Below are 144,179 nucleotides of genomic sequence, written 5' to 3' on the forward strand. Positions count from 1 at the left end.
GTCATCTGCAAACTTGGCTACTTTACTGTTTAATCCCAACTCAAGGTCATTGATGAACAGGTTGAAAAGCACCGGTCCCAACACAGATCCCTGAGGCACCCCACTGCTCACATCCCGCCATTGTGAGAACTGACCATTGATTCCTACTCTCTGCTTCCTATTTTTCAGCCAGCTCTCAATCCATAAGAGGACTTGTCCTCTTATCCCATGACTATGAAGTTTGCTTAGCAGTCTTTGGTGGGGGATTTTGTCAAAAGCTTTTTGGAAATCCAAATACACAATATCCACAGGCTCATTCCTGTCCACATGCTTATTGACTTTCAAAAAACTCTAATAGGTTAGTGAGACAGGACCTACCCTTACAGAAGCCATGTTGGGTTTTGCCCAGCAGACTTTACCCTTCTATATGCTTGACAATTCTATCTTTAATAATGTTTTCCACCAATTTACCTGGAACAGACGTTAAGCTAACTGGCCTGTAATTTCCTGGGTCCCCCCTGGAACCTTTTTTATAAATGGGTGTTACATTGGCCATTCTGCTTAGGTCACTGGGGATGTAGGGGGGAGGTAGTTGTTAATTTCCTGCATTGGGCAGGGGGTTGGACTAGATGACCCTGGTGATCCCTTCCAACTCTATGATTCTATGACCCCAAAGGGTAAGAAGTCACTTGCTCAACAAGATGCTTGTTCAGTTTGCTCAGCCTAACTTTTTTCATTAGAATTTCAAAACTGAGGGGGCGACTTATTTTGATTTTGTAAAAACACTGGGCTATTAAAACATCACTATATTGAACACTATATTGATGGCTGGGAAATGGCTATGGCAAATGGGAAACATAGTTTGCCTAGTAAACGTCGGGATGTGATGTCACCATATGGGTCAGGAATGACCTGGTGCTTGTACAGGGGACTGCCTTTACCTTTATATTGAACAGAACCCTGGCTGGCTGCTGCGTGGATGATGAAAGCAGCAAATCAAGGGCAGTCACAGAGGAGGCAGGAGTCTGTGCAGGGGTGGATGGGCCATTAAGGCTGCTGGGATCATTCCGAGAACGGCAGGCTCTTGCCATGCATAAGACAAGCTGCCACTGCACAAGCTGGCAACCCCTGCATTGTAAAAAGCAGGCAGCAGTCGCTGCCACTGTAAGCAGGCAGCATCGGGATGCGGGGAGGAAACGGAACATGACATGACAATTTTGCAAGGCTGTTTTTGAACACATGAAGCTGCCTTCTACTGAATCAGACCCTTGGTCCATCAAAGTCAGTATTGTCTACTCAGACCGAAAGCGGCTCTCCAGGGTCTCAGCCAGGCGTCTTTCACATCACCTATTGCCTAGTCCCTTTAACTGGAGATGCCAGGGATTGAACCAAGGACCTTCTGCATGCCAAGCAGATGCTGTACCACTGAGCTACAGCCCCTCCCCTCACAATCCACCCCAAGTCTCTTACATAGTCAGGAGACTCTGATGTTTGCAGAAAAATATCATCAAGCTGATGGGAACTGAGCTTCCCTTAGGAGGGATGGAATTTTGAGAGCAGCAGAGATTCAGTGGAAGGAAATAAGGGCTGGAGGAGAGAAGAAACCAGCTCGAGACCATGAGGACCCCAACGGCCCTGAAGAGGGACGATTGGTATTTCCACATTCAAACTGTCTCCCCCACTCCACCCCACCTCTGCAATTCCTTGCGGCCTCCCAGCTTGATCTTCTAAACAGCATCGGCAAAATATAGGCTTTGAATTATTTCATTTAAGCCATTTCCTAACATCCCGTCAGATTTTAGCGTGGCCAAGAAACAGAATCCAGGAGCTAGGCAGATAAAGGAGGTGGGGCTATGCCAATAAGATTGTCAACATCTGGGGTACCAGGAGCAGGTCTAGACCTCCCCACCCCACCCCACAGCCCTTGTGGTATCCTAGTTTCCTTTTTTAGCCACAGAAATTCAAGCTCTCCTCTCATATCTGTGAGGGAAAGTAAAATACTGTGACCGGCAACACTGCTGTGGTAAGGGCAAAACTTGCTTTCTGGTCTGAATGCCTGGCTCTCACCACAAAATGTCCCTCATGAGAGGAGCAACATGTCCAGAGAGATGGGCTACTCTCCCAGGGGTCTTTGCGGCACACTCTGTCCCCAGGATAAGCATTTTTCTAGTTCAACCAGACCTAATGCTTGGTCTGTGAAAGGGGAGTCCTTTAGGACCCTTCGGCTCCATAGGTATTAATTCAGTGGTGAGAAACATTAAATTAAAACCTCTGACAAGGGCAAAATAGCTCCAGGCTTCAAAGCGAGGCTGGTTGAGGACCACATCTGACCCTGCCTCCCCCTGGCTGCCCTGCCCATTTTCAAGGGGCGAGATTTTACGCACCATTTCTTGTGCAAGGAGCAAAGGGGAAAAAAATACTTCCAACATTTGAGAGTGAGGGAGAAAGATTCCCAACTCTGAATGACGACACCTCGGAAGGGGCATTTTGTGCAGCTGAGTCGCCTTCCAGCTCCAGACCTTTACCTGAAAAATAAAGTGGCCATAACAATCCAGGAGTCACCCACCCCCACTTAGAACAGGGCCGATGGAGTTTCATCTCCGGATCCTGGGTCTTGGTGAAACAACGCAAAAGGGGACCCTCAGACCCATTCGGACTCCACCTCCGAATGCATCCTGCAGAGATTTCTGCATGCGAGAACGGTGACCGACACATAGCCCAATCCTGCTAACTCCACAGTCCCAACTAATTCAGTGTGTGTGGGGGGGGTGTCATTATGCACACAACAGGACCCTGGCCTCAGGCAGCTGGTATTTCCTCCATCTGGCCCAGGAGAGAAGATGGAATCAGCAAACCGGATTGATGAGAAGGGAGGGGGGAGAGATTCAAAGATGGAAGCATTGGAGAGCAGTGATTTGCAAACCGTCCAGCGGAACTCTGGAGCTTTTTCGGAAGATTATTAGGCAGCAGTAACAGCTAGGGTTGCCAACTCCGGGTTGGGAAATTCCTGGAAATTGGAGGGTGGACCATGAGGAGGGCGAGCTTTGGGGAGGGGAGGGACCTCAGAGGGAAATAATGCCATAGCCGGCCATCCTCCAAAGCAGCCGTTTTCTTGAGAGGAACCAATCTCTGTCATCAGATCATTTGTTATTCCAGGAGATCTCCAGGCGCCACCTGGAGGTTGGCAACCCTAGCTGGCTGATCCATTTCCGTAAAGCCCCATTTGGCCACAAACGTCTATGCCACAGGCAGTGTGACGAGAGCGGGGTGTGTTCCACTTGGCCACCCCATCAGGCACCACGACACTGAGGCCTAGCTAGAGATCCATGCGCACTGTAGAATACACCCAGCTGCACACACAGTGAATAGGTATCCAAGAGCTGAGACAAATCAACATTAAATGAGTTTCCCTGGACAGTCTGGAAACCATTACTAGGGATTACTGCCCGATGCGATTCGCTTCAGCTAACCTCCCAGTTATGGGAGACGGGGCATCTTTGTGCAAAGTAGGGTTGCCAGGTCCCTCTTCGTCACTGGCGGGAGGTTTTCGGGGTGGAGCTGGAGGAGGGTGGGGTTTGAGGAGGGGAGGGGCTTCCATGCCAAAGAGTCCAATTGCCAAAGCGGCCAGTTTCTCCAGGGGAACTGATCTCTGGAGTCACTGGAGATCAGTTGTAACAGCAGATCTCCAGCTAGTGCCTGGAGGTTGGCAACCCTAGCGCAAAGACTCCGCAGGCGGTCCTTCCGAGACGTCCACCTTTCTTTTCTCTTAAAGTGCCCATGGGGGTGGGAGCGGGAAGCAGAGAGCGACAGAAGGAAGCAGCTCCCACCGAGAAAGAGGGCTGCTGATTTCAACCCCCTTCTCCCCACCCACCCCCCAGTAAAGATGCTCCAGGTCGGGTTGCCAAGTCCCTCTTCGCCACCGGCGGGAGGCATTTGGGGCGGAGCCTGAGGAGGGCGGGGTGTGGGGAGAGGAGGGCCTTCAACGCCATAGAGTCCAGTTGCGCAGGCGGCCCTTTTCTCCAGGCGAACCGATCTCTATCGGCGGGAGCCCCGTTGCCACAGCCGGAGGCGTCCAGCTGCTACCCGGGGGCCGGCCCCCCTAGCTCCAGGCCCGGGGAAGGGGGGGGGTTCCTCCCGGCGACCGGCAGGGGGCGCGTGGGGGCGGCCCCCCCCGCTACCTGCAGCCGCACGTCTCCACCACCATGTCCTCGTACTGCTTGTAGACCACGTTGTTGCCGGCGTCGATGTAGAGGATGCTGATGGGGCTGAGCTTGGCGGGGACGCAGCAGCTGGGCGGGGCGGCCTCGGGGTCCATGGAGCTCATGAGGGTCTGGATGATGGCGTGGTTGGTGGGCTCCAGGTGGGAGCGCAGCGGGAAGTCGCACGCGCCCTCGCAGTGGTGCGCCTCGTAGTCGAGGGGCGCGATGATCCAGTCGTCCCAGCCCAGCTCCTTGAAGTCGACGTGCAGCGCCTTGCGGCTGCAGCGGCTCCTGGCCCGCTTGCCCGCCCCGCGGCCCCCGGCCCGCCCGGCCAGCGGGGTCCGACGCCGCCGACGCCGCCTCCTCCTGCGGGGCGGGCCGGCCTGCCGGGGCCGCGCCTGGACCCGCTCGCGGATCTCCTGGAAGAGGCTCCCCCTCCGCTGGGCGCGCGTGAAGGCCACCAGCAGGGCCCGCTCGACGGCCGGGGCGGCCTCCCGACGGCCGAAGCCCAGCTGCCCCGGCGCCAGCAGGCGGCCGGAGCGCTCCGCGACGGCGCGCAGGGCGAAGCAGAGCCGGGCCGCCCCGCCCCAGGCGGCCCGCACGTCGAAGACCTCCCACCGGGCCGCCCCGCCCGAGCCCGGCCGCGAGTCCAGCGGCTCGGCTCCGACGCCGCCCGGGCCGGGGCAGGCGGAGAGCAGCAGGCGGTGTTGGAGGCCGTCCGGGGACAGCGCCAGGCTCCGGTTCTCGGGGGGCCGGCGCAGGATCCGCAGCTCCGCGCCCACCACCTCGTCCCCCTCGGGCAGGCTGGAGACGTCGAAGAAGTAGCGCTGCTCCGGCGCCCACGGAGAGTCGTCTGCAAGAGAGGCGCGCCAGTGAGGGGCGGCCGCCGCCGTCGGGCCGAGCCTCCACCACCACCCCACCCGGGAAAGCAAGCCCCCGGGCCGGGCCAGCCTCTGCTCCAGCAGGGTTGCCAGCCTCCCGGGAGTAGAAACAGAAAAGCACACCTCTAGACCCAGAGATGCCCCCCCCCCTTGTTGGAAAACCTGCCCTTTCTAGGACGGTGTCGCTTGCCTGCGCATGGAGAGGGGGAACTGACCGCAGAGTCAGATAGACAGGACAGGGGAAGGTCGTCTCTAGTTACACCTTGCCCTCATTTCCTGCCCCTCTGATGTTTAGGGGGTGTATTGTCAGGGAAACGTCCCTTCGCTCTCGCTTCCCTTTCACCCATCATCCAAGCAAGATCTAGGAGCCGGGCGCCCCACGCGTCCAGGCCTTCCCACCCCAAGATGGAGTGGAAGGCAGATGCCCTTTTTACCTCCAGAATTAGCAAGGTAGATCAGGATAGAGATCCCTTGTTTGTCCTTTCCTATCCAAGATGTATTTCCACAATAAATGTACTTTAGTTGGATTAGAGCAAATGACTGCTCCCTTTTATTTTTCACACACACACACGTGTGTTGCTTCTGCTGACGCTAAGCTTCAGGCACTCTGCTAAACGCAGGAATATCTCCACGACAGAGATATTCCAACTCCCCTGACCTGGATGACCCAGACTAGCCCGATCTTGTCAGATCTCATAAGCTAAGCAGGGTCAGCCCTGGTTAATATTTGGATGGGAGACCACCAAGGAATACCAGGGTTGCTGTGCAGAGGAAGGCACTGGCAAACCACCTCTGTTGGTATCTTGCCATGAAAACCCAAAAAAGGGGTCCCCATAAGTCGGCTGCGACTTGATTACATTTTACACACACACACACACACACACACACCAATATATAGTAGTGCAAAATCAGTATAGGTTCAAATAAACAAAATATACAAATCAATGTAGCCAGAGCAATAGGTTCTAATAAGTTATAAGCTGTGTAGGAGAGGCTATATTAGTTGTAATGTCAATACTTGTATAAATATATAAATGGTGATAGTAGGGGGTTTTGTTGACATTACATTGTACTGTATTAGTTGCTGTTAGTGACATTACAGTGTTTTGAACCTATTGCTCTGGCTACATTGAGTTGCATATTTTGTTTATTTGAACCTATACTGATTTTGTACTACTAACCTCCAGGGAGTAGCTGGAGATCTCCTGCTATTAAGCCTGATTTCCAGCCGATAGAGATGGGTTCACCTGGAGAAAATGGCCGCTTTGGCCATTGGACTCTATGGCATTGAAGCCCCTCCCCAAACCCTGCCCTCCTCAGGCTCCGCCCCCAAAACCTCCCGCCGGTGGCAAACAGGGACCTGACAGCCCTACCCAGTGGGGAACGATGCCCCAGATCGCTGGCCTTGCCAGTATCCCGAGATCCCATACTTAGAATCATAGAGTTGGAATGGACCACCACCAGGGTCATCTAGTCCAACCCCCTGCACAATGCAGGAAATTCACCACTTCCTCCTCCCCACACCCCCAGTGACCCATACTCCATGCCCAGAAGATGGCCAAGGTGCCCTCCCTCCTTTGGGGGCTCTGAAGTGCCCCAGGTTCGAGCCACCTCCCCTCTCCCCCAAGCTTTGCTTTCTCAGCTGGGAGCTAAAAGGCACTCTGCACTTGCTCAGAGGTTGGGACCCCTGTGTCAGGGCATTACATACATCTTCTATGCAGGGAGGCCAGCCCCCCCCCCATAATATATAGCCAGTAGACCTGCCAGGCAACATGGAGAACACCGTTTCCCACTCATGCGCATCTCTCCCTCCTAGCCCCTCCCAAGGGAGAGTGAAAACAGGGGATTCCAAAATAGCTATGCAGCCAGCCCTTGATGTTTCATTTCTCTGCCTTTGAATGTAGCAGGTTGTGGAGGACTCTCCCTCCCTGGAGCCCCACTTTAAGGCTTCAGATTCCCGGCCAAGGCAAACATTTTCCTAGCCTGTCAAAGGCTGCGTTGTTGGCCCTGCGTGCCTCCCGCTTATCATTATGGATAGGGAGAGAAAAAGAAGGGAAGCAGGTTCGTATGGCTGGCTAGAGGTTGTCATGTTAACTTAAGAACATAAGAAAGGCCCTGCTGGATCAGACCAAAGTCCATCAAGTCCAGCATTCTGTTCACACAGTAGCCAACCTGCTGCCTCTAGGAAGCCTACAAACAAGACAACTGCAGCAGCATAATCCTAATATATAGGCATACTCCTCTGATCCTGGAGAGAATAGGTATGCATGATGACTAGTATCCATTTTTACTACTAGTCATGACTAGCCCTCTCCTCCATGAACATGTCCACCCCCCTCTTAAAGCCTTCTAAGTTGGCAGTCATCACCACATCCTGGGGCAGGGAGTTCCACAATTTAACTATGTGTTGTGTGAAGAAATTCTTCCTTTTATCAGCTTTGAATCTCTCACCCTCCAGCTTCAGCTGATAACCCCTTGTTCTACTATTATGAGAGAGGGAGAAAAGCTTCTCCCTGTCCACTCTCTCCACACCATGCATAATTTTATAGACCTCTATCATGTCTCTCCTTAACCACACTCTTTCCAAGCTAAACAGCCCTAACAAGCTAAACAGTTGCATGCCCTGGTGGGTCGAAACTCTTAACTCGAGCCATCCAAAGCAGACGTGAGCTTTTCCTGGGATGCGTTCAGCCAATGAGACGCAACAAGGAACAAAATAAAGACATGAAGGGGGAGGAGACTTGGCTTCCCAAGCAGAGTTACACAACATGTTGCATTCATGGGGGTGGGGGGGTTGAATGCTTCCAGAGAAACAGAATGAGTGCTCCTGCAGTCCCAATCCTAGGCATATTGTTGCACAGGCAAGGTGCAATGGGCCCTATCCATCACGCACATGAACACACATGAAGCTGCCTTATACTGAACCAGACCCTGGGTCCATCACAGTCAGTATTGTCTACTCGGACCAGCAGCAGCTCTCCAGGGTTTCAGGCAGAGGTCTTTCCCATCACCTACTTGCCTAGTTCCTTTAACTGGCAGTCCTGTTGACAGCGAAGCCCTTTTTGAAACCGATAGACTTTCCATTGGCATTTGACTCAGTGGAGAATTGAGACTGTGGGTGGGCTGCCCAGGTATTAGGCTAAGGGTCAGGTTCTCTTAGGGGGACTGAGTCAGCCAGCCTTCTCCTTCCACATCCAAACCGAGTTTGCCCGGTTTTGGAGGGGGGGGGGGGAAACGATATTGGGAGATGCGCAACATGTCTCTGGGAAGTTTTGCCTTGGATTTGCCATTCTCTAGATGCACATTTTCCCCATCAATATACTCAAAACTCTGCATGGGGGTTGAGTTTTGAGAATTTGGATGAGGAAAATGTGCATCTAAAGAGCGGCAAATCCAAGGCAAAACCTCCCATGCATGAATGGCTTAGAGACACGCTGCATAGTGGATGTCAATGGGTTTAGAAGAGCAAAGATTCTGCCTAGGACCGTGCTGATAGACCGGGGTACTTTTGCTTCGGATTGAGAAGGGGACTGCCTGTCCTGTAGCAGAGAGGCTTTGGCCATTTTATGCACGAGAGGTTTTGCTTTGGATTTGCCGCTCTCTAAATGCACATTTTCACCATCCGAATTCTCAGATCTGCGTGGGGGCTTATTGTTGAGTTCTGAGAATTTGGATGGGGAAAACGTACATCTAAAGAGTGGCAAATCCAAGGCAAAACCTCCCGTGCATAAATGGCCTTTCTGTCCATGCTTCTTGAATAACAGACCTGGAGGGAGGACCACAAACCGTTTCTGGGAATGAGCTGGATACAATGAAACCTTGGGAAACCGCAGGACTTTTGGGGGGGGGGGTTTCCCTCGAACCTAAAGAAAAAGCAAAACCGACCCCCTGTTGCTTTGATTACCCCCACCCCCAAAGGGAAGTGCGTGCAAATCGAAAGCACCAGGTCTGGATTTGCTCCTCCAGTCCCGGCTGCGGAGCTCCCCCACCCGTCGGATCTAGCAGACCGATAAACACAGAAAGAGAGGGGGGCGCCTTGGGAAAACTGGTTTCGGTTTGGGCTTCGGGCTTCCCAGGCGGACGGCCGCCTCCGGCCTCCCAGCTCCGGGTAGGGCAGGCAGTTTGGCCGGCGGAGCATCCTTCCCAGGGATGCCAGGGTCGCTCTGCAGAGCCGGCAATGGCAAACCACCTCTGTTGGTCTCTTGCCTTGAAACCCCTACTGGGGGTTGCACTAAGTCGGCAGCGACTCGACGGCGCTTTAACACACAGACCTCTCGGCAACCGACGGCAGGATCCGGCTCCGATCGAATCGGAGATCCCCGTTGCTATTAATAGAGGTCACGATCCGCCACCGGGCCGCGCACATTTTAAGGCGCATGACTCTCAGGGAGGGCGATTTCAACGTGACCCTTTCCAGAAAACGCTGAAAGGCAATTTCGGGAAGACTTTTTTTTTGGGGGGGGGGCTATTTGCGCTGTTGTGGGGCTTGGCCTCTGCATGGGGGGGGGGGCTGAGTGGCGGTTATAAATGTGGTGGTCGCGGTGCAAAAATTAAATCCGAATTAGTACCAGTTTACCGAAGTCAGGTACGAAAACCCGTCAACGAATCTAATAAAGAAAACCTATGAAAACGGATTGGCTGATGCCATTTTACAAGAGGCATTTTCTCAGGCAGAAGGGGGAGGAAAGGCTTCTTTTTAAAAAGGATGCCCCTCTCCCCACACCGGCCTGCATCATCTTCACAATACTGATTCCTCCTGAAATATTATTTTACTCTTATGCAAATATATACAGATTTAGATTCACGAATTGATTGAAAAGCACGTGGGTGAGCTTAATCTGGCCGCAGACCGCTACGGTTTGCACCAGCCTAAATCAATGGAAGCCGCGGACTTCCCGAATCGGTGCCATTTCAGGTCTCCGGGATGGGGATCAGCCTTAACATCCTTTACCGTAGATACATTTATCAACGATTTCTAGTGTATTATCCTAAATTTACAGTGCTATTCTCATTTAGCTGGTGGTAACCCCTGTTTAGCATAGGGAGGTTTGCGTCTGAGTAGAACTGCTTAATGCTATAAGCACGCTCACCGGGAAACCTCGGGAGCAACCCTAAACGGGCCTGCTGAGAAAGAAACCCAGTTTTATTCAATTAGACTTACTTCCAGGAAAGTGTTCTTAGAATTGAAGCCTACATGCCATGGGACTTTATATTTTACTTCCGAGTAAAACAGGTTTAAGAGGATGCAGCAATATGCCTGGCGGGGTCCCCTGGACTTGGCCCCGTGCATAATGAATGGAAAGATTGCCCCCAGATATCTGAGACGATTCATGGATGTGGGGCTGGCTTTTCAGTGCTGAGCGATTCTCTTACCGATGTATTTCTGAGACAGAGAGATGCAGCAGTCCGCTACGGATCGATGACAATCTCCTGATATTGGTTCAGTCTCGCATACACACTCAGCCTAGCCTACCTCGCGGGGTTGTTGAGAGGGTAAGATGGAAGAGAGGGAAACGATGTAAGCCGCCTTGGGGAGAAAGGCACCGGGGAGAAAGGCGGGGTACAAACCAAGGCGATGGACCAAACTATCTGCCTGTGCTCTTGGGTAGCTCCCGCTAAAAACTTTGAGGCAGGGGACCCTCCCCATGGGTCACGCCCCTCCTCTCGCTAAACCTCTGAACATATATATGAAGCTGCCTTCTACTGAATCAGATCCTTGGTCCACCGAAGTCAGGGCTGTCTACTCTGGCAGCGGCTCCCTTATTCGGCTTCCCAGCCTTACCAAGGAAAACCATTCGGAAAAGATTTTCGGGACGCGTGATGCCGCGCCTCAAGATCTCTTTTTGACCCGAATAAGCAGAAGCAGTTTCCGTACCCCTGGAAACCGGGCTGCTCCACGCAATAAGCCGGCAAGAGCAGCGGCATGTTGGTGGTGGGGGGGGGGAGGGTTTCCCCGTCCCCATTTGACAGCCCAGCGCTTCTTCTGAGGCAGGTCCGTCTCCAACCTCACTAGCCCCAGCCCCTGGCCCGGCCTTCCTTTCAACTGTTTTGGCCAACGTTTGCCTTCCTTCGCTGACGTTACCTGTTCCATTGCCCGCGGTTGATTCCTTTTTGCTCCCATCTTTATCTCACCTGAAGCTGCCTTCTACCCAATCAGCCCCTTGGTCCATCCAAGTCAGCCTTGTCTGCTCAGACCGGCAGCGGCTCTCCAGGGTCTCAGGCAGAGGTCTTTCACATCAGCTCCTTGCCCAGTCCCTTCGACTGGAGATGCCGGGGATGGAACCTGGGACCTTCTGCATGCCTAGCAGATGCTCTACCACTGAGCCACGGCCCCCCTCTCTCTCCAGATTCTCTCACCGAGTGCCAATACGGACCTTTGTGCTTTTTCTGTTATTTCCAAAGATTCTCATTACCCCCAAGGTCCCAACTATTATTAGAACTGGGGTGGGGGAGATTTTACTACCCCACCACACCGAAACACGACCTCTCTAACCTGTGTTGTAAAATTGCCTTCTTGCCAAATCGAGCGGCCTCGGAGTTTATAAAAAGACCCCCCCCCCAAGAGTAAGGCCGTAGCTCCGTGGTAGAGCATCTGCTTGTCATGCAGAAGGTCCCAGGTTCCATCCCCGGCATCTCCAGTTAAAGGGCCTAGGCAAGCAGGGGATGTGAAAGACCTCCGCCTGAGACCCTGGAGAGCCGCTGCCGGTCTGAGTAGACAATACTGCCTTCGATGGCCCAAGGGTCCGAGTCAGCATAAGGCAGCTTCATGTGTCCGTGTGAGTTCAGATGGGAATCCAGGGCAGCGCACAGAGCCGTGGGCCCGATGCAGGCGGCAAGGAGAGCACGTGTAGAAACGGTTCCCGAAGTGCTTAACTCGGGCTGGACCGCGCCCTCCTTGGGCGACGGCTCTTGCCCCGCGTCCCGTTTGATTCGGCGCCCGCTCGGAGCTCAAATAAACGGGAACGAGCGAACACGAAAGGAGCCGAAACGCAGGCGAAGCGGAGCCCGTGCGAAAGCCCTTGGATTGCCTAGGGGAGAAATAAGCCTCCTGAAGTGGCTTAAGGGTTTAATTCCGGGTGGGCGGTGGGGGAAAGAAATCAAACGGGTCGCAAACAAAAAGAGAGGCAGTCCCCCAAAAGGAAGGAAGGAAGGAAGGAAGGAAGGAAGGAAGGAAGGAAGGAAGGAAGGAAGGAAGGAAGGAAGGAAGGGAAGAGAAGAGAAGAGAAGAGAAGAGAAGAGAAGAGAAGAGAAGAGAAGAGAAGAGAAGAGAAGGAAGAAGACATTTTGCGCATTGCTTTCTTGTTTGCCAGTTTGCAACCCAGCGGCCGTGACCCGTGCACTTCAGAACCGGACTGATCCAAAAGGACTATTGGGTTCGGTTCTTTCGTGCGCCTTCCGCCCACGTCGTGTGCCGACGGCTCTCGGCGGGGGAGCGGGGGGGGGCTCTAGCGAGACCCCTCCGCAGCTGAAAGGGGTTTCTGTCGTTCCCCGGCCGCTCCCGGCTCCGGACTCCGGCGGAGATTAACGCGATCCAGATGAAACCCCCCGACTGCCAACCGAACCGCCCGCGCCCCACCTTGGCCAAGCGCGCCCCCCGCCCCCCTCCCGCCCCCCAAGAGGACGCCCGAGCCGAGCTGGCAGGCCGGTGGCACCGGGCGGGGAGGGAAGGGAGCCTCGCCCTCCTCCCAGCCCGCCTGCCCCGGGACGCGCCGGCCAGCCCGCGAGGTAGGTCCGTCCCCTCCTGGGAGGGCTTCGCCGGCAGGTTGCTGCCCGCCCCGGAGGGCGTGAGGCGCCTCCTCGGATTGGCCGCTCCCGGGCCTCCCCCTCGCCCCCCTCCCGCGCCTTCCACCTGCTCTTCCCGCCCCCGCCCGCCAGACGCCAGGTGGCCTCCCGGGTCCCCTGCCGGGCAGCCCGGCACCGGGGCCCAGCTGCGGGGCTCTGCCGGAGAGCCGGCCCGGCTGGAAGGGAAGGCATTGGGCCGGATTCTCCCTCCACCTCCAAATCTGGTCATAGCAACAGGGACTCTTTCTTTCTTTCTTTCTTTCTTTCTTTCTTTCTTTCTTTCTTTCTTTCTTTCTTTCTTTCTTTCTCCCTTCCTCCCTCTCTTCCTTCCTTCCTTCCTTCCTTCCTTTTTTCTTCCCTCCTCGCTTTCTTTCTTTCTTTCTTTCTTTCTTTCTTTCTTTCTTTCTTTCTTTCTTTCTTTCTCTCTCCCTACCTTCATTTTTTCTTCCTTCTCTCTCTCTCTTTCTTCCCCCCTCTCTTTCTCTCCATCTTTCTTTCTTTCTTTCTTTCTCTTTCTTTCTTTCTTCCTTTCTTCCTTCCTTCCTTCCTTTCTTTCTTCCTCTCTCTCTCCCTTCCTTTATTTTTCTTCCTTCCTCTCTCTCTCTCTTCCTCTCTCTTTCCCTCTCTCTTTCCCTCTCTCTTTCTCTCCCTTCATTTCTTTCTTTCTTTCTTTCTTTCTTTCTTTCTTTCTTTCTTTCTTTCTTTCTTTCTCCCATCTCTCTCCCTTCCTTCGTTTCTTTCTTTCTTCCTCTCTCTTTCTTTCCCTCTTTCTCTCTCTTTCTCACCTGCCCCCCGGCCTCGCTGCTTCCGTTTCTCTGCCCGGAGTTTCCCTCCGGTCAGTGGGGCGCGACGGGCTCTCCAGCGGGGTCCTCTCTCGCTTCCAGCCCCCAGCAGCCGCCCGACCGGCTTCCCCCTTTGGCCCGGGGGCTGGCCGCAGGCTGGGGGGGGGGGCGTCTCCGGGGTCCCCAGACGCGCTTGCTGCGCGCTTCGGCAACACGAACCTCGGCCCGTCGCGGGCGTTTTCACACGTCCCGTTTCACACCAAGACGCTTCGGGGCGTCCGGGGTTTTTTTGCTCCTCGCCCTTTGCCTCGAGTCAGTTAAAGTTCAGGGTCACATTCAAGAGTCTCTCAACCTGCAGATTTTTAAAAAACACTACCATGCTAAAGATTTTAAATTCTGTTTTCCACACACACCAACGAGCAAAGTTTCTCCCTCTCCGTTTCGGAAAGAGATTACATTAGATCCGAGACCTCGGTAGAAAACCGCACCGGTCACATCGGATCGCATTCCGTATCAGACAACTGGGGAGAGAGGGACGGATCCTGCTTGGGTGAGGTAGCATTCGTTGGGCATGGATGGGGGCGAACTGAACCCCCCCCCTTAGATTATATCCTGGTTAGACACCAGGAAAGACCCGAGCAGAGTCATCCGGTTCAAGGGGAAGGACGCCTCCCCACTAGACCCCAAACGAAAGCCATTTACGCACGGGAGGTTTTGCTTTGGATTTGCGGCTCTCTAGATGCACATTTCCCCCAGCCAAAGTCTCAAAACGCAACAATATCAGCCCCCAGGCAGAGTTTTGAGAATTCGGATGAGGAAAGTGTACATCGAGAGGGCGGCAACTTTTATGCCTGGGAGGTTTTGCCTTGGATTTGCGGCTCTCTAGATGCACATTTCCCCCATCCAAATTCTCAAAACTCAACCATAAGCCCCCCATGCACAGTTTTGAGGGTTCGGATGGGGGAAACGTGCATCTAGAGAGCGGCAAATCCAAGGCAAAACCTCCCATGCATCAATGGCCTAGACCTCCTCCAGGAGTCTCACGACTCAAAAGATAAGCCCCCATGCCGAGTTTGGAGACTGCGGACTGGGGGGAAAGATGCACAAGGACTTTGCATGCATGGGGTTTTTCGCCTTGGATTTGAAGCTCTCTAGATCAGGGGTGGGGAACCTTTCTTCTGCCAAGGGCCATTTGGATATTTATAACATCATTCGCTGGCCACACAGAATTGTCAGCTTAAAAATTAGCCTGCTATATTTGGTCAAACATTTAGCCAGGAGGTGCAACCGGAGACGTCTCGGAGTGTCTGCCACATAGAGCGACTCACTTTTGAGCTCTGCTGTCCCCAGCTGGGCCCAAGAGATTCAGGCAGGGCAGCATCCTTCTGAGCTAGAGATCTGCCAGGACCCATGAAGGGCCAGACCAAATGATTTCGCGGGCCTTATACGGCCCCCGGGCCTGACGTTCCCCACCCCTGCTCTAGATGCTCATCACCCCCATCCGAATTCTACAAACTCTGCATGGGGGGCTGACTGTTGAATTTGCAGGACTTGGATGGGGGAAATGTGCATCTAGAGAGCGGCGAATCCGAGGAGAAACCTCCCGCGCATCAATGGCCCTCGAGAGCGACAGACCTAAGGGGGGAAAACCACTCTGGTGCGTAAAGGGCCTCGCGGGGATCCGCCTCCCGGGCAGGACTTAGACGGCGCGGGCTCGGATCCCCGCTGCACAGGAGCGCAGGTGCGCGTATCCCCCCCCCGTGCACTCACCTGGCGGGCGCGCCTGCTCGGCGAAGCCGGTGACCGTGTCCGCCGGGCTACCTGAAGCGCCGTCGGCGCGGCTGCGGTACAGGGCCAGCATGTACTCGTGGGGCACCAGCGTGCCGTTGCGGAAGGCCGTCGGGGATGCGGCGGCGGCAGGGGCAGGGAAGGCGGCGGGGGCCGTCGGGGGCGCGAGGGCGGCGGCGTCCAGCTGGCCGTGGCGGGGGCGGCAGGCGCTCCAGAGGCAGCAGAGGCAGAGGGCGGCGGCCGCCCGCAGCTCCATGCTGGCCGTGGCGGCGGGGCCGGGCTGGGCTGGGCGGCGCTGGGCTGGCGCTGGGGCTCTGTGGGCTCCGACGGCTCCCCGGCCGCTTTTTAACATTGTCTTCAGACTCGACGCCGAGCCGCCGCCGCCGCCGCCGCTGCAGCCGCCGCCGAGGCCCCGACGGCCCCGCGCAGCGCCCCCTGCCGAGCGCGCGCCGCGTGGCAGCGGGAGGGACCTGCGGAAGAAGAGAAGAGGAATTAAGAAGAATAAGAATAATAATAATATTTTTTTTTAAAAAAATGCAAAAATTAATCCCTCCAAAGGCGATGGAGTCATCTGTTTGCTTTGTCAAGATCTCCTTCCTTTTTTTTTTTCTTCCCCTCCTCCTCCTCCTCTTCCTTCTTTTTCACCTTTTATTGATTCCGTCGGAAGTCACACCCGGCCGAGATGCTGGCGGCCGGGCAGGGAGAGAAGGAGCCCCGTGCCAGGATCCTGCCTCCGCCCGGGGCTCCTCTGAGTCAGGAAGGGGCAGGGACGGTCCGCCCAGGAGCTGTTCCCCTCCCCCTCCCCCAGTCCGAGGGGGCGGGAGGGGGTCCTCCTTCGCCCCAGGTGGCCGGAACGGGAGCAGCCCCGAAAGGAAGTGACCGCGGGCTGGAAATCCTCGGCCTGCCGGGGTGGGTGGGTGGGTGGGTGGACTCCGTCTCTTCGTTTCTCTCCCCCCCCCCTCTCGTTTTCTGGCTCTTTCGAGAGGAAATCGCGTGACGGGAGCCTTAAAACAATATTTGTCACGACCAAAAAAGCTTTAGCTGTCTAAAAACGGAACTGGGCGATTGCTAAAGCAGCGGCCGAATTCCTTGGTCCTTCCACCAGTTGCAATTCTGGGGAGTTGACAGCACTGGCCATTTATGCATGGGAAGGTTTGCCTTGGATTTGCCCCTCTCTAGATGCACGTTTTCCCCACCGGGATTCTCAGAACTCAAAAATGAGCCCCCCCGTGCAGAGTTTTGAGAATTCGGGTGGGGGAAATGTACATCTAGAGAGGGGCAAACCCAAGGCAAAATCTCCCATGCAAAAAGGACCAGCGTAATCTGATGGAGAGTTACTCCATTGACTGCGACTGACTTAGACTGGAGTAACTCTCCCAAGGATTGCGCTATAAATCCCATCTATCTGCCGGGTGAACACACCGAGAAGTGATTGAAGTCTTACTCTTAAACCTTACTCTTATCCGTCGCGATAGTAATGCTTAGACCAATAGCGCGCCTACTCCTTACTACTGGCAGAACGGGCATTTATTTACTACTATGATTATTACTGGGCTCTCAATGCTCCCATCATCCACGAATACGTTCGTAGTCCTTGTGCTGATGGCTCTGTTTTAAACTGGGCGAAGGGTGGCGCCGGCCCCTAAGCACGGGTCGGGAGGATGGAATTCCCACGGAGGGATCGAGGACCGAGTTCTAATCATGCCTATAGACGTGGGCGCTGGAAGTTTGATTTGGATGCTTCACAACAAATCCCCAAAACTCCCAAACAAGCCCCCCATGCAGAGTGTTGAGAATTCAGATGGGGAAAAGGTGCATCTAGAGAGGGGCAAATCCACGGCAAAACCTCCCGTGCTTTTTCGCCCTTTAAAAACATCTAAACCCGATGATTTCTTTCTGTGCGCCTGGATAAGAACATAAGAAAGGCCCTGCTGGATCAAATCAAGGTCCATCAAGTCCAGCAGTCTGTTCACATAGTGGCCAACCAGGTGCCTCTAGGAAGCCACAAGACGACTGCAGCAGCACCATCCTGCCTGTGTTCTACCGCACCCAAAATAATAGGCATGCTCCTCTGTTACTAGAGAGAATAGGTATGCAGCATGACCAGTATCCATTCTAACTAATAACCAGGATACATAGGCTCGCACTGATTTTATTCCTTCGGTGCATCTATCCATCCATCTATCCATCCATCTATCCATCCATCTATCCATCCATCCATCCAGTACCAGATAATTATTTTAAAAATCCGGCTGAACAATTTGTATTTTTAAAGCGCCCCCCACTCCCACAACGTTCTCGAGGGGGGGAAAGGACTTCAGGAGCCGTTTCTGGTTTCTAGAAGCGAACTGAAGTCGCCACCTCCGAGTGGAAAGTCTACGGGACGGCTGTGGTCATTCATCTTCGTTTAGATGGAGATCTTCGCTTAAAAGGGGGAAAAAAGCGTCTATGAAGCCAAACAAAACTCTCCCCCCCCCCCGCTCCGACGCGCATGTTTTTCTTTCTCCGGAGAGCTTCCTTGGTAAAAAAAAAAAAAAAAAATCAGATGTTTCCTTGGATCGCGATTAAAATAGCAAACCGCGATATTGACGAGGATGTTGTTTTAAGTTTTCTCTGCGCTTCTTTTGTGTGTGTGTGTGTGTGTATGTGTGTGTGTGTGTGTCTAGGTCGAATTGCTCCACACATACAAAAACACGTCCCCCCTCCCCCAAGTAGTGGGGCTGTAGCAGAAGGGCTGGCAAAGCGAGCGATCCTTTAACCTGGCGCGCCGCCTCCGCGAGAAGCGTCCCTTTCCACTTCTTCCTACAGGTGTTTGGGTCACCTGCGGATGGGGAGGGGGTTGGTTCGGCTTTCAGGCGGGGGGGGCGGGGGGGCGGGGGGGCTGGGATCCCGGACCCAAGAAGCGATCCGCGGGGGAGCGACCTGCTGGGAAACTGACCGTCTGCAGCCCCTGCGGGGCGGTCAGTGAGTAGGCCGGTCGGCAGGGAGCTTTTTCGGAGGGAGGGTTTTCTTTCCCTCGGCGGGTCTTCCACGGGAAAAGAAACCCCCCCTATTGGTTTCCATGGCGCCTCCTTTCACCTTTTGGAGGGGGTGCGTGCGCCCCATCCTCAAAAAAGGATGCGATCTTCTTCTCCTGTGACCTGCTGCGTTTAGGTCGTAGCCGCTCCTCTGATAAACCCTCCAAAGGTTGGGGAGGCGGCCAGAATATCTGCTTTTCTTTTGCGAAGCACAGGTTAAAACCCAGGCGGACTTTCACTACAAACCTCCTTCATCATATTTATGGTGTGTCTACTTCTGCTTGGGGGGGGGGGCTAGCTAGATTCCTCCCTCTCCCTTCCTTTCATATTCAATATATTTTTCTAAAAAAAACTATGAACGAGCAAAAAAATAAATACTAGCCCCACAGAATGAGGACCCTTATGTTGGGGGGGAAGGGACAGCCGATGTCACTATACCTAGTGACCTATACCGCTTTCCATCTCCCCCCATCTACTGTCCATCTCCTCCCCCCACACACTGAATCCCATCAATGGGAATGCGGTCCCCGCTGGGTACCCAAGGTTGGGTGAAAAGAAAATATGTATAAGTCTATGTATAAATACTGAAAGTATAATTTATTGGAAGCGCTATGTGAAAGTTAAAATCATTTAAAAGCATTAAAATAGCACAATAGCATTTCCTGAGGTTGATAACTGTAACCACATACCAAACGTGCTTTGGCCTGTGGGGCCTTCATCAGTAATTAATTAAAACCCTTGTTAAGCCTGCACACATTTACAGAAATACATTAATAAATACAAACAGTTCAAACCCAACCAGGCATGTGTATATGGTGTAAAATCTATTCCCAGTTACTCACACATCTGGTATAATAGGTTCTAGTTGTAATACTGGTTAGTATATATCTCTCATATACTATGTGTGCAGGTATCAACCTTGTAAAGCAGTTGGGGTTTATTCCCCTCCTTTTTTTTTTTGCAATGCGGTCCCCACGCCTGAAAGAAAATTCTTTGCCCTTATGTATTTACCTCCTTTATATCCCGCATCTGTTCCCGAAAGGGATCCAAAGCAGCCTACTAGGTCATTATCCTTTCCTCTGTTTTATCCTCGCAACAGCCCTGTGAGGTAGGCCAGGCAGAGAGTATGACTGGCCCCAGGTCAGCCAGCGAGCTTCTATGGCAGTGTGGGGATTCGAACCCGGGTCTTCCCCAATCTGACACTCTAACCTTGTTGCCCGAGGGGCACAATTCCTCACTGTGGACACTGGCAGGGTCTGACCTCGCTTCAAAAGCCAATGGGAGGTTTTGCCTTGGATTTGCTATCTCTAAATGCACATTTCCCACCCCCCAGCCAAATTCTCAAAACTCAAAAATAAGCCCCCATGCAGAATTCGATGGGGGAAACCCAAGGCAAGATCCCCCATGCGTTTTTGCCCAGTGAATGAGCCTGATCCTAGGATTGTTTCCTCGGAAGCAAGCCTCGCTGAATTGGATTACCAAGCAAGGGTGCATGAGATAGCATCCTAACGCTTCTTATCCGGTAAAACCCCAAAGGTTGTGTTACGGATGCTCCAGCCTGGTTCAAGGCAATGGCCCCAAATCAACCAGTTTAGAAAATATACAAAAAATAACTTGTTTTCTATGACACCCCCCCCACACACACACACTCACCTTAACAGCCTGGAACGGAAGTTCTTGAAGTGCCACCGGATCCAGACACCCACAAATCCTTTCTCTGGGGCTGGATCGGAAAAAAAAGTGTTTTGTGGGGTGTCTATCAAGTGTGTGTGTGTGTACTCAGTCAATAGAAAGCAGAAATCTTCCTTACTGATGGCAAACCCGGAGGGGGGGTAGGTAGTTGTGAATTTCCTGCATTGTGTAGGTGGTTGGACTGTGTGTGTGTGTTTGTGTGTGTGTGTGCATGGGAGGGATTGTTTTCTTGCATCTCTATGCTACAATTCGAGGATGCTCTTGAACCGGGGCACCGTGCTCCGATACGGCTGCCAGAGCGGGAGATCCTACCAGCGGGGTTTCCATCAACAGGCCGACTGGTGGTGGGTGGGCTGGCTGCTGGGCCTCTCTCACCCAGAATCTGGAGTCATGCACAGAAGAGAGGCACAGCCAAGGTGTTTCATTATCATCTCTCCCCTCACCAAGTTTCCTGGCAGGCTGACAGATCTTGCTTCCTCCGGTGCCGGCTTGGAGGTGTCGCTAAGGGCTGGTCATTCGGGGCAAAGGAGGTCACTGCACTTTGGTGCCTGACAGCCCTGTGGAGGAACATCTGGGGGGGGGCAGGAAGAGTTGCCACTCGGATCGCAAGGCACACAACAGGCCTGGCAAAAGAAAACCGGGGAGTCGCCACTCCCTGCCCCAAAATGTGGTGATGGCTGCCAGCTTGGAAAGCTTTAAGAGGGGAGTGGACATGTTCGTGGAGGAAAGGGGTATTCATGGCTACTGGTTAAAATGGATACTAGTCATGATGCATACCTATTCTCTCCAGGATCAGAGGAGCATGCCTATTATCTTCGGTGTTGTGGAGCACAGGCAGGATGGTGCTGCTGCAGTCGTCTTGTTTGGGGGCTTCTTGGAGGCACCTGGTTGGCCACTGTGAACAGACTGGATTTGATGGGCCTTGGTCTGATCCAGCAGGGCTTTTCTTATGTTCCTCACCATTGGAGAGGGATGGTTGACAGTCGCAACATAGCAGTCAACCTGACCCTTCCCCAGTCCTCTGTGAGCTGGCCACAAACACACACATTGCTTCGGGCAAGTTATTGACTATCTCCAAATATGCTCTGAAGCCCCCCTCCATGTAAATGAACAGTCCTGAATAGTCCCATCAGTCTGCCTGTCAAATGTTGCACTCTTAGAAGGAGAGCCAGGCAGCCCAGTGCAGATTTCTCTCTCGGAGAAGGAGGGCACAGGCCCAACTTTAAGCCTCAGTCCCTTTTAAATGCTCTCCTGACCTCCCCTAAACAAACATGGGCAGTTATAGCATCTGAGGGTGGGGAGCTCCACGGTTAGAGAGGCTCACCCTTTTCACAGAGCTATGTTTTCCCCCCTTAGGGCCTTATGACAAACCATTTTTGGTTTGGGCTGAGGACACAGAAAGGAAGGCTTTCCTCTCCATAGAAGGGCTTCGTTTCACCTCTGAGCCGGCTCCAAAGAACTTCCAGTTAAGGATATCTTGAAGCCCACAAGTTCTTCTAGAGGTGAAAGTTGAATGCCAAAAAGACTCCTGGGCTTGCCGTGACCTTGCCCTGCCTACGTGCCACCAGGATCAGCTTTACACCCAGCACACAGCTGAGGCCTTTGGAGTCGGGTGAGTCTGAATCTCCAATTTCCTGACCCGTTTGATGCATTTAATTTCTTTACATTGTTTTTGCATGAACTTTAGAAGCAGGCGCTCAGGTGAATGATATCACTCAGAGGCTGATTTAAATCATTTATGCAGCATAGGCCAAAGTAAGCCCCTATAGGGGTCAGGTAACCTTTCAAAGAGCCAAACCACTGCACAGTCCAGAGAGGAAGAAGAAGAGTTGGCTTTTATACCCCACTTTTCTCAGCCTTTAAGGAGTCTCAAAGTGGCTTACAATCATCTTTCCTTCCCCTCCCCACAACAGACACCTTGTGAGGTAGGTGGGGCTGTGAGAGTTTGGAGAGGACTGTGACTAGCCCAAGGTCACCCACCAGGAGTGGGGAAACCAACCCAGTTTACCAGCTTAGAGTCCACCACTCATGCAAAGGAGTGGGGAATCCAGATTAGCATCCACCACTCTTAACCACTACACCATGCTGCCTCTCAAGAGAGCAACTCAGACCCAGGATAAGAAAGCCTGTTTGTATAACTGGAAATGTGCAATTTAACATCACCGACATTCATAATAATCCACAATGGTTCTGCTGCCCAGACACTAGTTGTTGTGAGGCCTTCACTCAGAAGCCGTGCACATCAGGTCTCACAATAAGCCATAATTGTACACAGGAGCACCCAGCACAATTGTTTTAGTGCGCTGGCATAAATCTGTGTGTAGTTCGCACTTAAATTATTGGCAACTGTTCGAATTGCCTCTGTCTTTTCCCTTTTCTGTAAAGCATCTCTAAGAAGCCCTTTAAAATCTTTGCTGCCATCCCCTTCACACAGTGGTTCTTCTAGCATCCCAGGAAGAGAGGAAGACCCAACATGAGATGGATTGACTCAGTCAAGGAAGCCACGGCACTCAGTTTGCAAGACCTGAGCAACACTGTTAATGATAGTATGTTTTGGAGGACATTAATTCCTAGGGTTGTTGCCATAAGATGGAGGCAACTTGACAGCATTTCACACACACACACACACACACAGAGGATCTCTATTCAACCAACTGTCCGCCTGTCCTCCTTCTCACAGGTATATAGTTTGGTCAGACACTTTCTCCTGTTAATCACAACCACTGTGGTAGAACTCAAGGATCTTTGCTCAACAGAAGGGACAGAGACAGTTTCATAGTACAGTGAAGAGAGTCTGGCTGCTCTATCTGCCCACAGAGAAAAGTGCTTGTTGGCCAAGGTCGTGGGGTCCACCTTTCATCAGAGTGATGCAATACTGTAGAGAAAGAAATTACTCTTCCTGTAGGAATGGAGTGAGGGGAGGGGAGTCTAGTTCCTAAGATCCAGAGGGGAAAGCAAAACTCAGTGGCAATCAGGGAGTGAGGCCTAAGATCACACCAAAATTAATTGTCCACATGGATCCCTACATATTCAGTTGCCGTGAACATTAATTTCCCCCTCAGGCTCTGCCCAAGAAAGCCAGTTTTCTCACCTCACTCAGGCTTGTCTACTCTCCTTCATTCTTCGGTGTATGTGGGCTTTAAATGAGCTCGCTGGGATAGATAAGATTGATCTGTGCCCATTGCAAGTCCTGGGAGCTGCAAACTAGGCAAACCAAGGAAGGCAAAGAGTCCAAGGTGCTGCTACAGTTGTTGCTTATATCCAGGCCTCCTCTCCAACAAATGTCCCCATTTCTCTACCAAGGAGGCAGGAGGACTCTCTGGTAAAGCAAAGCCTTGAATGTAAAATGTAAAAGATATAAATGGGAAGATAATGTCCCATCAGTGGTCACCAGTGTGAATGAGCCAGCCTGCCTCTGTTTCTGTATTTTATCCAAGGGTCTTCTGTAACAGTCCAGCATTTGTGGACCCTACAACTCCAGTTAGACTTATACTGGTAGAAGCCCCCAAAACTCTTCATTAGACCCTGATGCCCACCCTTAGGGCAACCCCCCCTCAAAAAAAAAACCCTCTCTGGCCTTTTATGCTTGGCTATTTCCCTAGCTGTCACCCCTCCGACAACTTCAGTTGTTTATTCTGATTATGCATTCCATTTCCGACCGTCAGATGTCGCCTTGCTCTCCCCCTGCGTTTCCGCGGGTTTTGTCTGCATTTTCAGGGACCTGTTTTATCTCGAATCCAGAAGACATGGGCAAAATGCGGGGAAACACAGTGGGAGAGCAAGGTGACCTCTGATGGTCGGAAACAGCCGTTGGAAACATAATCAAAACAAAGACTTGAAATCATGAGGGGTGACCACGAGGGAAACAGCCATGCATGAAAGGCTTCTGTCTCTCTCTCTCTCTCTCTCTCTCTCTCTCTTCATTACCTTTAAAATTGTCTTTGTCACATTTGCATATTGAATAAATAATTATGCCGATCAATAGATTTTCCTGGCTAGGAACATCATGCATGTCTATGTCATTTACTTTACACTGGGTTAAACTATTGGTCTGCTGAACCCTGATTGTGGCAGCAGCACTCCAAAGTCTGAGGAGATGGTTTTCTCCAGCTCTGTCTACTTGGATCTTGCTAAGCTGGAGATGCCAGGGACGGACCTCCTGCTTGGAAACCATCGCTGAACTATGGTTCCTCCCAGGCAACAAGAGGCCTATTGTCAACTCCTGGGCATATGAATATACATGTGGCTTGGTTAATAATTTTGTGGGCTGTTCAGCAGCATGTGTCCACCAACTTCAGCAGGCTTTCTTCTGATTTACGCTGACGGGCGGCCACCACCAGCCTTCCACCCCAAGCTCTTCGGTTCAGAGGGACGCACGTTGTAACTGAACGTTCCGTCCTCTTCGTCCCGCAGCGTCCTTCAGAAAACAGACATGCGGTGTTTTCTCTCATCTGTTCTGCATTGAAGCTCCAACCAAACCTTTCTTATATTTCCTTCCACCCAGCCCAGTCTAGGACAGCTGCAGGACCTTCCAGAGTGGTTGCAGCTCAGATGTTCCTGAAGTGGAGCCTTCACTTCTCCCTTCCTTTCTGCTCCTTGGACCAATCTGCTCCCCCACCACTTTGGTAAGAATGCAAACATTTGTTTTTGTTTTTTCATATGTGCCTGAGTGTGTGTACGCTGTTGTACTGGCAATCCATCTCTTTGGACCTCACCCTCGTTCAAAATTTAATTAACAGTCTGTCACAGCTGAAACTGGAGAGGAAAAAATGGCTTTTTTATTCATTTTATAACTTGGTGAATTATAAAATAAAAACCATCATATAAACATGTCTTGGTTTGTCTTAAAAAAAAAATCATCTGGACTTACCAGCAAACAGCTTTGTCCCAACTAGGAATGAATATTCTTTTTCTATTCTGGGGTATCTGCTGATCTGAGCCGTAATCTGCTACACCTTCTCATAATCATTGACTGGTCTCATTGATCTCATTGACTGTCAATAGTTACACCCATTGTTCTAAGGTACATTGTGGAGGACTCTAGAACAGTTTATAAATCACCCAGTTGCCTCCTGGTCTTCCTTCAAATGGAACTGAACCTATCAGGGAATTTCCAACCTATGAGTGATATCCCAACTTATCAGGGATATTCTCATGGTGAACTCTTTGGTGATTCAAGGTCTGAGCCGCTTCCAGTGGTCAAGTTCAGAGGTGTGGGGAGGGGAGCATATTACCCTGGGGCTCCATAAGGCAGAGGTGTGTATTGGTTCATATTAACCAAGTTTAGTAGAGCAACAAAGTCGCACTAACGTGACCTTTAACTTTTGACTTTCAAAGTAATTGGTTGTAGAGTCACATAGGAAACCTATTTGTAGAGTCACATAGGAAACCAATCTGCCTACTGGATGAACTAGTATTCGCTGGTTATGCAACCGCCTTAATGGTCCAGCGTGGCATAGTAGTTAAGAGCGATGGACTCTAATCTGGAGAACCGGGTTTGATTCCCCACTCCTCCACATGAGCGGCGGACTCTAAACTAGTTAACCGGGCTTGTGTCCCCACTCCTCCACATTAAGCCTGCTGGGTGGCCTTGGGCTAGTCACAGTTCTCTCAGAACTCTCTCAGCCTCACCTACCTGGTAAGTTGTAGTACTGCAGTCAAATCTCTGCTCATGACCTGAGTTCGATCCTGACGGAAGTCGGTTTCAGGTAGCCGGCTCAAGGTTGACTCAGCCTTCCATCCTTCTGAGGTCGAAAAAATGAGTACCCAGCTTGCTGGGGGTAAAGTGTGGACGACTGGGGAAAGCAACGGCAAACCATCCCGTAATCATAGTCTGCCTAGTAAATGTCATGATGTGACATCACCCCATGGGTCAGTAACGACCCGGTGCTTTGCGCAGGGGACTACCTTTACCTTTAAAGGTAGAGAAAAGTGGCGTATAGAAACCAACTCTTCCTCTTCCAACTGGGTACTGTTCTTCTCTCTGATGCTGGGGGATGATGAGACATCTCTGCTGGAGAAAAAAAAAAGGCAGGGTTCAACTCTCAGCTATTTGGTTTTGTGATGGTCACTACCTTCTCACCGTAGTCTGCCTACAATACATTTATTGTGTTGATATTCTTCTTCTTTTGGTTCAAAGAGGCTGCTGTGATGACTGTTCTCATGTTGTGTTCACCCAGCACAATGCAAACCCCTGGTTTAATATGCACTGATGAAGTCATCAGTTGATAGTGGCCATCTAGGAAAGAGACTTTGAGGTCCAAGTCCTAAATGAAGCTATCAGTGTAATAGTCTGAATGAAAATAGCAACGTCAGAATGAGGAATTGTTAGGGAAAGGATGGGGGAGAACCTAATAAGGCTTGTGCGGATGACTATAATGTAGGTGAGCCAGAGGGTTGGGAACACAGCCATCAGCAATTCCCGTCATTGTGATAGCCCCCTTTTCAGGATATGTGTGCAAAACAGAACATTTAAAAAATGATCAAGGGTGTGAGAGCTCATACTTAAAATGCAGTGATATTAACTTGCAGCAAATCCAGAACAAGGAACAGAAACTGTTTCTTTACAGAATACTTTTAGAATTCATTGCTGTGATGGTCAGCAATACAATCAGCAGATTAGGCAAATTCATGGATTGTAGCAAGAATAGCTAAACACAGATCTTCTTTTTTCAGGGCAGTATACCTCCAATTGCTAAATGCTATGGGAAAAGAATGAGAATGGCCATGCAGATCATATCCTACTTGTGAGCATCTAATGTTGTCTGAATGACTAGACAGGGGTACCCAATGCTGGACTAGATTGGCCTTTGGCTTGATCTACTAGGGGATTTTTTAAAATGTTTTTTCCCCACAGGCTTTGCTTGTGATGCTTGTTTTGTTTATGGGCAGTTAAGATTCTAGCTTGTAATGATGATAGTGAAAACAAAAAAGGGGGGAAATTATTCCAAATTAATTAATTCAGAGTGAAATGAGTTAATAGGTTGAGTCTAACTATCAAGGAACCTTCCTCCAGCCTTCCTCCAACTTAAGTGCCTCTTTCTAGAATGGAAGAGCCATTTAATTTGGAGGAAGGCTTCAAAACTGAGCCAAAAGAGGGGGGGGGTAATCAATACTTTACTAGATAAATAAAGTTTAATCAGTGGAGTGGTAAGGTAGGATGCATCCCAGTGTGATTTATATGCCACCAGATGTTTCCAGTATAATAATCATAGAGCAGTTAAATCAACTTATATTTTACTAACTGGGGGTTTACTAGTAGTAGGGTGGATAAGATTTTCATTACTGCGGAGGGGGGAGGAAACCACGAAGAAAGGAATCTCTTCCGTATATGAAACACATATGAAAGAAACATGGGGAAACGTCCCTTCGTAAGTCACAAAATCGTTAAAAACAAGTAGATCGAGAATCAAAAGCAACAGGATTGAAAAGGCCTTTGAGAGGCGAGTAACAATCTGCCTGAGACAAGGGTTTGTAGAGATCATATGCAGGAAAATACCACCATCTGGTGGCTAATGTTGTCTATGATGTGCTTGTTTTCCCTCTCAAAAGTCATCTTTGTAAAAGTCCCGCGGGAACTATTCCAAATAAACGAATATTTATACTTACACAAGTAAGATCAACAGAGCTAACAACAACAGGCCAGCCAGATCACCTCTGGTTACATAAATTGAGATTGTCCTGATTATATTTCCTTTGTATGGTTATCTTGACAACTCTGCCCCCCATTGTTACATAAGGACAGAGTTTAATTTTAGATGATGCTCACTTAGGTTGATGAACTGACAAACGTCGTTTTGATACCAGAACATACTATTCCAGCATTGCAAAAAAACAAAAAAACAAGCATGCAACCTGATATCCCTGAAATATTGGAAGGGATAGCCTTTGCTCAAGAAGTGATCCCTTATTTCTTCAGCTGGTAGGAATACTGTCCGAACCGAAGCCTGTTAAATGTGGCTTGTTAGAAGAAAAACTACATCGACATTCAGTCTGAAGCTACATTTCCAGCATTTATCAGTACACTGTTGTAACAATCCCTTGAAAAATTCACTGCATCAGGTTGGTTTTGGGGTTCATAAGAACTTTTCAAAACAATTAAAATAATAGTATTGGGCCTTCCACTAAAATAAGCCCATAGTTGAAGAAAATGAGGTGTGTGAGAGAATATGGGTATTCTGGAGGCCAAAGAGCTAAACAAAACAAAAAAGGTGATGAAATTAGGGGTTTTCTTCATCTTGGTGCCTGCCACAAAGATCTTGCAATCCAGAAGTCACAGCACAGGGAGAAGTGGAAAACAGAGGGAAGACTATGAAAGGGAAATGATGGTGAACTCTTACACAAGATTTTATGATAAGGTGTCAAGTTACTGCCCATGCATCTCTGTGCTGGCTTTTCTAGCTTTTCCTACGTACATTTCAAGACCTTATCGGTTCTACTGAAGGCTCTGTACTGCTACATACTAGCCTTTTTTTTAGGGGGGGGGATTCACACACGCCAAGTTTTCTTCTGCCGATGCCGCTCTCTGGCAGAGGACAAACTGAATTCTTCCTGAGTGTTTGTTTTGATTTGGGATAAATCCATCTAGGTCTGTCCCCAGCAGTTGAACACTTGGATTGTGCTTCATAAATATGAGCCTAATTGATCTTTAAAATAATTTTCAAAGACCTTTCTCAGGGTGCCCCCCTCTTCAGAGATCCAGAAGGTTAAAAAGCAGCTTTTTGATGTTGACGCACAAATGATCAAACAGCCTCTCCAGAGACGTTCTCCAGGGACCGTCTCCTTTCACTTTTTCGTGCTAGGTCAAAATGGTTTTGCCTGCCTGCGCTCTTCTTTTTCTTTCATTCGTCTGTGCCTGCTGTTTTATAACCTCCTAGGGCTGTTTTTATATGGGTTGTGATTTCCTTGTTATGATTTTATTGGACTTCGTCTTCTTTTTAATGGGAACCATCATGGATACAAAATTCTTTTGGGAGTAATGTGTTAAATAAATAATGATGTTCATGATTCAGCAGCACAGATACTAAAACTGGAATGATACAGAAAAGATTAGCATGTCCTTGGTGCGAGGATGATACACAATGAATAAATATTTGATTGACCTTTTTTTTTTTTGTTGCCTTCAAGTCAAAGCTGATTTATGACAACCATGCAAGGTTTTTAAGGAAAGAAACACAAAAAGAGGTAGTGACCGTGGACTTCCTTGGTGGTCTCCCATCCAAGGGCCAACCAAGGCTAACCCTGCTTAGCTTCATAAGATATAGTGAGATCAGGCTAGCCTATGCTATCAGAATCTAGATTAGTTGTGTGTGTGTGTGTGTGTGTGTAAAGTCACAGTCCACCCCAGCAAGGGGCTTTCAAGGCAAGTGATTAAGCAGAGGCAGTTTGCCTTTGCCTTCCTCTGCAGTCTTCTTGGGTGGTCTCCCATCCAAGTACTGACCTTGCTTAAGATCAGGCTATACTATACTATTCCATATTTCTTGCCTACAAATACTTGATTTTAAAACTGCATTCTACCTAATGTACCTCATAGGCATGATGTGAGGATAAAACAGGATAACCCAACATACACTGCAGCCACATAGCTAAAAATGAAGTTTTTAGAGAAAAGGTGAGTCACAAATGGGCTCAGTTAAAAAAGAAAAACAAAACACTCCATCGCCCGCCCCCTTATTCTCCAACCCATGCAAATTCCTCCACTATAGCCCTCCCTTTCCTCCCTTCTCCCATTCCATCTAAATTTTGCCAGGCTGCTACCCCATTTTTGGATAAAGGAGACAACCGGGTGAGTGTCACCTAATTTGCAGTACTTCTTGACCCAATCCACTACTGACCGAAGAAGTTATTTTTAAAACTAAAATTCTTAGTCCTGTCATTCAAAAACAGCCCTTTAAAGGTTGAAATATTGTTTAAAATCAAAGTGTTTCCATTATTACTATAGCTGATGTTAAAACACTTATTACTTCACAATCCCATCCTTTTCATTTGACAACATCAGACAAAAATCAGAAAAGGGACAGAATTTCAGAAAATAATGGGAATTAAAGCAGAACTCCTGTGCTTGACATCTTCACATTTCAATGGTCACTACTATTCTTTGTACTAATGGGGAGCCTTGGCCACTGTGGTGGCTCAGTACCCTTAGATTATTTAAACATTCAGCAGAACCAAGCGGCAAGCTTTTCCTGGACTGTACCACTTCAAGCTTCAGCTGGCAGGCTGCAAATTTGGGGAAGGAGATCATGCACGTAGAAAAAAAAATACACCAGAGAGAAAGATAAGCTGAACTCTTCTTCCTGAAAAATTTCCCCCAGATAGTAATTTTTCCTATGGGAGAGAATTTAGACGCACGCTTCAATCTGAAATGGTACAGGCCAGTAAAAAACATTGCATCTCAATCTGAACTGCCTCAAGCCTGTAAATCCTCTAAAAGATGCTCCTTTTCACTCAACCTCCCTCCCATCTCGTACACAGCAAATGTTGTACAAAATAAAGACAATACTTTGGGGGATAGGAACAGTATGTTACATGAAACTGCAGCTAACTATGAAATCTGAGGTTTTCTCCTTTGCTGGATGCTATGAACTTTGTTTGTGATTTATGGAAACCCCCAAAGCTTGCCAGAAACAAGGCCCCATAACTTCAGAAGAGCAAGTGGCAGGTTTATCTTTCAGCAGGGATTGCTTAGGGCTTTGTCTTGATCGTTCCTGACAAGTCCCTCGTGACATTACAGGTGAAATGTTTCAGGTGGTGGTGGTGGACATCAGGGGATAATGAAGCACACTGGGGTAATTCTCTGGTCTCCGCCATAAATATAGCCTGTGTTGAGAATGTGCTGGTAGGTTAAAAAGGCCATACCAGACCATCAATAGCTTTACCACATTATAAAATAGTGGGTTTTAAATCTAGCAGTTCAGCGAACGAGTCCTGATAAAAAATAGATATATCCTACAGGGTCACATCTGGGTTTTGTAACTGTCACCCTGAGGCAGATGATAGATTACCTCAGAGACAGAGGAGGCTTTCATGAGAGATAGTTGTACCTCGACCCTAAGTGTACTTGCTTAAAGAAAGTTTCTTTGAAAGAAATGGAAGTTACTTTCAAATAAGTTGGGTTGTGATTGGTTTTGTGTGTCTGTATTCCCTGTTTCTTCAAAATGCTGTAAGACTTCCTGAAAAAGTACACGCTCAAGTGTTTTTGTACTCTTACAGTGCAATCCTAAGCAGGTCTATGCAGAATCCTACTGAAGTCTGCTTAGTGAGGCTTACTCCCAGGAAAGTGTTCTTAGGTTTGTACTGTTAGAAATATCACTCTCAAAATGGTTGCCATATTGTTATATAATAAAGTAGTCTCTGCTATGTGGTGATGGAATGTGCCATCAAGTTACAGCTGACTTATGGCCACCCTGTAGGGTTTTCAAGGCAAGAGATGAACAGAGGTTGTTTGCCATTGGCTGCCTCTGCATAGAAACCCTTGATTATCTCCCATTCAAGTACTAACCAGGGCCAACCCTGCTTAGCTTCTAAGATCTGATGAGATCAGGCTAGACTGGGTCATCCAGGTCAGGGCAGTCCCTGTTATGGGAGCTGCCAAAAACAAAGGTTCTACCCAAGATCTGTTGTGGGATCTTCTCCAGCCAGGGTCCAAGCATGTGTGGAGGAAAACAATGACATCTCTCACCAGGGCCTGGACGCCAAGGTCCCGTACTGCAGGTTCATCTCATCGTCATTTGACCTATTTATTTCATTTTAAGCTACTTATTAGATTGTATGCAGGAGATATGATTGGGCTCGGCAAAATTATGCTTGGTTCTTGGCTCAAGCTCTCTCCCTCCTCAGGGTATCAGAACTGCAACCCACAAACCATTTGTTCCTGGAGAAACCCAATCTAATTCACCAAAACTGCAAAAGTGGATTCTAACAAGCCTGAATATATGTTTCTTCCAAGTAAGAATATAGGATCAGGTGCCAGGTATTGTAATAGGTTTTGGGATTCCTTAACCCTTTTCTTTTGATTACATTAAACAGAAATCAAGGGTGTTTGATGGGGGGTGACAGTAACTTCCAGTATATCACATTGTAGTGTGTTATTATTATAGGGTAATTCAGTTATATAGCAACAAATCACAGACTGATTTCAGTGCAGATGAACAACTCTGGTTCCTGATGGGCTTCCTTGTTATTCATGGAAGCATCCCATCAGATAGAACTTATTATTGAGACAGGGGGGAAACAGAGATTTTATAAATAGGTAGCCCTGACTAGCCTGATCTCGTCAGATCTCAGAAGCTAAGCAGGGTTAGCCCTGGTTAGTATTTGGATGGGAGACCACCAAGGAAGTCCAGGGTTGCTGTGCAGAGGAAGGCACTGGCAAACCACCTCTGTTAGTCTCTTGCCATGAAAACCCCAAAAAAGGGGTCGCCAATTAGTCAGCTGCGACTTGACGGCCCTTTACACACACAGTACCACTTACAATGCTTTCATTTGTACTGTTGGAGCCATTAGTCATTCATCTGTACACGCTCCCAGATGCAAACCAAGTCACTATTTTAAATATTTCAGAAATGAAGGGATACAGAAGAACATAAGAAAGGCCCTGCTGGATCAGACCAAGGCCCGTCAAGTCCAGCAGTCTGTTCACACAGTGGCCCACCAGGTGCCTCTAGGAAGCCCCCAAACAAGACGACTGCAGCAGCACCATCCTGCCTGTGTTCCAAAGCAGCTAATATAATAGGCATGCATCCCAGGCGTCTTTTAATTTTGTATTTTATAAGAGTTTATATATATTGTTGTCTGGCTTGTGCTGTATTAATAAATATTCTATTCTTCTATTCTATAATAGGCATGCTCCTCGGATCCTGGAGAGAATAGGTATGCATCCTGAGTAGTGTCCATTTTGATTAGTAGCCATGAATAGCCTTCTCCTCCATGAACACGTCCACTCTCCTCTCAAAGCCTTCCAAGTTAAGAACGTAAGAAAAGCCCTGCTGGATCAGACCGAGGTCCATCAAGTCCAGCAGTTTGTTCACACAACGGCCAACAGGGTGCCTCCAGGAAACCTACAAAAAAAGACGACTGAACACATGAATCAGACCCTTGGTCTATCAAAGTCAGCATTGTCTACTCAGACCAGCAGTGGCTCTCCAGGGTCTCAGGCAGGGGTCCTTCATCACATCACCTACTTGCCTAGTCCCTTTAACTGGAGATGCTGGTGATTGAACCTGGGATCTTCTGCATGCCAAGCAGATGCTCTACCACTGAGCCCCTCTGCCCCTAAATTGCAGCTGTATTGTCCTGCCTGTGTTCCAAAGCAGCTGATATAATAGACCTGCTCCTCTGGTGCTAGAGAGAAGGAGAAAGGGGAATTTAAAAGACTTGTTCTGAAACTTTTCAACGCTAGGAGTAGTCGTGGCCGAGTGGTTAAGGCGATGGACTAGAAATCCATTGGGGTCTCCCCGCGCAGGTTCGAATCCTGCCGACTACGAGACTTTTTTTAAAAAAAATCAAACTTTTAAACCACCCAGCAAAATTCCGCTCCGCAGAAACGGCCTTGAGGTCAGCAGGAGCTGCCGGAATGGGAAGGCGGAAAGAACCGCGTGACGCTTCTTCCCGGATCTCCTCCCCAGCTTGGCCAGAGAAGCAGCCGCTTTGGGAGGAGGAGGCGGCTGCAGCATGCAGCCAAACCCGGCCGCGTTGGTCACCACCAGGTGAGAAGGCGGCCAGGCAGAGACCGAGAGACCTGCCGGTTCCCTGCCTGGGCCGGCTTGGAGAGGGCCGGTTTGGAGAGGCGCCTGGGGCGCGCGGGGTCTGCCGGCGCGGCCTGGCCTGGCGGCGCTTCCGCCTCCCCCGCCTGGACTTCCCACCGGCGGAGCGGAGGCGCCAGAGTCGCTTGGCTTTGCTGCTCCCCACCGACCCCGCCCTGCTCCCTCCAGCCGGCCTCCCCGCCCCCCAGAAATGTGCCCAGGAGTGGCGCCTGGGGGGGGGGGTTCTTGGGCGCAGCTGGTCAAGGCGCCAGCTCCCCTTCCTTGGCCACGGGGGATCTTTGCGCCTCCTTCCTGCGGCGTTTCTCCTCCCCTATCGGAGACTTTGGCCGCTTTACGCACGGTCGCTGGAGCCTCCTTTCTTCCCTGTTCCAGCCAGGATCGAACGCACGAACGTTCTTGGATCGAACGCACGAACGTTCTTCCCTGTTCCAGCCAGGATCGAACGCACGAACGTTCTTGGATCGAACGCACGAACGTTCTTCCCTGTTCCAGCCAGGATCGAACGCACGAACGTTCTTGGATCGAACGCACGAAGGTTCTTCCCTGTTCCAGCCAGGATTCAGCCAGGATCGAACGCACATTCCTGGCTGGATCCTGGCTGGAACAGGGAAGAACGTTCGTGCGTTCGATCCTGGCTGGATCCTGGCCGGAACAGGGAAGAAAGGAGGCTCAAGCGACCGTGCGTTTTACGCACGGGCGCTTTTGCCTGGGATTTGCCGCTGGGTAGACGCGCCTTTCCCCCGTCTGGATTCTCCAAACTCTGCACGGGGGGGGGGGGGGCTTATTGTTGAGTTTTGGGATGGGGGAAATGTGCATATAGAGAATGTGCCAATTCTTTTCTTTTAAATAATTTTTTTTTATTTTCTTCATTAAACATAGCAGAAACAATATAACAGCCATAAACGTGCATATAGAGAATGTGCCAATGCTTTTCTTTTCTTTTAAATAATTTTTTATTTTCTTCATTAAACATATCATCAGAAACAATATAACAGTCATAATAAAAAGCAAAACAGGTGACGTCGCTAATTTAACAGGAAGATGACTCCCCCCCTCTCCCTCTTCCATCTAAAAATGAATTATAGAAACTTTTGCTCACGGGGCTGATCCCAATATTGTTTTAATTAGCCTGTTCTTATCCTGTCCAACATTATTAAGAGAATGGCAAATTCAAGGCGGAATCTCCCGGGCATCAATAGCCTTTGTTCCCCCCTTCTTGTCTGTGGGGGCAAAAACGCACGGCCGGTTTTGACTTGGATTTGCCACTTTGTAGACGCGCCTTTTCCCCGTCTGGATTCTCCAAACTCTGCACGGGGGGCTTATTGTTGTTTTGAGATGGGGAAAATGTGCATATAGAGACTGTGCCAATTCTTTTCTTTTAAATATTTTTTTTTATTTTCTTCATTAAACATATCAGCAGAAACAATATAATAGTCATAATAAAAAGAAAAACAGGTAATATCGCTAATTTAACAGTAAGATGAGTTCCCCCTCTCCCTCTTCCATCTAAAAATGAATTATATAAACTTTTGCTAACGGGGCTGATCCCAATATTATTTTAATTAACGTGTTCTTATCCTGTCCAACATTATTAAGAGAATGGCAAATTCAAGGCAAAACCTCCCATGCATCAATGGCCTTTGTTCCCCCCCTCTCGTCTGTGGGGGCAAAAACGCACGGGAGGTTTTGCCTTGGATTTGCAAGGGACCTGGCAAGGAGGTGATGTGGAAGACCCCTGCCTGAGACCCTGGAGAGCCGCTGCCAATCCGAGTAGACAATACTGGCTTTGATGGACCAAGGGTCTGATTCAGTACAAGGCAGCTTTATGTGTTTAAATATTTGCTTTGTGTGAAGCATTTTAAAAGTATGTGGGGGGGGGAATGGGGGAATGGAGCTGTTTGCATGTGTAGCGCAGCCTTAAGTTAACATAATTTTAGAGATTTTTTTAAAAATCTGCCTTGGAATAGGGCAGAGGTCCGCATTATGGGCCTAGGAGTGGATTGGTAGCCAGTGTAATTGCTGCAATGTAGGGGTCACATGCTTCTGATAGCTGCTCTGGACCACCAGTCTAGCTGCAACATTCTGCACTGGTTGCGGCCTCCGAACACTCTTCAAGGGTAGCCCCAAATAGAGGGCAATGCAGTAGTCCAGTCTAAGTGTAACTAAGGCATCGATCACTGTGGCTAAATCTGACTGAATCAGGAAGGGACACAACTGACACACCAACCGAAGCTGGGCAGAAGCACTCCGAACCACCGCAGCCACCTGGTTTTCAAAGGTGACTGCTGTGTCAAGTAGCATTTCTAAGCCGTGAACCTGACTTTTCAAGACAGAAGAAATCTCAAGTCCATGGTCTGCCTTTCTGCTAACCCAGAGAACCTCTGTCTTGTCAGGATCGGATCTGTTGACTGAATTCTGTTGTGTTTACATCTCCAGGCCTGTTCAAAATGCCCATACTGGGTTAGATCTGTCCGTTCCAGAGTACCAGGAGATCCGGGGGAAGATGATGTCTGGCCACGTGGAATATAATATTGTGGTTGTTACTCACCTGGCTGTGTTCAAATCAGCAAAGCACAAACCAGAAGACGTCATTCAGTTTATGGTAATCAGTCACTTTAACTTTCTCTGTGTGAGAGGAGGACTAACTATAAGAACTTTGAACCGCTCACGTTTCTTATATTTCTTATATTTCTGATACTTAATGGCCAGACTAGTTGGTAGTTGGGCCCTGATGTATTGCAAATGAACTAAACAACAATTGCAAACCCTTCTGTGAGTTGCCCTCATAAAGACCTTACCTGTGTAGCATCTCTGGGCTTCTGGCATAACATTTAATAGCTGTTGCCTCCATGTGCCTGCCCATATATTTGCAGTTGCCTACCAGGGCTGCAGAATGTGGGCATGCTAAGGCTGCATGCTCATGCGGTTCTCAAGGTACTGAAACTTTGAAACTCAATGTCAGTCACGTGGAAGGTCTTTTTCAGCAGCTGTGCACACAAAAGGCACAACATCTAAGGGGTAACTCTTCTAGAGGGTGGTAAGCCTGTTTCTGGACTGTACTACATTACACAATTGATAAGGGCACACATGATGGTGAGCTGCTTTGAGAGCTGCTTCTGGAGAGGTGGCATGTACTTTTTTAAAAAAATAATAAGTTGGGGGAAATCATGTAATTAATGCACTTTTAAAATATTTATTTATTTATTTTTAACAGAATTTTAAGTGGCCTTCCTGCTTTGAAAAGATGGCCAGTATAAATTAAACAATGCAAAACTCACCAAGCAATATCTTAGGGCTTCTTAGCCATCCTGGTGTCTCTTGTGAGTCATGCCTGATTTATGAGAGGTTTTTTTCAGCTTTAGTTTATTCCCCCCCCCCCTTTGAGTCTTACTACTTTAGAGTGACATTTGTCTTGGGCACTAGATAGAAGCCTTGATGGTTCTGCTTTTCATTCCTTTCCAAGGAGATAATTAATTAAAACATTCCAGCGCCCCACAAAAATGACATTTTTTTTCTCCAGTGATGTATTTTAGGGTCAGCTGAGTGCTGATATGGCTAAATGCCTTAAATCATTTGGCCATGTGCAACTAATTGCAACTGATTTTTGGACCGGAATCTTCTTGCAGACTTCTTAAGGGGAAAATCTGTTTTCCCTTCCCCATTGTTCTGTCTGAGGTATGTCCTATTCCTTTTTAAAAACCACAGTAGTGTATTTAACGAACCCCCCTGTGATTCTACCAAGATCTAGTCTGGTATTCAGAACTATTTAAGATTGGTTGGAGTACAGCAACATAGCTAATAAACTCTCTTCTAGTTTTGTACATCTTTACATAGGCACGTAACCTTGTCATCTCTGTGGGAGCAGAGTAGGTCTACTCAGAAGTATATATCTTTTTATTGAGTGCGGCTTACTCCCAGGAAAGAGTTTTTAGGATTCTTCAAGACATGGCTGACTTATGGCGACCCCGTAGGGTTTTCAAGGCAAGAGACGTTCAGAGGTGGTTTGCCATTGCTTGCCTCTGCAGCATGCCCCGGTACTTATTGGAGGTCTCCCATCCAAATACTTGCTGTGGTCGAGGCTGAGAGTGTGTGACTGGCCCAAGGTCACCCAGCAAGCTTTTATTGAGTGAGTGTCTTCTGTACCAGGCTTGTCTAGTACCAGGTTGTGCTGTCTTCTGTACCAGGCTTGTGTGTCTCACCTATATACATATGTTTCTATTATATATAAAATCTGCACCCACCATTCTGTGTCAGAATTCTAAAGGTGCCTGCAGGTTAAAAAATGTTGGGGACCCCTGTTTTAACCACTACACTGCATTGGCTCCTGCTGTGATCCTTTGTATTTCCTCAAGGCAATTCTCTGCTCAATCTTATTTTTTCTCTAGAACACTTGCAGAATTTGTACTTGGGTCGTCCAGCCTGTATGATTGCTGAACTAGACTGAGGGGAGATGAATGGCCTGCCAGGATACTCACAGGTTGTGTCAGTGAGAGCATCAGGTTGGCATACAGGAGGTCCCAGGTTCAATCCCTGGCATCTCCAGTTAAAAGGATCAGGTAGTAGTTGATGTAAAAGACTTCTACTCGAGACCTTGGAGAACCACTGCAAGTCTGAGTAGACAATACTGACCTTGATGGACCAATGGTCTGATTCAGGATAAGGCAGCTTCATGTGTTCATGTATGTTCATCCTGCATGCATAGGCCTTCAACAGCATGGCTTTGAAGGTTTGTGGAGGACCAAATGGACTGCTGCTATTTTTCGGCAAAAGTAGCAAATCTCTTCCATTGGTAGAAATGGTCCAGTTTGTCACCTCCTATATCTGTATATGGACTAAAAGGTGATAAACTGAGTGAATAACAAGTATATGATTGTGGAACAAGATATACATGTAAGGGACCTGGGAACGATCAAGGAATTAAATTCAGTATTTTTGAACTTTATGGAACAGCAGAGTTGGCCCCCAAAATTATTTGTTCAGACTTCTGCATACCAACTGGGGGATGGGGGGGGGGTTCAGGTTCTCCTCCCCCTCTGCTCCCCTAAAAAGTATTCCCTGGAGGCCAGAGGATTCTCTGGAGCTGCATCTCATGTGTTGTGACAAGCGAAAATCCACGAGGTATACGAAGCAACAGCAATTTTATAACCCTCTGCATCTGTTACTTGCAGACTGAGTTGTTGTTATGCTTGTGGGTGTGTCACTGAAAGGACAAGATGCATTTGGGTATGCCTTGGTGCAGAAAGGCCTTTAGGGCATCCTAAACCAGACAATAAAATGCTTGCAATACAATGTAACAAAACCGTATGTTGTAGTGTTGCCATACAAGGATGTTAAAGGTAGATAGATGCACCATTGCTAAGACATGTCAGTCAAATCCATGCCTGATGGGTTAAGACGTTGAGGAACTGGAAGGTGCTATAGAAACCTATTTGGCTCAGATGGTTTTCCAAATCTATGTATGTAGCAAAACCACTTTAATGTTTGACTGCTACAGGTGGGATAATTCCAGTAGAGGGCACTCAAACCCCATTTAAGATGCATTTTGTGCTTCCATGGAGAAGACTATCATGCTATTAACATTTCCATTCTTAGTTTGCTTATATTTGTATGTTTCCATTTGGAGTAAATGGGTTTCCATTATTTTTTAAAGGAAAGCAAAGGGGGAAAGGGTGCATTTTTTCACTCTGTTAATGTGTGAAAGATTAAATGCAAATTTGGTTTGCACCATTGAATAACTGCAGTGGGTAAAAGTTCACATCCTTATAATTGGCTGTCTGGATAAGGGTGTGCACATGTTTGAAGTTAGTTATTAATATGCTGCATTCATTCACACTAGAAAAGTTAAAACAACAAGAGCATCTTTCTTCCAATGTGGATTTAATGGGTTTGCTTTCAGCCTTGTTCGGGATATGTTGTTTTGTTGTTCTGTTGCCCAAGAAACAGCCTTCTTCTCAAATCAACATGGGAACAGTTGGTGGGCTGATCTGTTTCACTTCACCAAAAGCAAAATGCTCTGTATATAATCACTTATGGCCACTGAGGCTGAAAATGTGTTAGAGCTGAGCCCCTGCAGAGAAAATGGCCTTCTTGTGTGGACTGATGCCTTCATAACACAGAACAATAGCAAGTAGTTACCCTCAGCTCTGTTGGGTTGAGAGCTTTTGTGTTCTCTGTCTCTAACAAGAAACATGAGCAGAATGATTTTCTGGCAGCAGCCCTGTTGGGTAGGGTGGCCAACCTCCAGGTGGTGGCTGGAGATCTCCCGCTATTACAAATGATCTCCAGGCAACAGAGATCAGTTCCCCTGGAGATAATGGCTGCTTTGGCAATTGGACTCTGTTGCATTGAAGTCCCTCCCCTCTCCAAACCCCATCCTCCTCAGGCTCTACCCCCAAAATTTCCAGGTATTTCCCAGCTCGGAACTGGCAACCCTATCTCCAGCTGATAGAGATCAGTTCACCTGGAGAAAACGGCCACTTTGGAAGGTGGACTGTATGGCATTATACCCCACTGAAGTTCCTTCCACCTCAAATGCCATCCTCCTCAGGCTCCACCCCCAAAATCTCCAGGTATTTTCCATCCCAGAGCTGGCAACCCTACTGTTGGCTCCTACTTGGCCATCAGTGTGTTCTGTCTGTGTGATTCGACCCATTTGCCCTTTTGTAACTTCCTTTTCTGACTTTGTGTATCTTAGGTGGGGAAGCTTATTTTGCATGTTACTTCCTGAAACCTCTTTGTTGCTTTCACCTGTTACCACTTCTCATGGTATGTCTTGCTGCAGCCTGGCTTCCCTGTTCCTCACCCCTCCTCCTTGCCTTTACCTGGCATTGCCTGTTAGCCATGACTTCTGCCTGGACTTTTACTGGTCCCTACTGGTGAGTTGCTTCTGTTGGGAGGAGTCTTCCTAGAACTGCCACTTGGCTCATTGTGAATGTTCACATACTCTTATACAACCCTGATTTCTGCTGTAAGCCTTGAGCCAACTCTAACATGACAGCTGCAAGACTTTTTGCCACTGCAAGACTTTTGAGAGCCAGGGTGGTGTAGTGGTTAGGAGCGGTGGACCAACCAGGTTGGTTTCCCCACTCCTCCACACGAAGCCAGCTGGGTGACCTTGGGCTAGTCACAGCTCTCTTAGAGCTCTCTCAGCCCCACCTACCTCACAAGGTGTTTGTTGTGGGGAGGGGAAGGGAAGGTGATTGTAAGCCAGTTTGATTTTTCCTGAAGTGGTAGAGAAAGTCTGCATATAAAAACCAACTCTTCTTCTGCTTCTTCACTCTTCTGTGCCATTAGTATTTGAAGTAGGTTACTTGGTTAGAAACACTTCAGGCAGCATGGTTAATGCCAGCATTTGTGAACTTAAAAAAAAGTTGCTTCCCCTTACAATGGCACAGTTTGTTTCTGTTCTTCTTTCGTTTAGGAAGCCACTAGCATGATCTGTTTTTTCCCACTACTAGAAGAAGAGTTGATGATATCTAGAAGCACTTTTCTCTTAGGGAAGCTTCAAGGACACATTTTTTGTTTGCCCCGGTCCATCTAGTGCATCAGTGAAGCAGAATTTGAAACTAGGTTTTACATTTTTCTTGTTTAGTACATGTCTTGCCATTCCACCCAGGAAATCGAGTGGTGCTCAAGATAATTACATGTTATTCTCACAGCACCCTCTAAGGTAAGAAAAAAGTGGTTTTTCTGTACTAGTCAGGATTTTTGGTGGCCTCGGTGTTGGGGCCAAAGTTTGTCAGGAAAGTTGAGGGGGCTTGGCTCAGTGGAACAACACCTACTTTTCACACAGAAGGTCCCAGGATCCATCCATCTCTTAAGTAAAAGAATCAGTCAGCAGGTGATGTGAAAGACTTCTACCTGAGGCCCTGGAGAGCCACTACCATCAGAACAAACAATACTGACCTTGATGGATCCCTGGTCTGACTCAGTATAAGGTAGGTTCATGTGATCAAGGTCTACCCCCTCCATCTTTTTGAACCCATGAAGCGACCTCAGTATACCTTGATGTGCCTGAATGTCAGGATTTGGGTACTCAGGTCCTCCACTGGAAACACTGATTTTTGCAGGGGGAGTGTGCATCTCGCTTTCAATCTGTAAGTCAGTCTTTGACAGACTTCCATGTTTTTATCTCAGGCAAGCCTTTGCAGGTCTGTATGTCTCCACCATCCCTGCCCCCCTTTAATTTGCTTTATGTAATTGTATTTTGGGACTTCCTCTTGTTCTTCTTCCATGCAATTTTCCTTCAATTATATCTTCGGGCTAGTCTCTGCATAGATCTCCACCCTTTCCCCCCTCTTTAATTCACTTTATGTAATTGTGTTCATATGCTTCCCTTTCTTCAATCCAATTATCCTTCAATTATACTTTAGGATTGTTCTATGTTTCTTAAAAAGTGCCTGTCGTTTGTGTCTTCCTCTGAATATCAGGCACTGGGATTCAGCAGGGGAGGCCTCTGTCTTCATGCCTACCTTGGGGGAGGCAGGGTCTTGAAAGCACGTGGTCATCTGCTGTTGGAAGCAGAATACTGGACAAGGTGGAGCCTTGGTCTAAACCCACAGGGCTTTAAAATATTCTGATGCGTTGTCCAAAATATTCTGATGATTTGTCCATTTGTCATGGTTGAACAGGAATTTGAACCAAGGTCTTAAGGGCTAAATTCTGGTGCTCTATAACATACAGGCATGTTGATATAAGAGAGTCTTGAGGCTCGGATCAAACTATTTTTTTAAAAAGACTAGGGCTAGATTATGAAACCATGATTCAGCTCCCAGGCAATCACTGAGACTTATTTATTTAAATTGTTTTATTTACATTTATATCCTGCCTTTCTGCCCAATCAGGGCCACCAAGGCAGCTAACTATTAATAAAATACAGTATAAAAGAACTGTATTTAAAGAACAGCTAACAGAAGACTGCATATTAAAGCACAAGGCAGGAAGAAGGGATCATTGAGGGAACACCAGATGAAACAAAAAGAAAGTCTTCACCCACTGGTAGAAGGTAGTGATAGAAGGGGACAGATGAAAATCCCTGTGGAGGGAGTTCCATAATTTTGGTGCCATGACTGAGAAGGCCCTCTCTCAGTGTGCTGATTTTGTTGCCTTAACCCTCCCCCCCACCCCCGAGATCCACTGTATTCCAACTGGCAATTTGGTAATGGTGTTGCCAGGGATTAAGCCAGGATGTCTGCATTTGTTCATCATGCAAACCACGGTTAAGAGTAATTGTGGTTAATAAACCAATTTCAAAACATGATTTCAGATGCCTTTTGGATGGGACCCTACTTACCTATAGGGAGCCCCGTGGCGCAGTGTGGTAACCTGCAGTACTGCAGTCAAAGCTCTGCTCACGACCTGAGTTTGATCCCGATGGAAGTCGGTTTCAGGTAGCCGGCTCTAGGTTGACTCAGCCTTCCATCCTTCCGAGGTCGGAAAAATGAGTGCCCAGCTTGCTGGAGGTAAAGCGCAGATGACTGGGGAAGGCAATGGCAAACCACCCTGTAAATGTAGTCTGCCTAATAATCGTTGGGATGTGACATCACCCCATGGGTCAGAAATGACTCAGTGCCTGCACAGGGGACTACCTTTACCTGCCTACCTATAGTTACTGGAATGGCCATGTTCAGATGATCACTCTAAGCATTGTTAATTTAATCAAACCATGGGTTTGAGTGATGTCTGAACAAAGCCTTACTCTTTAGCCTCTGAATCATTTTGGGAACCAGGTAGTAAGTGATGTGAAAGACCTGATACCCTGGAGAGCAGCTCCCGGTCTAAGTAGACTATACTGACGTTGATGAATCAAGGGTTCATGTGGGAATATCTGTCATGTGTGGGAAACCTGTGGGAGATTCATATCTCTGCCAGTTGCTATGGATCACAATATGGTGATATGACTGTACACAGCTAAATTCTCTATATTTTGCTTCAGAAATCATGAGGAATTGTATCTTCCGTTACATACTTCTCCACATTTGCAATTTAATAAAGAATGTATATTCTGTTGATGTCATCATAGGTCTCGAAGAAATACAGCGAGATTGAAGAATTTTATCAAAAACTGGTCACACAGTATCCACACGCATCATCTCTGCCTCCGCTGCCGAGGAAAGTGCTGTTTGTTGGGGAATCTGACATTCGGGAGCGAAGAGTTATGTTCAATGAGATCATGCGAGCCATTTCCAAGGAAGCAGATCTAGCAACAAGCCCTGATTTACTGGAATTCCTAGGTAATTCCAAAATGTTCTCCTTGAAAACGGGGGGAAATTTCCTCAGTGCTTAATGATGGAAACCTTGCAGATCCAAAATGTCTGCAAAATAAACAGTGTTCTTCCTAAATATTTTAAGGCTCACTTCTACTGCTACTACGTTAAAGACTAGTAGTACATATTACAATGAATACATATTATAATAAATTCCAAATGAAGCTTTGCTACAATTGACGGGTCTCAAGAACATTTTGCGTATGAGATCAGAATCCTTGAAGCAATTTTCCGCTCCCTTCCATGGCAAACAGCATCCAGTAGAATTTATTTTCTGATGTGAAACAATTTCAATGAGTTTTCCCATCACCAGCTAATACTAATGGGGGGCAGGAAACCCCAGCAGACAGAGTAAATTCTAATAAAAAGATAAGCCCATGGGGAAAAGAAAATTGCTGCAGAGATTCAAAACATTACAGTTTTGATCTACTATCTAGACCAGCTCAGGGTAGTTTTACTTAGAGATCATTGATTTTACTACTAATTAAAAGTAAATATATTCGGAATCAAAGCACAAATTGTCTTTTGATTAACGAAACCTTCATTTGCAAACTTTTCAAGTAGGTTTATATGTATCCCTTTTTGGAGTTTTGCTCAATCCTGGGGTTAAATTAGACTTTTTAAAAAATATGTTTGAAAAAGATGTGATGCTCAGTACTGTCAACTTGTTTTTTTTAATCAACCCTGTACTCAGATACTAGAAGTTTGTAGTACTTGATTTAGAGGTAAGAGTCACTTGTAAGAGAGCTTGCTACAGGAAGAAGCATTATCTAAGTTATTGATATATGTTCTGGGAAATTAATAAATCAAAATTCTGCAACTAGGTAACCACATTTCTGTACCACAAAGAGTTGAGTTCTGCATCCACCTGCAATTTGGACAAATTTCCTTGTGCTTATTTTCTAATGGTTTATTCAAAATGTTAGTTGCACAGAAATGCAGTCTGGACTACAAGAAAGCCTGCTCAGCTTCTTCTCTGGCCCCACCCTGGTCCTCAGGGCTTCTGGGACATTGCTAGGCATTGCTTTCCTGGTGAGCTGGAGACTTTTAAAGTGAAAGCTGACATTCTCAGAATGTTGTAATCTTCACCAAGCACCGTACATCTGATTACAGAATCACAGAACAGAGACAGCTGGTTCTTGATAGAGTTAGTTTTCCAGTGCTGGGAGTAAGCAGCTGCTTGTGGTAGTTATGCACAGCTTAAATGTCATGTGGTTGTACTTTTGGCCTTAAATAGAAAAGGACTAGGTGTCTGGATATTAGCAGAATTTGAAGGCTCTAATCAGGGTTGGAATTCGTTGATAGTAGCCGTACACACTCCATCCTTCATAACGTGGCATCTTTGAGCCTTTTAAAGAATTATTGTGCACAGACTGAAAACATAAAGCTGCTCTGTGTCTAGGCAGAGAGATGATTGTCTGTCTGTGTGTCTCTCTAAATGGCCAAGTTATGGTGCATTTGTGGCCTTCTTTGAAATCCTACTGCAGAGTTGCTGTAAATGAAAGGAACTATTAGAAAGGAGAGCCAGCTTGGTGTAGTGGTTAAGAGCGGTGGTTTGGAGCTGTAGAGTCTGATCTGGAGAACCGGGTTTGATTCCCCACTCCTCCACACAAAGCCAGCTGGGTGGCCTTGGGCGAGTCACACTCTCTTAGCTCCATGCACCTCACAGCGTGTCTGTTGTGGGGAAAGGAAGGTGATTGTAAGCTGGTTTGAGTCTCCCTTAAGTGGCAGAGAAAGTCAGCATATAAAAACCAACTCTTCTACTAGTTACATGGCACAAAAACTTATTGTTTATTAATATAAGTATACGTCTCTCCCATTCTGTTTGCAGATCTCAGCAGTCAGTGAAATTAGCACACGCCAGTAACAGCAGTTGGCCGCTTGAGCTAGCTTGTTATTCATTTTTCCGTATGTCCCCCCCCCCTCTCCCACAGGAACCAGATCTGCTGGTGTGGTTGACTTCAAGGGTAAAAACCTTCCTGATAAGGAAGAGGAAGAAAATGAAGCTTTTGATTTCTTCCGAGAGGACAGAGCGCCTGACGTAGTCCCCCAGTTCGAGTCCCTGAAAAAGGGAGATGGTAAAAGTGCGAAAGAAGAAGAGGATGAAGAAGAGGAAGATGATGTAGACCCTCTTGGCGTGATCAAGTATGACTTGATTTTTATCCTTATGGTAGTATGGTATGAACTTCATTTGTCCCCCCCCCCCCGCCAAAAAAAAAGTAATGTTGAAGTCTTAGGTCCAAACTCCAAGCTACATGTTACGTTTCACAGGGCAGCTGTGGGTTATCCGTGGGAAATAAGTTCTAAAACACCGCAGGGGCCCAGTTTGGTGTGTGAGTGGGGGGGTGGCGGGGGGCAGGAAGGAGTGGTCTTCTCCCTTGCACTTCTTTCCTGATCCAAAATGCCCCATGGGGGCATTATTTCCCCAATGGGGGTGTTGTATGGGCGCTTAAAATAATAAAATACAATCCAAGTAAAAGCAATTGACTTAGTTCAGTTGTAATGAAAATGATGGTTTATTTTAACTGTTTTCATGTGAAACTGAGATTCAGCTTGCAGAATATCATCCTACCCTGGTTTTCCATGACAAATCCCTCTGCTTTTTCCTCTTCAGAGACCCATTTGTTGTTTTGCTCTGCAGTGCAATCAGTGCAGTGCTGAGCAACAAGCCAGGATACCTCTGTGCAGCACATGAAAACCTAGCTAACATTAACTGGGCTTAATTAAACTGGCTTCAAACTATTCCAACCCTATGATTCTGCTATTTCAGACCCTGGCTTGATGTACCCGAGCTGGTGGAGTAACCCATGTTCAGATGGTTAACCACTGTTCGTATGACTGAACCATAGTTTTCTGTGGCATCTGAACTAAGCCATTGTCTCGTTGGCTTGACTGCAAAACAGAAGGGTATTCTAGAGAGCCGGCCACAGTGTAGTTGTTAGGGTGACAGACGGGGATCTGGGAGATCCAGGTTCAGATATCCAGTCTGTCATTGAAGCACACTGGGTGACCTTGGGCCGGTCACACACTCTGCGTAACCTACCTAACAGGGTGGTAGTTGTGAGGATAAATTGGAGGAGGGCAGAATGATTCTATAAGCCTCTTTGGGTCTCCATTGGGGAGAAAAGCAGAGCATAAATAAATGTGGTATTGACTTTTCTGATCCGTCAAACATCATAATACAGAAGCGGTTATTTGTAGTTAAGGATTGTTACAGGAAGTAGAGAAATGGTACTCCTTATCATCTATACCTTCCATCCAGTTATACTAAGAATATTGTTGAAGAGTCCAAGACCATGCAGTTTTCAAATGAGTGATAATATTGAGTCTAAATGACTTCTCACAAACCTCCAGGCAATGAATTAGAACTGGATATTACTGAAGGATGCAACCCATAAAGACTTATTTTCAGAAGAATAGTCTTATTGTATTTTCAGGAATTACTCTAGCATCAGTGGCTATCTTTAATTTACTTATTAGAATATTCTAAGCATTCTTCATTTAACAATGCCCTATATTGCTCAAAGTCTGAGCTCTTCTGTGTGTATTAAAAGCTAGGATGCGTTTTTGTTTCGCGTGATCATTATTTATGCTGAAAAGCTAGATAAAGTGCTGTTTTTCCGTGGCTGTAGGCTTATTAAAAAAAGACTGTTTTCCTATCCAAAAAAGGACAATCGTTTGAATTGGACAACATATTTCACTGAATATTCCACTAACACCAAATATAGGTAGTAAAGAATTCCAAGTGCCAAAGCTAACAGTAAGCATTCCTTCTTGGTTTCTGGTGCATCCAACTAGATTAATTGCAAATGTAGGGCTAGGATCCAGAGGGCCACCAGAAGAGTTCCACGCCTACAGAAGGGCCCACTGTTTCCATATAGACCTTGCTTCACTCGGTGTCACTCAACAGGCTACTCTCGAAATCCAAACACATGGGAGATGTTCTCTGATGCAGTCAAGAACCTGTGGCTTGAAAAAAAAGAACAGACAGAGGAACCATGCTGGGCACACATAGAACACCTCTTTGGGTCCCTTCTTCTTTGAGTGTGCATTTCCATTCCAAACTCTTAATAGAGAAGCAAAGGCCAGCGTGCTGTAGTGGTTAAGAGCAGTGGTTTGGAGCAGTGGACTCTGATCTGGAGAACCAGGTTTGATTCCCCGCTCCTCCACATGAGCGGTGGATGCTAATCTGTGAACAGGATTTGTTTTCCCGCTCCTCCACACAAAGCCAGCTGGGTGACCTTGGGCTAGTCACACTCTCTCAGCCCCACCTACCTCACAGGGTGTCTGTTGTGGGGAGGGGAAAGGAAGGTGATTGTAAGCCGATTTGATTCTTCCTTAAGTGGTACAGAAAGTCGGCATATAAAAACCAACTCTTCTTATTCTTCTATTGGTTTTAATGGATTCCCTGTCATCGTCCATGGGAGTCTAGTCAGTGAATAAGTTGCTGGCCATCTTTGGGATCCCCCCCCCCCAAATTAACAGGAGTCTCCCGGAAGTTTCTTTCCGCTGTGGCTGTAGAACTAAGTTTGGAAAGCTGATTGGACAGAGAAGCGTGAAAAGCCTAAATTCATTGGCATGGGTCCAGATTTAGTAATGATTTATGACTAAGGTCCCTAGATGGATATTCCCATCTGGAATGTCCAGCCATCTTGTTTTTGTCATTCCAAGAAACATTGCCTGCATTCCAAACATATCTTTGCAGTCAAAAGGGCTAGAAACATAATTTTCCCCCAATGAAGACTGAGATTATCTTGGCAAATGAATTGCACATGCAATAGCAAAAACATTTTCTGTGCTCTTTTGAAGGGGAAGAGGAAATACCAATAGGCCAGCCCCTGGTCTTCCAGTGCTAGTGAGCTATTAACTGTGCAATCCTGACGTGGGGGCAGAGTGGCATAGGAGCCAGCGTCATCCCTGTGCCAGCGTCCATACCACTTGCGCTGTTCAAAGTGGTACAGACGCTGATGCAGGGCGACTTTCACTGGCTCTGGGAAACGATGCAGCAGTGCGAGCCTCATGTGCTGGCGCCACCTCCCCGGCAGCATTTTTCTGGTACAAGTGCTCACGCCGGTGTCCAGAGGGGTGTTCCCAGGGGCGGAGCTGCCTTTAGGCAGCATCCAAAGCCCTTTCGCCCCAGGAACACGTCATTTTACAGGCGTTGAGTTACGCCTGCAAAATAAGTTGCATAGCCCCATGAAACTCAAAGGAAGAGTTTCAGGGTTTTTTTTAAAGGGAATTTTAAAATTGTATTCATGGCCTGGGAAGTCTCTCAGGAGGTGGTGTGGCTGCACTGTCCCTGGCCATCTACCTCTCCTTAGGATTGGGCTGCCCGAATGCAATCCTAAGTACACTTACTTGAGAGTAAGCTCCATTGGACTCCATGAGATTTACTTCTGAGTTAACAGGTTTTATTGCACTGCTTATGTCCAAAAGGGTTAAGTAAGAAGGGATTGGTTAATAATTACAAGTGAAAATTTTGAATTTCTTTGGTTGCAAGGTAAGATTTCACTGCTGGCAATATAAGAGCTGCTTCTTTGATTGCTAGAATTAAATGAGCAAACATGAGTGGCTGTTTATGCACCAGGTAGTTTTCAGCTAAAAGAGATTACTAAAATTCCAGGGGGATGGAATTACTGGTTCTCTTTAATTACTCAGCTAGCATTCATCCTATACTGAGATTCTAGAGCTCTGAAATAGATCCCAAGGGGGAAATATACGATTTTGTATGTAGTGGTAGAAAGTGCCGAAAGAGGTTGGGCTAGATGCTACATAAAATATAAGCAAATAAATCTATTTTTATTATACTGTGCACCAGTGTATGTTAAAAACACTGGGCCTACAATGCAGGCTACCTAAAATTCATGAACAAATATCAACAACACATGCTCAGTTGATGTCAATACATAAAATGACCAAACTAAGACCAGACGCATTTCGGCCTTAAATAGGCCTTCCTCAGTGGTCATTAAGGTTATACTAATTCAGGATGCGTATTATAAAATTGTTTTATGTATGACCACTGAGGAAGGCTGAAATAAGGCTGAAACGTGTCTGGTCATTATATGTATTGACATCAACTGAGCATGTGTTGTTGATATTTGTTCATGCATTTTAGGTAGCCTGCATTGTAGGCCTAGTGCTTTTAACATGTATGCTTTAAACATATATTGGTGCACAATATAATAAAAATAGATTTATTTGGTTATATTTTATGTAGCATTTAGCTCAACCTCTTCGTTTCCTTTGACTTCCCTGAGCCTGGCTTGTGTCGAGAAAGGGCAGAGTAGAAACCTAATAAAACAAAATAAATAAAACAAAAATATCTACTCCCTCCAGTGCCAGAGGCAGCGTGCCTCTTCATATCAGTTGTAGGGGAGCACAGGTGGGAGGATGCTGTTGCAGTCATCCTCCTTGTGGGCTTCCTAGAGGCAGCTGGTCAGCCACTGTGTGAACAGAGTGGTGGACTTGGTGGGGCTTTGGTCTGATCCAGCATGGTTCCTCTTACATTCTTGGAATTGCAAGCTTTGAGAACTCATCCATCACCTTGCTTGCAGTATGTAGAGGTCATCCTCTGGTGAGTTCAGTACCATGTGCTCGTAGCTGCTTTAAGGCAGAGTCCTCCTCCTTGGTGTGGCCAGAAGACTGTACTCAAGGGTTTTTAGCACCAGCCTTATCCCCGCCCCCAGCAGACCCTTTTTCCCTTCCTTTCTGCAGGAAATGTCTACTCTGCCTTTTGGCCTGCGGAAGCTCTATAGCTTAGGTAGGACTCTTGCTGCCTATTGTCCTTCTCCTGGCTAGGGTCAGTTGCATTTGTATGGCACTGACTGGCTCTGAGGCGACCACTCCCAACTTGTTTCTCCACCAGGGTTGGACTAGATGACCCTGGTGGTTCCTTCCAACTTGTTATTCCATGACATACCTCCTGCTAATCATTGAAGAGTCCTTCTTAGCCCCTATGCTTGTACAAACAGTGCAAACTGAAAAATTATCCTGTGGGGTTGCAAACTTTGGCATTAATCCTGGAGACATTTCACTGCAAACCAGATGGAGGTTTTAAATTGCTTCACTCTGTTTCTTGAGCACCTCTGTCTCATCTGCCCTGGTTCTGCTCTGTCCCCATTTCTGTTTCACACAAATTGATTCACTGGATGCTCCCTTTATCAGGTAGGACATGGGGAGAGTGCACATTCCCTATCCTTTCTTCCATGTGACCTGTTCCTTGAAGCTAAGAACTCCAATCTGAGGAGACCTGATTGCTTGGCTGATTTGTCATGCTCTTGGAAATGTCACTTCCAGAATACTGTGACACCATCGGCAAGCATTGTAGATGATGGGGACGGTGCTTTTATTGTTTTTTTCCACAAAAATCCCAATACGCTATTAATAACAAAAAGGAGAGGTTCTGAAACTACTGCTCTAGATTATTAAGGGTGAAAACTATCCAGTGTTGAGAAATTTACTTCCATTGATGTGGACTTGATTTTGTATTGATCTGTTTGTTTTTAAAACAGGAGTGTTAAGTTATATTGTTTAGAGACATTTGTCTTTCTGAGTAATCTATTAGCTACTTTAAATAGTCGGAGGGGTGTTAGGAGTATAAACCATTTTAAACTGGGAGTGCCTTAAGCATGTGCTTAATTTCTGTTGCCTGAATTACATCCTACAACAATAACCTTCTCAAGGTGAATTATATAATTGTGTGTGTGTGTATGTATTATGTCAGGCAGTGGCAAACCACCTCTAAATGCCTTGAAAACCCTATGGGGTCGCCATAAGTCAGCTAAGACATGAGAGCAAAAAAAAAAAGCATCTATATTATACTATCTATCTTTTGATGGAGAGAGGGAGGCAGAGACATATATAGCTTGAAGCATTCAGCTTATACAGCCATCTGTCCAAATACACAGCTGAATTCATCTTGGGAGTTTGCTTTTGACAACTGTTGAATCCAGAAAGCATGTTTGAACACTGCAGTGGGTATATGACGCAAATGCTTGTACTGCTTCCAAGCCCAGCGTCTTGTCATAGCTGCACCTTTTAGATGACAACTTTTGTAGTCTGGCAATGTGTACAAACAGCTCCTAAAACATGTAGGTATAGCAGTAACTCAAAATGATGTAATAGTTTTTTTTATATATATATGGCAACGGAACTGATCTAGAGCACTGGTTCCCAACCAGGGGTCCATGGACCCCCAGGGGTCCACGAGAACCAAATTAAGGTCCGCGAAACAAAGCTATAAACCCATAATAAATTAATATTTTCAATTAAAAGTTCTCTATTATAAAATATATATATTCAAATATAATTCTAAGTTTAATGTTTAACTAACAGTTATGATTAAAGTTTATTTTCAAATTCCCTGAATTTTTATTTTGAACCTTGGGGTCCCTGCACCGAACAAAAAAGTCCTAGTGGTCCCTGGTCAAAAAAAGGTTGGGAACCACTGATCTAGAGCAACTTCCATTCATTTTAGTTAGGGTTTTGCAGAAGTTCCCAATGTATCCATCTTCTGTATTAATTTATATTTATACTTTAAGAGTTTTCTTGTAGGTGTAGTGGTGTTTTTGTTTTGTATGCTTAATATGTGTTTTACAGGGCAATCTTCAACAGTTACACCCATCTAAGCACTTTGACTTCAGTGGACTTAGAAGGTGTATCTGCTTAAGATTGCCCCGTTAGGGTATATTATAGCCTAGACCATTGAATACCATGAACAGTGAACAATCCTTGCTCCCAATAGTTTGCTCAAGAAGAAAGCAGGGTGTGTGGATGTTTTCTTCAAGGATAGCAGTTTCTACCCCCTCCTGGGTAATTTTACTCTTAAGGCCAGATCTGTGTAGGTAGACTGTATCCCTAGTTTTTCAGGGCATAACTTTCTGAGCTCCAAACTAGCGATATTTAGGAATAAAGATAGCTTACTTAGCTCCAGTGGGAGGCCAGACTCTCCCCCCCCCAAGGATATCAAGCATCAGAGACAAATCACTGAGTACCCAAAGGGAACAATTTGTTCTAAGAATGACATACTCATTGCCCTACTTAGAGCCTAACGCCTTTTTTATATTTACACAGAGGAAACGAGGCTGTACCCGTGCTTTCCCCTGCACAATTCATGAAGGCGTCAAGGGAGTAAGGCGATTTAGGACAGGGAAACTGGATGAGGTGAAAGGGTTAAACAGTTCCTTCACCCTGCCTTGCTGATCAGCAGCTTATGGAGTTTCTTAGAAGAATAACAAAAGAAGAAGAAACCCTTGGGAAATCCTGATCCTGGATCTCTCATGTGTCACACTTGCCTTCATTTCGAAACCAATGGGGGAAAAGCAAGCGGCAAAATCCTTAACATGACATAACAAATAGGAATGAAACAAAAGCTAATGAATATTTGAATCACAAATGTAAAAAATGCCAATTCCTATGTCATGTCTAGTCAGATACAGGTTGTCCGTTCTATGGGGGCGGGGCATGGAGTGCAATTTCCTCACTGGTTATGTGATCAGTTCTAGTTAATAGTCCTTCTGGGTTTGCGCCACGTGTTCCAGCATGATAACCCCCAGTTGTTTTCTCACGCTGCAAACAGTTTTGAAAACGGTTTTACTTCCACACTCCAAATTCCTGTTATCCTTCAAGATCTGCCCAAGCTTCAAATAAACATCTCCATTGTGATGCTTAAACAACCATCGGAGGAAAAAACCCCAATACAAAAAAACCCCAATACAAAACCCCCCACTACCAGTGAGCACGGTCTGTCAGCCTTCCTGTCTCTTCAATATTGTCTTATGGAATACTATATTATATGTCCTCCATAACTGAAATATTACGATTCTTAGGAAATATTCTTGTTGTGTAGGAGGAGAGTTTCCTGATCCCTTTTTTATCTTAATTGGTATGCCATGTAATTTATACTAGCACTTTTACTTTGAAAAGGTGCTTTACAATCTTGGTTGTGTTTGTCCCCTCAACTATCCGAAGAGGAAAATAGCTGTTATGTCCATTTACTAGGGAGAAAATCTGAGGCTGGGATCAAAACAATGAAAAATGATAAAGGTGTTTCTGGATTCTGCCTTTTTAGCGCTCGGGTGGTGGAGAGGCAGCTGGGAGCATTTGTTTGGCATGCAAAAAGTTCCAGGTTCAATCCCTGGTATCTCTAGTTGAAAGGACCATGCCGTAGGTGATGTGAAAGACCTTTGTCTGAGATCCTGAAGCGTTCCTGCCAGTCTGAGTAGACAGTTCTGACATTGCTATCAACGTCTGATGGTCTTATTAAGTGTAAGGCAGCTTTTCGTATGAGCCAAGCCTTAGGTTGTATTACTTCAGGCAACAGGTGAGCATGCCCATGATGGTATTAAGTGTAAGGCAGCTTTTCGTATGAGCCAAGCCTTAGGTTGTATCACTTCAGGCAACAGGTGAGCATGCCCATGATGGATGCTTGCCCTGTGAAATTACATTTACACACTTGGTCCTTGATGTTTAGTTTTCCTCACACAGAGAACTGTGCGGTAGGGACGGGAAGGACATTCATTCATATGACTCCTCATCTGCAGTCTGAAGTGGTACAGTCCAGATACACAGTTTGTGAGAACTAGGCCAAAATGTCTCAGAATCACAGAGGGTAGCAGTACAGCGAAATACTGTCCAAGAATTCTTCATACTTCAGCTGAACTAACTGGGCAGATTGAAACATCTTTTGTCTTGAGGGGCTGAGTCGCCCTATTATTATAAAGCCCTTAAATAGAATTCGGAATGAGCATTACCTCATCGATCGGGCCTCAGTCCTTCATCCCGTGGAACAGGAAATGTTGAATCACTTAATTCACAGAGCCGTTTTGTTGACAATAGCCAATGTGAATGGGGGTGAATTTCAGTTGCCTGTTTTTCTGAGCCTTTAATGAGTTTAAGTGAATAATTGGCTTGGTTTCTGAGAAGGCATATTCATGGCAGCGAAAGTGTATGTAGGCTAACAGAAGCCTGATCATGAAGGTTCACACTCACCGCACTGAGAATATTAGGAAATAAGTCTAGTGGGTCTGAGCATGTGTTGTTTGTGTCTAGGGCTCCTATCCACATGACCTTTCCTGTGCGCGAGTGAGTTGCATACAAGGTCTTTTGTGTGAGTTCGCTTCCAGTGTGTAAAAGCTCCCTTACCCTACTCACCCAGAGGCAATTTTTACAAAAGGCGAGTGGCTATTTACAGACCTGTTCTAGGTTACCTACTGTGACACAGGAAGGAATTATTTGCATTCCAGATGTGAGACAGACACAGATATTCTGGAGGTAAAAAAGGTAAAGGTCCCCTGTGCAAGCACCAGGTCATTCCTGACCCATGGGGTGACGTCACATCCCGATGTTTCCAAGGCAGACTTTGTTTGTGGGGTGTCATCTTCCCCAGTCTTCTTCCCTTTCCCCAGTTGTCTTCCCTTTACCCCCAGCAAGCTGGGTATTCATTTCACCAACCTCGGAAGGATGGAAGGCTGAGTCAACCTTGAGCCGGCTACCTGAAACCAACTTCCGTCGGGATCGAACTCAGGTCGTGAGCAGAGCTTGGACTGCAGTACTGCAGCTTAACACTCTGCACCACGGGGCTCCAGCATTAATCTGAAAGCAATCCTTGCGTTTTTCTTCCTCAGTGGCCAAATATTTTCCAGTGAAATACCTTATTTAAAATATCTTCCAAACAATTTTAGGGCATTGGTTCTTGTAGGTTATCCAGGCTGTGTAACCGTGGTCTTGGTATTTTCTTTCCTGATGTTTCGCCAGCAGCGGTGGCAGGCATCTTCAGAGGAGTAACACTGAAGGACAGCGTCTCTCAGTGTCAAGTGTGTAGTAAGAGTAATATATAGTCAAAAGGGGGGGTTGGGTTTGAGCTGAGTCATTGTCCTGCAAAAAGTATCAAAGGTAATGTGCTAATCATTGTCCTGTAAGTATCAAGATAATGTGCTAATGAGGGTGTGGTATGTTAATATGGAATCATTTTATCCTGAAGTGATCTGTTAACATGTGGAATCAAAAGCTAATCCGCATGGCTATTGTGGACTGTAGTCTTTGTTAGTCTGGAGGTTAACAGGACAGGAAGCCAAGCCTTATTCATTCTTAAACTCTTCTGTTAAAGTTGTGCTGATGTTTATGAATTTCAATGGCTTCTCTGTGCGATCTGACAAAATAGTTGGTAGAATTGTCCAGTATTTCAGTGTCTTGAAATAAGACCCTGTGTCCTGTTTGTGTCAGTCCATGTTCAGCCACTGCTGATTTCTCAGGTTGGCCAAGTCTTCAGTATCTTCCATGTTCTTTTAACCTTGTTTGCATGCTGCGTTTTGTGGTCCCGATGTAAACTTGTCCACAACTGCAAGGTATACGATATACTCCTGCAGAGGTGAGGGGGTCTCTTTTGTCTTTTGCTGATCGTAGCATCTGTTGTATTTTCTTGGTGGGTTTAAACACTGTTTGTAGGTTATGTTTTTTCAAAAGTTTCTCCATCCTATCAGTGACTCCTTTAATAAATGGCAAGAATACCTTTCCTATAGGAGACTGTTTTTCCTGAGTTTTCTGATTTTTGTTTGGTTTAATGGCCCTTCTGATTTCATTTCTGGAATAGCCATTTGCTAGCAGTGCGTGATTTAAATGATTAATTTCTTCCTTGAGAAACTGTGGTTCACAGATCCGTCTTGCACAGTCCATTAATGTTTTGATTATTCCCCTTTTCTGTTGGGGATGGTGGTTGGAGTTTTTGTGTAAGTAGCGATCTGTGTGAGTTGGTTTCCGGCAGACCTTGTGACCTAATTGAAAGTTTGTTTTACGGATGACAAGGGTATCAAGAAACGGGAGTTTTTTAGGGCAAACTAAAACTTTTTTAAAAATGCCAGAAATATTTTTCTAGAACTCACATCCAGGGTCTGAGCTGTAAATCTTCTCAGACACAAGAAGAAGAAGAGGAGTTGGTTTTCATACCCCCCTTTTCTCTACAGTAAGGAGTCTCAAAGCGGCTTACAATCGCCTTCCTTTCCTCACAGCAGGCACCTTGTGGGGTAAATGGGGCTGAGAGAGTTCTGAGAGAACTGTGTCTGGCCCAAGGTCACCCAGCTGGCTTCATGTGTAGGAGTGGGGAAACCAACCTGGTTCACCAGATTAGAATCTGCCACTCTTAATCACTACACGACGCTGGCTCTCACACCACGCTGACAGGCCTGCAACGTGTTAGTGTGGCTTTGCTGCCTAAGTACAATGAGATACAGAGTTCCATTCTGCTAGTGGGAGGCACATCTGTCAGCAAAACAGAACTTTCCTTCTTCCCTCATCTCATTGCAGCCCGCTGATCTCCCTGAAATGCTGCTCCCAGGAGACAAGGGACCAATAGGGAGTATGCAGCAGGAGGGGTGAATCAGCAGAAACTGTTCCCCCCTTCCATTAATGGATAATTTAGCCTGGATCTAACCCAATTAATGAGCTTAGTGCACCTGATAGGAGTAAGGGCCTTTTTCTAATTTTAATATTCTTCACTGGGTGTTAACTGTTAAGAGATAGCGCTGTTACTTGTCCATGAGATCTTGGAGAAGGTGACCCTTTTGAGCTCCTAGGAATGCAGCAGCAGTTCTGAAATTTGAAAGAAGACATAGAAGGAGACCGAGACAGCTGCTAGTTTGCTGAAGTGCTGTGGAGCATAGGTCTTGCTGTCTGGTGTTTTGATGCAGGGTGGAAGATCTGTAGCCTTCCAGGAGAGCTTCTTTGCATTTTTCTGTGCTCTGTTTTATTTTTATATATGTCAAAAGGCTGTAAGTCTTCAGTGTTTTCTCCTCCAAAGGGAAGGAACTCCAAAGTGTCCTTGCCACTTCTCATCACTGAGGGAAGGTGTCCATAGCAATATCCTAGTTCTTTTCTCATCCAGTATTGCCCTTTCCAGGTGGTACTTGTGGAGAAAGCACAAAAGATATTGCCAGAGTGGCAGAGGCCAGAAAATATTTTGGCCCCAGTGGGATGGGTTGGATTGCCAAGTTGCAGCTTTTCTATCCTTGCTTGATTTGTTTATTAAAAGATTTCTACTTGACACTTCCAGACAGCTCTGGGTGGCTTTCAACACCTAGAATAAAGCCACTTTCGTACAAACAAACAAACCACACGACCCCCAAACAACCTTCTTTCAAACATTAAACATATCAACAGAATGTACCTGTAGAAATACAGATCTTGGAAAACCCTCCAACTCCAAGCCCTCTGCAAAAGGCCATCCCAAATAATACAGTCTTGCATGCTTTTCAGAAGGCTGGGACTGGAGGAATGGGATCTTCTGGGCTATTTCTGGAAGCCTGTTTCAGAGAGGGTGAGAAACAATGGAAAAATCTCTGGGACCAGCAGCAGAACACGCCCATTGCCCCAGAAGCACTATGAGAACAAATGGTTGAGCCGAATGGAGATGATTGAATGCTCTAGTGCTGGAGAGAGAAGGAAGAAGAAGAGTTGTTTTTTATATGCCGACTATCTCTACCACTTAAGGGAGACTCAAACTGGCTTACAATCCCCACAACAGACACCCTGTGAGGTAGGTGGGGCTGAGAGAGCTCTTAACACAGCTGTAACTCACCCAGCTGGCTTCGTGTGTTGGAGTGGAGAAACAAATCCAGTTCACCAGATTAGTCTCCGCTGCTCATGTGGAGGAGTGGGGAATCAAACCCGGTTCTCTGGATCAGACTGCACCACTCCAAACCACAGCTCTTAACCACTACACTATGCTGGCATTTCTCCCAGGAAATGCATGAACCTAAACTAAATGGGGAAAGAAAGGTAGAAAAAAAGAGAAAATCCCCCAGAGCTTGTACCAAGAAAGCATTTGAGCTGCCTGATTCTAATAATTGTTACCAATTACTTTCTATCAGACACACTGCCAGTGCACTCCTAAGAAGAGTTACATCCTTCTAAGTCCATTACACATATGGTTTCATCCTAAGCAAAAGTAATTCCTACTGAATCCAGTTTGTGTATTCCCTAGCATCTTAGGGGAAGGGCTGTGGCTCAGTGGTAGAACATCTGCTTGGCATGCAGAAGGTCCCAAGTTCAATCCCTGGCATCTCTAGTTGATTAGGCAAGTAGGTGATCTGAAATACCTCTGCCTGAGATCCTGGAGAGCCACTGCCAGTCTGAGTAGACAATACTGACTTTGATGGACCAAGGGTCTGATTCAGTATAAGGCAGCTTCATGTGTTCTCGTAAGTGTGTTTAGGATTGCAGCCTGCATGGAATACATTTGCTGTTTCCTCTGTTCTCTTAGTTCTCTCCTATTAGAAGAATCCTCTAGTAAATAACTCCAGCATCTAGGAACCACTTTGCATTCATGGGAATTTTAATAAGACTATTCTGCTTTCTGTCACTTTTTCAACTGCCAGGCTAAAATAGCAACAACAGTCTGTCTCATCTGAGTTGATTTAAGAGAAAAAATATTGGCTGGTATCCTACGGTTCTGCTCAGCTGAATGTAGAACTTTCCTCCAGCCTTCCTTTTGGGGAAGAGTGACTTCCCCCAGAAGAAGACCCTCCTGCCTTGCAAGGTTCTTTCCATAAATAGTTCAGTGAAGTGGTAGGATACCAGCCATACCATGTCCTTCTACACAGACAAACAAACACAGCATGCGAAGCTGTTGGTAAAACTGAATCAGTCTCGGATTTGGCATGAGGGTTTGCTCTTCCAAAAAGAAAAAGTAAGAATAAATTCTTCTCAGCTACCACAACCCTTTTGCATGAGCTTAGCAGATCTTTGGATTCTAGCCATTAGTTTTATTAAGGAAAGCTATGCTTTCTATCAGCTAACTTCAAAAGAAAGTCTTAAATCCATTTGTTGAAGATGTTTACTTCACCTCTTCCCTGACAATAGTAGACTAAGTGAACCAGCGGGGGACTTGGCATAAAACAGCTTCATGTGTATATTGGCACATTTATGTATGAAAGCCAGTTTTCAACATTCCATCGCATGATTGGGACCTTGAACCTAGGAGGTGAGGCTGGGATAAGCAGAGTGAGGAACTTTACCCAAAACCTATTTGTTACCTTTTAATGGTATTGCCAGGTCTCTCTTTGCCACCGGCAGAAGGTTTTTGGGGCGGAGCCTGAGGAGGGCAGAGATTGGGGAGGGGAGGGACTTCAGTGCCATAGAGTCCACTAGCTAAAGCGTCCATTTTCTCCATGTGAACTGAGCTCTATCAGTTGGAGATCAGTTGTAATAGCAGGAGATCTCCAGCTAATACCTGGCAACCCTACACCCAAGGCATACTAAAGCACTATGCCTAATGGTAGGGATAGTCCTGATTTAAAGTGGTTTCACTTGGAAGCAGGACTGATTTATATCGTTAGAACTTACTTTCAAGTAGGTGCATTTAAGACTGCAATCCAAGTTGGGATTGGCATATTTCCCCTCTAATTAAACCCTTCCTTACTTTATTTAGACTGAATCCTCCTTTGAAAACAGGCATTATGTTTGCAGTTCTCAAGTGATTTTCACTAGTCCTTAAGTGGCTCAGGGACTTTTGCCACTAAATTCTCCTGTATTTGGTGTATATCAGGAATAGGAAGTCCTTTTTGTTGTTATTGTTTTGGCCTAAGGAAAGAAAAGCCCACCCAAAAATATCCCCAACAACAGAGCAGTTGTTCTCTTTATGACAAGAGATAGAATTCATGGGCATAGTTCACACACATGGTTTGTCACAACAGTAACAAGTCTTGGGCTTACATGCTCCCCACTCCTCTTTTTGCACGTGGTTTGATAATGAAGGACTTCTCCTTCTGTGAGAAACCATGAGCGGAATCCTTTGCTAGTGATGGGACTTCCCTCCAGGTCAAGAAGACTTCCTTGATGCCAGAGCCTCCTGTCTTGTGTCAAAAGATTTCTCACGCTGGAGGGATGAACCACCACTAGCAAAATGAAACCACCATCTTCTGTACATAACTAAACTATGCCCCATGGTAGGGTTCTGCAACCTATGGCTGTATGGACCAGTGTGGAATCAAATATGGCTTTTCAAAAAAGAAAATTTAAGTATTTAAAGCATAACAAAGGGGTAGGTGGGATGCTGGAATACCCATTATGTGACTGGGATGGCAGACAAAGGTTTTTATGGGATTCAAGATCTTCTTAGAACTCCTCTATGGAAAGGGAAATGATAAAGAACTGTCACTACTTATCCAAGCATGAACCATGCACAAATTTATGATAGTGCATTAAAAAACTAGTTAGTGCACTAGCAACTCTTGCGCATCTTAATGGCTTATTGTGAGTTGCTGTGTGTGCGCCACTTCCTAAATAAACGATTTGCAACAACCAGTGTTTGAGCTGTAGAAACTGTATGGATTATTAATCAACATGTCAATTATCAGCAATGTGAAGTTGTGTGTTTCTATTATGCAAGTGGACTTTCTTATACAGTCTCTTTGTTGCTCTCTTGCTCTGAATTTGGGTGTGCTTTGGCTCTTTTGTCATACAAGGTCCCTGTCCCCCTGTTCCACTACGGGTTGTTCTACAAACCAGACTTCCAAACCACAGTTTGGTCTTGGTTCACAGGGAACAGAACGAGACTGAACCGGCAGGGGCAGAAATGATCCTGGGATAGAGCAGCCCCAGCCTCCTTTCAGTCCACCTGCAGCAAAGCCCTTGTACTGAACTTGCCAAATCTAGCCTGAAAAGAACTTCAGGGAAGTTTCAAACTGTGCTAATAATAAATAAATGGCCGAGTGAACGGCAAAGGCTGAGAATGCTTCTGTCCGTTCCCATGGGAGAGCTCCTTTTGGTGATGTCATGCTGGGTGCAGCCAGCAGCATTTCTGAGGCTTCATCTTGCAGCGTTCCCACCCCCCCCCCAATTAATCCCTTCTGCTTGCAGTTGGAGTAAGCACTCACCCCCTAATTGGAGTGGGAACCTCCGGGTTTAATCTTTAATACAGTGGAGCTGATAGGAAGAAAGTAGATTCCTTTGAAATATGGCATGGAGGAGAGTGTTACTGATACCCTGGACTACCAAAAAAACAAATCAGTGGGTTATAGATCAAATCAAGCCTGAGGTGACCCTAGAAGCTAAAATGACCAAACTGAGGATATCATACTTTGGTCACATTATGAGAAGACAGGAGTCGCTGGAAAAGACAATCACGCTAGGAAAGGTTGAGGGCAGCAGGAAAAGAGGAAGACCCAACAAGAGATAGATGGACTCAATAAAGGAAGCCACGGCCCTCAGTTTGCAAGACCTGAGCAAGGCTGCTAAGGATAGGATGTTTTGGAGGACATTGATTCATAGGGTCATCATGAGTCAGAAGCAACTTGATGGCACTTAACACACACACACAGTGTGCTAAATGGGTACATTTTATGCCACTGACAGCTACTCTTATTGTGGCAGGGAAGGGTAGGTTTATCTAAATACAGATACATGGGAATGATTTTTCCTTGGTGTGCCTTGACCTTAGGGAATCTACATTTCTGGTAAGCGGCAGTGTTAGGTCCTAAATTGTCTCCATGGAAGGAGAAGCTGGAAGAACCATGGATACAAATAACCCCCCCACCTCCACTTTTATCCCAGTAATGTTTAAAGAATGTGGCTGATCATTTTCTGAGTGTGCAGAGATTCTTTCTTTGAAGCAGTGAGTAATGTATTCCAGAAAATCCAAAATTAAGCAAGTGAGCAGGAAAAACAACTAGATTCTGCGGAGGAATGTTAACATGTCCTTCCACTGTATTGAGCTGTCATCATTTTTAAAATGTTTAGCTAGTGTTAATGCTTGTCTGTATGTCTCCTCCTTCATCTGCTCTCCCCCCCCCCCCACCTGCACAGCAGATCTCTTTAGCATCAGAGTCTGGAGGAGGAACTTTATTATGAATCACGAGCCAGAACCATCCAGTACATGACAGGATGGCAGTGTAATCATTACATTTTGAAAAGTTCTCTGGCAATTGTGTTCAAGGTCAGAATAGACAGCCATAAACTAAGTGTCCCCTGTTGCAGTCCTTGGTGGTGGTGAACCAGCGTGGTGTAGTGGTTAAGAGCAGTGGTTTGGAGTGGTGGACTCTGATCGGATCGTGTTTGATTCCCCACTCCTCCACATGAGTGGCGGAGGCTAATCTAGTGAACTGGATTTGTTTCCCCACTCCTACACATGAAGCCAGCTGGGTAACCTTGGGCAAGTCACTCTCTCTCAGCCCCACCTACCTCACAGGGCATTTGTTGTGGGGAGAGGAAGGGAAGGTGATTATAAGCCGGTTTGAGTCTTCCTTAAGTGGTAGAGAAAGTCGGCATATAAAAACCAACTCCCTCCTCCTTTTCTTCCTCTTCTTGACAGAGGCTGCTTCCACACAGCTATGGGGCTCTCATTGCTGCTGTGAATGCAGAGACATTTGCAATGCCAACAGAGCATCTGCATGGCAGATTTCCCTGTACTTTCCTAGCCCTAGGCCCCTATAACCCCCATTTCAGTCCCCTTCTACAGGATCCAAGGGCTTTTTCAGGGGTTTTTCCTTAGCCAGTAATTGACATATTGCTATAGCATATCGATATGTTTGTCACTGATTAAGAATCCCCTGCCCCAGACTTCTGGTAGCATGAGGGGGAATGGTGACTGAGGGGAGCTGGGGCAGTGGAAATGGCACAGGTATAGGTGGGAACTGTCCATACATCACCCACCTTAGTTTCACTGCAGTCTTTCCAAAAAACATCATTCCAGAGCAAACTTGGGCAAGATTGCATCAAAACCAGGGAATGCTGAAAGGTACAGGAATGGCTCACATTGCTGTCTGGAAGCAGGGGAAGGAAACCTACTTCCTATCCGTAGCCCATCCGGACCAAATAATAGTAACCTCTATCTGGAACATCTGAAAGTGAACACAACCAGCGAAGAGAACTTCATTTGGTTTTGAGACTCCTTAAATTTGACCCTCATGACGATCCATTATTTGGAAGTGTTGGGCCAGTGCTAGAAAAGCCCTGGGCAATACCTACTTTGAGTCTTCCAGATAACAACAACAAGAAGAGTTGGTTTTTATAGCCCACTTTTCTTTACCTTTAAGGAATCTCAAAGCGGCTTACAATCTCCTTCCCTTCCTCTCCCTTGTGAGGTAGGCAGGGCTAAGAGAGTTCTGAGAGAACTATGACTGGCCCAAGGTCACCCAGCATTTGGAGCAGCGGGGAATCGAACCCAGTTCTCCAAATTAGAGTCCACCGCTCTTAACCACTACACCTGAACTGAGTCTCCCCCCATCCCAGTTCTTCTTGCCAGACAAGGCGAAGGAAAGGGTCTCTTCGATTTTATTTTTTGCTTTGATTGCATCTAGGCTACCACCTGCTTGTGTGCCAAGTGGGACGTCAAAACAGTCTGGGACCAACCAGAGCTGCTGTTCCTGCAGTGCCCCTCCAGGGCAATGTCCAACCTGGAGCTTTCCTGGTGAAAGGCCACTGTGCCCCCATATGTATCCATGGAAGTACAGTACAGCAAAATGCCGAGACGTGCACTGCTTTCCTGCAACATGCCAAAAACAATGGAAGTTTCAGATGTGTTGACCTAACAAACATTTATAATGAGCTCTTCTATACTTCATACATTTAATTTACTGCAATCTCTCGTGAATAATTATAAGCACTCTCCTTATGCCATGCAGGAGCCAAATTCATAGGACAATATCTCCGTGGGTGGCTCTGTTATAATTATGGAGTAGCCGTTCCAAGGAGACCTTCTAATGACTAACCTTGCACATTTGTGTAAGTTTTGTAAGGCCCTCCTATTTGGGATTACATTGCTGGAGTTCAGCAGGTTTTGCATTCTTTTTCCTAAGAGTACTAAGACTATTTTATAGTTGGGAATTACATGTTGTAAATTATTGCTGCCCATCTTGAGCTTTCAGATAGGACCAACGAAGAACCGCAATGAACAACATGTTCGTGAAATGACTTTGTGTTAGAAACCCACTTTGAATGAGATTCTGCTTTTTAAGATGCACATTTGGAGCAGTAGTTTTCCACAATCATTCCAATCTATTGTCCCCAGAATCCCTAGAAACCCTTAAATATAGGACACTTTCTCTTCCGATCAGATCAGCCTCGGGCTTTTGCAAACATAATAAGACTATTACATGGAAATATGGACTGCAGGTCTTTTTTGTGTGTGTCAGTTGCTAAGAGATCAAAAAGCAACAGAAACATGATTCTCACTGGGGTTATGTTTTTGTCATTTGCTGCAAGCTTAGTTTCAAAGCATTTGAACTATCCTGTCTTTAGCAGTAATTCTAACCGTATTAACAGAGCTATTAAATATGGGTGGAATTTTCTTGGAAACTTGCTGATCCTATCATACATTTCTATTTTATTTTTAGGACAGTTGCTAAAAACATTGTACCTGTGGTTTATTTGTGCTCGCAACATATTAAATTACTTACTTTGTTACAGTGGAATGTGTAAGGGCAATTAATCGGTTCAGTTATAGGACACTTCCTGATCTTGCTTGCGTGCAAGTTCACTGCCAGCTTCTGAAGGGACTTTAGTGGATCACTGTTAGCTTGTAAAGCCGTTTGCTACTAAATATATATTTTTCTTATTACATTTTTACCCCTTTCTTTCTCAAAGGATTTAGGAGTGGTGTGGTGTGCATGGTTTTTCTTGACTCATCTTTATTTATTTACTTCATTTATGTCTCCCTCCCTTTTCCCCAGTGGGGACCCAAAGCGGCTTTCATTGTTCTCCTCTCCTCCATTTTATCTTCCCAACAACCCTGCTAAGTAGGTTAGGCTGAGAGCAGGTGACTGGCCCACAGCCACCCAACAAGCTTCCATGGCACGAGTGGGGATTAGAATTGGGGTCTCCAAGATTCTAGCCTAACCACTACACCACACTGACTCTCCCATGAGTTTCCCCCATAAGGGTCGAAGTGGCATGACTATTGCTGTTCCTCTGAGAGCATCACCACCATTCTCTTTTACTTTAAATTTTTAAGGGGGTGGGGGTAGGGTTGCCAGGTCCCCACTCACCTTCAGCGGGAGGTTTCTTTTCAGATTGTGTGTATGCGCCAATGCTGCATTTCCTGTTTACAAGCGGGAGTGCCGCCTCACAAGGAAGAGTTTGAGTGGTCTAAGGCTCCTCTCGAGTTGTAAACCGGAAGTGCCACGTTGGTGCGTGCATGCATGATTGCCCGCTGGCCCTCAGCTGGTCGGCGGGCAGAGGGGCACATTACTGGGGGTTTGCCCACCACCATCGGGCACCTGGCAACCCTAGGTGGGGGAGAATGAAGTTTATGGGCGATTAGAATCTGGCAAGAAAAATAGAAGCATTTCTCCACACAATGCGTAGTTAACTTGGGCAGTTTACTGTCACAAGGTCTAGTAATGGACATAAGTTTGGATGGCTTTAAAAGGGGGTTAGACAAATTCAGGGAGGGTAGCTCTCTGTGTGGCTATTTGATGATGGATAAGTCAAACCAGAGGCAGTAGACTATAAGCACATGTTGCACCTGAGGGTTAAACAACAGAGAAAGAATCTGTTGCCCTGATTCCTTGTTGGTTTGCTGGAGCAATCTGGTGGTCCAGTTTGACAAGCAGGATGTTGGACTAGATCATACTCTCTCCCTCTCCCTCCCTCACTGCCCTTTCTGCAAGAATCTTAGAGCAACATGCCTGGTTTTCCATATTTTTTGTGTGTATGAGATAATCTTAACTATCAACCATCACTGTTCCTGGTAGAATGGAAAGTATATTTTTAAAGAGAAACTTAAGACAACAATGAACAGATTACATCTTACAAGTCCACAAGCTTTTCTTAACCGCTTGAGCAAAATCTGTCGGATCCATCTCTTGTCTTTTCAACCTTCAGATCTAAAAAGACCAAGAAGCCCTTGCCTTCTCCCGTCAGAGAAAACAAGTCCAAGTTAACAATTTTTGATGAAGAACTGGATCCAGACAATGAACTCTTCGGCTCGGCTAAAGATTTTTCGTTCACTGGCAACAAGAGGATGTTGTCAGCCGAAGAAAGTAAATGTATTTATATTCAGTTTCACAGTGCAGTTTGTCTGCTCCCCAAGTTAATGTAGAAGTTTTACATGGCCTGTAAAGCTTCTACTTGTTTAGAAAATGTGTATCCTTCCTTTCTGTTATAAAAAGTAACACTTAGAATGGCTTACAAAGATTTTAAAAATGAAAAACATAACAAAGCGCTAAAAGTAAAAAATAGCAGGCCAATAACAGCTAAGTCTCATAAATCCAACATTAAAAATACCAAAAAAAGAGAGTTAAAGCAGCGGACAATAAAATGTACCAAAAGTCGTTACAGCAGAAAATCAAACAGATTAACATTGGTTGTGATAATGGCATACTGGGCCTGATTATGAATCGTCGGCTCATTTGGATATGTGTTCAAAGGTTTGGGTTGAATTAAAAGTAAGGATAAGGGCCTACCAATATGTAATGGCTCTTGCTTATCTCTGCTGCTACTCCTAGGTAAGTGACTATTTAATGGTCTCAGTGCCACATCCAGTACATCTACTAGTTGGCATTAGTGATGTTCACAGGGTTCTAAGAAGGGAATAGGTCATATGGCTAAAATAAGCAAAAAGAATCTCCAATGGTGAGATGGCTTATATGACCAGTTGGGGCCTCCCAGTTCATATAGACGCAACAACAACACAGGAGTGTATGTTTGTCACTTGGAATGATCTGCTTGTGGGTTGACTGAAGTGCCCTACACGGAAGTATGGACAGGTCTTAACATGTGAAGCAGCTGTGAATGATTGACTTGGAAACACCCTTAGAACGGTCCAACCCACGGCAGAAAAACATCTGATCTGTCCCTGATGTGGTTAATTGTCCAATTGTCTTGTTTAGTAGGATCTGTGTTCACAGGGCACGTTCCAATTGCAAAAATCCTGTCGAATGGCTCAAACAATCACAGACACTCAAGACCTACAGTATGTAGAGATATGCCTGCATTGTGATGCAGACAGATGATACACAGCATCTGTCTTTTTAAAGAGGGGCTTGCACTGGATCTAACACAATATAGCATAGATTTGGAGGTGTAGTTGTTTTTATTATAGAGCATTATGGTATTTGGAATTGGGTCATACGACATGCCCCACATGGCAGTAGTTCTAGGACCCCCCTTGCTATAACCATCTCCGCCCCCTACCAACATAGTGTCATAAGAATATAAGAAAAGCCATGCTGGATCAGACCAAGACCCATCAAGTCCAGCAGTCTGTTCACACCATGGCCAACCAGGGTTTATAGGGTTGCCAACCTCCAGGTCCTAGCTGGAGATCTCCTGCTATTACAACTGATCTCCAGCCAATCCATTCACCTGGAGAAAATGGCCACTTTGGCAATTGGACTCTACAGCATTTAAGTCCCTCCCCTCCGCAAACCCTGCCCTCCTCAGGCTCTGCCTCCAAAATCTCCAGGTATTTCCCAACCCGGAGCTGGCAACCCTATGCCTTTAGGAAGCCCACGAACAAGATGACTGCAGCAGCATCCTGCCTGTGTTTCACAGTACCTAATATAATAGGCATGCTCCTCTGATACTAGAGAGAATAGGCATGCATCATGGCTAGTAGCCATGGATAGCCCTGTCCTCCATTAATGTGTCCACTCCCCTCTTAAAGCTTTCCAAGTTGGCAGCCATCACCACATCCCGGGGCAGGGAGTTCCACAATTTAACTATGCATGTCCATTGTACACAATTCAAATCTAATTGAAGTTGTCTGTTTTCTCACTCATTAGATCTGAAGTTATTTGAAGATCCAGACCTTGGTGGAACAGTAATGCTAGGTGACTCACTACTGTTGCCAACAGCTTGTGTGAACCGAGAGCACGCCGTAGCCTCTACCCTTGATGAGGACACCAGTGAACTGTTGAGGTATCTCTCTCCAATGCAGTCAGTCATTGTAGTTTTAGAAACTCATAGCCTCATTAAAAAATGTTCTGAGGTAAATCTGTCTGTCTTGTACATCCTTGTCCTGCCTTTCCTCTCTCAAGGCAGTATGTGTGATTCTCCCTTTCCCACTTTACCCTCACAACAGCCCTCAGGTTAGGCTGAGAGTGTGTTCCTGATCAGTCAGGGAATGCTATGGCAGAGGTGGGATTTGAACCTGGGTCTCCCAGATCCTAGTCAAGCCTTTAATCACTGTGCCACATTGCCTCTCAGACGCAAGCTAAACAGCTGTGTAGGACACTCAGGGTGGAGCTACATATTACATGCAGTCTGTGATTGTTTTCTTTTCCACAGGGAGAACAGCTCTTGCAGCCCTTGTCTTATTTTTTTTTGCGGTAACTGGCAATGACTGATGGAGGGAAAGGGAATCAGTGTCATGAAGGAGGGGACAGAACTTTTTTTTTTTTTTTTGGTTTGCCGTCAAGTTGCGGCTGATTTATGGTGACCCTGTAGGGTTTTCAAGGCAAGGGAAGTTAGGAGGTGGTCTTCCATTGTCTGCCTCTGTGCCATGACCCTGGTATTCCCTGGTGGTCTCCCATCCAAACACTAGTTAGGGCACAGAGTGTGTGACTGGCCCAAGGGCACCCAGCAAGCTTCCCTGGCGCGAGTGGGGAGTTGAACCTGGGTTTCCCAGGTGCCAGTCCGACACCTTTACCACTACACCACGCTGGCTCTCTATCAGTTACTTTTTCCATTTTTATCTCGCGTCCCTCTGAGGAGTTCAGGTTGGCATACGTGGTTCTCCCTCCTCCATTTTATCTTTGCAACAGCACTATGAGAACATAAGAAAAGCCCTGCTGGATCAGACCAAGGCCCATCAAGTCCAGCAGTCTGTTCACACAGTGGCCAACCAGGTGCCTCCAGGAAGCCACAAACAAGACGACTGCAGCAGCAATATCCTGCCTGTGTTCCACCGCACCCAAAATAATAGGCATGCTCCTCTGATACTAGAGAGAATAGGTATGCAGTACGACTAGTATCCATTCTAACTAATAGCCATGAATACCCCTTTCCTCCGTGAATATGTCCACTCCCCTCTTAAAGCCCTCCAAGCTGGCAGCCACCACCACATCCTGGGGCAGGGAGTTCCACAATTTAACTATGCGTTGTGTGAAAAAATACTTCCTTTTATCTGTTTTGAATCTCTCACCCTCCAACTTCAGCAGATGACCCCGTGTTCTAGTATTATGGGAGAGGGAGAAAAACTTCTCCCTGTCCACTCTCTCCAAACCATGAATAATTTTATAGACCTCATCATGTCTCCCCTTAGCCGCCTTCTTTCCAAGCTAAACAGCCCTAAGCATCTTAACCGCTCTAAGACAGTTGCTCTAGTCCCCTAATAGTGGCTATGGAGGGGCCCCAATTCAGATCATGGCCCGGGCAGGTGGTGGCAGTGAATACATAAATTTGCTTAATGCTGAGTCAAAGCACTGGTCTCTCAAGATCAGTATTGTCTACTCTGGCTGGAATTGTAGGGATTGAACCTGGGGCCTTCTGCATGTAAAGCAGATGCCCTGCCCTTGAGCCATGGGCCCTCTCCTGTGGTACTGGATGGTTCCTTCCATGTGGTTTCCTTAATTTAAATTGTAAACCCAACCACACAGAGTTTCCAGTGTGAGGGGAGAATACCCTATAGCAACTGTAGATATGGGGGATTTGTACAGGATGAAGATAGTGTACCTTTTCTCCTGGACCCTGACCAGGAGAATCTGAATTGGGCCCTTCTTGCACCTTCTATTCACTTTTCTTTTTAAGTGTGAGATATAGATCACATGATGTGGTTGAGCCCTTAGAATTTGTAATGCTGCTGAGTGGGATTGGCCATGGTTAGTACTTAGATGGTAGGCCACCAAAGAAGACTGGAGTTGCTATGCAGAGGAAGGCAATGGCAAACCACCTCTGCTCTTGTCTCGAAAACCCCATGGTCCTGGCGTCACCATGCCTTGGTTGCAACCTGATGGAACACAGTTATTATTAGGTATCCCCACACAAATGGGCCAACCAGTGGCATTTCAGAACAGTTTGCTCAGCACACAGGGTCACTTCAAAGAAAGAAGCTCTGAGGTAAGGGCAGCATGCCTAGGGTCACCAACATGGGAGAAGGCGAAGGGTATGGCTTTATGCCCATCATTGCCAGCCAGGTCCTTGTGGTGCCCTTATGTGGCCATTTGGCAATGGTCAGAACTGGGTTCCAGCTTGTAGTATGAGGGAGATCCCATCAAAGAGAGTGCGAGACTGAAGCTTGTCTGTCTAGTAGTAATTTTTGTCTTGCTCTTCTTGTAAGGAACTTAGGGTGGAGTCCATACATGGTTTTTTTTGTTTGTTTGTTCATTTGAAAACTGGTACCCAAGGCAGGTAACAATAGTAAAACAATAATAAAACCATTCATAAAAACATCAAAGGATAACCATTAAAATAGCCAGCAACAACAAATCTGAAATGCTTGGCTCTCCCTGCCCCATTTTTTCCCCTCACAACTCTGTGAGGTAAGCTAGGCTCACCCAAAGTCACCCGGTAAGCTTCATGATCGAGTTGGGATTGGAGGCCAGGTCTCCCAGATCCTAGGATGAAGATCTGACCATTACAGCACACTGGATCAGGCAGCTTCAGCCCAGTTTCCATCCCCAGGACCAACCAAAGGCCAAATGGCACATTGGAGGGAATTGAGTCTGACAGGCTGTGGCCTCAGGAGTCATTGTTAATGCTTTGAATATACATTTATTACATTTCCCCTTATCCCCATGGAGATCCTTCATTTTCTTATCACAGATGTTGTTCTTTTAAAACCACTTTTTGAGGGCAAAACTGTGCTTTAGTTTTCTAACACTTGCATATGTTGTAATCATTTTGTTCCACTGTTTAATGTTTATTTTTAATGTGTACACATAGTTATACAGAATTGGTAAAATCGTATTTCTTTTCCTACAGTTAACTGCTGTTTGCACATCACCATACTCATTTTTATAGTCTTATTCTTTGGAAATGGCATAGTACCCATCTACCATTCCTGCTTATATGACCTATTTAGAGGGCATAGATATTTTCCATTAGCACTTGGCTGCAGTTGGAGCATTACAGTATTATGACAGGAATTTCAAACAGAGTTCTTCCTTTTTAAATTGAATGTAAAGTGTTTAACAGAACAAGAAATGGCAAGTGGATTTCTTTGCTCCATGTGACCTTATAAACAAGGTTACACATTTCCTTTCCAAGTGGGTGAAGTTTTCTAAAGATCGTTGCTGTGCTGATTTGTTTTCTTGGCTGTCCGTGGAATTGTAGTTGTCATTAGGCATGCTAATGGTACATTGGTTTGCCAAAAAAAGAAAGTTGCTTCTTGGTTCCATATTTGCTGGCCGGCCTAACTTGTGTGTGTGTTAAGTGCCGTCAAGTGGCTTCCGACTCATGGCGACCCTATGAATCAAAGTCCTCCAAAATGTCCTATCTTTGACAGCCTTGCTCAGGTCTTGCAAACTGAGTGCCGTGGCTTCCTTTATTGAGTCAATCCATCTCTTGTTGGGTCTTCCTCTTTTCCTGCTGCCCTCAACTTTTCCTAGCATGATTGTCTTTTCCAGTGACTCTTCTCTTCTCATGTCCAAAGTACGACAGCCTCAGTTTAGTCATTTTAGCTTCTAGGGTCAGTTCGGGATTGATTTGATCTAAAACCCACTGATTTGGGTTGTTGTTGTTTTTTTGGCCGTCCAGGGTATCTGTAACACTCTCCTCCAACACCACATTTCAAAGGAATCTACTTTCTTCCTATCAGCTTTCTTCATTGTCCAGCTCTCACACCCATACATAGTAATAGGGAATACGATGGCATGAATTAACTTGATCTTGGTGGTTAGGGACACATCCTTACACTTCAGAAACTTTTCTAGCTCCTTCATGGCTGCCCTTCCCAGTCTCAATCGCCTTCTGGTTTCTTGGCCGCAGTCTCTCTTTTGATTGAAGGGCCTAACTTAGACGTGACATTTTATACACATATACTTCTAAGCCATGTCCGTCTGATTAGACTTGTTACCGCCACGGGACACACCCTCAGGAGCCGAGAGAGTGAAGTGCCCCCGATGCCAGTGATGCCTTCACCAAGTGCTGCTGTCAGGGCCATCTAGGGATCATCTGCCTCCCTTTCCCCATTGTTCTGTGAGACAACCTTAAGGGGGGAGAAGGCTGCACCCTCTATTTCCTGCCTTCCCTTGCTTTCTCCCCAGCTGCCTACTTGTACTCCCTGGAAATGAATACTCATAGGAGGGCTTATTGGTTGAGAGCCAGCATGGTGTAGCGGTTAAGAGAGGTGGTTTGGAGCGGTGGACTCTTAACTGGATAACCGTGTTTGATTCCCCACTCCTCCACAGGAGCGGTGGAGGCTAATCTGGTGAACTGGTGTGGTTTCCTCACTCTTTCACATGAAGCCAGCTGGGGGACCTTGGGCTAGTCACAGCTCTCTCAGCCCCACCTACCTCACAGGGTGTCTGTGTGGGGAGGGGAAGAAATACATGGGTGGAACAAATGAGTGGTTCCTGTCTTGTTATAAAACAGTCAGTCCTTACTAGCAAACTCAGAATGAATAATAAAGGCTACTTTGGGCAGGCAATATACTACAGACAGGGGTCATATAATAGGAGTTTATGTACAGGCGAAGGGCCAACAGTGTAATTCTGCATATATACAACATTCACAAGGAGTCAGCAGACCTGCAAACATCTGCCTCGTTAAGTTGCTCTCGACTTGTAGAATTCTATAAATATGTGAATTTTAAAATAGCAGGTGCTCAAAGAGATGGATCATGGTTACGACTGCTCGAGTAAATAGGCGTCAGAGCAGCTTACATTTGTGTTGCTGGAAGCAAAATACTATAAAATTCTGAAGCAAACACTTAAAATTCATGCGCAGGAATCAACTATTTTGGACATTAGTTCAAATAATTTCTTTTCTTCAGTTATAATGTTAGCATACCACATTCTCTGCACCGTTGTTGCTCTGAATAAATTTGTTTATTTCATGTATATCCCACCTTTCTTCCGTCATTTACTGACTGAAACATTTTCACCCTGCTTTTCAGCACAAATTCCCCCCAAAGTCGGGAAACCTGGCTATGAATTCATTGGTTGGCTTTAGGAAATTCACCAGGCATAGACCAAATCCATAGCTGCTTAGGTTTAGCAAGGTTGCTAGATCATATGCCTTTCAAACTTTGGGTCGGATTCTATTGAACATTACCACTCACACAAGAGCTCTTGTATGAACAGAAATAAGAAAATTGTTGGAAGTAGCATTATGTTAGCTTGACTATCCCATCAAAGATCTGAAGCTAACATATTTGCGTGAAAAGAAAATGGCCCTGAATGTAAAATGACCCCCCCTAAAAATTGTTATACACAAAAACTTTTAAATTAGTGGACATCACTATATGCAAATGTAAGATGAGCTCCCTCTTTTTTTGGTTAGCATACTTCAGAAAAAACCTAGCCTTACATCTGAGTAAATACAGTAGCAGTAGTAACTTACGCTTGCTTTTGAAGATATGAAGTGTTTTCTCACACATGAGCATGTATGGGCGAGCATGTGGAAATCCCTTCTAAAGCTCTGGTGAGTTCGGTCACTTCTGTGGTCTGACCTTTTGATGGTGGAAGCGCTGTGTTTAAAAGAAGTCTGTTCCAATTACCTGTAAAGGTGAGAGTGAATTTAAAGCATAAAAGGGGTACACCCCACTGCCTCTTCTCCCCTGTCGACTGATTTGTCTCTGGTTGGAATCATGTCCATCATTGGAGTCTCACTCCAGAGGTAGTAAAGAAGTGGTGAACGGAAGAGAGGTGAGCGCCAGCCAGACTTGTTGCCTTTTAAATACCATCTCTATCCGTCATTATATTTGCGATTGCCGTAGACCCATGCATGTCAGAGTTAGAGGTGAGACAACTAGGTCTCTGCCCTCAGCCTGCCTGAGGCCAATGGCCCTTTGGCTCCTCCCCTCCCCAAACCGTCTTCTGCTTTTGCCATTCTATGTAATCATTTTGGGACAGTATATAAGCTATCTAAGGGGTCAGTACCTGAATTGTATTGCTTCCCTCTTTCTGCCCTCTCTTCCTTTTGTGTTGTATGTATTATATAACACTCAAATTGCAAGATGTCATAGTTCCGCTGTACACAGCATTGGTCAGGCTGCACCTGGAGTATTGTGTGCAGTTCTGGAGGCCCCACTTCAAAAACATGATGTGGACAGCAGGTGCAGAGGAGAGCGATGAGGATGACCAGAGGCCTGGAGAATAAGCCCTATAAGGAAAGGCTGAGGGAGTTGGGAATGTTTAGTCTGGAGAAGAGGAGGTTGAGGGAGGACATGATTGCGCTCTTTAAGTATTTGAAGGGCTGTCACTTAGAAGAGGGCAGGGAGCTGTTCCTGTTGGCAGCAGAGGATAGGAGTCGCATTAATGGGTTTAAATCATGGGCGGAAAGGTACCGGCTGGATATTAGGGGAAATTTTTTTTTTACAGTAAACATTGTTCGACAGTGGAATCAGCTACCTAGGGAGGAGGTGAGCTCCCCTTCACTGGCAGTCTTTAAGCAGAGGCTGGTCAAACACTTGTCAGGGGTGCTCTAGGCTGATCCTGCATTAAGCAGGGGGTTGGACTAGATGGTCTGTATGGCCCCTTCCAACCAGCATGGTGTAGTGGTTAAGAGCGGTGATTTGGAGTGGTGGAGTCTGATCTGGAGAACCAGGTTTGATCTCCACTCCTCCACATGAGCAGCGGAGGCTAATCTGGTGAACTAGATTTGTTTCCCCACTCCTCCACATGAAGCCAGCTGGGTGACCTTGGGCTAGTCACAGCTTTCTTAGAGCTCTCTCAGCCTCACCTACCTCACAGGGTGTCTGTTGTGAGTAGGGGAAGGCTAGGAGATTGTAAGCCGGTTTTATTCTCCCTTCAGTGGTAGAGAAAGTTAGCATATAAAAACCAACTCTTCTTCTTCTTCTTCTTCTTCTTCTTCTTCTTCTTCTTCTTCTTCTTCTTCTTCTTCTATGATTCTATATTATAGGCCTCATTTGAACTTTAAACAATGATGAATGCAGCAGCAGAAAGGCAGTCTATAAATATTTCAAACAAATAAAGGCTTGGGTCTGCTGCTGCTACCTGTAGCTTGGGTCTGAATGTTAAGGGTTAACCGATGGAAGTACTGTTGGTTTAACTTTTTAATTTACTCCCCCCGCTCCAGAGTGGAAGAGGATTTTGAGAAAATGTGGAAGTTGAGCACTAAACCGAAGCTCAAACCCAAGCCCCAAGTGCCTCCTAAGCCAGCAATACCGAAGAAGCCAACAATCAGCTCCAAAGTTCCAGTATCAACAGCCCCCAAGGCGAAGTCAACAGAAGCGAAGGCTCAAAGCATGGGAGAGGTGGACATTCTCAAGTACATTCAGGAAAACGAATCCCTGGGCGGCGAAGAACCGAGCCTGTTCTGAAGCGTCTACTGTGGACTCGTCACTTCAACCTTGACAGGCCCTTTCTCAGGAAGAACCTTTCTCAACCAGCTGAATAGGGACAACAGGTCTTGATCGGAGTTTTGGGTTGCCACTTTGCCTGCTGGTCCAGTAGAACAGACGTTCTGCTTGGTCGTGTGTAAGCCGTAAATTAATAATCAATTATGCCTTATTTTTAAGAGAGTTTCAAGAGCCAGGTGGGAATTGCATTAAATTAAGGGCAGTGGAACTCTCTGCGCTTCAGCTGCAGATCAAGGTATTGCCACGTGCATATAACAGAGCTTTGCACAAAAAGAGTACTCGGCTGCGAGGATAGATGGCGTAAAGGGAACAGACCATGCAGTGAGGGTGGATTTGTGACACTAAAAAAAGTGCATTAAAAAAATGGAAATAGTCATACTTCTTCCAGGAGAGCCAGTGTGGTGTAGTGGTTAAGAGCAGTGGTTTGGAGCGGTGGACTCTGATCTGAAGAACCAAGTTCGATTCCCCACTCCTGCACATGAGCGGCGGAGGCTAATCTGGTGAACTGGGTTGGTTTCCCCATTCCTACCCATGAAGCCAGCTGGGTGACCTTGGGCTAGTCACTGCTCTCTTGGAGCTCTCTCAGCCTCACCTACCTCAGAGGGTGTCTGTTGTGGGGAGGGGAAGGGAAGGTGATCGTAAGCCGATCTGATTCTTCCTTAAGTGGTAGAGAAAGTCGGCATATAAAAACCAACTCTTCTTCTTCCTTTTGGAAAGACTTGCTGGAAAACATGCAATGAAAATGCTACTCCCACCCACCCCTCTGCCCCCATGGCTGTGATTGGTTTTTTAGTCCCCTGGGTGCATGCTTATTGCCCTTTTTCAGACCACAAATTATGGTGCAGGAGAAGAAAAACAAGACCCAAAGATACGTGGACACAAGGACATCCACGTTTGCAGCAGGGTGTCAATCGTTTCTTCTTCAAACTAGAGTTTATGGTGGTGGTGATGGACAGGACGCTGTCCTACCCTTGAAGGGAAGAACAACCACTGAGATGAGCCCATGGGAGTGCTGTTTCAGCATCCATTTACCTTTCAGGAAGGGGATGGAGTGCTGGAGGGAAGCACAGGAGAGTGGAGTTCTACCTGAGACAGAGAGGTCCGTGACAGCTCAGGTCTGGTTGAGGAAAAAAGGAGCAGTTTGGCTCTATCTCTGGGACAGAATAGGTAAAGGTAAAGGTCCCCTGTGCATGCACCAGGTCATTCCTGACCCATGGGGTGACGTCACATCCTGACGTTGACTAGGCAGACTTTTGTTTATGGGGTGGTTTGCCAGTACCTTCCCCAGTCATCTTCCCTTTACCCCCAGCAAGCTGGGTGCTCATTTTACCCACCTCGGAAGGATGGAAGGCTGAGTCAACCTTGAGCCGTCTACCTGGAACAGACTTCCTTCGGGAACGGAACTCAGGTCGTGAGCAGAGCTTGGACTGCAGTACTGCAGCTTTACCACTCTGCGCCATGGGGCTCATGGACAGAATAGAGTACTCCGTTTATGATGCCTGTCTCTGGGGATGAGTGGACCTGGTACCATTTAGTCTGACTCTTGGGAAAGGGCAGGCTGGTGTGGGTGGCATCCTGAGTGTGTATATGAGGATCCAGCCTAGTGGCTAGTCAGTAATAGCCTGTTTGTGTCTGAAAGCGTTAAAGAAAATTCTGTCTACCCTCTAAAGCCATAACTGGTTTAAATTTGTGTGCCTCTGCCAGGTTTCTCCTTTGTCTGCCCGGAGTCCTGTGCTGCTGTTCTGTTCTTTGAGACTGTCCTGTAAATAAATAAATCTTCTTTGTTGTTTCTGTTCAAAAGCTTCCTCAGTGATCTCCGTGAACTACTTGTGCACTACGTATTCTTACCTCACAGCAGCTAACCCAAAGCCTACACACTCGCTACCTTGAGAACACCTGGTAACTGAGGGGAAGAGAATCTTAGGAGGCTGTGTGTGTACCCTCAGGGGGAAAAATAGGCTTGTCACACTGGTGCATTCAGAGGTTTCCTGAGATCGGGGCACAGGTTGTCAGGATGCATGCATACGGGGAAGGGACCATGGAAGCTCCCCTCTGCACAATGCCTTGAGTCCATCTGACGCATGATTCTGGTATTCATGTCTTCGTAACTTTTATAGAGAGAGGAGAACATCCTCGCAGCTCGAGTCCCCACATTTGGAAGTCAATTTAAGCATAAGGAGACTGTTAGCCAAAAGCCATCTAAATCTGTTTTTCCAGTTCGTGAACATTTTTGTGAAATAGTTACAAGATTATATTCCTTGATAATTTCTGGGCCAGGGTGTGGGGGACAAATTTGGAAGAGAAACAGGAATATCATATTATGCAATTTGAATGGAATGTGCGTGAGTTGGCACAGTATGGATATTTTTAAAATTGACCCTTCTCTATGAACCTGACCTGTGTCTCTCTATTCCTTCCAGCTTGACTGTTTGTGGCCTATAAAATAAACCTCTCTTGATGAAACCTTAAGCCATAGCAAATATTTGCTACTCCTGTAAACTTTTCTTGATTGCCTTTTGAATATAGATCTGAAGGAATGGGAAACCCCACATTTAAAGCACTTTAAAATAACTGTTGTTAATGTACAGTGGTTAATATTTTGTTTTGAATAGAATAAAATTATGCATTATCAAAATTAAATATAACAAATGTTTCTCTGTATCAAATTACACTGTGTTATTGATGAAATTTGTTTGTTTGTTTGTTCATTTGATTTTTAGGCCACTCTTTCCTGGCCAAGCCAGGCTCAGAGCGGCTCACAACCTTTTAAAACACATTGAAATCAATCCAAGTTTGTATATATAACAATAAAACCTATAAAACCCAGGCACCCATTTCTAATACAGCTCTCCACATAGTTTTTAACTATGGTATTGTGTGAGGCACAAACATCATGGCTTACAATTGTGACTTGTTCCCTAGCAACACCTTTCTTGGCTATAGAGAGAAGGCAACATTTGTGAGTCAAACTAAGATCTGAGTGATCATCTGCAAGCTAAATCCCTGTTTCACAAACTAACCATATTTAAAAATAAACAAGGGTCTCGCATAATGTGTGAACCGCTAGTTCAGGAAATGTCATTAATCCTCTTCTCTTGAAGGATACTCTTACATCCACACAAACCTCTTTATAATATTTTCCGTATTACACTTCTGTTGCATTGTTGTTTGTTAACTGCAAAAAGCTGAACAGGAAATAATAGTAAGGAGCCAAAAAAAAAAAGAGGAGGTCATATTCACTTTTGTGTACATGCTAAAATTACCAGCAATGGGGCTTCTTCTGCCGTAGCTAAATTTAGGGCTAAACCTACTGCAGTTGCAATCAGCTGGTTAATTATGAGTTTTCTTAGCATCTGTTTTCCAAGAGTTCTTTTCCTGGCTTGTAATTATAACACTTGCAATAGAGCTCTTCACACACGCCTTATCAAGTTGATAACCACGATCCTGAAATAGACCCAGAAGTGTTCCTTTAACAGAATGGATCCCTTGTATTTGGTCTCCTAAGATCTGTGTCATTCAGCTAACAATCTCATTGACCCAGCTGCAAACCATTTTTTTGTTTGTTTGAGAAACAGAAAAATACTGTCATAAACCAATTTATTTACAGTTCCACAAGAAACCTGTGGTGGGTTACTAAAAAAAGGTGCTCTTCACTTTAACTGGTGGTGGTTGAACACATGAAGCTGCCTTATACTGAATCAGACCCTTGGTCCATCAAAGACAGTATTGTCTGCTCAGACCGGCAGCGGCTCTCCAGGGGCTCAGGCAGAGGTCTTTCCCATCACCTACTTGCCTAGTCCCTTTAACTGGAAATGCCAGGGATTGAACCTGGGACCTTCTGCATGCCAAGCAGATCCTCTACAAACTGAGCCACAGCCCCTCCCCTAGCATTCCCAGATGCACTCAAAATTATAGATAATCAAAAGCCATATACTCAGAGGACACACTTCATATGTTGTTTTGTTAAAAAAAGAGGTGCTGGTACTTATATATAAGGTTGCACTAATTTCCACGTGGCGCAGTGGTAAACTGCAGTTCTGCAGTCCAAGCTCTGCTCATGACCTGAGTTCGATCCCAATAGAAGTTGGTTTCAGGTAGTCGGCTCAAGGTTGACTCAGCCTTCCATCCTTCCAAGGTCGGTAAAATGAGTACCCAGCTTGCTGGGGGTAAAGGGAAGATGACTGGGGAAGGCACCGGCAAACCACCCCGTAAACAAAGTCTGCGTAGTAAACATCGGGATGTGACGTCACCCCATGGGTCAGGAATGACCCAGTGCTTGTACAGGGGACCTTTACCTTTTTAATTTCTACCATTTCCCTCCAAGACTTGGGAGATCCCCCCCAAAAAAAGGTGCCAGTACTCAGTACTTAGGGTGGCCAGCTCCAGCTTGGAAGTACCTGGAGATTTTGTAGTGGAACCGGAGGAGGGCGGGGATTTGGAGAGGGGAAGGACTTCAGTGCCATAGAGTCCAATGGCCAAAGTGGCCATTTTCTCCAGGTGAACTGATCTCTATCGGCTGGAAATCAGTTGTAATAGCGGGAGATCTCCAGCTACTACCTTAAGGTTGGCAACCCTATCAGTACCGGTGAGTACCGCAACAAAAAAGCCCCGCCTGAAGCTCTTCGGGGAAAAGATTGGATGCCACTGGAGTTTTCCCAAACTTTGGTAACCTTATATAAATACACAGTTCTATCAGGACTTGGAAGATGGAAAAAATACCTTGTGTCTCTGAATTGCTTGCAGCCAGCCAGAAATGTTAAGAGGTCACATCCTGCTCTCTTATGAAGTAAAAACATGATGACGCGATAAACATAGTGCTACAGGCTCATTTTGGGTAATTGAATTGCCAGAAGAGTTACTGATCCGGCAGAGTGGCTGGTGCCAATCAGCTTTTTATATTGCAGTCAGAGGCCTGAAATGCGCTCTCTTTGTTCTCTGCATCTTTCATCCAATTCTCTTGCCGCTTCTCTTCTGAGGCTTTTATTTTTCCTCCTTTTCTCTTTGCCCTGGCTAAGAAAGCCTCTGGGTTTGTTTGCTGAGTTTTTACATTCAGTGAATCTTATTTCCAAGTAATTAACAGCTTTGGGAAAGTCGTGATTAGACTCGCCAAAGTTTGAGAGATTAGAGATGATAATAAGTATGTGGCCAAAGACGCTGGGGAGGGGCCATGGTTCAGTGGCAAAGCACATCTTTTGCATGTAGAAAGATTAGGGTTGGCAGGTTCCTCTTTGGCACCGGTGGGAGGTTTTGGGGGCAGAGCCTGAGGAGGATGGGGTTTGGGGAGGGGAGGGACTTCAATGCCATAGAGTCCAATTGCCAAAGCGGCCATTTTCTCCAGGTGAACTGATCTCTATCAGCTGGAGATCAGTTGTAATACCAGGAGGTTGGCAACCCTAAGGAGGTTCCAGGTGCAATCCCTGGTGTCAAAGGAAGCTGGTGCTTAGAACAGGGCTGTTGAGAAGGAGAGACCAGGTGGACAAAATTCTGAGGGCCTCGGCTACCTTGAGGAGCCCTAGAGATGGGCCAGCCATGCAATTTGTTGTCATACTTTCCTTTCCTTTTCCTTTCCTTTCCTTTTCCTTTTATCCCTTAGAAACTCCTTGATCAATTGATCTTGAGCAGCATATATCTAGTGTTGGAGGGATATAAGGACTGAAACAAATCTTGCCACTGACAATGTAGCCTTGGGGTCCCTAGTTTGTTGTCACACAATGTTTGAGCTGGGGGGGGAAGCAGAGAAAAATCTTTGTCCAGGGTTCCCTTGGTAGCCCTTGACGGTACCTTAGCTGCCGCCTTGTATTAGCAGCTGAAGATTTCCTAAATGTAATCACCTGCAAATTGCTGCGGATCAAGGATGCAATCCTAGGAACACTTTCCTCAGAGTAAGCCCCATCACATAAAATGAACCTTACCTCTAAATAGATGTGCTTAGGATTGCTCTCCAGGTGGCTTTGAAAAGGAAAATGGCTGTGAAGAGAGAGTTCAAAAGTTGCCTGTGGCTGTTACCGCACAAGGTATTCCCAACGATGTATCAAGGGGTTGGAAATGTTATAAAAAACATCGCTTTAAAAGGGTTTTAGGATGCCATGGCTAAAGAATGGTTGGAAGACGTCTTCACAGCTAAAGGGGCCAAACAAAGTGCGAACAGTATTTTTTATAACAGTTTCAAACTCTTAATACATCGCTGGGAATACCTAGTGCGGTAACAGCCACTGTTAGTCGAGGAAGAGTACTGAAGTTGTCTATACCTTTGCAAAATATACAGGTAGAAAAGGTGGGATAGAAGTAGGTACCTAAGCAGGCAGTGTGAGTTCTAAAGGGAGCTTCAGTCCCGGGACCTAAAAACTGGTTCTGCTCATCAGAAACCTTAAGTAGTTTGCCCCCAAGCTCCGAACTGCTTTTTGTCTTTGGCTAAATCCAGGTGTTTTTCATTTATTTATTTAAAATACTGATAAGCCCACCTGACAAATCAAGACCCAAAGCAGATAATAATTAGGGTTGATAGATCCCTCTTCACCACCTGTGGGAGGTTTTTGGGGTGGAGCCTGAGGAGGGTGGGATTTTGGGGAAGGGAGGGACTTGCAATGCCATAGAGTCCAATTGCCAAAGCAGCCCTTTTCTCCAGGTGAACTGATCTCTATCGGCTGGAGATCAGTTGTAATAGCGGTAGATCTCCAGCTAATACCCGGAGGTTGGCAACCCTAATAATAACCAATACATACAAATGCAATAAATATCAAATGTATTAAAAATCCATGTTAAAATAAGCAATCTAAAAACCATCATCAACCAGAAGGCATTCCTTTTTTGGCCCAAACCCAAACTGCCTCCAGATTTCCATGCAATAGCTTCATTTCCAGTCTTGTTGGGTAAAGGTGACCTTGGGTATGTGTTCCACTTTAAAAAAAGAAGAGAAAAAGAAAGATAAGGGCTACTATGTTGAACTACTGGCCACTAAGGAAGCATCTATTATTCGCCATCACTGCAAGAAAAAAATGATGATTTCTTTGCTTGGCATATGGTAGCAGCATGGCCAAAATAGAAGGCACGTGTCATTGAGGCTGAAATATATAAAGCCGTCAACCTGCTGTCAACATGTGACACAGGCATCCTTGAAATGAATGGAATGTGCCCTGTCAAAGCAGTCTGAGGAACGCAGCCAAGTCCTTGTAAGTGTGTGTGTGTGTATATAAAACAACAATAAAATATATTAATTAAAAATCCAGCCCAGCATAAAAATAGACCATAAAAATGAACCATGGTCTGCTTAAAATAACAGTTTCCAAACTAAAATAATATTAAAAGATCAGTCCCTTAATAAAAATCCTGGATGAACACAACTGTTTTGGCCTGGCACCTAAAAGAAAGCAGTGTAGGTGCCAGGCAAATCCCTGCCCTCTTCAGTCAGTGGACTCCTTGGTACATATCCTTTTGCATTGTCCTTACATGTACCAATTTAGGCAAAAATGGATTATACCATGCTTTAACAAATGGCCCACATTTTCTTGAGCAACTTTGGAGCAAAAGGTTCAGTTCCTCTTAGAGGACTCTGACCCTCAGTGTACTTATTTTGTTGCTCCTTTTTATTTATTTTTTTATTATTTTTTGAGGCTGCAGAGAAGAGTTGAAGGGAGATGTTTTTAGAGATGGGTCTTATTTAAGTTTTATGGTTTTATTGTTCAAGACCTCGGTCTAAGAACAGGGGGAAACAAAGAAAAAAAGAGGTGCCAGGCAAACCTAAAGAAAAAGGGTATTCAACAAGCAAGGTGCCACTACTGAAAAAGCCCTATCTCTGGTTGCCACTTGCCTCATCTCTACATAGAGAGCAGGGCTTGTGAGGCAAATCTTAACTGGCAGGCTGGACTATATGGGAGGAGATGGTCCTTCACATACCCTAACCCCAAACTATTAGGAGATTAAATACCTCCTATAATGTTGTGGGTACGTTCCTGGAAAAACAGTGCTGCTACTGCAGGTAATACACTGTTCTAATGGAGATGTGTTCAAAGTATCGCCATTTCTTACAAATGAGTGACATACTGATGTGCTGATTGAGCAACCACCAGCTTACCTCCTCTGTTAGGCTTCTGTGCTTGAGCATCATGCGGGAACATCTCTGGGTTACCTTCCGCACTGAGGTTTCCTCCAGGGAGACCTGTGGCTACCTTCTGTGGCCACCTTCAGCTCCTAGAGAGGCCCTGGTCCTCAGCCGCGCAGGTCTTTTATGCTGCAATCTTATGAACATTTTCCTGGGAGTAGGCCCTACTGAACACAATGGGACTTAGTTCTGAATATACAGGTTGAGTATCTCTTATCCGGACTGCTTGGGAGCAGAAGTGGTCCCTATTTCAGATCTTTCCGAATATTGGAATATTTTGGAATTTTTGCATATACGTAATGAGATATCTTGGGGGCGGGACCCAAATTCATTTATGTTTTGCATGAACTTTATACACATAACCAGAATGTAATTTTAAAGAATATATTTTAATAATTTTGTGTACATTGAATCGTCAGAAAGCAAAGGTGTAACTATCTCACCAGAATACCTGTATCCGCCGTTAAACAAGAGCAACAACAAACAAACTAACAACAGGCTTTCAGGCTCCACCTACGATGCAGAGTACACTATATTTTATTTTTTTTAGGTGAAAGGAAACATTGAAAGCAGACAGCATGGATCTTCCTGCATGCCAGCTCGAAGGATCCGGTTTTTTTGGATCACTCAGGATATGGGATGTCCGGACAAGGGGTGCTGTCCCTGTACCTGCTTAGGTTGCTTCTTTATGCAGGTCACTCTCTGATGGGACATGCCCACAGCAGCATCCTGTCTCTTCCGCCTGTTCAAAATAGAGACTCTTACGATTGAGACTTTTTCTGAAAACAGCAACACAAACACTGGGTGTTATGTGCGGAAATTTAAAATCTTGATAATGAGTGTTGTCTGAGACAATAATTCAAGAGCGGAGAAATATTTACCCACAAGCCATTATTTACGTATGTGACCAGACTCTTCGTAAACGGAGGAGCTGCTTCTACCCATTTGAAGAGGAGCATCCAAGCCAATGTGGTGCAATAAATTATCATCCTTGGAGTATTTGGGTTTTAGAAAATACTGCTTGGCGTGCGCTAACATATTTTTAGGTCCTAAACCAACACACATCCAGCCTTGTAGCTTGTTTATCAGCCTGGTGTTGTATACTCTCCATGTTTTCGACTTGCAAAAGGCAGTTGCAATTTCCGAAGATAAGCATTTATCATAAGTCAGTGAAATGTTACCTATTATGGCACATGTTGACATGCTTGGCTAGTAAGAGAATATTTAGGGTTGCCAGGCCCCCTCTTGGCTCTAGCGGGAGGTTTTTGGGGTGGATCTGAGGCAGGGATTGCATGCGTGCGGCTCCACCGACGCAATCACGTCACTTCCGGTTTACACCTGGAAGCACCATATTGCAATGGGCCTTTTACCACTCAAACTGGGAGTTTGAGTGATAAAAGTCCGGTTGCAATGCGGTGCTTCCGGGTGTCAACCGGAAGTGATGTGATTGTGTTGGCGTGGCCACGCACACACGCAATCCCCATTTCCAAGCCGGGCACTGGATCAGCAGGCAATTGCCCACCAATCTAACGACCTGGCAACCCTAAGAATGTTTCAGATTTGATCCTAGTCAAGGCCACAAGTTGGTTTGTGTGGCAAGAGGGATGCGCCTTTCTTCCAAATGGGCAGGCTACGTCACTCGGTGTGCTGAAACTGAATCCTCTTTCCCTTTCCTGAAAACCCCCATAGCTAGGGTTGCCAGGTCCTCCCTCTCCACCAGCAGGAGGTTTTTGGGGTGGGGCTGGCCATCCCACATGCTATGCAATTATGTCAGGTCCGGGTTTACCCCGGAAGCACAGTATCACAACGGGACACTTTAGCACTCAACCCCCACCCCCATCAGTAGCTCCAATTGCCCCCAATCCCAGCCACCTGGCAACCCTGCCCATAGCCTCGCCCCTTTTCCTGCGTTTTGTCTCCTTCTAGGGTTGCCAGCCTCCAGGTTGAGACTGAATCTAGAGCTGGGGTTCCCAGCGTGGTGCCCATGGGTGCCCCCTTTTCTGGTGCCCCCTAAATGCTTTTAGGCAGTGTGTGGGGGCCAAGTAGGGCTTTTGCCCAGCAAGGTTTCTGCTTGCCTATTAGAGATTTGATTGGCTTTGGCAGCAGCTGCCACCACAGCACAAGGATCTGCACTGTGTGACTGAAGTTAAGCTGCGGCAATCGTTTTGTGGCTGGCTCCGCTTCCTATGGCAGCCATTTTGTTGCTGCGCCCACCATGCCGTGTCAGAATTCCAAATGTGCCCGCAGGCTCAAAAAGGTTGGGGACCCCTGATCTAGACTCAAGACCCCCATTCAGGCTCCTTCTGATGTTATTAGGGTTGCCAGCCTCCAGGTACTAGCAGAAGATCTCTGTCCTGCTATTACAACTGATCTCCAGCCGACAGAGATCAGTTCCCCTGGAGAAAATGGCCGCTTTGGCCATTGGACTCTATGGCAATGAAGTCCCTCCCCTCCTCAAACCCTGCCCTCCTCAGGCTCTGCCCCAAAAACCTCCTGTTGATGGTGAAGAGGGACCTGGCAACCCTACAGCCACATGTCCCCCACATGTGAATTGTGTGTATTGTGTGAACTGGCCCTGTCAGTTTTCTGTCACACTGGACTGGGGCAGGAAGGAGTTATAGTGAAGTAGCTTCAATGCTGCTGAGATAGCATCAGAAGATACCCTTGATTATAAAAGCTGTAATGGTAGCTCCCCCCCCCCCCCCCACACACACAACTTAGGGCATTGCGAGCACTTCCTTGAGTGCTCCACATCCTTCAATCAGTGTGTTCCAAATTCAGCGCACACATGATCCGTCCATCACATGTCTTGGATCCTAATACGCATCTAGGCCCACTAAGCCTCACTGGTTACATTCTACCTCCTCAGCTGTGCAGGAAATTCAATTAAGGCTGAATTCACACATTTCAACTATGAAGCATCAGATGGCTACATATTACTGCTTCTTATCACCTCTTCAGCCTGGCTTCTATTTAGGAGTGCTCGCTGAAGGGGGGTGAAGACGAGAATGTGTTCCAGGGACCACAATGACTCATTTCTATCACCAGGAGATCTGTTGTTATAGCGGGAGATCTCTAGCCACCACCTGGAGGTTGGCAACCCTAGTGGCACCCCATACTTGTCTTTCCCCTTCAAGAAGGCAGCTGTGCCTCCTCAGGCAACCTGCACCACCTTTTCCTCTGTGGGTGCCAGAATGAATGTGCAATGAGATTGCTCTTGCCTTGGTTACAGTTCCTGTGCTATTCTAAGGCCTTTTTCTTTCCCTCCTCTTACATTTCCCCAAGCTTGTATATTATTCTCTACAGCAGAGCTATCAACTGGCAATGAAATAAATATTTGAAAAGCATCTTCTAGTCCAAACACCTGCTGCTTTTAATTCACACCAAGTGATTCTTGCGCGATCTCTGGTAGGCGAGGTTCGGATGTATCTGCCCCCTGAAACCGACGATGGTCTTCTTCTGCCAGCAGCTGTCACAGCCGGCCGGTGTCACTCTGCCATGCGGGGATCAACACATTTGTCCGGTAATGCCTTTGGGTAAATGCTCGCCCTTGTGCAGACTTTTGCAGTCTTTACTCCCACTTCGGCACAGGCATCGGCAAGAGGGAGGTCTGGGTAAGATGGCTGAGGTGTACAGAGACTTCCTGACCTGATAATAGTCTGCAGTGCAGAAGGAGAGGGAGGAGAAGACAGGGCTGTTATTGCGCCTCATGCTAATGCAGCCATAGCTGGGTAGCATCACCCCTGGAGATCTCCTGCTATTACAAGTGATCTCCAGCTGATAAGAGATCAGTTCCCTGGAGAAAATGGCCACTTTGGCAATTGGACTCTATAGCATTGAAGTCCCTCCCCAAACCCTGCCCTCCCCAGGCTCCACCCCAAAAACCTCCCACAGGTGGCAAAGAGAGACCTGGCAACCCTACCCCTGTGTGTGTGGTATTAGGCCCTTAATGTTTAAGATTCTTCATGATACATGGAGCGGTGTGTTTTTGCCTACTAAGGTTCAAAGCCTTGATTGGGTACTTTAGATGGGGGCTGTCTTGTCCTGTTGCAAAATCATCCAGAGTGGTGTAGTGGTTAGGAGCGGTGGACTCTAATCTGGTGAACCGGGTTGGTTTCCCCACTCCTTCACTTGAAGCCAGCTGGGTGACCTTGGGCTAGTCACAGCTCTCTTAGAGCTTTCTCAGCCCCACCCACCTCACAGGGTGTCTGTTGTGGGGAGGGGAAGGGAAGGCGATAGTAAACTGGTTTGAGATTCCTTACAGGTGGAAAAAAATGGCATATAAAAACCAACTCTTCTTCTTTATCCCCCCATACTTCTTGAATTGCCCTGACCTGGATAGCCCAGGCTAGCCTGATCTCATCAGATCTCAGAAGCTAAACAGGGTCAGCCCTGGTTAGTATTTGGATGGGAGACCACCAAGGAATACCAGGGTTGCTGTGCAGAGGAAGGCAAACCACCTCTGTTAGTCTCTTGCCATGAAAACCCCAAAAGGGGTCACCATAAGTCGCTGCGATTTGACGGCACTTTACACATACACACACTTCTTGAATTATCAATGGCAGAGAATGTAGTCACTAAAATATGGGCCCACCAATTGGTATCTAACTTTAAAAGTTCAGCAGGGACCCAGACCAGGGACCTTCCTTGCTTTCAGTTCAATTTAGTTACATTCGTCATATTCCCTCAGCCAACCACTTGCTCAAAGTGTTTGGGCATCTGGAGTCAGGTGCCAACAATATGCATATGAAACCCTGCTCTATTTCTCCCTGGCATCTGAGTAGGGAGGGACTGTGGAGGTAGGGTTGCCAACTCCAGATACTAGCTGGAGATCTCCCACTATTACAAGTGATCTCTAGCGGACAGAGATCAGTTCACCTGGAGAAAATGGCCACTTTGGCAATTGGACTCTATGGCATTGAAGTCCTTCCCCTCCCCAAACCCCGCCCTCCTCAGGCTCCACCCCAAAAACCTCCCACCGGTGGTGAAGAGGGACCTGGCAACCCCATGTATAGGTCTTGAGCAAATGCCTGGAGCCGGTAATGGGATGGATGAGGGCCAATAACCTGATGCTCAGTCCAGACAAGACTGAGGTGCTCTTGGTCAATGGAGAAGCTGCTCAGGGAGTGAGGAGTCCGCCAGTCCTGGAGGGACTTGGTCTCATCCATAAGGAGTAGCTTCGTAGCTCAGTGGTGCTTCTGGATCTTGTCTCCTTCTAGAGTTGCCAACCTCCAGGTTGAGACTGAATCTAGACCAGGGTCCCCAACATGGTGCCTGTGGACGTCATGGTACCCGCTGACCCCTTTTCTGGTACCCGCCATGTGTTTTTAGGCAGTGGGTGGGACCAGGTAGGGCTTTTGCCCAGCAAAGCTTCTGCTTGGCTATTACAGATGCCTTTGGTAAGTAGAGATGTCTTTAGCTGTGCAGATTTTTTAAATTGTTGCTTGGCAGAAGCTGCCACCACAGCACCCCTAGAACCCTAGGGTTGCTCTGGATCTTGGCCTATGGTTGGATTAGGGATGCCAGCCTCCAGGTGGGACCTGAGGATCCCTTGGAATTATAGCTCATCTCCAGATTACAGAGATCAGTTCCTTAGGACTGCTTTGGAAGATGGACTCTGTGGCATTGTACCCCACTGAGGTCCCTTTCCTCCCCAGGCTCCACCCCTAAATCTGCAGGTGTTTCCCAACCTGGATCTGGCAGCCCTAGGTTGGAGGCTCACATCCCCTCCATGCTGCATAACACTTCTTATTAGCTTGGGCTACTATGTCTGTTCCTCAAAAAGCATGAGCTGTCCATGGGGACCCATGCTGTGATTCCATCCAAGTTAGAGTACTGTAAAGCACTCTACATGGAGTACCTTTGAAAACTGTCTGTAAACATCAACAGTCCAAAATGCCACAGTCAGGCTTCTCTCAGGGTGAGCTATGGGGATTATATCAACCCCGTGCTGAAGGATCTGCAATGGCTGCCCATTTGTTTCCCTGCACAATTCACAGTGCTAGTTCTTACCTTTGAGGCCCTACATTGCTTAGGATCAGGGTACTTGAAGGACCACCTCCTCCCTTGCTGTCCTGCTACCAGTTAAGATTCTCTTCCCAAGCTCTGATTTCCATGCCCCCACCTCTATAGATGAGGTAAGTGGAAACCCAAGGCAGGGCTTTTCCAATAGTGGCACCTCACCTTTGGAATACCCTCCCTCTTGAGGCTCACCTGGCACCTACACTACTGACTTTAGGTACTAGGCTGTGACCTTCTTTTTCGTGGCAGTCATTATGTCTGCATCTAGTCTGTTGGCTGATTATGGTAGTTTTATACTGTTTTATGGCTTGTTTTATTGCTAGTTTTAATATTGGCATCGTTATGGTGTTTGTTTCTTTTTAATATTTACTGTTCTGTTTTTGTAGGAATTTTTTATTCTGTGGAATGAATCTTGGCATTATGAAAGTCAAATAAACCCTGGTTTTGCATTATGCTGAACTGAGTCACAGCTTCATCATCTATTTCTACAGTTAATACCATGTTCCTTAGGCAACATCATTGTACATTTGTGAGATAAGAGTATTTTTAGCCAGTCTTCTCAGTTTTCATTGTGCCGTGCTTTGACGTATGCTGAAGATGACATTGTAGTAACAGAACTGCCCAGGCGACATCGTGAACAGGTGCCATTTTGCCTCATATTGGCTCTGGCTCAAATGCCCCGTTCCGTTCCTGATGCCACGCCGTATCCTACCCCTTGTCCTGCCATTATGGACCTGCTGACTCCAACTCTCCAAGCATTACGCAGCCCTTACGGGAAATGCTGCAAGTTGTAAACAAACAGTTAATGGTTAGTGGCAGAGGAACTCGGTGGACGTCTGCCAATGATGTCGGACTGGCGTGCGGAGAGAGTCCTTCTCTTGGCAAGCCTGCCACACACACTGGGGGCAAGTTGCAGATCTGTCTGGCCAAACGCCATGGAATGGTGTGACGAGAGCTTGATGCTAGGAGATGATACCTTTTCCCTCTGTGCAAGATCTTTCGTGCACCAAGAATTGTCTCTCAGTATCTCTGGCACTTTGGTACGTACAATGGTTGGAATGAGTCAGCAAATGATCCTCCCAGGCCTCAGTCCCATCTCCAAAAATGGCCAATGGGACAAGTTTCATATAAAGGTGCATGAAAACTACTGTACTTCTTCATGGGCTCTGACATCTTGGGTGATAGCAAAGCTTCCTGAACCATTGTTAGGGTTGCCAACCTCCAGGTAATTAGGAAGTCAGTACAGGAGCGAAAAAGGGTAACAAGGTGCAAATTATAAACTTGTATAGAAGAAGCGAAGTTTCCAATGAGGATTGGAAACTTCGCTTCTTCTATACAAGATTATAAGCATAACAACTTGACAACTACCCATATACTCCACTGGAGATTTTTCAAGACTTTTTCCCTTGTATTTTCCCTCCTGGAATGGGAACTCTTTCATATGATATTGTAGGTTCCACTTGTCGCTGGTTGTTTGTTTGTTAGTTGTGTACACAGTTGTGATGTGAATAGTTGGTAGCCTTTATATTAAATAATTTGCACCTTGTTACCCTTTTTTGCTCCTGTACTGACTTCCTAATCTCCTTGATACTAGTACAGTGGTGTCTATCTTTCATTCCAACCTCCAGGTAATAGCTGGAGATCTCCTGCTATTACAACTGATCGCCAGCCAATATAGTTCAGATCACCTGGAGAAAATGGCTGCTTTGGCAACTGGACTCTATGGCATTGAAGTCCCTCCCCTCCCCAAATCCTGCCTTCCTTAGGCTCCCCCCAAAAAACCTCCCGCCAGTGGCAACCCTAGCCATTGTAGGATGCTGTAACTCTCACTCTTCTAGATAGGAATGTAGCAATTCATAGATTACTTTTTTCATATTGCCAGTTTTAATTTATTTTTTAAATTTACTTTATCTATATCTGCCTTGACCCCTGATTAAAGTCACATGGTGGCTGGAGATTTCCTGCTATTACAACTCATCTCCAGGCGACAGAGATCACTTCCCCTAGAGAAAATGGCCACTTTGGCAATTGGACTCTATGCCATTGAAGTTCCTCCCCTCTCCAAACCCTTCCCTCCTCAAGCTCCACCCCCAAAGTCTCCAGGTATTTCCCAACCCGGACCTGGCAACCCTACCCCTGACGGGAACCCAAAGTGGCTAACGTTTGTTCTCATCTCTTCCATTTTATCCTAACAGGTGGGCTAGCTAGGCTGAGCATGTGGGACCGGGCCAAGGTCCCCCAGCATGCATCCATGGCAGAGTGGCGATTCAAACTTGGATTTCCCAGAACGTAGTTCGACACACCAGCCGCTACACCACACATTTTTTTATATATAATATTTTTATTGATTTTCAACAATAAGTAAGGGTACAGAAAGAAAAAGGGATGGGGAGGAGAAAGAAAGGAACAGAAACAAAATAGGCGGTAAATTGTTAAAATAATATTTAACAGTATAGCGTCTTGTACTACCCCCTTGCCTCTTTTATTAATACTGGTATTTTCTGGCTACACCACACATTTTGAAGCTGTATTAGCTGCTGTTAGATAGAAATAGAAATATCTTATCTTTCATCATGAGGTCTTCCAACGACTGATGCCTGGAGCATGGAAAATAGGCAGATTTCAGTTGTGGGAAGCTGTATTTTCCGTGGCTAAAAATGGAGAAAGGCATTTTCTTAGAAAATAGAAGTTGTTCCATTAGCTAAAGCAAATCATTTAAAGGGAGCAATTTGAAAGCCATTTCCACTGATAACCATCTCCTCCTAAGCTGTTTACCTCAAGAAAGAGGTAAACCCCTGCCCTCTGATTTAGAGGTTGCTTCCACATGGATGTTTGGCCCTGCCTTGGCTCTCAAACTGGAGCAATTGTTTTGTTTTACAGTGCTTTTTCCTCACCTTTCTCCTGACCCAAAGCATATTACAATTGATATGTCTGTCTTATTGTATCAATACCCAATAACAATAAAACAGTAGGAGGTTGAAGATTCAAAGCAGTTTAAAATATTGTCGAAGGCTTTCACGGTCAGAGTTCATTGGTTCTCGTAGGTTATCCGGGCTGTGTGACTGTGGTCTTGGTATTTTCTTTCCTGACGTTTCGCCAGCAGCTGTGGCTGGCATCTTCAGAGGAGTAACACTGAAGGACAGTGTCTCTCAGTGTCAAGTGTGTAGGAAGAGTAATATATAGTCAATGGTTAGCACATTACCTTTGTTACTTTGGTTAGCACATTACCTTTGTTACTTTTTGTAGGACAATGATTCAGCTCAAACCCAACCCCTTTTTTGACTGTATATTACTCTTCCTACACCCTTGACCCTGAGAGACACTGTCCTTCAGTGTTACTCCTCTGAAGATGCCTGCCACAGCTGCTGGCGAAACGTCAGGAAAGAAAATACCAAGACCACGGTTACACAGCCCGGATAACCTACGAGAACCAATCAAAGCAGTTTGTTTTATTGGCCAATACACAAAACACCTGGTGAAAATTGCCCAAAGCGCAGGACAATTCACACACACATCAAAGGATTGCAAGCACGAATATAGACTTCGATAATGGGTGGTTACAGAGGCGTAATACACACGTAAGGAGCCAAATGCCCAATACTCGGGACCCCCAAATTAGCATACCCTATTACAGAATTGAAGGCGGTTACAGAGAAAGTGATGATCTCATGTTCACCAATGAGCAAGAAGACCCTACAGTATCAGGTGCTGCTCTGTTTGATCCTAAGTTGGGGGTGGTGCCTGATGAGGGCAGGGTTTGGAGAGGAGAGGGACTTCAATGCCATAGAGTCCAGTTGCAACCATTTTCTCCAGGTGAACTGATCTCTATTGGCTGGAGATCAGTTGTAATAACAGGAGATCTCTAGCCACCACCTGGAGGTTGGCAACCTTAGCAAGGAGCAAATGTTCTACTGAAAGCCAAACTAGACTTGTAGGTTTTAAAACAGTTTGTTCCGCATTTGGATGGGGTACTTGATGCTTGTGGAGCAGCAAAAATGGGGAAATAACTGCCCCGCCCCCCCCCAAACAGTTTTGGTGCTGGAAAATGGCTTAAGGAGGAAAGCAGGAGCTTTTTCTTTTTATACATCTTATATATTTTTATATTGTTAATGGTCTGTATATAAATACATTTTTAATATCATCAGCATCTGGGGGGAAAACATTGTCCCAATGGGCAGCAACATATAGAAACTGGCGGTGCCATCCTGAGCAGAGTTACCATCTTCGGAGCCAATCAATGGAGTTCTAAGGGTATAGCTCTGTCAACTCTGGAAAAGGGATGTGTCCTTGGTCTGAGAAGTTGACCAGTTTTGTAGGAAACTGAGGGTGAGTTTAGACCATGTTGGATGCCACTTCTCTGCAGTTCCTCTGCATTTGTCTTGTTATAAACGCATCTCCAACTGTGGAAAGGGTAAGGTGAAATGTGCTGAAGTCACAACCAACTCCTGGCGACCCCTCGAAGTTCTACCTCATGAGGTTTTCAAGGCAACAGAGGAGGTGTGCCATTGCCTTCCTCTGCATAGCGGTCCCAGTCTTCCTTGGTAGTCTCCCATCCAAGTACCAACCCTGCTTAACTTCCAAGCTCTGATAAGATCGGGATAGTCTGGACTATTGGGGCTACTACATTGAAAAGGACAGAAGGATAGAAAAGGAATGAAAAAGATAGAAATACCCTTACGGTTTTTAATGGAAAACGTCTGTGGTTGTGTCATGTTTTCACCACATGGGGGTGAATTTTGAACGAAAAGGAACTCCAAAGAGATCTTACTTTGAGGTGAGGTGTGTTTTTTTAAGTATTACCTTGCCAGGATTCCCAGTGGATATGCCCACAAGGAAGGTAAGGGGGTGTGATCCTGTGTCTGCAAAAGGTATCCTGGAAAGTGGCCAGAAATTTTAGCTTAAGCACACATTTAAAAAGCTTCCATTCAGGTCTCATCATTTCTGACTAATAGAGCTGTGTCTTCAAGGCTTTCTGTTTCTCCAAATTTCAACTAATGAGGCTCCTTACAATCTGCATGGCTGGTGCAGATAGTAAGCGTCCTAATTAGCTGAAAATTTAGAATCTGGATTTAATTACTGCATAGTATTAACAAACAGTAATTTAGTTCTATCATGATAGGGATGGAAAGAGCAAGCAATTACAAAGATGGGCAGAGGGAAGAACTTGATGAAATCCTTTCTTTATACCTTATTAACAGAAAGCCATCTTGACTATGACAGATTTTATTTTAAAGACCCACCCACACATTGCTTTGCTTCTCACTTGGGCAATCAATACTAATAATTCCTGTCTTCTAAGAAGAAGAAGAGTTGGTTTTTATATGCCGACTTTCTCTACCTTTCAAGGAGAATCAAACTGGCTTACAATCTCTTTCCCTTCCTCTCCCCACAACAGACATCCTGTGAGGTAGGTGGGACTGAGAGAGTTTAGAGAACTGTGACTAGCCCAAGGTCACCCTGCTGACTTCATGTGTAGGAGTGGGGAAACCAACCCGGTTCACCAGATTAGAATTCACTGCTCATATGGAGGAGTGGGGAATCAAACCCAGTTCTCTAGATTAGAATCCATCACTCCTAACCACTACGCCACTCTGGCTCCCAAGGAATGAAGGTGCTAGACATTTTTTTGGAGTTCATGTCATTTCATGGGATGACAACATTAACCTGATATAGTCATTGTAAATTTATTCTTTATAGGCCAGATAGCTACTGAATCCTTAGCTATCTGCACTTTGGGTCAGTCAGAGGAATTGAGACTGTTTTAAGGGTGTAGGCTGTAGATTCTCATCATGGAGCCCGTGGGTACCATGGTGTCTACTGATGTGTTTCCTAGGGCCCAATTGCTTCTTCCCCAAAGCAAAAAGCCATTCTTGGGTTTCCTTCATCTCATCTTCAGAATATCCCAGGTGGCATGACCTTTGCGTCTGCATGGAGCACTTGTTAGGAAATAACTGCCCCCATCATAGGAGGATGCTTGGCATGCAATCTCTCAACATTGTGTGATGTTCATGGCAGCCATTTTGTGACTTATCCTGCCTTCCATGGCTGCCATTTTATGGCGGCTACCATTTCTCAAAATTACTAGAGAGGCTAGTGATGTATTTTGAAACTTCAGATCAGTAACAATGCTCTCTTCTATGGTGGCAATATCTTGGCCCTGTGACTGTAGTCTCCACCTCTCCAGGGTAGTCACGTTGTCAAGATATTACCATTATCAAAGATAACATCATTACTGAAGTTAAGCCTTTTAAAGTTTGCATTATAGATGTTGCATAGGTTTGTAGCCTATGGTAGCCATAGGTTTAGGGACCGGACTGTAGCTCAGAGGTAGATTTATTTATTATTTATTAAATGCATTTCTATCCCACCTATTCCATGCTATATTGGATCTCAGTTTCTCTGATGAGATGGCATAGAAATCTCCTAAATAAACCACCAGCATCTCCAGTCCAAAGATACAGGACAAGGAATAATTCTGCTGATGCAATAGATATTGCTGTTGTCTCCCTAGGTATATGAGGTAGTGGAAGGAACTAAATATGTTTAGCCTGGAGAAGAGAAGATTGGGGAGACTACATGACTATACTCTTCAAATACATGAGAAACTATCTCAGACCAGAGGGCAAAGACTTGTTCTCTTTTTGTCTAGTGGACAAGATGATATGGTCTTAACTTACAGAAGCAAACAGTTCAGCTGAACATTAAGAGAAACTTCTTAATGGTAAGAGCAGTTCGACAGTGGAGCCGATTACCTAAGGAGATTCTGAGATCTTCCTCACAAGTCTTCACATGAAGGCTGGACAACTATCTGTCGAGAATGTTCTAGCTTTGGGTTTCCTGCACTAAGCAGGTGGTTGGGTTTGATTCTAGATACTTCTGTCCAAGTAAACAATATGCCACTGTTTAGTGATAGACTTGGCAATCCTTGTGCTTCATAATGTCATAGAATCATAGAGTTGGAAGGGACCACCAGGGTCATCTAGTCCAACTCCCTGCACAATGCAGGAAACTCACAACTACCTCCCTCCCCCATACCCACAGTGACCAGAAGATGACCAAGATGTGTTCCCTCTCATCATCTGCCTAAGGTCACAGAATCAGCATTGCTGACGGATGGCCATCTAACCTCATCTTAAAAGCCTCCAGGGAAGGAGAGCTTACCACCTCCCAAGGAAACCTGTTCCACTGAGGAACTGCTCTGTTAGAAAATTCTTCCTAATGTCTAGACGGAAACTCTTTTGATTTAATTTCAACCTGTTGGTTCTGGTCCGACCTTCTGGGGCAACAGAAAACAACTCGGCACCATCCTCTGTATGACACCCCTTCAAGTACTTGAAGATGGTTATTATATCTCCTCTCATGTCCTTCACACGAACAGGAAAGCAGTAGTGAACACAGCTTCTTTCCTTAAACGAAAAACCTTATCCTCTAACTCCTGAAATAAGGCATCACTTATATGTAGTATTTTCATTCATTAATCAGTGTTTGTCATCATCCTCACTGTCCGCCATGTTGGCTGCATTTTTAATTTTTTTTCTTTTTAAACTGTACAATGTATACAGATTAGAAACATTAAAATGAGTTCTTACAGTCAACACACACATAATAAAATGTATAGTAAATGAATAAGTTGGGGGGGGGGAACCATTTATCCTCCCATTACAGTTTTGAACTTACTTTCAGGGCAAATCTACATTTCACTGTCCTTTCTAACGACAGCAAAACCTCACCGTCTCCTTTAAAGCGCTTTTAATTTTGGAACTGGACAGCATTAAAAAAAACCTGCTGATGTGGCACACGTGTGTGGACTAGTTTTGTTTTGGGAAGACTGTCATAGGTGTTTCAGCGTTGGATATAATTGCCAATTCCGGTGGTGAGTTATGGTTCCCTTGACTTTTCCCTGCACTCTTGTATGACCTTGGTTCCAACAGGTTTGTCTCTCAAAAATAAAACACCCTCATACTCTATGAAACACCATCCTTTGGCTGTCTGGATTAGTGCGCTAATCTTTGTGTTTACTAATGTATGGTCTGTTGCTCAAGAGCCATCCTGGAAAAACCACAGAGAACGCCACAAAACCTTTTGGGGCAGTCAGCAACTCTTTTGTAATACATGTAATAATTGTAATAAACCCCTCTAATTCACAAGTCTTTTAAGGCCTTTTTTGCCAGCACATCATGATATATTTACTTTGAATGAAGAGTCAGACTGTGTTTTATCTTTTGCTTAGCTTTGTTCAGTTTGAAAGCATTCGGGGGGGGGGGGGAAGGGAGACTGAATGAACACCTGATTTGATTAGGAAGGCAGTATACCTTTTTATGTAGGCCAATTACCCAGATTACTGTGAAATGTGGCATTAAGTATGAAACGTTCTGAAAACAAAGCCCGGCATACCTTGGGGTTTTCCTCCTCTGCTTTAGTTCCCATGGGATTTGATACATGGCAAGAGCTACTGAAAAGGGGCATTGGCAGTTTATATAATTGAATGACTCAGCTGAGGCAATGAGAACAAAAAAAAAATGAGTTGAAGTAGTTCTGACATGCATTTCAGAGGATTTCTTTGTCCTCCTGGAAAGTTACGAAGGGTTTATTGAGCCCTAGAAGACTCGTTTGTGGAATGGGCAATAGTTTGCAGTCAGAATGTAATGAAAGCTGCTTTTATTCTGAAGAGGGGCTTCTTTAAGCGGGCTCGGTTTTTTGACTCTAATTCTGGGCCATGAAAAAACTAAATCTCAGCCCTGGTCTACATACAGGGGCAGTCTCAAGCAAAGGTAAGGGTTGCCAACCTCCAGGTAGTGGCTGGAGTTCTCCTGCTATTTCAACAGATCTCCAGCCGATAGAGATCAGTTCACCTGGAGAAAATGGCCACTTTGGCAAATGGACTCTATGGCATTGAAGTCCTGCCCCTCTCCAAACCCTGCCCTCCTCAGGCTCTGCCCCAAAAACCTCCCATCCGTGGCGAAGAGGGACCTGGCAACCCTAAGCAAAGAGCATCTGGGGCAGCTGCCCAGGGCCATATACTAGAGGGGCCTCACTCCACTGCTGCCATGAAGTTGCCACAGAGTCACAGTGGTGGCAGTTTAATTCATATGTCAGCCTCTGATCCCCTGAGAACCAGGAAGGGTAGGGAGGCAAACAGCTGCATGGAAGGGGGAATGTGAGTGGACAACCTGAGCCCTAGGGCTGTCAATTCGGTTCGGTCCGAACTGAAAATCAACCGAATTTCCCCTGATTCGGTGCTTTTCTGTTCGGACGGATCCGAACTCAAAACTGGCGGGCAACCGGGGGGGCCGAATTCAGCGAGTTCGGGAGTTCGCGAATAAATTCGGCCAATTCGGCCGTCAGTAAGCAGCATAACCGTCAGTAAGCAGCATTCTCCTCCCCCGGCCAATCGGTGGGCAAGCTGGGTCTTCTTCTGGCCAATCAGTCAGGATTGAGTACTGGAGGAATCAGCTGATGTGTGGCCCGGCCAGGGAGAGAGAGAGAGAGAGCAAAATCCTTGTGTGTGTGTGTGTGGGGTGCTTGTGCACATTCGCTCCTTTCTGTGGCTGCAGGGGGGGATTTTTTGGGGTGCACACACAAAACTTTCACTGGAACTTCAGATGAAGCTTCTTAAGGTACCCCCCAAGTTTTGTAAACATTGGGTCAAGGGGTCCCAAGATATGGGCTCCCCCCCTTTTTCTTTCCATGGCTGCAGGGGGTGCATTTTTGGGGGTACAAATCCCAAACTTTGAGCGGAGTTTCAGACCAGTGTTCTTAAGATACCCCCCAAGTTTTGTAAACATTGGGTCAGGGGGTCTCGAGATATGGGCTCTCCCCCTTTTCCCTCCCCCCTTTTCCATTTATGTGGCTGCAGGGGGCGCTTTTTTGGGGATATAGCCCCCAAACTTTTAGCATAGCTTCAGTGAATTATTCTTAAGATACTACCCAAGTTTTGTAAAGATGGGTTCAGTGGGGGCAGAAATATCGCCTCCCCCTTTTCTCTTTCCATGGCTGCAGGGGGCGCATTTTTGGGGGTGCAGACACAAAACTTTCACTGGAACTTTAGATTAAGCTTCTTAAGGAACCCCCCAAGTTTTGTGAACATTGGGTCAGGGGGTCCCGAGATATGGGCTTTCCCCTTTCCCCTATTGGGATGAATGGGGCAGCCGAGCCGATCATGTGTGCATCTCCTCTCCAGAGCAAAACGTTCCGTGCCTAATTGGAATCATCTTGGATTACAGCCCGTCCTGATGGAACAGAAGACAGCCACAGTAAGACCCCTTTGGGGGCTTTAATCTATAATTTTTCTCCTGTGATGTGTGTGTGTGTGTGTGTGGGAAAGCAGAGTCTGTGTGTGTGTGGGGAGGGAGCAGTTTCTGTGGGTGGGGGGGAAGCCAAAGGGGGCTTTCGTCGGTTCTGCCTGGGGTGTGTGTTCCCCCTCGAGTCTCTCGCTCCCTGGTTTGAGGGGGGAGGTTTCAGTTGTGTGTTGCAAAGGTGTTGTTTAACAAGGTTGTGTTTGCAGTTGTTTTGCTAATTTCTCCGCTGTTGTCGGGCTGGGAGCTTTGTGCGTGGGCGGCAAGTTCTGCTGAGAGATGCACAACATTAAGGGTGGGGGGGACCCCTTTCAGGGCCCATATCTCAGCCCCCCCTGACCCAATCTTTACAAAACTTGGGGAGTCTTTCAATAAACGTCCTTTGAAGCTCTGCCAAAAGTTTGGGACCTCTAAGCCCAAAAATGCCCCCCCCCAGAGCCGCGGAAAGGCGCGGTTGTGTTTTTAATGGCTTTATTCGGCCGAATTTGTTTCCGAACTTTGAATTCCCGCTGAATTGAACGGATCCGAAGTGGGGGAGTTCGGACTTCGGCACGTACCAAACCCACAAGGGCCAAATTCGGCCGAATCCGAACTGTACCGAATTTTTTTTTTTTGACAGCCCTACTGAGCCCTGCAGGAAGGAGGCATCCACCCACAGCCCTTGCTGTGTGGGGAGGAGGGGTCTGCCCAAGCCTCTTGCTATGCAAGCACCTCGCTTAGGGTTGGCAGTTCCGCACTGGGAAATACCTGGAGATTTTGGGGGCGGAGCCTGAGGAAAGCGGGGTTTGGGAAGGGGAGGGACTTCAGTTCCATAGAGTCCAATTGGTAAAGTGGCCATTTTCTCCAGGGGAACTGATCTCTATTGGCAGGAGATCAGTTGTAATAGCAGGAGATCTCCAGCTAGTACCTGGAGGTTGGCAACCCTATCGAGGTGGCTCACAAAGTAAAAGCAAATTCAATTTGTTTTTTTATTTATATCTGTCTATCTAGCTGCTGTTTTGACATTGTTTTTATGACAATGTTTTTATATTATTGTTGCCCACCTTGGGTCCTGAGATGCACAAGAGAGAGGCGGGCCTATAAATATTTTAAATAAATAAATACATGAGTTCCAATCTGATTAGGACATTTTTTAAAAAAAAAAACCACCTCCATAATGTTCCATTGCTTTCCGTAACTGGTTACCGGCCCCACGACTGTATGAAATGGGTTATAAACTTTTCCATATATTATTTTTGGGTTTATGGTGTCAGGATTATAATTTTCCAAGTTGTAATATGATCTGAAACAACCTAGTATTTGCTACACAAACTCAAGTAAATTGTTCTTTGTTCCTAAACTCAGTCAAAGTAGATGCTCTGAGGGTATGTATATAAATGACGCTGTTGCTTTGGGGACGGAAGGAGACAGATTTTCCAAGAGTGCCTGAATTGTCTGTCATCAGGTACTTTGCATACTCATGCATTTCCCTTCCAAATTGGCCATCCTTGCTCTCCAAAGGGACGGTTCTTTCATTACCCACTCCATCTATAATGAGTACCATCTCACCCACTGGTTCCAATAGAAATAATGATTGAGTGGAAGCTACTTGATGTGAAACAAGATTCCAGTTTCCTGCACTAATGATAATAATTATGCCCAGGGGCTGGTTTAACAAGCTGGCTTTTATCCTGATCGTGTCCCACAACTTGCATTAGACTGAATTTATACAGTATTGTTGAAACTGTCTTCTGCACTCCTTTGACTGAATATGTTTTGTTAGGTCAGCAAATTGCAAAATGTGCTTTAAAATTGCAGTCTTTTCCGGTTCTTTCTTCAGTGTAACAGATGGCCATCAAGCAGAGGAGCCCATAAAAAGGAAAGACCTATGGCCGATGTGATTCTTCGAACATTTCAAGTGCTTTCTTAAGCAGTGCTGGAAAATGTGAACTACAGAATCCAGAAGGCCTTAATGTAGGGCTGCCAACCTCCATGTACTACCTGGAGATCTCCTGCTATTACAACTGATCTCCAGCCGACAGAGATCAGTTCACCTGGAGAAAATAGCCGCTTTGGCAGTTGGACTCTGTGGCATCAAAGTCCCTCCCCTCCCCAAACCTTGCCCTCCCCAAGCTCTGCCCCCAAAACCTCCCATTGGTTTCTAAGAGGGACCTGACAACCCTACCTTAATGTGCTTGAACTGAATGGTTCAGGCCATGGGCAAAAATAGTAATGGAATCTCAGCAAAACCATGGGCTGAATCCAGCCTAATTTTTCATTCAACATCACCCAATTCTCTTCCATACTACAACTCCTATCCTTCATGGCTTCTGTTGATGTAGGTCTCAAGATTCTCAGCATAGCCTTTTTGAGTATTCTAGAGGACACTTCTCTCCTTTTTCATCAGCCTGTACTCGCCCGGCGCATTTTTGGACACCCGAAGGTTCAGGATGGGAAGCACTGAAGGGGCCTGCTATCCAGCATGCCACATGGTCCCTGGATACCTTACTGGCCACAATTGTAAGCATCTCGTGGGCCAATTTCAAGTTTCTGGAGTCCATGGGGATGCAGGGGCCCATGAATCGGATGCAGAAACCTTGACTAAAATCCTCCCAGAGATATCAGGTGGCAGTTCAGTTGGGGGTAGCGATCCAGCAAAGGATGGAGGTCATCACCGTGGATTGGGGTTTGAGCAAGTTCCTTGAGCCCAGGTATACTACTTTCTGGATCCCGAGGCAGGAGTAGGGTTGCCAAGAGAAGGCGTTTGTAAGCCGGTTTGATTCTTCCTTAACTGGTAGAGAAAGTCAGCATATAAAAACCAACTCTTCTTCTTTTTCAAGATAATATATCAGTGAAGAAGGATGATGGCTGCTTAAGAAGGCATTAATCCAAAGGGAATTAACTTCAGTGTGCTGAGTGGATTGTAGGGATAGGGCTCCCTTTTCAATTCGTCATTGGGCTATATGCTGGCCAATGGCTGTAAATAAAAGTATCTATCTATCTATCTATCTATCTATCTATCTATCTATCTATCTATCTATCTATCTATCTATCTATCTATCTATCTAAGAACATAAGAAAAGCCCTGCTGGATCAGACCATCAAGTCCAGCAGTCTATTCACACAGTGGCCAACCAGGTGCCTCTAGGAAGCCACTAACAAGACAACTGCAGCAGAACCATCCTGCCTGTGTTCCACCGCATCTATCGATCGATCGATCGATCGATTGATCGTTGGGCTGTTTTGCTGCTGTATTTCACCCTCACTAGTATTTTGTCATCAACCCCGTCCTCAAGATACTTGCCTCGTGTGACATAAATTTGATTTGCCTTCTAAGTGGTTTAGCTTCCAGACCAAATGACATGTTATTGCAGCGGTGAGTCTGTTCCATCTAAATACACCATCAAAAACCCTAGAAGCATCATAATTAAGTTCAAGAGCCCGATGTTTCACTTCTCTTCACCTCCGGTACTCTTACTGGCAGAATTCTATTAACAAATGTAAATATTGTTTATCTAGACCGAGATGGAAAGTGTGACAAAGCAAAGAATATCAGCCTGGAGCTTGGTGCCCTAACTGCTTCTGTGGTCAAAACATACTGTTGAGCCTTCTACAGCTGCCTTTCCAAGAGTGATTGAAATCAATGCCCCATTCGAAATATCCTATTCTAGGAAAGATCCCTGGGGCAAAGAGAAGGGTAAAAATCTCAAAAGACTCCTCGACATATCACATAGGGTCCTGATAATACTGGTTGAGATCAGATGTCCTAATTTCTCAACTCCAAACAGGGGTAGTCTTTGCCAGTGTGGTGTAGTGGTTAAGAGCGGTGGTTTGGAGTGGTGGACTCTGATCTGGAGAACCGGGTTTGATTCCCCACTCCTCCACATGAGTGGCAGAGGCTAATCTGGTGAACTGAGTTGGGTTCCAAATCCATCACCTACTTGCCTAGTCCCTTTAACTGGAGATGCCAGGGATTGGACCTGGGACCTTCTGCACGCCAAGCAGATGCTTTTCTGCTGAGCCACTGAGTTGATTCCAGTGGGTATGGAGAAGAAGGGAGAACCTGCAAGCCAGGAAATAGAAAAAGATGGAAGGCATGATCTTTCAGCGTGTTCTGGATAGCCAAACCATAGTTTGGAGTCAAGGGAGATCTTAGGAATTCTGGGGCACTCAGATAAAGTCCAGAATGGGTCCCCAGAAACATTGCCACCCCCACTGTGCCTACCCCCTCATGAGGGTGGCAAGGGGCAGCCCTTACCCTGTGCAAGGCTGGCAGCCCAAGCCCTGGATCGGGCAGGCACAAGTGGCAGCAGGAGTCTGATCCTCTTCATCTTTTCCCCTTTGTTGGAGAGCAGGGCCACAGAATTCAGAAGGCCTTAATCTCCTGCGATTACAACTGATCTCCAGCAGACAGAGATTAGTTCACCTGAAGAAAATGGCCACTTTGGCAATGGGGATATATGGCATTGAAGTCCCTCCCCTCTCCAAACCCCGCCCTCCTCAGGCACCACCCCAAAATCTCCAGGTATTTCCCAACCCAGAGCTGGCAACCCCAAGTCACCATTAGAATTGGACTCCCCCAAGACTCTCCTGCTTCTTCTCTCCTGCCATAGAGTCCAGCTGCCAAAGCCGTCATTTTCTCCAGGTGAACTGATCTCTGTTGGCTGGAGATCAGTTGTAATAGTGGGAGATCTTCAGCCACCACCTGGAGGTTGGCGACGCTACCCAGATAGAAAGGACGTGTGAAAGCCATTAGCCAGGCACCTTTTGCATGACAGGAAAGTTCCTTCAGCCTATGTGTTGTCAGAGACTGGCAGCTGCTGCCCCTGGCACCCTGTAATCTGAGCACCATTCTGCACTGTTCTTCTCAAATAAGTGGGATCAGAATAAGAACAAACTGCTTGCGAGGGGTGGAGGAGCCTATCACAATAATTGAAACATACAGACTAAACATAGGGAAAATCCTGGAATCGAGTAAGCACTATTAGCTTTGAAAGAGAATTTTTAATCAAGGTATACTTTTGGGTTTGTTAAAGCAGACCTTTATGCACTGAATTTCTAATCTTCTTTTCTAAAGCCCTTTTCCCACTACAATGACATATATTTTTAAAATCTAATTTGGTAATGAAATCCCTCTGTAATGGGAGTCATACTGATCGCTAATAATCTTCTGAAGTTTCTTATTTAGAACTAAGCCAATTCTTCGTGCAATGGAAGTCCATAATTTTTGACCTCCTGAAATAATAACTCAAGCTGTCGTCGTGAAAATTGCTTTATCAAAAAGCACAAGGAGAACATAATCCCCGAAGGTAGATTGGTGCTTGAAAAGCACATAGAAATTAATCAGAATCAAAAAGTGCTCCATCTAAAACCCTAGAAGTATAATAATTCAATTCAAGAGTTTCTTTCAATCTCCGGTACTCTTACTGGCAGCTTTCCATTAACAAATGTAAATATTGTTTACCTGGATAGAAATGGAAAGAGTGAAATGTCTCCTGAAATTGAGAAATATGTGCCTGCAGCTTGTTTCTTTTGCTGCTAGTGCATTCATAGCACATTGTTGTGGGCCTTCTACTTTTCATGTTCTATGAATGACAGAACATCCTGTCTCTTCTGTTGTCCTCATCCTGGGCATTGGCTAGGGTTACCAGCACCCCACCCCACCCCGCCGCCACAATGACGAGACGCCTCCTGCTAACAATGCTTGTTGCCTGCTCCTACTCTGAGCAGCAACAGGAGGAATATTTAAAAGTTGGCATTGCACGGTATGACATCACTTCTGGAGTAACCCTGAAAGTGACATCAAATAGCTCTAGGAATTGCTATGGATTTACCATAGAGTTTCTGGTAATTCCTAGAGCTGCATGATGTCACTTCTGGTTTTTCCCAGAAGTGAGGTCATGGTGCACATGATGCTGCACACACACACCCTATTTCCTCTGTCCCCCAAGCTCCCACTTCCCAGCAGCCCTAGGTCCTGGCCCTCAAAAGACAATTCAAAAGGCCTTTACCTTTATTATGACTAGGGTTGCCAACCTACAGGTACTAGCTGGAGATCTCCTGCTGTTACAACGGATGTCCAGCCAACAGAGATCAGTTCATCTGGAGAAAATGGCCACTTTGGCCATTGGACTCTATGGCATTGAAGTTCCTCTCTAAACCACGCCCGCCTCAAGCTCCGCCCCCAAAGCCTCCTGCCAGTGGTGTAGAGGGACCTGACTACCCTAATTATGACCCTCAGTTAGGGTTGCCAGCTCTGGATTGGAAAATACCTGGAGATTTTTGGGTGATATGCAATAGTGGTGCATGACACATCCAAAACTAGTGTTGCCAGCTCTGGTTTGGGAAATAACGGGAGATTTTTTTTTGCGGGGGGGGGAGCCTAGAGAGGGCAGGGTTTGGGGAAGGGAGGGACCTCTTCAGGGTCTAATGCCATAGAGTTCACCTTCCAAAACCATTTTCTCCAGGGGAACTGATCTTGCTCATCTGGAGATCAATTGTTATAGTGGGAGATCTCCAGGAGCTACCTGCTGAGTGGCTACTCTATCTGAAACATAAGACAGAAAGGCAGGGATGAAATTCAGAGGAAAGTGTGTGTGTGGGAATCTTGGAGGAAGTACAAAGCCACAGTAATCTAATAAAATATAATTTAACGACTGAGATATCAAGAGCATTGAAGCCTAACAGTTTAGTGGGCAATTTTGCTGGTACACTGGCTTGCTGCAGATGAAAATAGATAACCCGACTTTTTCTGTTCATTTGGAGTCAATATTAACTTACTATAGTATGCTTCATTCCCATCTGATAGAGTAATGCCACATTTTGCATGTTGCCATATTTATCCCCCCCAAAAAAACACCCAATAATATATACATATATAGTTATAGTTATATATAGTTATAGTTATATATAGTTATATAACTATATCTATACACACATACATCAGCAGCAAGGACATCAGTATACCAACTATATTCAAGCCAATGAAAGACCTTCCGGCATAGATAGTCTTTCACATTTTGTAAGGACAGCGACCAGGGTTGCCAGCTCTGGTTTGGGAAATACCTGGAGATTTTGGGCGTGGAGCCTGAGGAGGGCAGGGTTTGGAGAGGGGAGGGGCTTCAACAGGGCATAATATCATAGAGTCCACCTTCCAAAGTGACCATTTTCTCCAGGTGAACTGATCTCTGTTGACTGGAGATCAGTTGTAATTGCGGGTGATCTCCAGCCACCACCTGGAGGTTGGCAACCCTAGTTTTAAAACACCATGTTTTCACAGTCTTATCAAAAGAGTTTGACAATGCTGGAAGAACTCTGTGTCTTCCTGTGTACTGAGAATCCCTTTTCTCAGCACGGGTGCCATGCTTGTATGCCCACATTTGACTGAATGGGCTGTAGAATGCGAAGCTACTGCATAAAAATCATATTATTCAGCACCTTTGCACAGGTGATGTATGACTGAGTAGTTTCCACATGCCTTTAGCAGCAAGACTAGGGCTACACTGAGTGAGATGACAGCATCCACACATTTTTAGTAATGTGTAAAGCAGGGTAGGCCTTGTTATTGGCAAGGCAATTATAGTTATTTTATACAGAAAACAGCATGCACACAGGCAAAGGGACCTACGCATGAGTTCTGCCTTCTGCTGTACCTTGTTGCACTCAGTTATTTGAAGCTGTTTTCTCCCAGCCTGTCTTTGATACTGGAAGACATCCAAGCCAGAAGTGAAATGCTTAAAGCAACAGGGCACAATGAGTTGAGGTGTGGGAGGGAGCTAGGGTTGCCAACCTCCAGGTACTAGCTGGAGATCTCCTGCTATTACAACTGATCTCCAGCCGACAGAGATCACCTCACCTGGAAAAAATGGTTGCTTTGGCAGTTGGACTCTATGGCATTGAAGTCCCTCCCCAAACCCTGCCCTCCTCACTCTCCGCTCCAAAAATCTCCAGACATTTCTCAACCTGGAGCTGGCAACCCTAGAGGGAACAGAATTTTACTCCTCTCACACATATACTCCATCACTTTATATGTATATGTTTATATTTATCTGCCTATTTATCTAGCCTCTCCAAACACCTACTTGAGGTGTAGTGTTGCCAGGTACCTCTTCCCCACTGGTGGGAGATTTTGGGGTGGTGCCTGAGGAGGGCGGGGTTTGGGGAGGGGAGGGACTTCAGTGCCATAGAGTCCAATTGCCAAAGTGGCCATTTTCTCCAGGTGAACTGATCTCTATCGGCTGGAGATCAGTTGTAATAGCAGGAGAACGCCAACTAGTACCTGGAGGTTGGCAACCTTATCGAGGTGGCTCACAAAGTAAAAGCAAATTCAATTTGTTTACTTTATTTATACCCCACTTTTCTCCCCAGTGGGGACCCAAAGCAGTGAGGATTCGAACCTAGGTCAAACAAAATATAGTCCGACACTCTAACCACTACACCACATTGTTTCTCAACGATATCATGAAAACACCAACCGTAACATTATCAACATTAAAATAAGCCATAGAAACAGCATTTAGCAGTCTGTCTTGATATCTGTAAAAAGTTGTTAGGCTAAAAGTGGAACATTAAAGCAACTTTAAAAGCTGAAAAATATCTTCATTATATATCCTCCCATTTGCTTGACGCATGACACATGAATAAATGCATGTTGGGTACCCTTTGTCCAGGGTTGCCAGCTCCGGGTTGGGAAATACCTGGAGATTTTGGGAGGTGGAGTCTGAAGAGGGCAGGGTTTGGAGAGGGGAGGGACTTCTACGCCACAGAGTCCAATGGCCAAAGCGGCCATTTTCTCCAGGGGAACTGATCTCTATCGGCTGGAGATCAGTTGTAATAGTGGGAGATCTCCATCCACCACCTGAAGGTTGGCAACCCTATCTTTGTCACATCTAGTTTGATCCAGCGTTGCAGAAGAGTTCCAGAAAGTAAAAAGGTATGCATGAAAGCTGTGTAGTTTTTAATGGTTATGGCTGGGTTTTATCCATTGAATATGACAAGTAGTTGAAATACTCAGAGCTTCTAATTTCATTTTCAAGCTTATGGGAAAGGAGGTTTGAGGGGGGTGGGTAGACATATACAAGGCTGTACAAGGTGACTAGTCCTCTCTTGTACATTGACAGTTTATGGTGACTTCCATGTATGGCTGAAAACAATTTCCCATTAATTCCCAGGGCTTCAAGGCTGCGAGGAGTGGAATAACTGTTGCAATGAATCAGGGATATCAGTCAGATGCTGAGATTGTCCAGCTCTGGGGACCTGGCGCTGCGGTTCACAGTCGCTTTAATGTAAATGGCGCATCATGCGTGTGTCACATTCAATAGGACTTAAAGTGGGCCTACATTCCATTTTGAAGTCTACAGTTGCTGGTGCCGGTAACACTAAAAGGAAGTGACAGTTTATTATCTCTGCAATCACAAGAGACAGAAAATACCGCTGGTTGGTCATGGCATTGTTTCATACTCATTCCCAGGTGGTGGGATGTTCTCGGTCGCCTTTATTGAATCAGTTTTCTGTGGACGAGAAAACACTGGTGGTGGCTGATGCTTATTTTGAAATAATGTGTTGTTGACAAATGTACAGGTTGAGCAGGTTGGTAGTCAAGACTAGGGTTGCCAGGTACCCCCTGGCACCTGGCAGGGGTGGAGTGGGGGGCTCTCCAGCCATAAATTGAGGCCTTGGCCTGCTTGCTGTTGGCGCGTTGATTAGGGTTGCCAGGTTCCTCTTTACCACCGGTGGGCGGTTTTTGGGGTGGAGGCTGAGGAGAGCAGGTGAACTGACCTGGCAACCCTACATTGAGCTTAACAAGTGAAGCTGTGCATTTTGCCTGAAGGGCCACCTGGTTTTCAGCCCTTACCTGAGCAGAGGAAAAACCTCAAAGATCAGAGGCAGTAAAATCAGTGCTAGGAAGAAACATTGGGGGAAGGCCTTGGCCAGGTTCAGTCCCTGGCATCTCCAGTTAAAAAGGATCAGGCAAGAGGTAGGGTTGCCAACCTCCAGGTACTAGCTGGAGATCTCCTGCAATTACAACGGAACTCCAGACAATAGAGATCATTTCACCTGGGGAAAATGGCTGCTTTAGCAATTGGACTCTATGACATTGAAGTCCCTCCCCTCCCCAAACCCCACCCTCCTCAGGCTCCACCCCAAATACCTCCCACCGGTGGCGAAGAGGGACCTGGTAACCCTAGGCAAGAGGTGATGCAAAAGACCTTTACCTGAGACCCTGGAGAGTCACTGCCAGTCTGAGTAGACACTACTGACCTTGAGGGACTTATGGTCTGATTCAGTATAAGGCAACTTCGTGTGTGCTCAACATCTGAGCTCTGACAAGATCATGCGAATCTGGGCTACTAGGGCTGCTACAGTTATAAGGATTACTACAAGGTAATATGGGAATTACTTTGAATTATCTAAAGAATATACATGCTATGCGTGATCATTATTGCTTTTTCCATCTACTTTGACCAATTTTGTAGAATGTACTAGATCAACAGCAGCCACTGCGCAAATACACTCAATTTGAAAGCTATCTGGATCCCTGAAGGAATTATTCCAATAGCAAGAGTGTGAAAGTGCTAACCAAGAGTGCAAACACATGCATCATGCCCGTGCCCTTGGTAGGAATCCATATTGGTTACAGCTCCCCAATCAAGTCCACACACAGTGGAAAACCTGAGTTTTCTATCATACATTGAACATCTCTTAACTGCAATGAATGCAGTCATAAGCACTTTGAGAGTAAGCCCCACGGAGACTGACTTCTAAATATATTGTTCTTATGCACATGGTGAGGCTGAATATGATTCAGTGGAGGCAGCTTGCAACATGCAGTCAGAAGCAGTAAGAGATCTACCAGGGATGCCTGCCTCCAGGTGTGAGCTGGGGATCCCCTGGAATTACAGCTCATCTCCAGACTACAGAGATCAGTTCCTTGGAGAAAATGGATGCGTTGGAGGGTGGGCTGTATGGCACTGTACCTTACTGAGGTCCCTGTCCTCCCCAGGCTCCATCCCCAAATCTCCAGGAGTTTCCCAACCTGGATCTGGCAACCCTGCCCCCATCTCCCGCTGGTGGCCAGCAGGGGCGGGGTGGGGGCTGGCAACCCAATAGTGCCATCCAAAGCAGAGTTACTCCCTGAATGGGCCCAGAATGGAGTAACTTCACATAAGATTGCAGTGGTATGTGTGTGCAAAAGAGCCTTTCTTTGAGAGTTTAAGACACTGCTCCCAGAGACACAGTTCAGTGGTGTCACTCTGAGCTCCAAAGTTGGGCCTCAGCCAGCCTGCCTTCTGCTCAGCGAGAACGTTCCATTCTACAGTTTCTACGCAATTATGTTCCCCGCTGGCATGCCACCCATATGGGCTGTCAGAGCGAAGTACTTCCCTGCTGGGTTTGATGAGCAGATTCTGACTCCAAAATACCAAATACAAAGTGATTCTGCAAGAGAATTTCCTTCCTCAGACAAGAGTTGCCACATAGTTTTGTTTGCAAAGGGATGGCGGTGGAATATAATCATGCGTCACGCTCTCTTCTACAGGGATCTTGGAAACCGTGTTGGAAGCCTTTCGCATTTTTCTCCTGGACGTTTCAGGAATTCTCAGGAAAAGGCCATTCCAACCAGGAGTTCTGAAAACCTAAGTTGCAGTTAGTGTTTCATTCCAGAGAGTCTTTTGACCAGGGCTGGGCAGGTTTTTCAGCCCGGGGGAGCCACAACTGGCCATTTTTTGAGAGTTGGACCCTGGATCGTCCTGTTTTCAGAATTGTCAGCGGGATCTTCCTGTTTCCAGGAGTGTTTGCCTTTGAATGAACCGGTGGTGCCAGGGGCGGTCTGCAGACTGTTGCCTGCGAGAGGAGATGGGGCCAACTTCCTCATTCTGACACTCTTAAATTGTTGCCAGCAACCTTTTCCTTCAAGCTGCTAAACGGCCCAATTGAATTATGCTGCCGTCCAGTGGTCAGGGCAGAATCCGGGGAGGTGAGGGATCTCAGCAGGGTTTAATGGCACCTTCAGAAGTTGCCATTTCCTCCAGGGGAACTGATTTCTGTAGTCGGGAGATCAGTACTAATTCTGGGAGATCTACAAACCTTACCTGAAGGCTGGCAACCCCGCGCTCTGCTTGCTCACCAAAAAAACTGCATTACCTTCCTCTCACTGGCACAATGGCCTCTGATACATAGGGTTGCCAGGTCCCTCTTCGCAACCGGCGGGAGATTTTTGGGGCGGAGCCTGAGGAGGGTGGGGTTTGGGGAGGGGAGGGACTTCAATGCCATAGAGTTCAATTGCCAAAGCGGCCATTTTTCTCCAGGTGAACAGATCTATATCGGCTGGAGATCAGTTGAATTAGCAGGATATCTCCTGCTACTACCTGGCAGTTGGCAACCCTACTGATACAAGATGTTTTCTTCTTACAGCAGAACGGCCTCCTGTGTAAGAGGAACTTGTCTTGTACCAGAAGAAGACTCTGCCTTAGTTTAGCAGAGTAGTAGGAGACAATCCTTTGGGTTTGGGTTTAAAGGGCTTAACTGGATTCCTATGCAGAGTTACCCCAGCCAAAGCCCATCGAAATCAATGGGTTTTGACTGGCATAATTCTGCATAGGATTGCACTGTTACATTTCCCAGGCCACCAGTTGGGGCACACATGAACGTCACATAGAAAGATGTCCTCCATGCAGAAGTAACAGGCCTGCCTGTTTCAAGATGCCGTTTCCTGTACGGTTTCCCCTACTATTATCTCTTTAAAAATAGCAAAGAGACAAGAAGCCTGTTTATTGCCAAGGGGCTGCATACTTGTTTACGAAATTAGCTCTGCTACAAGAAAACTTTCCCAAAAGCTCCAGCTGTGCAGGTCGCGCTTTGAACGGCTGAGTAAATTGGGATGGTGCACAAGGAGAGTAAATTAACGCCTGGGGAAAAGGCCCATGCATTTCATTTTGACTTAGGGATGTTTCATTCTATAGGCCATGATCCTGAGCACATTTACAGGGAGGCAATAGCCATGGAAACCAGTGGAATTATGTTCCATATCAAGTGACTAGGATTAATAAGAAGATAAGATTCAGGAGAAGATAAGCTGTTTATTATTAATATTCATATAGTTATACCCTCCATTTTATACCCTCTATTTTATAGATTTTATAGCCTTTATCGTCCCCTCCTCCTTTTCACAACAACAAGTAAGTTTGCCACCACTGGATTGGGAACTTCCTGGAGATCTGGAGGGTGGAGACTTGGGAGGGGAGAGAGATCAGCAGGGATTTAAAGTCCACCTTCCAAATAGGGTTGCCAGGTCCCTCGTCTCCTCCAGAGGGAGGCTTTTGCAATAAAGCGCGCTCGTACGCGCTGTCACCACTTCCAGTTTAGAACCGGAAGTTCTGCCTCGCAAGGGGCCTTATACCTCTTAGTTTGAGTGGTAAAGTGGCCCTTTACCACTCAAATTAAGAGGTATAAGGACCCTCGCGAGGCAGAACTTCCGGTTCTAAACCGGAAGTGACGCACGCGGTATGCATGCGCGCGAGCACATTTTCCTGCCGACCCTCAGGTGGTTGGCGGGCAGAGCGGTAAATTGGCGGGGGTTTGCCCGCCACCAGCGGGCATCTGGCAACCCTACCTCCAAAGCTGTCATTTTCTCCAAGGAAACTGATCTCTGTAGATTGGAGATCAGTTGTAATTTCAGGAGAACTCCAGGCCCAACCTGGAGCTTGGCAACCCTTCCAATGAGGTAGTTTAGGCTGTGAGAGAGAGAGGGGAGGGGAAGGAGAGGCTGGCCTAGGGTTGCCAACCTCCAGGTAGTTGCTAAGAAGAACCAGTACTAAGCCAATATATACTCAATAGAATTCAATGAGCAACAATTTGTGTATTTCAACAATTATCCGACAATACAAACATTGTAACAGTAATGGGAATGTGCAAACAAAAGTTTTTTCAACAACATAAGCAAAGACCACACAAAACAACAACACAAAACAACAGCAGTCCACAAGGGAGGACGGAGACGTCCACTAGCAAGGGGCTTGTGAGCCTCAAACAATGAACAGTCTCAGTTGGACCACAAATTGCAAATCCACGTATCAAACGTTTGAAATATGCAAGAACGTGGCACAAAGTGCCCAGCGAAGCTCAGAGCAGAGCCCGGGAACTCCTTCCGGATGTATAGCGTTTTCACCAATATACATTGGTTTCTTCACCTAGCATTAAATCTCTTTGGCAGTCACAGTGGAACCCACAAAATTCATGTAGCTAAAATTAGCTCAGTCTTTAACGTTTGCCACGGTCTCCAGATAAGGGCAAGTCATATTTCAAACGTTTGATATGTGGATTTGCAATTTGTGGTCCAATTGAGACTGTTCATTGTTTGAGGCTCACAAGCCCCTTGCTAGTGGACTTCTCCGTCCTCCCTTGTGGACTGCTGTTGTTTTGTGTTGTTGTTTTGTGTGGTCTTTGCTTATGTTGTTGAAAAAACTTTTGTTTGCACATTCACATTACAGTTAAAATGTTTGTATTGTCGTATAATTGTTGAAATACACAAATTGTTGCTCATTGAATTCTATTGAGTATATATTGGCTTAGTACTGGTTCTTCTTAGCAACTAACTTAGCAGTACCGGTGATATTTCATAACCAACCTCCAGGTAGTAGCTGGAGATCTCCTGCTATTACAACTGATCTCCAGCAGATAGAGATCAGTTCACCTGGAGAAAATGGCCGCTTTGGCAATTTAACCGTATGACATTGAAATCCCTCCCCTCCCCAAACCCCGCTTTCCTCAGGCTCCGCCCCAAAAACCTCCCACTGGTGGCGAACAGGGACCTGGCAACCCTAGGCTGGCCCAAGGTCATTCAATAGGCTTGCCATTTTTTGGCTTGGGAAATTTGTGGAAATTTGGGGGCAGAACCTGGAGAGGGTGGAGTTTGGGGAAAGAAGGGAACTCAGCAGGGATGTGATGCCATAGAGTTCACCCTCCAAAGCTGCCATTTCCTCTAGGGAAACTGTTCTCTCTATCTTGGAGATCCGTTTTAATTCTAGGAGAAATCTAGCCCCCAACTGGAGGTTGGTAATTCTATCACCAAGTGAGCTTCCATGGCAGAGCTGTGATTTGAAACTGGTTTTCCCAGATTCCAGTTCAACATACTAACCACCATGCAACACTGTTTCTTATGGGTATATTCTTGGGAGCAGGTCTAAAGATCCTTGGAAGCAGTGGAACAATAAATAAAGATTATCAGAACTCCAGTGTTTTTTGGTGGAATCCTGTCATTTCCCAGATCTCCTGATGCTGTTAGTGCTTCCCTTCCAGAACAGTTTTTAACTTCCTTCAGGGAACCTTTTCCATGCTGACTTGTCTGCTGAGGAATCTGGGCATGTTGCTTTCTCGGAGAGCTAGTCAAAACATTAGAGATTGGATTTGCTGGGACTGGTGTTTATTGACCTGAATGAAGAAGCTTAAGAATCAGCTCAAAGTCAAACCATAACAAATCCATCCTGAACTCTGCCTCAAACCTTATTTACATTGCCAAAAAATAGGGAGTGCAATCTCCTTTTGCCATAAGAGTAGATGAATGCACTCGGAGCCTTCTGTGTCTATGATTTAATTAACCATTATAGCCAGGGCAGTTAATTAAAATTCTTTAGCTCAGAAATGTATATGGGTCACGCGTGCCTTGGGTAAATGGGTCGATGCTTATATTATATGCCACCAGCGAGCCTTTCAAGAGCAGGCTTGGTGCATTGCTCATGACCTGTGTCCACAACAGAACTGAGAAGTGTGGTATAGTGGTTAAAGTGTGGGGAAAATCTGATTCAAATTAGTGCTTGCTGAGAAACTGGGCACCCCTGCACCAGTGACTCTTTGTAACAGCCTGACCTACCTGACAGGGTTATCGTGAGGATAAAATAGAGAAGGAGAGAACCATGCCCTGATCCCCTTAGAAGAAGAGAGGGATAATAATTAGGGTTGTCAGCTCCAGGCTGGGAAATACCTGGAGATTTTGGGAGTGGAGCCTGAAGACGGTGGGGTTTGGGGAGGGGAGGGACTTCAATGCCATAGAGTCCAATTGCCAAAGCAGCCATTTTCTCCAGGGAACTGATTTCTATCACCTAGAGATCAGTTGTAATAGTGGGCGATCTCCAGCCACCACCTGGAGGCTGGCAACCCTAATAGTAATGATGATTAGGGTTGCCAGCTCTGAGCTGGGAAATAACGGGAGGTTTAGGGGTGGAGCCTGAGGAAGGTGGGGTTTGGGCAGGGGAGGGACTTCAATAGGGTATAAAGCCATAGAACCTACCTTCCAAAGCAGCCATTTTCTCCAGGTGAACTGATCTCCGTCGCCTGGAGATCAGTTGTAATAGCGGGAGATCTCTAGCCACCACCTGGAGGTTGCCTAAGAGAATTCTCACCTATTCGACTTAATATATGGAAACCATAAAATAGCAGCACTCAAACTCCAAAGCAAAAGTATGTATCTATAATACTTTAGTATAATCAACCATATTGTGAATTGCAACGAACAATATATACACATCACACAAGTATCCTATGTTACAAGCATACTACAGATCACGTCAAAAGAAGTCCATCCATTATGTAAACTCAGTCAAAACAACTTCTAGTAATCCCATTTATAATGAGGAAACTCTCCTTCTTAACTTGAATATATCCAAAAACAGTATTTTCTACGTATGCGGGTAGTTTTCCAAAACAGACCGATGCTGAACGTGGAATAGCAGGACATACAGCAAACACCATAATAACACACAGGAGAGAATAACTAATCTTAAAAACTAAATTGTGGGCTGCCAATACTTCAAAAAGATTGCATACCACCTGGAGGTTGGCAACCCTGATGATGATGATGATGCTCAGGTTGCTTTCCTTGATGTGATTCAGCTGGATACCAAGCAATTGCCATTTAAGTTATATCTTTATTTCTTGCGAGATAAACGGAATCTCTGAAGCTTTTAATTTATTTTTACACTGGAACAAAATGAACAGTTTGGTTTAGCACAGTCATGTCTGTTTTTTCTCTTTGGCCTTGGTCTGTTACATAAACGGAGGTAGGCGCATTCCTAAGTCAAGTGCCCTCTAATGTGTCCACGGACAGAGCCTTTAGAAAATACTGTTTGTATTTCCAAGAGAGGTCTTGCCCAGGAAGGTATTTTCTCTACCTCTTCACTGCATTCCTTCTCAAAAATCCCTGGGGCAAAAGGCATCAGATCAGAGGCGGAATGTGCCTTAGGGTGCAGTCTCAAAGCATAAATGGGGATTTTTAAAAAATGGTGCAGAATTTGGTTTGAGTGGGTTGCTGTCCGATAACCCAGGTCCATTGTGTCTGTAGAGGTCAGGTCTTTGACCTTCCATTTTTGCCCAGCTTTCAGCATTCAGAAGAATATTAGTCACTGATTTGTACCTTTTGACTTTTCAAGGTAAGGTGGCTGTTTTCAAGTTCCTCAAAATAAGCTGCTCCCCCCCCCTTCCTTCTTGTTGGCCTTTCAAATGCCCGAAAGAAACACAACTTCTGGTGACTCCTTTGTTCTATCAAGGTTTCAGCTTCTTCAATTCCATGTCCAAATATTTACAGCGAACTTAGAAACCCCTTGAGATTGCAATCAGTTTCCAAGGCCGAGGCAGCCAATTGGCAGATAAAGACAGCTGAGGGCACATTGAGCCAACTGTAGCAAAGTCCATTTAAAAAGAAAACACAACAAAACAAGCCAAACTTTATGTTTCAGCCATCAACAAGGTGTTGCTGGATGGTGTGAGCAGAGTGGAGCAAATCTTCCTGTGTTGGTTGGACCAAATGAATGATCGAAAGAACCCCTCCTTTGTCCTGCCTCTGGTTACAGCTGGATCTGTCAAGGACGGGGGCAAAGAGGGTGTTCTGGCAAATCAAGGCATTGGCTCATTATTCTCCAAGGATTTGAATGACAAAATCCTTTTGACTGATGGAACAGAGAGTGTTCTAGAAAGCAACAGCACCATCCTAAGAGTTGGACCCTTCTAGTTCCATTGAAGTCCATTGGTTTTGGAGGGTGTAACTCTGCTTAGGATGACACTGCTAGAGTAGTGGTTATCCAGTTGGACTTGGTGTGAGAAGACTCAGGTTCAAATCCCCCTTAGTCCAATGGGTGACCTTAAAACAGTCACTATTTATTGACTGACAATTTTAATACTCCACCTTCCTTGCAGAGACTCAAGGCAGATTACAATTTTTAAAAAATACAATAAAAGTAATAAAATAGGTACAGTTAAGCTAACAATGGGTTGGATCCAGACTACATTTTCCACTTATGCAGTCTTCTATGGGTGGCTGTTTCCCTCACCGTCACCCTTCCGATGACTTCAAATCTTTGTGTTGATTATGCATGCCGTTTCCAACCATCAGAGGTCACTTCGCTCTCCCCCTGCATTTCCCCATGTTTTACCCTTGTTTTCAGAGACCTGTTCTATCTCAAATTTGAAAATGCAGGCAAAATGTTGGGAAAGGCAGGGGGAGAGGCAGGCAGGGGTTGCTATGCAGAGGCAGGCAATGGCAAACCACGTCTGAACGTCTCTCACCTTGAAGACCCTATGAGGTCACCATAAGTCGGCTGCGACTTGACGGCAAAACAAAATCCAATTACATCACTTATTGGATATCCCAATGCAATTGGATATCCTGTGGACTGCATTAATTTATGCTGGGTAAACCACCCTGAGTCTCCATGTGAAAGGTGGCCTATAAATAGCATAAATAATAAAAAATAATGCACATTTACTATGACATTGTTGCATGATTTTCTCAGGAGGACTGGAAAATGTTTGTGTTGTAATGAATTACAAGCATTACAACTGCCACTCCTTCTTTGCTTGTACCATTTTGTGACATTTTAATTTCTGATGTTTAATTCCTTAGAGGGTCTTTATCTCTTAATGTCTGGCTTCGGTAAAGAAGCAGATATTTAGTCCATTATCCTTACTATAAAAAAGCAAGCAGTGGAATTTCTGTCTACAACAAAGACTATTCCCCTGCCCATGTATTATGGATGGGATCGCACATCTGTGAATCTAACACAATGGCCAGAACATATTTTCAGAGAGTACGCCCTTACTATAGCATTGAGTCAAGCGCTTCTAGAAGACTCCCTCTGGGGAAACCTTTCAAGAATGATTTATGGTATCCTTGATTCCTAGGTGAAGGAAACGGCGCTGGTATATTGGAAACCTTGTTCAAGATCACTGAAATTAGAAGGACTCCACATCTTGTGGCAAGCTTGCCTTTTTCTTCCACATACCCTTGGAGTCTGGAGTGTTGCGTGACTTCAAGTTGACTGGCATTCTGAGCCAACCCCTCCAGCTTTTCCTAAAGAGGCAAATGGGGATAGTAATACTGGTGGTTATCCAGCCACCCATGCGCACATGTTTTCCTGCATCCCTCTCTGTTTCTGAAGCCCCGTCTGCCTCCCAGAAAGATTAATCTGGGGTTGCAAAAACAATGTGGGGAAACAGCTGTGTGGGTGGATGCACTGGAAGGAGGAGATGCTCAGAGGTAGAGCATCTGCTTGGCACGCAGAAAGTCCCAGGTTCAATCCCCGGCATCTCCAGTTGAAAGGACCAGGCAGTAGGTGATGTGAAAGACCGCGGCCTGAGACCCTGGAGGGCCGCTGCCAGTCAGAGTAGACAATACTTGTTGGAAGGAAAAAAGAAAAATAACCCACTTGCTTCTTTAGGGGTAATAGCCCAGCACTGACCAGGTGCAAAATATCCCACCTCTTTGACAGCAGAGTCCTTAAACAGCCGATTCTATGAATGTGGAGGAATTTTGAATAGCACACATATCAAATGTTAAAGAAAAACGGTTTTAATAAATATTCATAAAGTGATTCAAAGCAAACATCATTTTTCTTAACAGGTTTTTGTAACTTTTACCTCCTTTTAACAAAAACAGTGTAACTGCTTGAGAGAGTGAGCTAGAGAGAGGCTGTGTGAGCTTCAGTTAGCCATAACTGTCAACACAAGGAAGGGACTGATTCTGGAGGAGGAAAGAACCCTCTGTCACTGAAATCAGGCTCCAGAGATTTCCCAACAATACTGACCTTGATGTACCAAGAGTCTGATTCAGTATAAGGCATCTTCATATGTTCATGTGTTCATATGAGAGGAACAAGGGGATGAAATCAAGCTTCAGAAAGCAGAAGACAAAAGAAAGGGCTATTTCACCCGCTTGTTGTGCTTCCCCCCTCCATGTGGCTATACCTCCAGGAGGGTCCCATGACACTGGGGATTATCTTTTGGGGGTTAGAAGAGGCTGCAGGAACAGGCAGGAATGTAGGGACATTCTGCACAGAGGCACCTGGTTGGCCACTGTGTGAGCAGACTGCTGGACTTGATGGGCCTTGGTCTGATCCAGCAGGGCCTTTCTTATGTTCTTATGCATTTCATGCATGTTGTGGAATGTGTGTGTAAAGTTCCATCAAGTCACAGACAACATATTGCAACCTCTGGTGGGGTTTTCAAGGCAAGTGATTAAGCAGAGGTGGTTTGCCATTGCCTTCCTCTGAAGACTCTTTGTTGGAAATCTCCCTTCCGATCACCGACCCTGTTTAGCTTCTGAGATCTGACAAGATTGGGCTATACTAGACCATTCCACATCCCTTCTGTTGCGGAATAAAAGCCATTATTTCTAGGTGAATATGTTTTAGAATCATAGAATCATCGAGTTGGAAGGGACCACCAGGGTCATCTAGTCCAACCCCCTGCACAATGCAGGAAATTCACAACTACCTCCCCCACACACCCCCAGTGACCCCTACTTTATGCCCAGAAGATGGCCAAGATGCCCTCCCTCTCAAGAACTGCCTAAGTTCATAGAATCAGCATTGCTGATAGATGGCCATCTAACCTCTTCTTAAAAGCCTCCAGGGAAGGAGAGCTTACCACCTCCTGAGGAAGCCTGTTCCACTGAGGAACCACTCTATTTATATCTATTTGTTTACTTCATTTATACCATACCTTTCTCCCCAGCGAGGGCCCAAAGCGACTTGCATTGTCCTCCTCTCCTCTATTTTATCCTCACAACAACCCTGTGAGGTAGGGTAGGCTGAGACTGTGTGACTAGCCCAAGGTCACCCAGCAAGCTTCCTTAGCAGAGTGGGGATTTGAGCCTCCCAGATCCTAGTCAGACACTCTAACCACTACACCACACTGGCTGGCACTATCATAAAAGGAATGTGCTCCTCTGTTCAGAGCTGAGAAGGTAATTGGTCCTTTCCCTCTGGGCCAACAGCTCTTTCTGATTTGCTCCTTTGTTATTGCTCAGTGATGTAAATCTCTCTTTTTCTTGGTCAGCAGCTGGCTTGGTTGAGTGAGGAGGGGGTGCTTTAGATTTCTCAAAGCAAAAGCCACCTTTGACAACGATTGACCCAAATAACACAAAAGACAGCATGCAAGCTTTTGAATTCTTTGGAACTCTTTGTTAGACTGAATGTTTTTTTAAAAAAGGGGGGGGGGGCAGAAAGAAAGAAAAGATGTCTCTCTGGCCATGATCTTAAGGTTTCTTCTCTGCTCCCTGTGTAAAATGCCCGCCAGGTTTGAATGGTACTTGGTGGAGTTAGTATCAAAATGCACTTTTGGCCTTCTGAATTCAGGCCAATTCACATGTTACAGGACTTATTGCTAAATAATGCTTGAAACATCCAGATGAAGAAAAGATTTGATGGCTTTCTGAAACATTTACAGAATTTGCAATTTTTATCTGAATCGTGAGCTCAAAGCATCTGTTACATAGAAAAGTATGCTCACCACCCATCTCACCACACCTACCACCCCAGGAAAGCATAGCTGGGAAAACACGTGGCATGATGTTATCACATTAATGGTCCTCCTATCATTGGCTGCTGTATTGCATCACACATGTGATGTATCAGTTGCCAGAGAAATGGTTACTGTCAGTTACCAGGGAGATGAAGGTTAGGGGCACTTGCATGAACTTTAGGGCTGAGGGCTCCAAACTGATGGTCCATCCTTCACTTAGATCCATCACGTTTGTGGAACTCCCTACTCCAGGATGTGGTGATGGTTGCCAACTTGAAAGGCTTTAAGAGGGGAGTGGACATGTTTATGGAGGATAGATCTATCCATGGCTACTAGTCAAAATGAATACTAGTCATGATGCATACTTATTCTCTCTAGTATCAGAGGAGTGTGCCTATTAGGTGCTGTGGAACACAAGCAGGATGGTGCTGCTGCAGTCGTCTTGTTAGTGGCTTCCTAGAGGCACCTGGTTGGCCACTGTGTGAACAGACTGCTGGACTTGATGAGCCTTGGTCTGATCTAGAAGGGCTTTTCTTATGTTCTTATGTTTATATAATATTGTGTATAAATATCCTTCCTGTTTACTCTGCCATCAAATGTTTCAGTATCAGTTCTGTCTCCTACAATCATATGGGTAAACGAAACTGACATCTATCTGCAAGCTATCTACAAAACCAGCCTCTAGGGTTATCACTGTTGTTTGGGTAGCAGTATCACACGTGTCTGAATAAGTTTTATTGTAATTGGGAAATATCTACTTTTCTCTAGTTTTGCATAAGTATTTTTGATCGGTAGTCAACATCCTCTTTTAAACGCAGTTTACCTTTGGCGAATCTGGCTGGCTTTTCTTCCTGAGCAAGGATATCCTTTCAGAACGGAGAGGAAAGGATACAGTGTTGTTATTGTCATCTGGAAATCAAGGCTCTCCTCTGTTGGGAATGCACGACCCTTCCAGACTAATCAACAGGAAAGCTTATCTTGGGTATGACATGGATGGAAACTGAGTCATGCTGACTTCATCCAGTAGAAATGGAACATCCAGTGAAGCTAGTCTGGAGAGGACTGAAGTAGTTTATGATCTGTTCCAAAAAATTGCCACTCTGATAAATCAGTACTTGACTGGCTTGTGGACAATGCTTTACTAGGTTGATAAGTGCACACATCATATAAGGGAGACATATGTAAACCAGTATTACTAGAGTCAATCTTACCAGATGTTTGGTAATATAGTATACAACCTATATACATGCCTGGTTGTATTTAAACTGTTTGTATATGTATATATTTCTGTAAATGTGTGCAGGTGTTACATGGGTTTTAATTGACCACTGAAGAAGGCCAAATAGGCCGAAACGCGTCTGGCATGTGGTTAGAGACATCAACCTCAGGAAATGCCATTGTGCCAATACACCCAATCTTGGGTACCCAGCTTGTGGATCAAACCACAGACCTTGTAAAGTAGCTCATAGCATGTGATGGGCACTTGAACAAATGAACATACTGGACTTTCTGTACACTGTATTCACTGTCGTCATTAGGTTGGATCCAACCGGTTTTCCCAGCAGTGAAAGAGGAAAGACAAGGTCCCCTTTGACCACCCAAAAAGTCATGCTGGGGATCATGAGACCTGGATGAACAAAAGGCACGTGTGAGAAGGGCTGGGGTAAAGAGGGGAATTAGGTGAAACTGAGTGCAAAAGCTGGCTGGATCCAACCCACTGCCTTCTCCAGAACAACCTTCCGATTGATTGGCATTCAGCAACCAGGTCTAGTCCAAACCTGTTAAAGTGGGCAAGTTGACTGAACTTGTCCCATCTGACCTGGCAGCATCCCAGAAAATTATCGATGTTGGACAGCCACTGTACATCAAGGTGCATGCAAGCCAGCGCATAAAGATTTCCAATCACGGGTGCGACCACATAGCCAATATTTGCCACAGCAAAGGGCGACGACGGTTGCATAATGCGCCACCTTTTCTGCCCATGATGTGCTTCATGAATCTGCCTCCAGTTTTGCTGGCAGGTCAAAGTGTCCACAGCAGGAATCCAATACCCACCCTCAGAGGGAGTTTGCAGGTGAAGATTGTCTGCTTGAGGAGTTGGGGGGGGGGGGCTTTGCACTGATTTATTTTTAGCACACACGTTTCACAGCTTACTCAGATGCTATTGTCACATCTTTGGTTGGAGCCTGGTGGTTGCTAATCAGCTTTTTCGGAAGATCCGAGCATCGTTTCCCCAGCCTGCGCTTCTGTTGTAGCAAAAGAACATTTCCCTAGATGCATCTTTAAAAAAAAAATATGACTGTGAAACTGATTTTTAGTTTAGTCCTGCAGTGCTCTATTCCATGAATTATGGAAGGGCCAAGAGTGAGAGGGGAAGGGAGGGGAGGAGAGAGTGGAATGGGACAGCCGGGCTAGGGAGGGATGGGCAGAGCCAAGGTTGTTAAACCCTCTTTAGTGCTGCCGTCTAACCATCTAATTGGCATCGAATCATCTACTTTTAAACTAATTCCCATTCATTGCGCCTCTGAACATTGCTTAATGCTTCTGCTGTACTTTTTTTGTTCTGTGGTGGTTAGAGCCAAAACCGAGCCTTAACAGACATGAAACTTGCAAAATATTGTTGCTGGGAAAATAGACTATTTCCCCTTCCACCTAGGGTTGCCTGGTCCCTCTTCACCACCGGTGGAAGGTTTTTAGGGTGGAGCATGAGGAGGGTGGGGTTTGGGGAGGGGAGGGACTTTGATGCCATAGAGTCCAATTGCCAAAGCGGCCATTTTCCTCAGGTGAACTGATCTCTATCGCCTAGAGATCAGTTGTAATAGCAGGAGATCACCAGCTAGTACCTGGAGGTTGGCAACCCGACTTCCACCTTATCACACACATACTTCTGATGTCATGAATGTGGCATACAGCCTGGCTATGCAAGGATCACAGGTCCCTTTGAGATAATGTCTGGTCTGAGGGCCCAACTCTCTGTTATACTTTTCCGGGTTTGTCTCTAGATGCAGTGGTCAGACAAGGTATGGGAGTTCTGTGCTTGCAACTGTGTGTGGGAGCCCGATTTGGATCAGGACCATGGCACATAGGGAGAAGAGACTTAAGCCTACCCCATTTTCCTGTCCTGAACTAGCCCTGGGGAACTCCTGTTTGCCCTGTTGGGAAAGCTTTACATGTACAGATAAGCTGCACATGTCCTGCAGGTCAGTTTCTCCAACGGGGCAAATGGCAACACCCCCAGGACCATTTCAGATCAGGAAAATGGCACAGAGGGAAGGCTTAAGGTCCCTTTGCCCATGTGCCTCTGTTAGGGTTGCCTATCTCCAGGTGGTAGCTGCAGATCTCCCGCTATTACAATTGATCTCCAGGCGACAGAGATCAGTTCAGCTGGAGAAAATGGCCTTGTTGGAAAGTGGACTCTATGGTATTACACCCCATTGAAGTCCCTCCCCTCCACAAACTCCATCCTCCTCAGGCTCCACCCCCAAAATTTCCAGGTATTTCCAACCTGGAGCTGATAACCCTAGCCTCAGTCCTAATCTGAATCAGGGCCTCACACACCTGTGAAATAAGTTCTGAGCACAGAACTGTTAAGACTTCCTCTAACAAACAGATGAGGGGACAGACCTAGAAAAATAACAACATGTAGTTTGGACTCGATTCCCATTTTGAAGATAGCTGAGATGACTTATAAACAGAGGGCAGGGAGAGTTCTTTATCTACCCAGACAGGGTATTTTAAAAGGAAAACTTGTCACTGCACCATGGCATTTGTGCAATGTGCACACAGTGTGTGCCACTACAGCATACCTGTGTGTTTTCCTTGTGTATGGAGAGATGCTTTGTTGCTTAGAGTAACATTCCATGATGTTTAGAAACCTATGCAGAGTGCGAGGAATTCCTTAGAACTGGAAATTCAAAAGCACTGATACAAGAGTGCTATGCTCAGCTTTGACACAGAAGATACAATGAATGCCAACAAAACTCAGTTTTAGGTTCTGGCAGCTGACTTTTCTCACTGTTTTTTGGTGATAGTTATCAGTCATTTTTTAAATGCCAGCTAACATAAAACAACTTTGACTGGATTTTTTAACTGTACAAATGTTCTTTTGAAACTGAACGTCCTTATATCTTTTCCCAGAACAACGTATTTTGTGTTTGGTTGCACATTTAGAAAAAAAATCCCTGCGCTGTGCTGCATTAGAACAGAATGACACTTCCCTGGAGTACAAATGAAATCGACAAGACTCCTGGACAAAATGCTACCATTCCTTGTCAATATATCCTGTCCACTGGGGACTGAATATGGTGACATTATAGGGTGTGGAAGGATAATACAAAAGGGGGGGGAATCTTTACCACATCACATGGGTCAGCTTGTTAAGTGCCCAGAGGCAATATTACGTGCTCACAACCTTTGACAAAGAACATTGAAACACTCACTTCAGCAAAGGCGTCAGAGTAGACAGCTCCAGGTTGGGAAATATCTGGAGATTTTAGGGATCGAGGCTGAGGAAGGAGGGGATTTGGAGAGGGGAGACTTCAATAGGGTATAATGCTATAGAATCCACCTTCCAAAGCAGCCATTTTCTACAGGGGAACCGATCTCTGTCACCTGGAGATCAGTTGTAAAAGCAGGAGATCTTCAGCCACGACCTGGAGGTTGGCAACCCAAAAAGGCCTAACTATGCTGCTGCTGTTGCTTTCTTATCCTGATAAAGAACACCCATGAGAAAAGAAGTGAGCTGAGTGATTAGTGGCCACAGCTGGACTGGCCCAGGTTGTGGCAGCAGCTGGATTGCAGACTGAGTGCTGGTTGATCTGCAGACTGAGTGCGCTTAGAAGGCCTTATGCGACCCATGGATTGTATGTGTGATACCCCAGCCTCCTGTAGTTGGATATGATAGGTATACACCTTTCCTGGAGAAGTACAGTATGTACATGCACCTTACTAAAGTTGTCAAGTCAAGGTAATAGTGTGTGATCTGTCATTTCCCCAACCCCTCATAGATAACCAAAACAATGGCCTTCAGGAAGGACCAGAAAGTATTCAGGATCAAGACACCACATCCCAGAGGCAGCTGTGTTTCCCTTTAACTCAATTCCTTTGTAAGTGTTTCTCCGGAATGGTGGCAAAGGTAATTGATGCGGCTCCTCCTGCACCTCGAGGCAAGAATAGAAACTATCTTGTCTTCACTTTGGCAGATGACTAGAAAAGTCATACTGCTGGCTTAAGGCCACCATTAATAATTTACCTTTGATAAATAGTCTTCAGCGAAAACACTGAACAAACTTGGCAGAACTAATCACTGAAGAATTAAGTCTCTTGGTTGTTTTATGAGTCAGCAGTGAAAATAAATTGTAATACTTTTTTTTGGGACATAAACAAATAATGTATTAATTTTTATGGCTTATCATTTTGAGGCCCTGACCTGGAAAGGCCAGGCTAGCCTGATCCCGTCAGATCTCAAAGCTAAGCAGGATCGACCCTGGCAAGTGATTGGATGAGAGATCTCCAAGGAATACCAGGTTCGTGACGCGGAGGCAGGCAAAGGCAAACCACCTCTGAACATCTCTTGAAAACCCCACCAGGGGTCACCATCAGTCAGATGTGACTTGACGGCAAAAAACCCCTCATGTTAAGATCCTGTTTCTAGCAAGTCTTTCAGAAATTTCCCATGGTATTTATTTAATTATGAATATATATTTTTTTTTAAAAGAGAGGGTTATTGCAGACCAACAGCTTTGTTATAGAGGAACAGGAACTATGAGCATTCACTATAAACCATGAAATAATGCCAGTTAGGTGCTGTGGAACACAGGCAGGATAATGCTGCTGCAGCCGTCTTGTTTGTGGGCTTCCTAGAGGCACCTGGTTGGCCATTGTGTGAACAGACTGCTGGACTTGATGGGCCTTGGTCTGATCCAGCATGGCTTTTCTTCTGTCCTTATGTTCAGTTACGGTTGCTAGCCAAGTGCTGGCAACTGGTGGGAGACACTGGTGGAGTTGGGACAACAAAATTGGCATTGCACTGGTGCTATGACGTCACTTCCACTGCGAACCCAGAAACGATGTCACTGTGTTGGGGCAACTCTAGGATTCTCTCTAGGTTTTACCATAGAGTTTCAGGTGAAGAGCGTCATCCCAACAGGATGATGTCTGGGTTTGCACCAGTAGTGGCGTTGCAGCATCGGGGGGAAGCCAGTCTCCCCTCCAATTTGGCTCCCACAACTCCACCAAGCAGCAGCAGGAGTTGCGGGGCTCAGTGTGGGAGTGGGAGACCTGGCCACCCTAATTCCAGTATGGCCAGCTTCTTTCATATAAATTGTTATTTCACAGAGTGACATATGCCTAACCTTAGCTTGGCATGTGCTAAATCTGCTGCCCTCCAGATAGATTGGTTTTCTGAGAAAGCTATTAGTACAGAGATATATTTGCTGCTTGCAATAACAGGCTTGCTTTCAGGTAAAGCTACAGTACCCTTTCTATATTACTCATTTAAAATATTTCTACTCCTGCACAGGAGAAGGCTTCTAGTGAAATGACAATACAGAATAAAAACAGTTTTTTTAAAAATCCTTACAATTATTAACAGAGCTTCCCAATCACTAAAAATGCAGCAGAATCAGTAATGTAAGAAAAGCAAGGATTAAATTCCATATGTTCACAGTAATAGCAATGATACAGTAAAACCTGAAACATTATTAAAACCAGTGAAAAGAAATTACGCCCCCTCTCCAAAAAAGACCTTCACACTTTCATAAACTCAGAATATCGTTAAAGACTGGCTGAAGGAAAAGACTACAAATCTTCCTCTTAAATGGTATTTTTCGGCTTCTTCTGAGTTAAAAGGCATATTTCTGGTGACTTCTAATGCCTGACCAGATAAATCAGCTTTCAATGCCTCGCCTACCAATAAGCTTTGAAAGCTGTCAGAGGCACAATAGTTTATAGTCTCTGGACAGGCATTTGTTTTCTGTGCAGTATCAAAGGCTCAAGGAAAACGCACAGCTTCTCTGCACCCTAATGCCCTGCAGAAATCAATATTCGTGTCTTTCCCTTTAAGCTTACAAATGGAGATTCGGAGCATTTGCTGTTACAAAATTCTGCAAGGCAAGGCAATTTCCTCATGAATACTATCCTTAATGCAAATACCTCTTCTTAAACTCTTCCTGCAATATCCTCAGCCTACAGGGTTTTCTTGCTTCTACGACTCTGAAGTATAATTCTACATTTGCAGAAAGCTAATGCATTTTCCATCAGAGCTAGATTCAAAGGCCATGCCTTTTGTCAATGTTTTTATTCTTCTTCAGGAGAGTCTTAGTACATCTTTTCCGCACTTTGTTTTTAGCCAAATTAATTACCCCCTTTCTCCCCGCTGGCCATTTCTTTCATGGGACTCCTGAAGAAATGGTTGATTATCAGTTTTTCTGGAAATGTGGTGGGATTAAATACTGTGCTTTTTTTTTTAACTTGGTAGCAAATGCAGTTGCCAACCTCCAGGTACTAGCTGGAGATCTCCTGCTATTACAACTGATCTCCAGCGGATAGAGATCGGTTCACCTGGAGAACATGGCTGCTTTGGCAATTGGACACTATGGCACTGAAGCCCCTCCCCTCCCCAAACCCCGCCCTCCTCAGGCTCGGCCCCCAAAACCTCCTGCCCGTGGCAAAGAGGGACCCGGCAACCCTACAAGCGTAACATGTACTTTCTGTTTCTCCTCAGTTGGGGCCTCAGCAGAATGAGAGATAGCTAAGACTGAGAGAGCTCTGAAAATAAGTTGTTACCATGAAGTTTAAAGTTTGTTCCAAGGCTGAGAGTGATTTAATATAAAGATAGAAACAACACACTTTGAAACAGTGATGTATGAACTGGATGTTGCAAAACTATAAATTCAAAGCTGAATCTCATTTGCTGTTACTCAGAACCAAAACCCTTTGAATCAGGCAAGATAATGATGCGCATTATTATTTTCTTCAATTTCCCTCAGCGCTGTAATTGTGAAACCTTTTTTTTTTGCTTCTCCACATTGTAATGAATTTATTAGGCCATGACAGAATTAATTGTGTTAAAAACTGAGGCTCCATACTGTCTGGCAGCGCTATAATTGCTGCTTCATGCTGCTGGCAAAGCAGACAGCTCTCGGACTTTCTCCTCTTTTTACAAATGCCCCCCAACCAGGCCCTGCATATCAGTCAGCAAATCTGGAGAGTGAGCTACAAGCAGACCCTCCCGGGGAGAGATAATCACCACGGTTTTTAAATGGTTGCTACCAGCGGCTTGTGTTTCCAAGCCGTTTGGAATGTAAGATGTGCAGTCAGATGAATGAGAAGCTGGGAGAGGGATGGGGCGGGGAATACGCCGAATGGGGAGACAACACCATTATGAGACGAAAGATGTAAAGCTTTTGAAGGGTTTCAAGATTTAAATTGCGGCAGTAAGAAATTAAGTTGTTATGAGGCAGGGCCCTTGGCAACTCTACAGGTTTCGGTAGGGTTGCCAGGCCCCTCTTTGCCACTGGCGGGAGATTTTTGGGGTGAAGCCTGAGGAGGGCAGGGTTTGAGGAGGGGAGGGGACTTCAATGCCATAGAGTCCAATTGCCAAAGCGGCCATTTTCTCCAGGTGAACCGTTCTCTATTGGCTGGAGATCAGTTGTAATAGCAGGAGATCTCCAGCCGCTACCTGGAGGTTGGCAACCCTAGGTTTCAGAGAGGGGGACCTATGACCCAATTAGGCCACTGTAGTTTGGGTTTGGTGAGTGATTCCAGGTTAGGGTTGCCAGCTCCAGGTTGGGAAATATCTGGAGATTTTGGGGGCAGAGCCTGAGGAGGGCAGGGTTTGGAGAGGGGAGAAACTTCAATGCCATAGAGTCCAATTGCCAAAGCGGCCATTTTCTCCAGGGGAACTGATCTCTGTTGGCTGGAGATCAGTTGTAATAGCAGAAGATCTCCTGCCACCACCTGGAGGTTTTGAACAAAAAAACAACAGGAAGGCAAAGTCACAAGTAGTATGCAAAAGTGTGAACGTTGTTGTAAGAGTATCAAGAATTATGTCAAATACAAAGTGCAATAATATATAAAAAAGTACAGCAGGTATACAAAATGTAGGAATGTCCAAGAAAGAAAGTCCTTTTAGGTCATAGAATAAACCTTGTAGGAGTTTACTTCAAGGCAGTAAATCAGCTTGCTATATAGCATGCAATCTTGGACAATGATGCTGTTTTTTGTTTTTTGTTTTTTTATTGCTGTTTATAATAAAACATACAAACAAAAAAAAGAAAAAAAATATAATGGTAGTGAAATCATAATACAACAACAACAACAAAACATAAAATACATAAAACATATACAGAGCACTGATTCACTGCTAATACAATGTTCTTTTCTCTTTATAAACCCTATAGTACCCTAAAACCCCAAAACCCACCCCCCACCACTGTGCCCTTCACCATTGAACTTCCGGAGAGGTGTTATGACAATATATAAAACTCTATTATTATAATCATTAATTTAAAAATCACGTTGAACTATAATTCGTTAACTATACTTTTAAAATCCGTTTTTGCCAATTTATCCCAATATGTGGCGGCCTTTAACCATGTGTATTTAAATTCATCCATATCTTTAGCATGTAAAGAATCTGTAATTTTGGCCATCCGCATATATGTCCATAGTTTTTCTCTCCACTCTTTAATGATGCTGTTTCTGAGTTCCCTTGACCTGTATCAAGAGTGTTGGCAACAGGGATCCGGTAATCTTCCTGTTTCGATGATTAATCTTCCTCAGATAAGGACATGGACCGCTCAGTGGCTGTCTCACATGATGTTCACACTTTTGCATACTACTTGTGACTTTGCCTTCCTGTTGTTTTTTTGTTCATAACCTTTGTAACAACGGGCTAACTTTGTATCGAAAGCACCTGGAGGTTGGCAACCCTATATCAGGTGTCAGCTGATCTCTTCCCCCTCCCCTGGGAAGACATATTATTTCCTAGGCATCTGATTAATTTTCATCCAGTGTCATGATGAAGAATTGTTTTGAGTGGCTGCCTTCAAGAGCTCATGACCCAGCAAGCACAGGGATACTCGTTCAGTGCCCCAGGAGCCACCTGTGGCTCTTTGACATGACACCTGTGTCTCTTTTGAGCACCGTTCCCCAATGTGGCACCTGCCCCGTGTTTCAGGAAAGGAGGCAAGGCAAGGCCCTAACCTGTTGAGGCTTGTGGAAGTAAATGTGTCTCTTTTGGTAGGCTTGCCAATTCCAGGTGGGTTGGGAAATACCTGGAGATTTTGGGGGTGGAGCCTGAGGAGGGCCGGGTTTGGGGAGGAGAGGAACTTCAGGGGGGTACAATGCCATAGAGTCCACCTTCCAAAGCAGCCATTTTCTCCAGGTGAACCGATCTCTGTCGCCAGGAGATCAGTTGTAATAACGGGAGATCTCCAGCTAGTACCTGGAAGTTGGCAACCCTAACTTTAGGCCACTTCTATGTGCTTTCTTGCCTGAGTTGCTTCACATGCTACAGCTAGGGTTGCCAGTTCCAGGCTGGGAAATACCTGGAGATTTTGGGGGTGGAGCCTGAGAAGAGGTGGAGTTTGGGTGGGGAGGGACTTCCATGGGATAGAGTCTACCTTCCAAACGACTATTTTCTTCAGGGGAACTAATCTCTGTCACCTGGAGATCAGTTGTAATAGCAGGAGATCTCCAGCCTCCACTTGAAGGCTGGCAGCTCTACTCTTTTAGTTAAGCGTAATTACAGATGTGGCTCTCTATGAGCTGCAGAGTGAATCTCACTGCTGTAGCTAGGGGTTGCTAACCTCCAGGTGGTGACTGGAGATCCTATTAACATTTTGTTAATAAATAAGTATTCAAGTTTGTCTGTACGAGAACCTGGGATACATACATAATCAGCTTTAATTGGGATTGTAAAACTAAAACAAAGCACTACATTCCCAGACATGCCCACTAAGGAGAGATTAAGTGATTTAACACTCTTCAGTACAAGGCTGAGAGTTTAAGGGCTTTGAAGGGGAGAGCAAGTAGTAGATAAAAGAAGCTTGTCTTGCTCAGTAGAGAGATTTTCTGTCCATTTTATGGGAGCTGTGAAAGATGAGAAATTTCAATAAGTCAGTTCAGCTGGAACTTGGGCAGATTTCGGCACCTGGCAACCCTATGCATACCAGATGTGATCCAAATTACCGGTAGCTTTCAGTCTACAGCTTCTTAAAGATGTAATTTGTTATATTTCGGTATGAAGTTTCGTAGGCAACACCTTCCGCATCAGATCCATGAAGCTGATTGGGATGTATTTATTGTTACTCTTGTACAAAGTGTACAGATGACTTTTCCTCCAAGCTTTTGCTTCGCTAATAGCAAAAGTGGTCCCTTCAGTGGGCACTGATGGCATATATGAATACTGATAACTTTTGATGGTTGGTGGCTAGCTGCTATTAGTCATACCCTGCCTGTCTCAGTTTGGGCTGGAGAAAAACAACTTAGGATATGGAGTGCAAAGGAGACAGAAATCTCAGTTTTTGCAGCTGCCTGTCAAGGCAGAACCTGGGGACATTTGCTCATACTCATTTCTGAAGTAACATTACCTATATGCCTTTTCAGGCAAAAAAATATTGGAAAGACAGGTGGACTTTTTGTAAATTATTTTATCAGATCATCAAACAGTAGCAGTTGCATGATGATTTGGTTAAAAATTTCTTTAAAAATCATATGTATGAGTAAGGTTGCCAGGTCCCTCTTTGCCACCGGTGGGAGGTTTTTGGGGCAGAGCCTGAGGAGGGCAGGGTTTGGGGAGGGGAGGGACTTCAATGCCATAGAGTCCAATTGCTAAAGCGGCCATTTTCTCCAAGTGAGCTGATCTCTCTCGGCCGAAGATCCTTTGTAATAGCAGGAGAACCCCAGCTAGCACTTGGCGGCTGGAAACCCTATGTACTAGTGGCAGGGGAGCCATTTTGTCATTTGGTATTTCCTAACAGGGAAATTTCGTATTTCCTAACATAGAGGAAAGCATTTTGTAGTGGTTAGAGTGTCAGTCTAGAATGTGGGAGACTCGGGTTCAAATTCTCACTCTGCCATGGAAGCTCACTGGGTGGCCTTGGGCCAGTCACTTTTTCTCAGCCTAACCTACCTCACAGGGTTGTTGTCATAAGGATAAAGTGGAGGAGAAGACAATGGCATCGTAAACTGTGTTGGAGCCCCAATGGGAAGGAAAGCTGGGCATAAATTAATAAATAAGAAATGTACAACAAAGTCACAAAGGCTTTCTTATAGAGATATATGTTGTCATTATTTTACTTTGTAATAATTATGGCATGGTCACCCACACATGACATTTTTCCCCTTGCATACACCTGCATTTCAGAAGCCACATGTTAACCAGGCATTAGTTGCTGAGAATGCAAGGCTGCGATTTTGTGATTCTGTTTGTGTGCTGAAGTGTAAGGAAGCAATTAGAGCCACTGGTTGTAGCTTTCTGCTCAGTTGAATCTCACAGCTGACAAAGCACACTGTGGCTACCGAAATTACATCACTGAGCTCTTTTTAGTTTAGTACCATTTTTGTTCCAAGTTGGCAGAATCAGTTGATGACACATCTGGGTTTCTTTCTAAAACGCAGGAAGGAAACCCGTCGGATCTGGTGATTTTCTCATACAGGATAGTTAGATAATTCTTTCTGTCCTGGGCTCCCCTTCCTCAAAATTCAACCAGAGCGCTAAAAAAGAGAGATTAAATAAGCAGATGATCTCACCAGGACTGTCTGCTGGGGAAACCCTCTTATCAACTGACACCAAAAACTGTGTTCAATGTTTGCTTAATCTTTGCTAGGTCAAGGAATCTAAAGTTCAACTCATTTTCTGCAGACCTTGAGTTAATTGGAGTCAGGGTTGTTTTCCTTGCATGCCTGAGATACTTGGAATTGTGAAGAGGTTACAGTAAAAGGGGTTGGGGGTGGTAGGGAAATAAAGTTTATTGTTTTCCTAAAGTTGCAGAAGGATTTGGGGCTTTAAAAATCTTTTTATTTGGCCACTGCATGTCAATGTTGAATGCATATAGGAAGTTACTTGAGAGATAGCACTTCCCGTGTCCAAATTTTATATATAGGGTTGCCAGCTCCGAGTTGGGAAACACTTGGAGATTTGGGGGGTGGAGCAACAAGCAAGCTCACCCCCATGTACATTCTGAGATGGAGTACGTCATAGGCAGGACTGTACCATGTATTCTCTTGAACATCAAAATCAAGTCAGGTTCAGAATACTTGTCTAAGGTCATTTATGCATGGGTACTTTCACTCATGTTCGACCCTGGTCTGTCTTGGTTGTTCCTTGGAGTAACGCATGAGTTTTCCATCCATTAGAGATGACCTCGCGATCAGCCCTCACAAATCCCGGGACTTCCCTTTCATCTATTAACCCTATTTTTCGATCTCTTCTGAGATCAGCCCGGGTGAAATCCCCATGCATAAGGCAAAGTAAGGGACACGGAAGCTTGGGGGAGTGATGTTTCCTTCACAGAAAGCACTACAGACAATTACAAAGCAGAGTGTCAAGGGGTGGGGATTCAAATGCTTCCTGCTTCCTCGGAGTTCTTTCTGAGCAGAAGAAAGGATTTTAAAAATGAGGCTTTAGTTCCCCACTCCCGAATTCCTTTTAGAGAGCTCTGTGATTTTTTTGTTTTTAAAATGCTTTTTAACATGACACTTAGGTTTCCGAGGGGGGGCAACTTTTCTCTCACAGTAAGCACTACAGCCAATTACGAAGCAGCGTTTCCAGGGGTGGGGACTCAAATGCTTCCTGATTTGAGTTTGGAGACTGCTGGTGCATAGATTTGCAACAGGAAAGTGTGGGTCCAGTGAGCAACAAACCTTAGGTAAAAATCCCATGCATAAATGACCTAAGCTTTCCATACATATTTCTGTTTAAAAGAGCTGCCTCAGAGGAACTTTAACTCAAGAAGAATGAAAAACAATCATGGTACAAGGACAATAGTCAATTCTCTTTCCCAGTAGTACAAAAATTTCAAAATGGTGTGCGCCTATTTGCCCTTTGCATGCTAGGAAGAATAGTTTGAAACCACACAATAATGTGCATTAAAACAATAATATGTTATAATCCTGCTCTGTATATTTTAGGGTTGCCTAGAATTACAACTAATCTCCAGACTATAGAGATCAGTTCTCCTGGAGGAAATGACAGGTTTGGAGACTAGGCTGTATGCATTATATCTAGCTGAGGGCCCTTCCTTCCCCAAACCGCACCATCCCCAGACTTCACCCTCAGATCTGCAGGAATTTCCCAACACAGACTTCACAACCCGATTTGTTTATTGAGTTATTTATACCCTGCTTTTTTTACCAATAGTGGGGACCTCTCCTCCATTTTACCCTCACAACAACAACCATCTAGTTTAGGCTGAGATTTTGTCACTGGCCCAGGTTCCAAGTGGTACAAAAAATTTGTTATATATATATATATTTTCTTTTCCTACAGTATGTGTAGCCTACTTTTTTCCAACACCAAAGTGAGACTCAAAGACCTTCCTCTAGTTGAGAGCCTGGAAAGCTGCTACCAATCATATTGGATGATGCTGGCCTAACTGGACCATTAGTCTGACTCAATATCAGGTAGTTTCATTTCCTCATTGTTGCTTCTTTCCTCCAAGCCACGGGTATCGAGCTCAGTTGTTACAAGGGCCAAATATGACATAAATGTCACTTGGTGGGGCCGGGCCATGCCTCGTCAGCCCAGTTTGAGAGTGGGGGGGGGGGCTGCCTTGGCTGGCTTGCTGGCTGGATAAGAGCCCCCAAGGGGTCTGATTTGGTCCTCAGGCCTTATGTTTGACACTCATGCTCTAAGCCTTTGTTGGCTTTTACTTGCTGTATGATTTATTGAGTCAATCTTACTGTTCATAATGATTTTTTTTAATTGTGAGCTGCCTTGAGATTGGTAGGCAGGTTATAAATATTACAATTAGAAAGATAGCTCAAGTTATTCATGATTCCCTTCACAACATGTGACATTCGAGTGCCTTTCTTGACATTGCAAATGAGCTTACATTCTTCATTATTATGAACTAAGTTTGATACTGTAATTATGCACTTTACTGTACACAATTCTTTGCATAACTTCACCCATCGTCACTGTGTTCGAAAAATGGTGGTTTGTCTTTCCATTGGTCCAGCCCCTGTAAGAGGGCAGACAATAGGGGTGCCTGCCTCCAGGTGGGACCTGGGGATCCCCTGGAATTATAGCTCATCTCCTGGCCACCAGGTGGGGGTGGGGGGTAGGGTTGCCAGATCCAGGTTGGGCAAACCCTGGAGATTTGGGAATGGAGACTGGGGAGGACAGGGACCTCAGTGGGATACAATGTCATAGAGTCCATTCTCCAAAGCATCCATTTTCTCCAGGGGAACTGGTCTCTGTAGTCTGGAGATGAGCTGTAATTCAGGGGGGTCCCCAGGTCACACCTGGAGTCTGGCATCCCTACACGTTTCTGATTAGGTCTTTCAATCACTTAGTAACATTGGACTGTTTTTGCATGTGGGGTGTTGTTGCAGAAAAACAATTAAAAAAATTAAAAATGTTAAACGAGTGCTCACCTGCAAAACAGACCAGCTCAAACGATTTTGCCAAGCCTGTCATTTCCTCTGGAATGTTTTTGTTTTAACACAGACAGAAAGGAAAGAACAGTTAATATCCTCAAAGCTGCTGGAGTGACGGTTCAGGGGACAGACCCGAAGACAAACACGTCTGGAAGAAGCAGGCAGCGTTCCAAGCTAGCAGATGGTCCAATTTGATAAATCCGTAGGGCTGCCTTTGCAGGTGCTAATTGCAGGCCCATAGAAATGAATGTGGTTTCTCTAGACCTCTGAAGACAGTAGCTGCATTTGGTGTGGGGGGGCCATGACCGATCGTTTTGTAACTGGAGATATTTATTGAGATAGTTAGACCTCTCTTCTCTCCAACGAGGATCCAAAGCTGCTTACACGTGGTTTTCTCCTTGTTATTTTCACCCTCATAACTCTGAGGCAGATTAGGCTAAGAAAGTGTTACAGTGAGCTACAATGTCGCAGAGTCCACCCTCCAAAGGATCAATTTTCGCCAGGGGAACTGATCTCTGTAGTCTGGAGATAAGCTGTATTTCCAGGGGATCTGCCAATGTTGGCAACCACAGTTCTTGGGCTGTGGTATACCCTGTCTTTTACGCTGTAAGGCCTTTAGTATGTTAAAAGGACGGTATCAACATACCAGGATAAGTAACCAAAGTTATCCACTGAGTTTCCATGGCAGAGTGGGAATTCAAACCTGGGTCTCCCAGAGCCTTGTCTGACTCCCTAAGGTTGTGTATATCAATAAACCCAAACAGAAAATAAACCCAAAACAAGCCGTTTCGGCAATATTCAGGTTTTGGTTTTACTGAACACCAAAACTTGGGGTTCTCCCTGAAGCCGAATAGGCGATTCCAAAAAAAGCAGTTCGGCTATTTTTCGGGTTCGGCTATTTGCCTTTGCTCAGATACACAGCTCTGTGCTTTCTCCCATTTTTCTATCTTTTTTTGACTGGTTTTGTTAGGACCCCATAGTTGGGACCCTTTTGAGGTCGGGGTTGTGTAACTGGAGCTAACTTGGTCTGACCAACCATTAAATGGGTTGATCTGGATAAAGCATAAGGGTTTTTTAAAAGAAGGGGCTCACCAAGGCCCATACGGAAGGATATACCCTCCAACTAAAAAGAACCGGCTTCAACAGCTGCTCACACCACCAGGCTTCTAAAGGAGACCCCCTCACCTGCATGGATGAGCAGTCTCCTCGTGGTTGAGACTTCGGCTGGCTCTGATATCCCCCCCCCCCCGAAAACCTGCTCTGAAACTGAAGGTCGCCCCGAATAGGGGCTTCATTTCCCCTCACTGTGTCCATCTCTTGAAATCAGATTTTTGATGACCACAATATAGGACTGTTTACAGGATGTTATTTGCCACCAAAATAAATGTTTTCTGTGCCTTGTTTTTCTTGCATTTAAGCCGTTTGGAAGCTAATTTGCATAGTCATCATGCTATGTGCCCCAGATACAAAGGCAGCCCCTAGACTTTGAGGCACCAGGCTGCCAATTGGCTCTTTCCACCAGTCCTTGGCAACGCTGAGCTTCTCAACCTGAAAATTGATGGACAGCTCAGCTTGCAAATGCCTGGAGGATGGGGGCAACCCCTTTGCAGGCCCATAAAATTGGACCCCTGTCCCAAAGTTCACCAAACTTTGGTGACTGTCTAAGGAGAGTCCCTTGCAGCCATGCTAAAATTTGGTGACTCTACCTCCGAAAGTGTCCCCACAGGAGCTTCAAAAAGTCCCATAGACTCTAATGGTCCTGAATTTTTCGGTAAAGCCAGAAATAAAGTCGAAGGTCGATATTAACCGGTATGGGTATTTGGCATATTCTGTGTTTACCAAAAAAAATTGGACCCAATAAACCCGAACCTGAAATTTACAGAATTTTTTTTTGCACAACCCTACTCCCTAACCACCAATCTACTGACCAATCTACAGCCTGTTTCAGTTTTCTTCATAAATCCTGTTTCCTCACATACACAGAATGTGTTTTAATGGGTCATGTAAGAATAGAGTTGCCAGTTTTGGGGTTGGGAAATACCTGGAGATTTTTGGGGCAGAGCCTGAGGAGAATGGGGTTTGGGGAGGGGAGGGACTTCAATGCCTTAGAGTCCAATTTCCAAAGTGGCCATTTTCTCCAGGTGAACTGATCTCTGTTGGTGGGAGATCAGTTGTAATAGCGGGAGATCTCCAGCTAGCACCTGGAAGTCGGAAACCCTATGTAAGAATCAGAATAAATTAAACTGAGTTGGAAGGCTTCTGTGAATTTTTAGACCACATCTTTTAAACTGAGAATCAGTGTGGTGTAGTGGTTAGATTGATGAACTAGGATCTGAGAGACCCAGGTTAAAATCTCCACATGCTGAGTAGACCTTGGGCCAGTCACACACTCACAGCCTGACCTCACAGGGTTGTTGTGAGGATAAAATGGAGGAGACGAGAATTGATGTAATCTGCTTTGGGTCCCCACTGGGGAGAAAGGATGGGTATTAACTGAAGCAAATAAAGAAATGAATTGGTTTAATGGATTTACACTCGCCAGACAAGTCAGTGACAAGGAACGAAGGATCTCTGACAAAGAATTCTCTCCAAACTGCAGTTCCCAGGATTCTTACAGGGAAGTCATGACAGTAAAAGCAGTAAATGCAAACCCAAGTTTGTAGTGCAGAAATATGTCATGTTCAGTGGTTTAATTTATAAAAGACAAGTTGCTGGGCTTGAAGCCTGTGTGGACACCACACCCTTTGACTCAGACAATCTTTCCCCCAGATGTATGGAAGCTGGCCAGGATACCACCTGTGGTTTTGCTTGTGAAGGGAGGGCGGGGCAAAGTGAATTCAGGCCTTAGCATGTTTTACTTTAAAAGCATTGGTTAGGAAAGCTTACTGAGGAGAAACTTGCTACCTTGAAAAAAAATACTGCTAAGGTTGCTATAATTTATCACGGCTTAACAAGACTCCTTAGGAAAATAGGCTGTTTTCTGATGTGACAGGAGTCCCGTTTTGTGCAAATCCATTTCCCCCTCCCACTCTTTTCTGGCTGAACTTCACCTGAATAAACAGTAACAGCTGGAATTGAGCAGATCATCATTCCATAAAGGGAATAAGAAGTCTGGGGGTAATATTGCTGAGAACGACAAATGCCTGTATTACTTGAGGCAAACTTTATGATGGCTTTAAATGTCAAAACGAAGGCAAAGAGAACCATTTATTCAGAATCCATTTTGTCCTTGCCGTGAACATCAAGGTGAACATAACTTCCCTTTCAGTTGTTCACAATCTGTTAAAAAAAATTAACACAAATGTGAATCAATACCTAAGATCAGATACATCTTAGAATTTAAATACCTTATTACCTAACGTTTTTGCCTTCGCATAAAGCAGACCAGTACAGCCTTTTACTTAATTAGAGCCATTTCAGATTTCAACAAAGTGATGAAATTTTAGTGTGTGTACACGCTACAACTGTTGTGTTTGCATCTACAGTAAAACAAATCCATAGATGATTTTAAATCACATGTACAACTGATAGGAATGATGAGTATTATGCTGTGTTCTGATTGAACATTGGTTATGTGACAGGTGTATAAACTTGCACTGCTGATTACAATTTCTGGTGCTAATATGATCCCGGCGTGAGAGTCTGCCTCATCAGGGGCACTCTCCAATGTGGATTGTTCTGTACCACATCTGGAAAAAAGAATTTCCATGTGACACTGGAGGAGCTAAAGTCTGACATTCTGAGTGGTCATTTATCACAATCAGTTACCCCCTTGGCAAGCCAATCCTCTGTCATGTCCCAATTACCAAGTGCTTGGATGTACATCATGGTAAATTATCATCTACCATGGTACCGCCTACCATTTTCACGATCTGATTGAATTCGCTGCACATGTGCCCACCTCCAAGTCTACATCACACAGATGCTTTATTCCTATCCTAATTATATAAAGCATTAATAAACAGGAGCACTTTCACCAAGAGTGACGAATCTTGAAGAGGCACAGTAGGTTGTATGGCAAATCAATCTGCAGGATACCAGAAACTGCTAACATCTTCTTTTTTTTACTGGACCAATTGAATGTTGATAGTTTGTAGGCTGATTTTAATGTTGTTACCTGCCCTGAGCCTGGCTTCAACTGGAATTGTTCACTTGTTTTTCTTGACTCTTGTTATGTTTCTTCTGTGCATGGAAAGTGAGATAGAGGTCTCTCTGCTACTGGAAGGCCTACTGTTATTTAATGCTTCTTTTAATCCTGATAACTTTTATTGAGTGCGACTTTGCATATGTGGGGCAGTTTGATTTCCTGAACTGTGCTAACAGGTTTGAGGCCCAATATGTTTCTGTGTGTGGACAACCTCCTTCTCCTATTCCCATTGCCTGCGCTTGATCAGCTGAGCAGGAGGAGAAAAATGGAGGGAGGTTACAAATGCTAGCAGACAAGAAGAATGCTTATGATTCTGTATGTGCTATTTTATAAATAGCTTTTGCCCTTGTGTAGAAGTTTTCTGACTTTTGTATGTGTACGTGTGGGTGGGTATGTATGTGTGTAATCTTTTCCAACTTTTGATTATAATTCTGTGTCTGGGATTTTCATAATACCCGCTGCCAATCTATATCATGCCATGGTCATATTACCAGGTTTGCTCCCCAAATTATTTTGGGGTTTCTTTTGGTCCTTGTAATAAAGTATTCTGGAGGCCAGAGAAGGCTATTAAGGTTTTTATAGGTTTGACCACTGATTGGGTTTGTAGTTGTGGGGCAGGAGTTAAAGTACTTAAACCTCTCTGTATAGCCCCACGATCCCATTTTCTACAGAGGGTTAAGTCTGGTTTTGCTGCAGACAACGGACAGAATATACAGTGAATTTCAAAACAACCCTCATCCACTTCATAACCTGCATGAATACGATTCACCTCATTTGAGAAAGGCCATGCCATTTTTAGTGTCATAAGCAAAAGTGACCTGGTATTTACAGTACAGTTTTGCTGGTTTTGTATATTTGAAATCTTGGGTTTATTTTTAGTTTGCTAGCACCTGTTCAAATATTTCTGCAAACATAATGTCACTGTCGTTCTTTGTCATAAAAATCTGCCTTCCAGGTGAATGTTAAATGTCACCATGTCTCAATCTGCCAAGTGCATGACACTTGCTAGAGCCAGGTTATCCGACAGATGTGATGAACAACAGGAATTCTTCCCAGATGAAGACACTTCCTTCTAGGTGACAGTTGTTGTTTTTTTGTTTCTTATGGCATTCTTCCATTTTTTTGAAAACAGGCTGTCTGTCTATTCACACTCTTTGCATTTATAAAATGGCGCTATGGGCAGGCATTCAGGGAGATGAAGCCTGTGTCTGCTGGGATGAAGACAGACATAACATTCTTATCAACAGGCACAATGTGATGTTGGCTTCACAGCCAATGCATTGCTGTGCATTGTTGATGCTGGATCACTTCTGCATTTTGCCATACTTTCATGTTTCATGCACACTATTGCCTTATAATTTATAGTATATTGTGTGTTTGTGTGCAAAATCCTACCATCACCTTCACTTGCCGGTGCTCGATCAGGTGAGCGGCGGGAGAAAAACGAGGGGGGGCATTATATTAAAGTCACACACAACACTTTAGGAATTTCTCCAATCTCTGTAGTCCTTTCCATAGAGACTGGGGAAATTCCTAGAGTGATGTGATCTCCCAGAAGTGAAATCATAGCATCCACCTTCCCATAGGAACCTACCTTCCCAGGCTCTGCCTCTCTGTCCCTTCCCAGGTTCTGCCCCTCCAAAATCTCCCAGGATTTGCGAATGTGGGCATAGCAACTCTAAT

The 144,179-nt window shown here is 45.7% G+C and overlaps 1 protein-coding gene and 2 non-coding genes across 3 annotated transcripts; all 3 read left to right on the plus strand.

The window, feature by feature from the left end:
* The first annotated feature begins 29,122 nt into the window (after positions 1-29,122).
* On the plus strand, positions 29,123-29,227 carry LOC130484041 (U6 spliceosomal RNA). Its single transcript, XR_008933682.1, has one exon. It is a non-coding gene; the product is annotated as a U6 spliceosomal RNA (small nuclear RNA).
* Positions 29,228-33,521: 4,294 nt separating this feature from the next.
* Positions 33,522-33,603, plus strand: TRNAS-AGA (transfer RNA serine (anticodon AGA)). Its single transcript has one exon. It is a non-coding gene; the product is annotated as a tRNA-Ser (tRNA).
* Positions 33,604-33,791: 188 nt separating this feature from the next.
* Positions 33,792-76,525, plus strand: HS1BP3 (HCLS1 binding protein 3). Its single transcript, XM_056856686.1, has 7 exons — positions 33,792-33,826; positions 36,320-36,485; positions 43,905-44,115; positions 46,083-46,293; positions 66,964-67,121; positions 68,865-69,000; positions 76,282-76,525. The coding sequence occupies exons 1-7, from the start codon at positions 33,792-33,794 to the stop codon at positions 76,523-76,525; spliced, it is 1,161 nt and encodes a 386-aa protein (XP_056712664.1).
* Positions 76,526-144,179: the final 67,654 nt, after the last annotated feature.

This window comes from Euleptes europaea, chromosome 10 (genome assembly GCF_029931775.1).
Source record: "Euleptes europaea isolate rEulEur1 chromosome 10, rEulEur1.hap1, whole genome shotgun sequence".
In the NCBI taxonomy this organism is placed as follows: domain Eukaryota; kingdom Metazoa; phylum Chordata; class Lepidosauria; order Squamata; family Sphaerodactylidae; genus Euleptes; species Euleptes europaea.

Bases quoted from the DNA above. Each gene is read 5' to 3' on its own strand.
- HS1BP3 (XM_056856686.1), top strand. From the start codon at position 33,792: ATGCAGCCAAACCCGGCCGCGTTGGTCACCACCAG. The intron at 44,116-46,082 runs GTAATTCCAAAA...CCTCTCCCACAG, and splicing joins TGATTTACTGGAATTCCTAG to GAACCAGATCTGCTGGTGTG. The intron at 69,001-76,281 runs GTATCTCTCTCC...CCCCCGCTCCAG, and splicing joins GACACCAGTGAACTGTTGAG to AGTGGAAGAGGATTTTGAGA.